Raw genomic sequence first — 127,562 nt, forward strand, 5'->3', positions numbered from 1 at the left:
AATGCCACCCATAAACGACCCGCAACACCAAAGGAGTTTCGAAACTGCGGTCTACATAGCGAGTTACCGGGGCTCCGGCTCGAAAAGCAGGAGTAGGGACGGTGTGGTTTTTAGTTAGTAATAGTCTGACACTCCCTCTATCTTTCCCGCTGTGATTGGCCTTCTCGTATGAACTAACTAATCACAGCGCGGAACGCGCTCTCGTTTTAATTACGGTAAACGTAAAGCAAGCAAACTCGCACTAAGGGTACTGTCTGTTTTATGTGGTGACACCAAATTTCTCCTCCCACCCTAGATGAGGTCATGAGGTGAAAAGGAATGTCACACTTACACTTACAGACTAAAATTACATCGTTTTTTTACTCCTGCTTTGAGCTGCCAATCTTTGCGGGTGACATTAAAATGTGATATTAGTGTTTATTTCTAGATAATTTAGGGAACAGCGAGTAAAGTTCCCTAAGAAAAGGAGGATCCTCCGACCAGGCGAGGTGATCATGCCTGGCGGGCTTTCTGCCCAACTGTTGTTCGTTGGGATTTTCTATCCGTGTTAATTCGCATGTAAACTTCGTATGTGCGATGCAGGATATTTGTGACGTCATCCATTGATTTGCTCGTCGATAGTCTATGTGCGACTTCTGTCATCTGTCATCTGTCACTTGTCAGTGTCGCCACATCACTCCCCCCCAAGACCGGAGGTCGATCCTGTTGAGACGGCTGTCGATGCTTGAGATGAGCGGTGCCGGAGTCAGTGTAGAATGTCCCTTAGTTCCAGTGAGTCGGAACTGTGCCGCTGAATGCCCAGTGAGTCGGGTGAGCGGTGCAGGGTGATACTCCAGTGAGTCGGAGTAGTGAAGCTCGCAGTGTCCCACGGTGAGTCGGGGAATTGATGCTGCGAGGGTAGGTGCGTAGTGGCTGGCGTCTGCGTTGACGGGAGGAAGACGTCCTCAGACCGTGTGCAGAGTGCTGTGCCTAGACGCTGATGAGGCCGTAGGGAAGAACCAGGCTGCATATCTTCGATGTAGCGTGTGGTGGTCCCTGATGAGGCCGAGGATGCTGGTTGGCTGCGACTTAATTACCGCTCAGCGGAGAAGTGATGGGTGAGGGAGATGGCGATAAGGATGACGGTGCTGATCTGCTCCGTGAAGGTTGGTTTCAATCACGTCGGGGTCACCACTTTAGGGAACAGAGAGTAAAGTTCCCTAAGAAAAGGAGGATCCTCCGACCAGGCGAGGTGATCAGCCAGGCGGGCTTTCTGCCCAACTGTTGTTCGTTGGGATTTTCTACTCCGTGTTAATTCGCATGTAAACTTCGTATGTGCGATGCAGGATATTTGTGACGTCATCCATTGATTTGCTCGTCGATAGTCTATGTGCGACTTCTGTCATCTGTCATCTGTCACTTGTCAGTGTCGCCACAATAACAAGCGCACTCGTATTTTTATAGCATTGTTAAGCCTATAATTCTTGTTTTTTTCCTTGCACTGGCGATTAGAAAATAAGTGCTTAGGCCTTAGATACGAAGATATATTTTATAACCTAGATATTTTGGTTGCGTTTTGTCTGTTATATTATTTTGTTTTGCAAATCCATAATTAAATACACCGTAGATAACATGAAGCAAATACAAAGAGGAGATGACATAATGTGATTGTGCACTGTGACAAAACAAATGGGCCTTGCCCAGTGATATCTATACATATAATAAAATCGTAGAAAAGTGCTGTCTGTACATTGAAAATAAAATTAAAAAAAATAGCAGGGGTTATTGTTATGTCGATGTCGAACCCAAAAATGTAATTAACTTTTTTTTGTCTGTTTGTCTGTTTGTCTGTTTGTCTGTTTGTCTGTTCGTCTGTGCGCGCTAATCTCAGAAACGGCTGATCCGAGTTGGATGCGGTTTTCACGAATATATTGTGGGATGCTTAAATTTACATTTAGTGTTTGTTTCATGTCAATCGGTTCATAAATAAAAAAGTTATGTCAAATTAAAGAATCACGTCGAACATTCTATGCTTATACCATTAATCTCCGCAACTATTTGACGGATTTGGTTGAAATTTGGTACAGATATAGTTTAGAACCTTAGAAAGGACATAGATATATTTTTATTTCAAAAATCAAAAAATAAAAATAAGAAATAAATTATTTATAAATAATTCTATGTCGATCGTTACACGACTTCGGTTCATGTTATTGTTTTAATTCATCGAAAAAAAGTAAATAAATAGTAAAAAGGTATGAAAAAAATAATATCAATATAATAAAACATTTAGTACAAAGAAAATGCTCTAACGGAGTATAGATAATTCTATGTCGATCGTTACACGACTTCGGTTCATGTTATTGTTTTAATTCATCGAAAAAAGTAAATAAATAGTAAAAAGGTATGAAAAAAATAATATCAATATAATAAAACATTTAGTACAAAGAAAATGCCCGAACGGAGTATAAATAAATAATCCAAGTTGTCTTTATCCTCGATAGATGGCGTTGGCGATTGTATCGGCCGAGCGCTTCGGTACTATCGTAGAAAAAGTATATTATCAGTCGTATGATTATTTGTCTGTAGTGGTCCTGCTGTATCTTATATTCTAAGTTGGTTTCGTTGTATTTGTCAATTAATAAGTTTATTTGTTGGGTTTTCCTGGTTTTTTGGTTAAACTATTTAACGTAGGTTTAGTTTGATATCGATTATTAGTAGTTACTGTAGTTAGTTTTTTTAATAAAATTGTAAGTCTAATTTATAAATTAATTTTAGATTAGATTTAAGTCGTTTCTTTTAAATTATTTAGTTTAAGCTTGGTTATTATAGCATAGAGGATAGGTTGTAATATACAGTGTAGTCCCTTTAGTACGACTTCGCATATAGCGACCAACCGTTTTTAGCGACGAAAGTTTAGGCATTTGTTTGGTTTTAGTATAAACTTGCATTAATAGACATTCGTTTATTACGACTCCGCTTACAACGACCAACCGCTTTTAACGACCGAATTTCACACATAATTGTCCGGTTACAACGACAAAACGACGAGCGTTGCCGTGTTTACAAATAATTCATAGAAAATAATGAAATAAATGATTAGCTATCTCAACTATCGCCCCGCGCGACGCCTCTGATTGGAAATTGACTGTTTATTTTATGGCAGTACGTATTTGTAGGTAAATCCAAGTGACGCGATAAAACGCGAATAAAACCAGAAATAAACAAAAATTACAGACCGTTTGCATTAAATGTAAAGTTGTTAGAATAGATTTACACTTCCATATAAGAAAGCGGTACATTATGTACGTACATTACACATCCTTACATAATTTGAATAATTAATAATTTGAATAATTAATAAATAACTATTTTGATTAAAATGAGTTTTTTTTATCTACTCATCACCTAAACGGGCATTTAACTGTAATATCTGTTATATAAAAAAAAAACTTTTTTCTGTTCGTTTAATACGACTTCCGGTTAGTACGACGTAATGTCACCGGTCCCTTGGTAGTCGTTATAACCGGATTCTACTGTAGTTTCTTTTTTAATTGTTATAAATTCGTAATTCGTAGCTTTCTTTAGTTTTAAGTTAGTTTAAGTCCGTTTTTAAACTATTTTTTCAATGCCCTAAGTGAGTATACATCTATTAAATTCAAACGCAGAGCTCATTATGTTGATTTTTGAAGAGTTCCCTGGAATATCTTCCACATCTCATTTTTGAAGAGATTCCGCGAGATCGGGAACTATGTGGTTAAAACCAAAAATTTGCCGGAAGTCACTATTCCACGCGAACGAAGTCGCGGGCAAAAGCTAGTTTTAAGTAAAAAGGTGTAGATCATAGGTTAAAAGCGCTCAGAAAGTGTCACATTAAAATGTGAACAATTGGCAACGTGTTTGTAGTATGAGACTGCATGTTGGAAAATAGAGAGGGGCGTGGTTTGTAACGTCCCGCGCTCCCCGTAAAGTGTCACGCATTATGTTAAAGGGAAATTCAGTTATGACATCTCCTCTTTGTATTTGCTTCATCTATACTAATATTATAAAGCTGAAGAGTTTGTTTGTTTGTTTGAACGCGCTAATTTCCAGAATTACTGGTCCGATTTGAATAATAATTTTTGTGTTGAATAGTGTATTTATCGAGGAAGGCTATAGGCTATAAAATATCACACTACGATCAATAGGAACCGAGCAGAGCGAGTGAAACCGCGCAGTAGCAGCTAGTGGTAGATACTCATAATTATGTAATCTTCAAACTCCTTGACATCGAGTCCCGGAAGGACAATCTGTGGACCACACAGAGAGTTGTTTCGTGCGGGAATAAAACCCGCGACACGTTGTACGGCAGACTGTTGCCAACTGTGCAGATTAGGTATCTACTTATATCAAATTAACCTAGGTATTGAATTTTTTAGATTACATATTTTGGACTTAGGACTCGCTATAACGTCACATATCATCATGATTTTGCAAAAACATGGATGAAGTTGATATAAATATAAAGTAATCAATTACTTAATTAAGTGTCTAATTGGTTGTTATAATCAATAGTGATAAAGATTATGATCACTGGTGGTCTTATCTAGGTACTTATAAATAGGTATGTTGACAGGGCATGAAAATTTTAAGAAGATTGACAATACATGGGCTATTGAGTGACATAGACTATATGTAGAGTGGCATGGGCTATATTGATATAAACAGAGTGACAGACTACAGTATGATAAACTAAAGAGTGACAAACAATTAATTGACATAGGCTATAGATTGACACTCTTATTGACATGGGCTATAGATTGACAGTCTATTTATTGACAGACTATAGATTGACATGGTTTACATGTATATTGACATGGGCTATAGAGCGACATGGGCTATAGAGCGACATGGGCTATAGAGCGACATGGGCTATAGATTAACATGGGCTATAGATTGACATAGGCTATAAATTGACCAGGACTATGGATTGACAGACCATTAATTGGCATGGGCAATAGATTGACAGACCACTAATTGACAAGGGCTATAGAGTGACAGCCTATAGATTGGCATGGGCTATAGAATGACAGCCTGTAGATTGACAGCCTATAGATTGACAGTCTATTTAGTGACGGACTATAGATTGACGTGGTTTATATGTATATTGACTTGGGCTATAGAGCGACATGGGCTATAGATTAACATGGGCTATAGATTGACATGGGCTATAAATTCACCAGGACTATGGATTGACAGACCATTATTTGGCATGGGCAATAGATTGACAGACCATTAATTGACAAGGGCAATAGAGTGACAGCCTATAGATTGACAGGACCTACAGATTGACTGACTATTGACATAGGCTATAGTGTGACAGCCTATAGATTGACAGTCTATAAATTGACAGCCTATAGATTGACAGTCCATAGATTGAATGCCTATAGATTGACAGACTATAGATTGACATGGGCAAAAGAGTGACAGCCTATAGATTGACAGTCTATAAATTGATAGCCTATAGATTGACAGTCTTTAGATTGACAGCCTATAGATTGACAGCCTATAGATTGACAGACTATATGTAGGCAGCCTATAGATTGACAGTCTATAGATTGACAGACTAGATTGACAGTCTATATATTGACAGCCTATAGATTGACAGACTATAGATTGACAGCCTATAGATTGACAGTCTATAGATTAACAGCCTATAGATTGACAGACTGTAGATTGACAGACTGTAGATTGACAGCCTATAGATTGACAGACTGTAGATTGACAGTCTACAGATTGACAGACTATAGATTGACATGGGCAATAGAGTGACAGCCTATAGATTGCAGACTGTAGATTGACAGACTGTAGATTGACAGACTGTAGATTGACAGACTGTAGATTGACAGACTGTAGATTGACATGAGCTATAGTGACAGGCTATAGATTGACAGACTGTAGATTGACGCCTATAGATTGACATGGGCTATAGAGTGATAACCTATAGATTGACAGACTGTAGATTGACAGCCTATAGATTGACAGTCTATAAATTAACAGACAATAGATTGACAGCCTATAGATTGACAGACTGTAGATTGACATGGGCTATAGAGTGACAGCCTATAGATTGACAGTCTATAAATTGACAGCCTATAGATTGACATGGGCTATAGAGTGACAGCCTATAGATTGACAGTCTATAGATTAACAGATTGTGGATTGACATGGGCTATAGAGTGACAGCCTATAGATTGACAGTCTACAGATTGACAGACTATAGATTGACATGGGCAATAGAGTGACAGCCTATAGATTGCAGACTGTAGATTGACAGACTGTAGATTGACAGACTGTAGATTGACAGACTGTAGATTGACAGACTGTAGATTGACAGACTGTAGATTGACAGACTGTAGATTGACAGTCTATAAATTGACAGCCTATAGATTGACAGTCTATAGATTGACAGCCTATAGATTGACAGCCTATAGATTGACAGCCTATAGGTTGACAGCCTATAGATTGACAGTCTATAGATTGACAGCCTATAGATTGACATACTATATATTGACAACCTATAGATTGACAGTCTATAAATTGACAGCCTATAGATTGACACGGGCTATAGAGTGACAGCCTATAGATTGGCAGTCTATAGATTAAAAGACTGTAGATTGAAATGGGCTATAGAGTGACATCCTATAGATTGACAGTCTATAAATTGACAGCCTATAAATTGACAGTCCATAGATTGAATACCTATAGATTGACAGCCTATAGATTGACAGCCTATAGATTGACATGGGTTTTAGAGTGACAGCCTATAGATTGACAGTCTATAAATTGACAGCCTATAGATAGACATGGGCTATAGAGCGACAGCCTATAGGTTGACAGTCTATAAATTGACAGCCTATAGATTGACAGACTGTAGATTGACAGCCTATAGATTGACAGACTGAAAATTGACATGGGCTATAGAGTGACAGCCTATAGATTGACAGTCTATAAATTGACAGCCTATAGATAGACATGGGCTTTAGAGTGACAGCCTATAGATTGACAGTCTATAAATTGACAGCCTATAAATTGACAGTCCATAGATTGAATGCCTATTGATTGACAGTCTATAAATTGACAGTCTATAGATTGACATGGGCTATAGAGTGACAGCCTATAGATTGACAGTCTATAGATTAACAGACTGTGGATTGACATGGGCTATAGAGTGACAGCCTATAGATTGACAGTCTATAGATTAACAGACGGTGGATTGACATGGGCTATAGAGTGACAGCCTATAGATTGACAGTCTATAGATTGACAGACTATAGATTGACATACTATATATTGACAACCTATAGATTGACAGTCTATAAATTGACAGCCTATAGATTGACAGTCTATAGATTGACAGCCTATAGATTGACAGCCTATAGATTGACAGCCTATAGATTGACAGTCTATAGATTGACAGCCTATAGATTGACATACTATATATTGACAACCTATAGATTGACAATCTATAAATTGACAGCCTATAGATTGACATGGGCTATAGAGTGAAAGCCTATAGATTGGCAGTCTATAGATTAACAGACTGTAGATTGAAATGGGCTATAGAGTGACATCCTATAGATTGACAGTCTATAAATTGACAGCCTATAAATTGACAGTCCATAGATTGAATACCTATAGATTGACAGCCTATAGATTGACAGCCTATAGATTTTCATGGGTTTTAGAGTGACAGCCTATAGATTGACAGTCTATAAATTGACAGCCTATAGATTGACATGGGCTATAGAGTGACAGCCTATAGATTGACAGTCTATAGATTAACAGACTGTAGATTGACATGGGCTATAGAGTGACAGCCTATAGGTTGACAGTCTATAAATTGACAGCCTATAGATTGACAGACTGTAGATTGACAGCCTATAGATTGACAGACTGAAAATTGACATGGGCTATAGAGTGACAGACTATAGATTGACAGTCTATAAATTGACAGCCTATAGATAGACATGGGCTTTAGAGTGACAGCCTATAGATTGACAGTCCATAGATTGAATGCCTATTGATTGACAGTCTATAAATTGACAGTCTATAGATTGACATGGGCTATAGAGTGACAGCCTATAGATTGGCAGTCTATAGATTAACAGACTGTAGATTGAAATGGGCTATAGAGTGACATCCTATAGATTGACAGTCTATAAATTGACAGCCTATAAATTGACAGTCCATAGATTGAATACCTATAGATTGACAGCCTATAGATTAACAGTCTATAGATTGACAGCCTATAGATTGACAGCCTATAGATTGACAGCCTATAGATTGACAGACTATATATTGACAGCCTATAGATTGACAGTCTATAAATTGACAGCCTATAGATTGACTGTCTATAGATTGACAGCTTATAGATTGACAGACTGTAGTTTGACAGCTTATAGATTGACAGACTAAAAATTGACATGGGCTATAGAGTGACAGCCAATAGATTGACAGTCTATAAATTGACAGCCTATAGATTGACATGGGCTATAGAGTGACAGCCTATAGATTGACAGTCTATAGATTAACAACCTATAGATTGAAAGACTATACATTGACATGGGCTATAGAGTGACAGCCTATAGATTGACAGTCTATAGATTGACAGACTGTAGATTGACATGGGCTATATAGTGACAGCCTATAGATTGACAGACTATAAATTGACAGCCTATACAACGTGTAACAAAATACCCATATACATCAAGAAGCACTGATGAATACAGGTTGAATAGTCTCTACACGAAGTTTCAGCTTAAAATACGTTAAAAAAAAAAATTTCCAAATACGTGGTATCGCATGGTTCTTGATTTCAACCATACAAACATGTCACAACACTACAGGGATCACTCGCTAATATTACAAAACATTTCTTCTGTCAATCTGATCGCCTAGTACCTGTCTACCTAATTTTGATTCGAGCGGCGGCGCGATTTCAAAAATTCATAACTTGGTACCATGAAAAAATGAGCTTAAAAACCCTTACCGTATCGTTTGTTATGTTATCTAGAAGCCGTGTACTTGGTATGTATACCTCCTTTTTGTTACACGTTGTAGATTGACAGACTATAGATTGACATGGGCTATAGAGTGACAGCCTAAAGATTGACATAGGCTATAGAGTGACAGCCTGTAGATTGACAGCCTATAGATTGACAGTCTATAGGTTAACAGCCTATAGATTGACAGACTGTAGATTGACAGCCTATAGATTGACATGGGCTATAGAGTGACAGCCTATAGATTGACAGTCTATAGATTGACAGACTATAGAGTGACAGCCTATAGATTGACAGCCTATAGATTGACAGACTATAGATTGACATGGGCTATAGAGTGACAGCCTATAGATTGACAGCCTATAGATTGACAGTCTGTAGATTGACATGGGTTTCCACCGCGATCCGAACAAACCCATTAATGACTTCGGTAAACTCGCAAGCGCAAATTGCACACTTGTATTCCTCCAATAAATATTCGGACGGAAAGACCTGAGCATGTAAAAAACAGGAATTAAATTATCAGTACCTCTACCATGAGTTCGAAAGAATAGTATTTGTCGATAGTCGCTAGCGACGACGTAAATGCCTTGTATGGCAAATTTTAGGTGAAATTAGAGGTGCAGCTCGTTGTTGGTGAAAATGTAAATCTATTAAATACTATAAATAATAAAAGGAATGCGTTCCGCTTAAGGATTACTCGCTCATTGATCATTCGCGGTGGAAACCGGGCTTAATTCTTGACACTACTTACTATCAATAGGAGCTAAGTAGCGAGTGAAACCACGTGGAAGTAACTAGTTAATTATAAACAGCTTTGCATAATATAGCATTCGTTACGATAAGTACCTATTATAAGAAATAATTATATACCTAATGCGAAGCTTGATCGACATCAAAAGACAATATTATAAAAAAAATCTTTAAGTATAAATATTTAAATAAATATAAATACTACTGTCATCATGATTTATAATATTTAGTCATGAGATATAATAATAATATGTAATAAGTCAACGTGATTCAGCGTAATCATGAATTATGTACGGTAACAAGAAAACAAAGTATTAAAAAAAACCGGCCAAGTGCGAGTCGGACTCGCCCATGAAGGGTTCCGTAACAGCAAGTAGATGACATAATATAAAAGTTATAAAATAACTTGGTTTTACATAGTGTTTGTATGAACGACAAAGTTATATTTGCGGTTTTTGAAAATGTTTTATTTCTTAAAAACTAATAATGACATCTGGTTCAAACCAATTTTCGTTGTTAGTTTCTAATGAAATCTACAGCATATATTTTTTTTAGTTTTCTCACTCTCTTATTTTAAAAGTTAGAGGGGGGGGACACTCATTTTTCCTCTTTGGAAGCGTCTAACTTTCAAACGGTTGATTTTACCGAAAAATGGTTTTAGAAACCTTAATGTCTTTTTTAAAGACCTATCCATAGACACCCATCACGGATATGTTAGCTGAAAAAAAATTTTTTTTTAATCAGTTCTATGTATGGAGTGACCCCCTTTAATTTTTAAATTTATTAATTTTTATTCAAAATTCGAATAGCGGTTATCGAAATACATCATCCTACAAAGTTACAACTATGTAAGCCCAACAGTTTCGGAAATAAATGACTGTGACATACGGACGGACGGACGGACGGACAGACAGACATGACGAATCTATAAGGGTTCCGTTTTTTTGCCATTTGGATACGGAACCCTAAAAAAGGTGTTTTTATTTGTAATACCTACCAATTTATTATACCTATGTTTTTGGACTTTAGTATTCATTGTTTTGGTATTTATCTTATTTAAAAAGTACGATTTACCTACATAGTATTAAGTTGCTCATACTTAGGTAGTCCTGCTCTATCGTCAGCAACATCATTACTTACCACCAGGCGAGGCGGTGGAGTCTGCTTAACCGACTTCAAAGAAAGGAAGGTTCTCAGTTTAACCTGTATGTATCCAGTGCCGGCGTAGGGGCCACTGACACCCCGGGCGAAAATATTGTGGCCTTCCCTCTTGAGGGAAGCAATATCGAGTGTTAGTAGTAGTTTTTAATTTTTTGGGCGCCCCCCAGAATTTGTCGCCCTGGGCCATCGCCCAAGGCGATGAAACCCCCCCCCCCCCTAACGCCGGCACTGTATGTATCTGTTTGTGCCAGATTATCTCGCTTTTGTTGCGGTTTTCAGCATAGTATTTTTCAGACAGATATTAACTGACTAGATATAAATTGACTTAAAAAATTGGAGGCGGTAAAGTAAATTAAAGACCCCTTCTTTTTTTTAAAAAAAAAAGTTTTATGTTCCAAGAAATAGACAGTTTTGTATGTCCGTCGAAGAATTTGTCACGATTGGCGCAGTGACTGGACGATCCGACAGCTCAGTCATTATCTTGGATCCTATTATCCCACTGATCAATTATTTACGTAATCCACAAATTGTTATTTCTCGCGGAGTTTCCTATGAGGCCGTGGTATTAGTACGGTTGAACCGACCCATCCATGCCGAAGCATAGCTTTCCACGTAAAAGTATGTATCAAGTCGTAATTTTTCAACAGCAATTTGAGAGATCAAGATCTATTATCACCTTTATATGGTATAACCGATATATAAGGGTAAAAATGAAAGGCATACAGATTACATAATATTGTTTATATATCATTTATTACATATATCGCGGCGCAATCATGCTAGGTAGCTGTATGTGTCCTTCTCGCCCTCCGTGCGTTCTAGGTACTCTTTCTCGATCAGTATGTCGATGCATTTCTGGAAAACATAAAAAATATATTATTTACCTATTTATTATAAAGGTAGTATAGGAATGGAACATATATAAAAAAAACATTGCCGCTCACTGGGATTGTCTCCTGTGTCGTGGGTGCGTTAAAAAAAAACAAGTTCACATACACATGATACTCAGACCCGAAACAACTATTTGTAGATCACATAACCTAACCTCTGTCCATCCCTCTAGATAGGACACACATCAATAGCTTATATAGAAGTGGCCACTGCTGACCAAAGGCCTTTTCTCGCACGGAGAAGGTTTGAGCATTAGTCATCACGTTTGCTCAAGTGCAAGGGGCCTACTCTAATTCAACGAAAAACGAAGTTTCGTCCGAAACTTCGCAGATTGCATACTACAATTCTATTTATTGCGATCATTCGTGAACAAAAATGAACGAATGAAATGAAGATAAATAAATAGGTTTTGGTATGAAATTAAAAATAAAACGTTATTTTAAGTAATTTCATTAGTAAATCAATGAAACCTACGGACGAAAATTCAACGAAACTCCGGATTCGAGAACCGGAGTAGGCCCCCTGGTTTCCTCACGACGTTTTCCTTCATCGTTTATCTAGATAATAAGGTGTAATATAATGTATATTATATGTACCTTGATGACTGGAACTCGGGGCTTGAAGCGCGAGGACAGCTGGTTCAATACCTCCACCACTAAGTGCTGGTGTTTCAACGTTTTACGTGTCTTCATTATCCTCACTATGGCCGCCTGTGAACAATACCATATTTATTAGAACAAGAAGTTTATATATAGTTCCTATGTTTGCGAATAGAAGGCTTTTTTTGGGGGGCAAAATCATCCAATGACTTCTCTCGCCTTGAGCGAGGCGGAGGGAGTGTCAGACTCTTACTAACTAAAAACCACCCCGTTCCTATTCGTGCTTTTCAAGCCGGAGACCCAGTAACCCACTAGGCGGTCCGCAGCTCCGGTGTGAATAGAAGGTTGGGTGAAAGATTTGCTAATTAGACGAAACAATTATTTCGTAAAAGTTGACGAACGAATGCTTGACATATTTAGTAATTCATCATGTTCGTCCAATGTGCAATGAACCATGGTTTGTTATGATCTCCGCATTTGGCAGGCGGGTTGGAGATCGCAATTTAAATGGTTAAAAGGGAATGCTACTGCTGGGTCTGTCAAGTACAGAATTTGTAATCTGGAATTTGTAGCCGACTCTTACAAAGCTACCCCACTAACGAAAAGTTGGAGTGTTGACAAATGTATTCTGCATTGCTTTGTGAAATAGTGAAAATCTATACAAATATTATAAAGCTGAAGAGTTTGTTTGTTTGTTTGTTTGAACGCGCTAATCTCAGGAACTACTGGTCCGATTTAAATAATTATTTTTGTGTTGGATAGCGCATTTATCGAGGAAGGTTATAGGCTATAAAACATCACGCTACGATTAATAGGAACCGAGCAGAGCGGGTGAAACCGCGCGGAAGTAGCTAGTTTTAATATAATAATTATGTACCTGTATGAGCATCTTCCTGTCCTCCTCGATGTGTTTGTGCGTGGCCTCCTGTTCCACCTTCAACTCCGTCTTCAGAGGGATGTTTATGTTCACGCGGAGTTTTTTGCTGTAAACATTACCATAACATAATATATCACACTTTCATTAGAACTTGAGACGGGATATTTTTTTTATGTTAAGTTGGCCGACGTTTGGCCGCTAGGTATCTCGCCTGATGGTAAGTGATGATGCGGCCCACGATGGAGCACGTCTGCCCATAAGCAACCTATTCAGTCGGGCTTTGAAGACACCCAGGTTATACCCATCAGGAAACACAGACTCCGGCAAGGAGTTCCACTCCCTAGCAGTTCGCACTAGGAAGCTTGAAGCGAAGCGCTTCGTGCGTGTGGGTGGGATATCCACCATGAATATTTACCATGTTTACTCATGTCTATGAGTTTCCGATATTTCGGCCCTGTTGCAAGCGCCATGGTCACGGATGAACTGGAGTAAATTCGGGTGGATGTTTAAGAGCAGACAAATCAGAATTATCACACTTGTATGGTTAAGCAGTGTTTTGATTACATTAAAAAAAAAAAAAACAAAAGCGTTGCCCCACGCTGTGATATTTCTCCTGTATCGTAGGTGTGTTTACAAACATACAAGTTCACACACACTTGACATCCAGACCCAAAACAACAATTTGTGGATCACACAAAGTCAAAATCAAAGTCAAAATTATTTATTTCAAATAGACGGGGAAGGCACTTTTGACCGTCAAAGTAAATATTACATTATAAAGGAAACAAAATGTCTGTTTGTCGGTCAGTCCTTTAGTGACTCCAAAGAGTTGTTACATGCAGAAATCGATCCCGCTACACGTTATGCGGCAGCCGGTTGCCCAGCCATTGCACCAACCGTGTAGTCACTTTAAATATACGTGTCTCACCTACTTTATTGGGAAACAATTATTACATTATACGAAAACTACTCACTTCTTATATCCTACAAAGAGTTCGACGACGGAAGATTCGGAGAGTTCAGACTCGTCGTCCTGGCAGATCAGCAGTTTCGCTTTCAACAGGATTTGAAGCACCTGGAACAAATATTAGTAATTAAATATAGCTAGCGAGAGTTTGATCAGAAGATCGAAAATGATATTAATTTATTTCTTAGTAAATTTTTCAAGAGAATAAACATTATATAGTAAGTTTCACATCACATCACACAAGCCTAAGAATTATTATTTCAACTTCAGTTACAAGTTCGAGAAAAGAAATATCATGAAGTATCGACCCCTATATATGGCAATCTCTCATAACATAGGATTTAAAAACATAATTGTAGATTACAATAAGCGGGCTTACATCTTATATGTGCAATTGTGCACCTTTACTTCTCCTTTCGGAAATTTAAAAGACGATTTCTGATATACGTTTGTTTGATAACAATAAAAGAAAGTTGTTTTAGTAAAACTATAACTCAAAAACGACTAAAGTTAAAAGTTAATGTGGAGCTTAGAACCAGGAGATAGACGTAGGATATTATCCAAAAAATTTCCGAAAATCCTATGGAAACTGGATTGCGCCTCCGAAGTCGCGGGCAGAAACTAGTTCAAAGTCCAAACTTATTTATTTCAGATCAGGAAGGCACTTATGAACGTCAAAGCAAATATTACAATATTTAAAAAAAACAACAAATGTCTGTCTGTTGGTCAGTCCTCTAGTGAAGCTATTTGCTCGTTCCAAAGCGTAGAGTTACAGTTACAATTAGAATGAACTAACGACAAGTAACTCTTCTATGACTGCCAGTGTAATTACACACCTGTATGAGGAAATCGCCCTTGATCCCAGTGTGTTGTTCGAGCTGGCTGACGGTCCAGGCGGTGTTGTCGTTGTACTGCAGCAGTACTGCCATCTGGAACGTGCTCGCCTGCAGTGTGTATCTGGAATATAACGGGGAATAGTTAATATTTGATAGTCTTTGTTAGGTACGGGATATATTTCATCGGAACATCATGGCGACCAACTAGTCGGCAATATCAACAAAATGTATATAGCCAGACAGAGAGCTAATCACCTGGTGTTCGCATGATTGCGCAGCGTATTGTTAGTAGAAGGGTATATATTGGGTAATGTAATACCAGAAGTGTGGAAGAGCCATGCTTCGGCACAAATGGTCCGACTCAACCGGAGTGATACCATGGCCTCACGGAAAACCGACGTGAAACAACGCTTACGTTGTGTTTCGTTGTGAGTGAGGTTACTGGAGACGCAATTACCTCCTTCCCAATCGCCGATTTCCCAACAACCATTAAATTCCTAACCCCCCAAAAGGCCGCCAACGTACTTGTAACGCCTCTGGTATTTCGGGTGTCCATGGGCTGCGGCGATTGCTTTACCATCACAGGTGATCCGTCTGCTCGTTTACGGCATGTTCCATAAAAAAAAGGTCTATAGAGTTAATCACTTGGTGTCCGCATGGTTGCGTAACCAATCTGGCGGTGGTGGTAGTTCGCGCCACCACTAATTACTATAGCACTGTATGATGTTTCACTCACTTTAGATAAACATTATAATGTATACTACTGGAAAGTAATACTCGATTAACAACAACACAGACCTGTTTTTGAAGCAGTTAGTGACGAGTTCCCCCTTGCTCATGTTGTAGAGCCAGTTCAGTTTGCGGCCCGAGTGCTGCGACGAGTAGAACGTCGTAAACCTGTGCACTGACCGCTCCAACTGAAATATAAAGTTTTTTTTTTTATTATTTTTATAACGTCACGCCTTTAATCCCCGAAGGGGTAGGCAGAGGTGTACATTATGGCACATAATGCCAATCTACATTTCACAATTTATGTTGTAAGTCCCATGTAATAGGTGGTGAGCCTATTGCCATATACCGGGCACATTTCCAGACTCCATGCTACTACTGAGAAATTTTCGAAAATCCGAAAAAAGCTGAGTAATACTTCGCCCGACCCGGGAATCGAACCCGAGACCCCTTGCCCGGCAGTCGCAATTGCAATCACTCGGCCAAAGAGGCAGTCTAGTAAATGCAAGTTATACAGATATTGTAAGATCAATTTTTGATAAGAACTAATAATGCCACGGGACTGAAATTTCGCTTATTCTGACAATTGAGGTTGCAACTTACTATCTATAACGCTTCTATTCCCAAAGGGGTAACCAGAGGTGCACCTGCACATTGACACGTAATGCCACTGCACAATGTACACCCACTTATCACCATTTATGTTATAAGTCCCATGTAATCGGTGATGAGACTTGCTATTACTGGACACAATTCTAGACTTCGTGCTAGTACTACTGAGAAATTTTCGAAAACCCGAAATAAACCCAGCAATGCTTTTTCCTGTAGATATCTCAATAAATTGAGAATCTCCTATTTTGGAAATCCGTTAAAATTTTATTATTTCTCATGTATAACGCAACCAATCACTAGTATAAACAACTAGCTACTTCCGCGCGGTTTCACCCGTTCTGCTTGGCTCCTTTTGGTCATAGCGTGATGTTTTATAGCCTATAGCCTTCCTCGATAAATGCACTATTCAACACAAAAAGAATTATTCAAATCGGACCAGTATTTCCGGAGATTAGCGCGTTCAGACAAACAAACAATCAAACAAACTCTTCAGCTATATAATATTAGTATAGATATACATCTTTTAACTTACTTCAGTAGGCAGCTGGAAGCTGGAAGACTGTTGGAAGGGCCAGGATCCCGAGGACAGGACCTGGATGCTGAAGTCGATGTGCAGCGGCTGCTCGCAGCTGTTCGACATGTGTTTGCGGAAGTTCTCGTTTAGGTCCTTCGAGACACCTATGTCCTGGAAAGTAGAGAAAAGTAATTAAGTAAATTAGCAGTAAGATGTAACTTTTAACCCGAAAAATAGAAGAAATTAGATTTAGATTTCAGCTATAATCGTTCCACTGCAGGGCTATGGCCTCCATACCCTCCTAACCATTCCTCTCTGTTTAAAGCTTTTAAGAAGAGAACTATTCAAAAAGCATTTTGATGGTCCAAAGACTTGATGAATGTGTTAGGTAAAGAATTAGGCAGTAATGTTATTTAACGTTATTTGTCACTATTTCATGTTTCTTTTCTTAGTAATTGTGTGACATCAAAATCAGAGTGTGAAAGATCAATTATTTCTATCACAACATTGCTAATTTAATTTAACAATGACAAGCGAAGTTTGCACGCAAATCGATATTGATAGTCTCATATCTTCAAGAGATTTCTATCCAGAAATAACAGTGCTTGCAATAATCTGTCATAATTATGATTATCTTATTTACTCTCTAAAATATGATTATACTAATTAAACATACCTGGAACATCCTTTGTAGTTTGCTTGTGTACTCGAAACCGCACGCTTGCTTTAATTTTGAGATCATGGAGGCCTGTGGACAGAATAAAAACAATTATTAAAAATCACATCATTTAAAAAAAAACGTAGGTAATAATAATGTTTTCGCATTCACTAGGTGGCGGTACGATCGATTTAAGGCACATTCAGTTTCGTGCAAAGCTGAGTTTGTAATATAAATACTTGTCTATCACATCAAAAGAATCGTTGTAACTTTTGAATTAAATAAATAAATAGTAATAGTGGCCACTGTTGCCCAAAGCCTCTTCTCGCATCAAGAAGTGTCTGAGCATTAATCGCCACGCTTGCTCAATGCGGGTTGGCGATTTCAAACTTATAATAACAAAATATAAGCCCAGGTTTAATCACGATGTTTTCCCGCACCGTTTGTCAGTGGTGTCATAATAATCTTAGAAAGTACATGTAACTCGGAAAAAGTCACATTGGTACTTGCAGTCGGTAGGTTTCAAATCCGCACTCATGCACGAGGAGCGGGCAGGGTCTTAAACCTCCAACAATACTACTACTACTGTCTATAATATTTGGTAATGGTCACGATTTGACAACCCTGTCCTCACTGTAGCAGTAAAAATTTAATGTCCACTTACTGCATATTAGCAAATAGTTTTTGGACAATAGATCCTGGAGATAAACTCATTCGTGGTATCGTGGTAGCACCCATACGTCCATTAACACATTGAACGCCGTGGTGGTCACCGGTGACCGACGTTAGCGGAGGATTTGCCTTCAACAGTTTTCTATTGGCAGTCAAAGACTTTACCTAATACGATACGAGTCTACGGATCACCTGATGGTAAACGATCAACGCCATCTGAAGATTCGCAACACCAGGAACACTAGAAGTATCACAAGACTATTAACAGCCTTTTTAAAGAGGAATACGCTCTTTGTTATGGGTTTGAAGGTCTTACCAGAACGATCTTCCGACGAGTAAAAAAGAGAAGAGACCAATCAGTGGTAATACCTTATTCCAAATAAGCAGAAATCAGCACAATGTCTTCTTACGGGCACGTAAGAAGACACCCATCTATCTCTTCTTTGATCAGCAATGTTGGTTACTTTGTGGCCTTCACTCTTTCAGAATCAAGGAAGTGAACGTTTATACATTCCGTCTTATCCATGATTTGTTTATTTCAGCTATCTGATAATTATCTTGATAGCATATGGAGTATGCAAGACCAAAGGTGGCCAAAGTTTCGCAGGAATAGAATAGCTAAGCTGTGAAACTATGTGACCATTTCCACTGATACTAAGCTATGTAAGATATGCTATGAAGATGAAACGCCGCACGAGGAAGATTCGCAGCTCGAGTATGCGATGTATCGATAGTAGAGACTCCATCCATAGCATTCAACTTTCCATATAAAAAAAAAATACATAGCTGAGACCGTTTTCACCAGTGCTAAGCTACGTTTACTAATGAATATGATCGGTGGAAGCCAAACGCATCCACAGCTACGTACCATAGCACATATCTGGTAGATAATCACTCTAATACGGAAGTACAATAATAGTAAACAGATAGAAAAAATAATAACAGCCCTTAGCAAAATCCTTTACACCTAAAAGCCATTCAACCTGACCCTTCTTTACATAGCGTCGCCCGAGACTTAAATGAAATATAGCAGCGCAGACTAGAATGATAGCGAAGCGAAAATCAAATTATTAACATCACAATTCCACTTTAACTCTAAACCTCATACCACACTTTAGTTTGTAGAAATATTTGGAGAATATTTTTTACTGAATCGGGGGCCTTGAATCTCTTAAGACTCGAGCAACACCAGAATATTCACAAGTGCGTTGCCAGCCTTTAAAATGGACAGAAAAAGAATGCGCAGCATTGTCATGTTAATAACTGGATTTTTGCTTTAAAATGCTTCGCCTTGGATGCCTTCCGACGCAAAACTACACTAGCAAACACCGACCCTAGGAAGCAATAAAATGCATGCACAAAATTTGCAAGACCGCGATATAATTAAGGGGAGAAAAAAACAAAAAAAGAAAAACACTAACCTCAACCGAATAAAAATCATCGTAGTTTCGCAAATAGCCGTGCCACTTATATATGCGAAGCAAAAACGCATTGAAGTCATTCACGTGACCGACCAAGTCTATTAAATAGGGCACCTAGAAATTTATTGAGAATTGATTTGACAAACAAACTATTAATTAATTGGCGAATTTTGTACAGGAAATTTGCGAAAAAAATATCATCTTAGTCCTCCAGAGATAGATAAAAAATGCTAAATTTGATGGTATTTTAGCGAATAGAGAGTAAAGTTCCCTATGAATAGGAGGATCCTCCGACCAGGCGAGGTGATCGTGCCTGGAAGGCTTTCTGCCCAACTGTTGTTCGTTGGGATTTTCTATCCATGTTTATTCGCATGTAAATTTCACATGTGCGATTTGGTCGTCGATAGTCTACATGCGACTTCTGTCATCTGTCACTTGTCATGTGTCGCCACAGTATAAAACATTAAAATGTTTCTTTTCTTTTCTGATAAGATCGCCTCTGTGATTATTTTCTCTTATCTTTAAGACTAGTTTAACAAAATGTCTCTCGCACAGCAGTTTCTTATATGTGTTTTGGAAGGCTATTTATTGAGTGCAGTTTTATTCAAAGAATTGGTGAGCCTGCGCTTCGTTTTTGTGCCTTCCACTTTCTCTTGCATTATAAGACGCTCTAGTGAAGTAGAAGTGCCTTCTCGACGTTTGAAAATGCTGTTTTATACCGATCTTATCGTGGATTAAGAAGTAAGTCTGAAATTGTCTACGGAGCCAACTAGAAACCAGATGTTAAATATGTTTCTCCAAATTAGAATAATTTTTTTAAATTATATCTTCGTCCCACTTTTTCGCACAGTAAAAGATCATAAAGTACTAATGCGAGCCTGACGAGTGGTACTTTACATAACGAAAATAGCATTGGTGACAAGATGCAGCCTTGAGGAACTCTAGTATGTACTATCATAAAAAATAGTAGATAGATAGCATATCTTGTGCCCGTCAATTGACAGTTGTCCATAGTATTCTAAGCAGCTTAATAAGATGCTTAAGAGTGAGTGAGAGTTGTTAATAGACTCATAAAGAAGTGGCCAAATTAAACGCCTTCGAGAAATTCGCAAACTAAAAACAGATTTGCTTGCACTGTTTGCAAACAGTGCAAACTGTTCGCACGTGCGCACGTACAAAATCTCCCTTTCCACAAAGCCGGCCTATTCAAGGTGTTCATGACGAAGATTGATGTAACAAACCAAAGCACAAAATATATATAAAAAAAACAATAAGTTGTCTTCAGGCTTGACAAATGGCGTTGGGATCGTGCTATGGGATCGTTACATCTATTTAGTTAAGGTCCACCAACTCAATAACAATATTGAAACCTTGGTCGTGGGACCACTAGCTCCACCCATAGTTCAACATAGTCCAACTTTAGTTCCGTATATAGCGGTTTCATTTAACCCCTTGTACATAAATCACAATAGAAAATACACTATGTCTCACATGAATCCATGTTTTTGGCACACGGCGGGTTAAGAGCCCCTTGAAAACATACTTCCGGAGTTCAACCCTTAATTTCCTTAGTATAGAACAGGAAGCAACAAGGCTAGACCACACTTTGACAATGACATTAAACGTATAAGACTTTGCTTGCAAGCGAAATAAGCTTGTATCATCCTCTCACTACCGTGAAATACTTGTGGTATTAATTTATGAAACAGATGAAACTAACTATGTATAAGCATTAAAATACAAGATGAGGGTGTAAGTAAGACAGTGCGTGTGTGTTAGTTTGAGGTCGAATGAGTGTGTGGGTGTAGGTGTGTGAGTGAGTGAAAGCGTGAGGGTGGGTGAGACTTAAGCCGGGTCCGCAGCGCCATGTTTTCGTGTTAGCTAGCAGGATAACAAATTAACCAAATAGGGGCGGGCCATTTTAAAATGAAACAAAACCAATATTATTGGTGCTTTTTCACCAGAGTTATGCTATGTAGCTATGTCATGAAGATCTAATAGCTAAGCTGTGAAACATTGTGACCGTTTGCACTGATACTAAGCTATGTATCTGTGCTAGGAAGATGTGCAGCTCGAGTATGCGCCGTATCGGGACGCCATCCATAGCACGCATCTTTCCATATAAAAACAAAGCAGCTGAGTCCGTTTCCACCAGTGCTATACTATGTGTGCCGATGAATATGATTGGTGGAAGCCAAACACATTCACAGCAACGTAGCATAGCACATCTCTGTTGGAAAAGCACCTGATTGGCAATTTTCCTAACACGTTTTCTAAATATGTTTTGTTACAATATTGTTACGCTGCGGACCCGGCTTCGGAATAAAGCTGTACCTCTTAGTACGAGTTTGCTTTACGTTAAACGAAAATGAAACGAGAGCGTTTTCGGCGTGTGACCTAAACCTTATGATAATAATATAATCATCAGGCAATCTGTTGGTTCAGAAAGTTCAATTAAACATTTTTTTTATCTACTATTTGCTTCTTAATTTCGTCATCTAGGAACGTAACCTAACGTAACCCCATACAAATTACCATTCCATATTCACGGTTTCTGTATTCGCGGCATATTTACGGAACGCATACCCCGCGAATAAAGAGTTTCTACTGTACTTTAAACGTTAATCAAACTCGTACTAAGGGTACTGGTGTAGTATTTTTAGTTCTAGATTTAATATTTTGTAGCGTAGTGTGTGTATGCGAGTATACCTCTGCGTCGTCGCTGGCGGACATGTGTTGCACGAGTCGCTTGGCGAGCATCTTGCTGTAGAACTTCTGGAAGACGTCCTTATCCTCGATGTATTTGAATACCACCATCTGGGGACCACAATATGTCATGTTATCGTTTATAGTAATTCAAATAAAGTAAACTAACACTATTCAGCTTTATATATAAGTATCACAACATCACATCAACAGTCTACAAATAGCCACTGCTGACCAAAGACCTTTTCACGCACGGAAAAGGTTTGAGCATTAATCACCACGCTCGCTCAATGCGGATTGGCTATTTATAATCAAAAATGATAAGCCCAGGTTTCCTCGCGATGTTTTCCTTCACCATTTGCCAGTGGTGTCTAAATAATCTTAGAAAGTACATATGACTCGCAAAACACATTGGTACTTATTATTATTACTTTTAGGTAGGTTTCGAACCCACGGTCTCCTGCATGAGAAGCGGGCGACTTAAACCTCCGGGCCACTACGACAGTTGTGGAGATCAGTGCGTTCAAACAAACAAACTGTGATTTTATTGTAACTTTCGTGAAACATACTAAATTAATTACTATGTTATCGGGTTACTCACGTAACTGTTTGACGAGGAACTCGACTAGTTTCAAGCCATGCTAGAGGCTCATATTCATGAGCAGCATTCCGCGATACACGACGCGGCGATTGTCGCGCTGCTACGCATGCATAGCTTGAAACTAGTTGAGTTCCTCGTCATACAATTACGTGAGTAAGCCGATAACATAGTAATTAATGTCATCGTTTATTTATTCCATAGATAAATAAATATAGTAAACTATGTAGCTACTATGAGACAGTTTCACCCGCTCAGCTTATCTCCTATTAATAGTAGCGTGATCGTGAGCGAATTAACTAAAAATCACGGTTTACTCACGTACATTAATGGAGAAAAGCTCGACCAATTTAAGTTCTACTAGTTTCGAGTCACAGAGGGACTTTTCATCATGAGTAGCGTGCGCAGACGCGGATGTAGGTTGCGCGATGTAGCTTTTCTCCATTAATTGACGTGTTTAAACCGTGATTTTTAATTAATCTAGTATGTCTTACGATAGTTATTACGAAAAGAATTATTCAAATCGGATCAGTAGTTCAGGAGATTAGCGCGTTCAACTAAACAAACTCTTCAGCTTTACATATAGTATAAAGCTGGAAATTATGGATATGTTAAATATGATAATAAAATAGTATAGAGCAGGGGTGGTCAACCGGTCGATCGCGACCATTAGTCCAGTCGATCGTGGCAAGACAAAAAATATAAATAAATAGTCCATATTGCGCAACGTAATTACTAACTACACTACTATGCTGTTTCATTAAAGATCTCAAGAAGTATATAAGTCGTAAATTGTACAGGATTTCGTTAGTAAACAGTAGATCTTATGTCTAATCAAGTTGGCCACTGATATCTATATATTAATACGTGATGCAAAAACTTTGGACCACTTTTTACGATAATTGCGCGGACGTAGGAGCATAAAATTTGGTACACTTATAGTTTATGTGTAGGAGAAGTACAGAACGCTAATATTTTTCAAAAATAATGCTTATAAAGTACATTAAATCAATAAATAAAACATTACACACACATGCATAGTATCTGATCGTATTTGACAAAACGTCAAAATCGATAGACATTGCGATGATATTCTCACGTCTCATATGAAAAGAGTTTTATAAAAGAGTTTGAATTAAATAAAAATTATCCTTCAACGTACATTAAGTGGTATTGTAAGTTAAATCATATATGGTCGAATTTCGGCCACTAGGCGACCACTAGTAGAGTATAGATACGTCTCACTAGTTATAATACAATAACAATATAAAGGTGACTGACCACTTGGTTAAGCGTGTCCTCTAGCTCAGCCTCCTCGGGGTTCTTGCTGGACTTCTTCAGCAGCAGGTCGCAGTACTTCGCCAGCAGCTCCGGACTCTTTGACGACGAGTTCGCCGCTTTGGTCACCGCGTTACCTGGAAACGCAGTAAGGGTGAAATGTTTAAATTGATAATTTAAAACAAACTTTTGATACTACATAATGGAACATTTTACAATTTTTAATAAGCTTGTACTTGTCCAGGGTGAGCAGAGATTATCATATACTATGTAAAACCCGCTTTTCAGCAGATAACCCTTTAACTGTCTGTGTCTTATATAATTAAAACTATTTCCGTGCCCTACCGCTCGCGACAGAGAATGTGCGTGATTTTTTTCGTTCTATTCCCACGCTCCTCATTATTAAGTGTAGATATATTTTTTCGATTTGTAGCCGCGCGCTAAGGGTTTACTGGCTTATAACACAAAAACTAATTTTTAAAATTCACGCAAATCATCAACACATACATACATACATACATAACTTTACGCCTGTCTACCATGGGGGTAAGCTGAGACAATGGAACGCCAATTGCTACTACTCTTACATACCTCTTTCGCTTCATCAACAGTAGAGTAGTAGCAATTGGCGGTCCATTGTCTCAGCCTACCAATTGCTACTACTCTTACATACCTCTTTCGCTTCATCAACAGTCATCAGTCTTTTCATGCATGCTCATCGGTCAAGGGTACTTTTAAGATAAAATACAAAAAATGTAACATACTGTTAATAAACCGTCCACAGGCCTTGTCTAGCGCGGCGACGAAGCCGGAGTCATTGTTGAACGCTATCAGCACCAACGCGTTGTACTTCTTGTGCACCTCCAGTATCGTAGACACGTACACTTTCGGGTCCTGAAAGTATTAATGGTTGTAGTTTTTATGGGTTCCGGTCGGGTTCGAAATCAGACCGGCGTTGATATAATAACACTGTGAATGTCGTATGAACATTGATGCACACAAACTTCACAAATATCTAATCTTAGTGCGTAAATAACTTAAGAATTAAGTGTAAAAGTTATTAATTTAGCAAAATGGGCAATGATAGAGCATTTATTCAAGTCCACGTTAAAATTAAGCCAGATGAATTAGATATTACTTAATTGTGTACTCTGAGAAGAAACATCTCCTGTAGAAATTTAAATAAAAAAAGGGGCAGACCATGTAAGTTCTATTTGCAGTAGTTTTTTGAGGAAACCTTTTCAATTAAAAATTCATCAGTACTCGATTACGAAATCTAAGTTAGAAAACTAAATTCATTGTTTCGATTAAAACTTAGTAATCAATTTTACCACAGCCTATTACCCAATATAAATAGAATTTAATAAACTACGCTTAAAAATACCAACTTCAACCTTCAACCAAACTCCTACTCTTAAGTATAATGACACTTTTCTGAAAACCGCAACAAAATCTGTCTGGCCAATCGGGAGATAATCGCGCTCAAACATACATACATTCAAGTCAAATATGTAGAGAAGTCGATCAAAAATACATAATAATTCCAATACTCACAGAATGCGCGGCATCCCCGCACTTGTCAATGGCCTGCAATCCCTGCGCATGTATATGGTGTTCCAGTAGTCGCCGCAGCTCGCACAGCCCGTCCGGTATACGGGCCACTAGACCGTACATACGGCCTAGGTCGCCGTTCTTTTCGCCGTCAAGCAGTTTCTGAGGTGGAAGCAAATATAATGGTGTTTAGTTTTAGGTATATTTTGTGTTCGGTTTTCTTTACCGCTTGCATTTTCTTAAGTTAGGTAATATCCCTAAAGCCTTCTCATAAGTCTGAAACTATGCTCAAAAGCGGTTCAGCCAAACGCGACATAATCGCGTACAAACATACATACATAAAGGTCAAACATGCCTCCTTTTTTTGAAGTCGGTTAAAATGATGGCATCATATCATGTATCGCGATTTGAACGCACTAAAATTTGTTCTTTGTTCTCAATTATTTTAAGAGTTTCATTTTATAATTGATGATTACAAGTACACAATTTTACTATTACTATACCCTTAGTACGAGTTTGATTTATGTTAAACGACGCTCTGATCAGTGGGTTTATTCGAGCCGACAAATCAGAGCGCCGAACGCGCTTTCGTTTCGATTACTTTAAACGTAAATCAAACTCATACTAAGGGGTCTCTCTCTTTATTAAAGACTTTATCATACCTATTACTGAACCAACTAGCTAAGATAATGGTGATGACCATCATACCTGGAACTCGGCGTGGAAGATCTCGAGGTGTTTCTCAATGAGCACCCTGTCGCACGTCTTGGCGAGCCGCTCCATCGTGGTCTATCTCTTTATTAAAGACTTTATCATACCTATTACTGAACCAACTAGCCAAGATAATGGCTATGACCATCATACCTGGAACTCGGCGTGGAAGATCTCGAGATGTTTCTCAATGAGCACCCTGTCGCACGTCTTGGCGAGCCGCTCCATCGTGGTCTATCTCTTTATTAAAGACTTTATCATACCTATTACTGAACCAACTAGCTAAGATAATGCAATGACCATCATACCTGGAACTCGGCGTGGAAGATCTCGAGATGTTTCTCAATGAGCACCCTGTCGCACGTCTTGGCGAGCCGCTCCATCGTGGTCTCGTGCAGGTACACTTGCACGCGTCGCTGCTCCTCTTGTAGGCGCTGTTCGGCCTGCGGACGGGTAGATACAATGGTTAATATAAGGCTATTTGTTAATGGATTTTTTATGGTATAAGCTGGTAAACGCCCATGGGGAACCGGGAACCCGAAACACCAGAGGACCTACTCTAATTCAACGAACGAAAATACTTCGCAGGTTGCATACTACAATTATATTTATTGCGAACTTTCGTGAACAAAAATTAACGAATGAAATGAAGATAAATAAATCTATACTAATATTATAAAGCTGAAGAGTTTGTTTCATTGTTTGTTTGTTTGTCTGAACGCGCTAATCTCCAGAACTAGTGGTCCGATTTGAATCATTCTTTTTGTGTTGAATAGTGCATTTATCGAGGAAGGCTATAGGCTATAAAACATCACGCTATGATCAATAGGAGCCAGGCAGAGCGGGTGAAACCGCGCGGAAGTAGCTCGTTGTTAATATAAGGCTATTTGTTAAAGGATTTTTTTATAGTAAAGTCGGTTAACGAGCATCCCATGGACATCCGAAGCACTAGTGGTGTTACAAGTGCGTTGCCGGCCTTTTGGGTTTTAGGTTAGGGATGTTAGGGAACGGGGATCAGGAAGATTGGGGACGTTACCGGAGTCCCCTCCGGTAACGTCGGAATTGGGAAGATTGAGGAGAGGGGGGGGGGCATAATTGGGCCTCACACAACACAAGCGTTGTTTCACGTCAGTTTTATCTGAGGACGTGGTATCATTTGGTGGTGGTAAGCGATCAGCGCCACCCGCCACCCACAACACCAGAGCTAACACAACTGCGTTACCAGCCTATTCATATGAAATCCGTCTTCACCTTGAAAGTCGTATCAGTAATAAAGTTAATTTTAAGTCTTTAACTGCCATTAGAAAACTGTTGAAGGCAAATCTTCCACTAACGTAGGTCACTAGTAACCTACGTGGCTGTTAATTTGAGAAAAAGGGGATAAGTCCATTTAAATTGACTTATCTCCTTTTTACCGTAAAACTAATTCATTTATTTCATCCAACTGTGTCATTAACTCATTTTTCAAAATTTATGACTTATCCCCTTTTGCCTTGACACCACAGAATTAATCAACGCAACAAATTTTAAGTGTGGGAGAGCCATGCTTCGGCACGAATGGCCCAGCTCGACCGAAATGATACCACGGCCTCACAGAAAACCGACGTGAAACAACGCTTGCGTTGTTTCGTTGTGTGAGTGAGGTTACCGAAGGCCCAATTCCCCCCTTCCCAATCTTCCCCATCCCCATTCCCGAACAACAACATGTTAAATTCCTAACTCCCAAAAAGCCGGTAACGCACTTGTAAAGCCTCTGGTGTTGCAAGTGTCCATGGGCGGCGGCGATTGCTTACCATCAGGTAATACGTCTGCTCGATTACCGGGATGTTTCATAAAAAAAAACGCGCATACCTTAATCATATACTCGGTGACGGGATTATTTCTGAGGAAGTCGGTGCTCTCCCGGGTGTAGAACCGCTCGGTGTCCTCGAGGAAGACGGCCTCGAAGGTGTCCTTGTAGACCAGCAGGTTCTGGCCGCGGGCCGCCGCCTCGTCCTCGTTCAGACCCAACGCTACGTAGCAGTTGATTACCTGGACGGGAATATAATTATATAGGATATTTTTTTTGGGTATGTAGATTTAAATAGAAAAACTATTGTTATGTTACTTTTCGATGTGTAATAACTATAGTGAAATTTAAAGTATATCTTTTTAAATAAACCTCCACAATATTAGGATTTTCTCCTGCATCATGAGTGAGTTTACAAACAAAAATTCATATGCATATTGCACTACTCATTGAACGTCCTAATTTTGTTTATGAGCCCCAATCGGACTTTGAATATGCTCGAGCACCCTCGAAAACTTATGATTATGAGCCTCAATCGTACCTCAAAACTAGTTGAACACATCCGAGTAAGCCAAAATTTAAACCCAAGAGAGAGTGTGACGTGTTTTAGAGCGAAAGAAGATTATTTTTGTTGGAATGCTTAAGTTTTGCGAAAGAGGTGGATGAATGAACTAATATTAATTGTCAAAATTTTGTATTTATTGAATTTTTATAAGGTGTTGACAAGTGTAATTGGATTTACATTGGACATACAAAATGTATCGTTCTATTTCATTAAATAAATAATGCATCATGACTCTTTACATTTCCTTTTTTATGTTATTGGGCACTTAAATTACATATAACCCAAATTAATACAAATTATAACTTACGCCTGAGACAAGCCTCGTGTTGATAGTCTCGCCATTGCGTTCCCTCTCGATCAATTTCAGCACGGCGTTGGTGACTTGCTTGTTGAGCCGTTGGAACAGGTGGTCACGCCAAGTGACGAGCGCCAGTTGATAAATCTCGTATATACCCTGGACAATAAACGTATATTATATCTCACTGCTGGATTTGGGACAATGCTCAAAGATTAGGGAGAGGTTTGGTTACTAGACTATTATCGAGAGACATGCTAAATGAATTAAAAATAAACTTAAAAGATACAATTTTGCATAAGCATGACACACAGACATGAATTGTTTCGTGCAGGTTTCGAACCCGCGACACTCTTGACATATAAGTAAAAAAAACAACGTAAAAACAGCTAGGAGTGATATTGTTTTATTTCAAGAGTCAGACACACACACTTCTTTTATTTTATAACAGGTATATATTACCAACGAAACAACGGTATTACCAACCTATAAACATATTACTTTGCTAACAATAGACATGTTGCGGAGCATAACTTTTCTTAATAGTCGTGTGTAAGCTCCAATTTAATATAGGACAGTAGTAAACATAGGTGGTAAAATCATCACCAAAGCTCAATTTAAAAGATCTTACATTCATTAGTCACACATATTTTGCCTATAAAGTATCACACAGACCAGGAGAAGATTGCTATATTCTCCATACTTGATTGCCCAGTTGGAGTTATAAAGGCTTGCTTTACGTTTAAAGTAATCGGAACGCGAGCGTTTGGCGCTCTGATTGGTTGGTTTAGGCGAGCGAGCCAATGTCCGAAAGGCGTTTGGTCAGCAGTGATCAATAGGTTGATTGTGAGTTACATTTAGATTTCAGCCATGATTGTCCCACTGCAGGGCAAAGGTCTCCATGCGTCCTTTTATTATTGTGATTATAAATTGTGAGTGTGAGTTATAAAGTGTTATTTTTTGTGTCAAAATTGGTATTTCTTAAAAAATGTCTAGAGTAATACAAAAACGAAGTACCTATATCTTTAATATATTAATTAAGGTGTGATTTTAAATTACTTGTACAATACCCCTTAGTACGAGTTTGCTTTACGTTAAGTTTTTAGTTTTAAAAACGAAACGAGGGCGTGTTCGGCGCTCTGAATGGTCGGCGCGAATTCACCAACTAATCAGAGAACAGAACGAAAATGAAACGAGCGCGCACAGAGCTCTGATTGGTTGGTTAATTAAAATGCGCTCTCGTTTCGTTTTCGTTCAACGTAAAGCAAACTAATACTACTACACGGTACGGTTACGGTATAGAATTATGTTCCTGAATTAAAAAGTCTTTATAAAGAGCAATCTATAAAATTTTGGAAAGATAATCTGAGCATTGTCCTTTATCAAAGAATTAAGATTATAAATACTAAATATCATATAATAATAAGAATTATTACTAAGTCTTTCTGTCTCCACTAAAGGAGATAGCAGCATGCAAACAAAATTGTGTAATTTAGAATTTTAAGTTTAATTAAAAATATTGCAAATACACACCACAGCAATGTGAAAATTTAACAGAAAATTTTACTAAAATTACTTATTAACTAAAATTGATAATAAAATTTTAAAAAGCCGATGTTTTTTATAAACAGCAGCTCATCAAAATACCCCATTTTGTGATAGGCAACTGAGGACTGTTAGTCTGAACTAACTGTTATAGTATTTCAACCTTTTCATTTAGAAAATAGAGTTAAAATTCGTTGTTTACACTATCACCATTACCTGGCATTTTTTTAAAGAAATGTTTTAGACATGTGCTATCAGTATAAAAATTAAACTTTTTTGGTAGTTCGTTAAGCAAACTTCATGCTGAACTAGAGTCATTTGTGTAACTCTAAATCTTTATTGAAATTCATATCTGAAAATAGCGACAGGCATGGGACAGATTTTGTGATCAATGACGCCATTAAATAATGTGCTGTATGCCACTATGCCCGCCATGCCCAAATTTCTAAATCGATTTGAATTTTTGACAAATAGTCCAAGTAGAAATCGATCTCAATTCAAGGATTTTATGTTGAGATCAGTAACTAATTTCAATGACATAGCAGCCAAACTCTACTAACTACTATGTAAGATATATTTTGGTATACTTCAACGAGCTGCCGTCCCCACCAAAAAGCAAAAAATCAAAACAGCAACGAAACCGATAAACTAATAAATTCCAAAACGTTTTTTATTACTCACATAACGAGAAATCGAATCCGAGACCTGGTAAATGTGTGTTTGAAGAATGTAATAGTATGAATGTATAGACAAATAAGCATACCACCTTCCGTCCTTCTTCACATTCACGCTTAACCCAATGCCTGTTGAGGTATGCGCAGACGCCGTTCAACACACGGGAAGAGAACTGGTACTCCTCCCATTGTTTCGTGTAGAACGCTAACACGTCCTCGCCCATTAGTTCCGCGCCATTCTGAAAAGTAATAAAAATTAAGTTAATTTATGTGAGGTCTTTTCAAGGTCAGAGTAAATAGGTAGGTTTTTAAGTCTGTGTGCTCCATCTTCGGCCACATCTTCGCTTCGCCGTCCTGGCAGTAAGCGGGTTGGTGGCCAAACGCAGACTTATCAACGTTAAATAAAAAAGGTAAATAATCAGACAATAAGGGCTTGTTTCACCTCCCTGAGGGTGCTTTCATCACTCTCAGTGTGCTTTTCCACCAGAAATGTGCTATACTACGTTGCTGTGGATGCGTTTGGCTTCCACCAATCATATTCATTGGTACACATAGCTTAGCACTGGTGGAAACGGACTCAGTTAATAAGTCATGTTTTTTTTTAAACATTATCGAATATAAAAAAAAATATTCAGTAATAAGTTGTCTGATTTAAGAATCGAACTCAAATTCCTATGGCCATAATATCCACGATTGGCAGAAGGATCGGGATGTCATAGAGGTAAAAGAAGACTTTGATTCCCGTTGTAGTGGCCAGTAATTCCATTATCAAGCTACCACTAGACATTCACTAAAAGTTTAGAGGAGTGTGTTACTCCTTTAGGCATATCACATAATACCTCTAGATGTATATGGTACATCCGGAGCCGCGGACAACGTAAAAGGTTACCGGGCTCCGGCTCAAAGCTGGAGAAGGAACGGGGTGGTTTTTAGTCAGTAAGAGTCTGACACTCCCTCCCGCCTCACCCAGGGCGGGAAAAGTCATTGGATGATTTTCCCCCCTCAAAAAAAAAGATGTAGGTATATGGTACAAAGTACCAGGGAATCAGAACATACCTGAAGCAAATTAACCAGGTAGAGCCTCAGAAACTCCTTCAGTCTCTTGTACAATTCGAGCCCGACCAACTGCGCTCCGCCCTGGACGTGACCACTCTGAAATGGAAAGACAAACTATATTAAATAATTAGATTTACAGTAAAGCCAATTGCTCCCTTTCCCAAACCCCGTTTCCCCAATAACCTTTAAATTCCAAGGCCTGCAACGCACTTGTAACGTCTCTGGAGTTTCGGATGTGCATGGGCGGCGGCGATTGCTTACCATCAGGTGACTCCTTTGCTCGTTTACCGGTTTACACATTAAAAAAAAAAAGAAATGGACAAGCAGGGAGTAAAGATTAGTAAACTTAAATATGAACAATATTCTTTCACATCATCTCCGTATTAAAATTTTGCTGTCGTGAATGCTTTTACAAACACATACCTATTGTATAGAACAGCCATGCTTCAGGACAATGAGCCGGGTCGACCGAAGTTATAATACGACTTCACGGAAAACTGGCGTGAAACAACGCTTGTTCGCTGTGTATTTTTTTTTTTTATTTATATTTTATTAATATTACTTCTCCATGGACTCTTGGTCCGTCTCCTTGTCATACATTTTGGGTAATTTAGGTTACAGGAGTCGAAATTCATTTCCAAAACTCGAATGCCCCCCTCCCCCCCTAAAACACCGGCAACGCCCTTGTAACTTCATGTTGCGGGTCTTCATGTGCGCCGATTGCTTGCCATCAGGTAATCTGACTGCTCGTTTGTCGACTATTCCCAAAAAAACAAAAAGCAACCCACCTGTTTCTTACCCCCGCTACCGAAGGTATTCCTGCCGCCATTGTTATTGGGGATCCTGCCGCCGGCACTGCTTGCAGCGCTCTGATGATGGACCGATGTGCAGTAGTTGTATACGTGACTGTTCGCGTGTTAAGAAAGTATTGATTTTGTCATAGAAGATAAGGAAAACTCTGTATCTCATTTTAAGTGAACAATGTATATGTTCTTATGAGAAATAAAATTCTTTAAACCCGATTTTTGAAGAAAACGGGATGTTATAATGGTATAATGGGTGTTTGAAACAAAAATGAAGGCGAATATGAGTCTCAGTGACTATTGAAACTAGAAAAGCTTTCTCGAATAATTCTAAATAATTATATATTTCGGTATTAAAGAAAGACGAGAGTTGGCATTTTTTTTTTTAATTACAGTGGGATTTCTTCCTCGATCTTTTCTAAAGGTTCTTCGTTAGGAGAACCGAACACAATTCGTCTAGTGTGGACCGACTTACAAGCCCCGAACGAGCGCGCTGCGAGCATTTCCTTCGTGATCGGCTGCGTTCGGTTTTAGACGAACACAAAGGGCTTACTATAAAAAACTAAAAAGATTGTTGAATGGCCTCATATATCCCAAGAATAGGGAAAGGATGTAAAATATCCGCCAAGAGCCGCGAGCTCACTCTAAAACTACATTCGAGGACAGTGATCGTTATACGTCTACACTTGACACGCGCTCGTGCTCAGTTCGTCTAGCGTAGACCCACCTTAACAAATCGACGTTGCAAAGTGATTTCGATTTGACGATGCAGATTCTAGATGTAAAACTAAACCAGCTCGGCTCACCAGGCAGTCATGTCTAATAACATGTTTAGCAGAGCTAAAACGACGATAACACGTGATAAAGACTGATAATGAAACATGCACGCATTATATTGTTTTGTAAACATACATATGAAACCAACGGAGAGATTGCGAATACTACCTAAAAATGGAAACGATTGGGCTTTCTATTTCTGAGAATTTCAAAACAAGTACCTAGGAACAATAATTGGGTAGATGACTAATTTTAATTAAGGTTTGTGTCGTAGATTATTTGAAAATATTAGACACGTATTTTTATTTTCTTCCGGAAACAAATATTTTCGAAGATATATCGATTTAAAATATCGCGTGACATCACTTCTAGGTACATTTTATACGTAGAAATGACGTATTTGCTCCCACTCCTAATCTTTGATTCGCTTTAACTATATAAGTATTGTTTTTCATAACATATATCTTAGTTATGACAAAAAAAAATTACGTGTCGAATATCTTTTCATTAAGTACCTAACTGACGGACTAATAGATTTTTTTTTATTTCGGCACTGTTACAAACGCCATGATCACGGATGAACTGGAGTATGCGGGTGGATGTTTATAAGGAGACAAATCGGTCTACCCTCTTTCTAGTTAGTTTTTTGCCAAAGACACCACTACCATTGTCACTTGTATCACTTATAACTCGATTCACTTCTCAACACACAAAACTCACTGTGTCCGCTTACGAACTTTCTTCTTGTAAACAAGGTACATTTCCCGTTTCAAGTTCTACTGATTGTGTTAGTGACCATGTCAATTTAAAAAACCAATAGCTCACTAAGCACAGACTATAGACATGTAAATGCAATATCACCATGTAATGACATAAAGAGCGGAAGATACTTGACAATTAAGCGTCCAATAACCTCTAAAACCGTACGGAAGTATCTACTCTATCTATATTAACGATTTCCTCATGTCTTATTGCTGTAATGTATTCATTAACTTGCATGGTTTTCCTCCAAAACTGTAGGTCATTGTCCAATGCACCCTGACCCGGAGCAGCGGACTACCTAGCGGGTTTACCGGGGCTCCGGCTCGAAAAGCAGGAGTAGGAACGTGGTGGTTTTTAGTCAGTACGAGTCTGACACTTGCTCTCGCCTCGCCCAAGGCAAGAAAAAACATTGCAAGATTTTCCCTACTTAAAAAAATGTCCAATGCAACTATTATTGGATCACTTAAGAATTTTCAAGGGTTTTTGCAACGCTCATGGTATCCTAAACTTTGCAACGTTTTTTTTTTTTTGTTGGAGCATAATCATCAAATGACAGATCCCACTTTAAGTAAAAGTGACTAAAAGTCACCCGTTCTTACTCCTGTTCCGTATAGGAGCTGCGGTAGCTTGTTGTGAACAGGGTATACATATGGTGATTGCTTTCCTTCAGGAAAGTTACCACTGAACCGATTTGGGTGAATTTTGACTTGAGTTTAATTTGACCGTGAAAATAGTAGGTGATTTTTTATCCAAGTATGGTTCTTTTTGGCAAATCTTCGTAAAAATTAATTGTTGGTCTCCAGACCTGAAAACTAAGCTATTTTTAGATAGCAACCTTATATACCTTATTTAGTTATGTTCTTTCATAAATGACTGACGTAAATAAATAATTAGCACATCTTTTATGGTTGTCTGCAAATGGCGACATTAAAATTGCAATAGCGTGCATTTAATAAAGCCTCGACCAATCTTCTAACAATGCGAACTGCGCAAATATGACTTCATCAGATGGTCAGTGGTCCCTATTAAATTACTTACGTAAGTACGTCGATTTTAGTCGTGTTCAATGAAAAAGATCCATTAGAAGCAGTTAACGCTAACTACCTGATCTGGTAGTCATTGGGGAGGGCAGAAAATCATCCAATGACTTCTGCCGTCTAGGGTCAGGCGAAAGGGGGTTTCAGACTATTACTGATAAAACAACTACTCCTGCTTTTCGAGGTAGAGCCCCCGGTAACGGAATGGGTAATCCGCAAATGGAGGAAGCCTGTGTTCTCAAATTACGTCCTATAGCTAATATGACGATCATGGTGACACAAAAAGAAATCTCTTTCGAATTAATTCAACAGGTCTGTTGAATTAATGAGCCCTACTTAAAATGGAGCGATTTTTTTATCGGAAACTATCGACCAGCCTGTTTTATACTGCAATTAATCCCCAACTAACCAATTTTTGTTGGTAAGTCTGCGTTTGGCCATCAACCCGCTTACTGCCAGAATGGCGAAGCGAAGATGTGGTCGAAGATGGAGCGCACAGACTTAAAAAGTACCTATTCACTCTGACCTTGAAAAGACCCGGGTTGTATTTTACTCATTTTAGACAAAAAGGATACGTATACAAGTCCATATATCGTTTCTTTTCCATATGTTGCCTTTTGTAAACCTGTTCGATGCCTTCTTGTAAGTCGCCCCATATCTGAAACAAAATATAACGCACGTTTAATATTTTCGTCCAGAGTGACTACGATTGGTTTATTAATAAAATGGGTTATAATTCCTGTAAGTCAGGGCCTAAAGTGGTGAAAGACCAGATACCAGATAAAAAAATAGTTAGATGCTGCAGCTCAATGCATTTCTAAACAGTACCTTTTATCGAATGTAAAACGAGATCGAAACGAGAGTGCGTTTGGTGCTCTGATTGGTTGGTTCTTTTGCACTAGCCAATCAGTACCTTTAGTACGAATTTGCTTTTCGTTGAACAAAAACAAAACGTGCGTTTTGGGCGCTCTGATTGGTTGATTTATTCGCACCGGCCAATCAGAACCCTCAACGCACTCTCGGTGCGTTTTCGCTCAACGTAAAACAAACTCGTTCTAAACCCTCAGTCTTGAATCCCGTAAAGAAATGAATCATAAGATAACATTGTAACAGTAGAAAAGAAGTTTCATCAAGGAGTTATGTAAAGCTGATCTTATGCACCGAGATTTTCCTAATTACGCATTGCCTAAGGTTACTTAACCGACCGATCATAATTCCAAACTCCGTGTTGCTAGAGAAAATTTCGAAAACTTATAACGCTAAATCGGTGGCTTAACCGAGTATCAAACTCAAGACTATGTCGTCAAACATTGCGAAAATTCGAAAACCGTTGCAATAGTGCCTTTTGTCCCCGAAGAGGTAGGTAGAGGTGCATATTACAGTACATAATGCTACTACAATGTACACCCACTTTTCACCATTTGTGTTATTATTCCCATGCAATAGGGAGTAAGCCTATTGCCATATATTGGGCAGCCTATTGCCACAATTCCAGACTCCGTGCTACTACTGACAATTTTTACGAAAAAACCGAAAAACGCGGCAAGACCTATCATTAAAACTTGAGACTTTCCATGTTTATTTATGTCTATGAGTTTGCGATATTTCGGCACTGTACATATAAATAACAAACTGTAAGATATATATAAACATAGTAAATATCCCGTCTCAAGTTCTAATGATAGTGTTAGTGACCATGTCAGTTTTAAAACTTATAGCTGCAAGACCTTTTCAAAAACATCGAAAACCATAACAAAATTTATGCAGACTTTATTAAAATCAAATCACCGTAGCTTGGCAAGGAGCCAATTTTATTATAAATAAAATTATCACTCAAAGTCCTTGTTGTTTAGGTGATAGAGTTCATTTTTGTAAAGACAGCTAAGAGAAAGCCGGTAGATCAAATCGCGGAAATAAATTTTTATTTCGTCATACTACATACCTAACTGCAAGATGTCAGTCACGAAACGGAACGTTTAGTAGAAAATCTATGGAATCGGTTTTTCAAAGTAGGTAAAGGTTTAGGACTTTTAATCTAGACTACCTAATAAACCCTTAGCTGCAGACTGCCTCGCGGGTTTACCGGGGCTCCGGCTAGAAAAGCAGGAGTAGGAACGGTGTGTATTTTAGTCAGTAAGAATCTGACACATGACTTCTCCCGCCTTGGGCGAGGCGTGAGGGACGCCTCGCACAAGGCGGGAGAAGTCATTGGATGATTTTCCCCGCCTCACAAAAAAGACTACCTAACTAATAAATAAAATTGGAGTGTCTGTTTATAACATTTAATCAGCTTTTTCCTACATTCATATGAATATACATACAATACACACGCCAAAATATTTTATCTGTCTATTTGTCTGTCTGTTTGTTTGTTCTAGTTAATCTCTGAAATGGCTGGACCGATTTCGACGGGACTTTATTGGCGGGTAGCTGATGTACTAAGGGGTAGCTTAGGTCACTTCACCTAAGTCTGAAAAATACTATACTGAAAACCATTTTAATATCGGTTCAGCCAAACGCGAGATAATCACGCACAAACATACATACTATTTTTAGGTCGGTAAAAATATATTAAAATCCTTTCATTAATTCATTCATTCAGCCTTTTCCATTCATAGCAATAAATAAAATAAATCATTCCTAAAGTTGATTTTCTGCGCATACACGAAACATGCGCACACGCCGGTGACGTGTTCACTACACGAAGATCTGATACACAGACGTGAGCGTGACGTCACTTGGCATCAGTAGAATGATAACACGTGTCTGTTGTTGAGTCTGGATCTAGACTGAGATTTATTCTAGATAGTTTATAGGTGTTGAAGTGAAGAGAAAACTTTACTACGTACCTACATAGTTGGCTGGTTATATCTTTATCCTACTGTCTAATATTATAAATGCGAAAGTTTTTGTTTGTGTATATTTGTAACTCGATCAAGTCAAAACAGCTGAAGGGATTGTGATGAAATTCGGAACATGGGTAGATTATAATCTGGAATAACGTATAGGCTACTTTTTATCTTACGGACTCGGAGGCTGGTTGAAATATTATTAACCAAAGACGCGTTTATCCCCGAAACTACTGGTTGGAATTGAATAATTGTTTTTATGTTGGATAGTCCATTTATCGAAGAAAGGTATAGGGTATAAAACATCACGCCTCGACTAAACAGCTGGCGAAACCATGCGAGAGTGGCTAGTTAGACACTCAGACATAACTAAGGGACAAATAGTGATTGCATTCGATTCCAGATTAAGAATTTTACGACATATCATAATATGCAACTGACGATTGCACCACTTGACCAATGAATCATTAACATTATAAACAGACATAAAATGAAATCTATTCCTTTATTATAATGAGATTAGATAAATATTATCGTGTATAACGAACGATGACATGAAGAATACATACCGATCGTGGTGTGACGCGGTTTAGATGTTTGGCAATACTCCTAGTTGTGACGACTAAAGCAATGTTTGCGTGGATGTCTTACTCATTCATAGTACAAAACTGTTGGGCGGATTTGGATGTAATTCGGCGTGATGATAAAGTATCTCAATTATATCAAGTTTATTTTTAAGAATTTTTAAGTTGTTTTGAAAATATCTTACACTTACTTTACAATTTAATTGTTATAGAAGTTTCTAAGGTAGGTTCGAGATAATGGCTCGAAAAGCAGGAGTAGTGAAGGGGTATGTTAGTAACTCAATCACGTCAAAACAGCTGAAGGGATCAGTATAAAATTTTAGACCATAAACTATGTGGTCTGGAATAACATATAGGCTACTTTTATCCCACGGGAACGCAGGCGAAGCCGCTGGCAGAAGCTTTCTTTTAAGAGGGAAAATCATACAATAAATTCTCCTGCCTTGAATGAGGCGAGAGGTAGTGTCAGACTCTTACTGACTAAAAACCACCCCGTTCCTACTTCTGCCCTTCGAGTCGGAGCCCCGGTAACCCGCTGGGTAGTACGCAGCTCCGGAGTTGACAGAAGTAACATAATAAAACTCATCGAATCTTCTTTCATCCATCCTCTCAAACTGTATACATTGTTTTCACCTATTAAATTACATACTGTAAAAATGGAACAAGTCTATTTCAGCTCAATTTAAAACTATAAACTATAGATTTTCTACTTAATATACGTTTTAGGTGACTTAATAACAAGCCAAAGCGAAGTAAAACGGTCAAATATGTCTCTCTGGGAATGAGAACGTGTGAACAGTTATGAATTATATTATTATCTAATCGTTACTTTGTAAGTATAGAAACTTTAGAAGGAAAGACCATGGAGTTTCTCCTTTGTTTTCCTTTATAAAACATCTTAGAATGACAGGATTTGATTTATTTTTTGTAGGAGTTAGTACATGACTCAACGTCACCATTTACGCTTATAACGCCACTGCACGTAATGCCACTGTACAATGTACAGCCACTTTTCATCATTTGTGTTATAACTCCCATGTAATAGGGGGTGAGCCTATTGCCATATACTGGCCTCAATAACAGACTCCAGGTTACTGAGAAATTTTCGAAAAACCGAATAGTAATACTTTATCCGACCCGGGTGAATTGAACCCGGAATAATTTTTGTAGGAGTGATTATCATTATAACAGCCTACAAGACGTCTACTGCCTAACATAGACCACCCAATGACTTCCAGATCAGACGATTGGAATCGACCAGCATCGCGCAACTAGGTTCTTTGTTGAAGTAAAATAATCAAGGAAATGTACCAAATACCTTTCTTTCCACACATTGAAGTTCCGCTGATATTGTTTCAGACTATTTATCGTATTGTTTTCATAGTAAAAGTGCATGAATGACCGATAATGAGCCATTAGTTCTGATAATGCAGATTCATACTTAGATAACGGCTTCTTAACAAAATACTTAATTAATATACATAAAATACATTGTCTTACACAGTACTTTACGCATTTGCTTTTGTCTCTTACTGTAGGAAGCGTTACTACGATTCTTGAATACTCAACTTCAATAAATGGGGTAGAAGTCGGTTTTTAAACACCGTTTATTAAAAAAACTAGCTTCTGCCCGCGACTTCATACGCGCAATACCATTCTTTCCCCGTTCCCGGGATTTTCGGGTTACAGAGCCATCAGACCCCCAAACTTACTTCTACTAGCAATTTTGAGCCAAATCGAATTAGCCGTTCTAGAGTTATAATACCACGGCCTCACAGAAAACCGACGTGAAACAATGCTTGCGTTATGTTTCGTTCTATGAGTGAGGTTACCGGAGGTAACTAATTACCCACCTGCCTAATTTACCCAATCCCCGATTCCCCAAAAACCCTTCAATTCCTAACCCCAAAAGGCCGGCAACGCTTTTGGTGTTCCGGGTGTCAATTGCTTAGCATCTTAACTACACCATAGAAAAAAAAAATACAAACAAACACCCCGCTATATACTACCAACAAGTAAAAAAAAGCAAACGGGACAACAAAAAACCAGTTGAGAGCTTGAGTATCAGCTGGCGTTTCCCGTAAGCACGCAACTAGTGTTGGGTAAATAGCCGGCTACTTTGAGTTATTATCGATTATAATCCATTAATAGCCATTAATAGCCTACCAATGGATGATAACCCTGCTATTAATATATAGTTAAAAAAATAAATGCTTTTTTTGTTTTATTGTAAAATCTGTGGGTGTAAACATAAATTGTGTGCGTGTACGCAGTGTGATTCAACATATTGTTATTCTTTTTATTTATTTTCACTATTTGTATATGAAAAAGTGTTAATAATAAAATAAATAAGTACACATTTTTCACATTCACGGGAAATTCAGTTTTGTTAATTTAGAGATCCAATACTATAAAAAATATAATTACTATTGACACATCGCTTTGTGATTTAACCATATACCTAATTAATTATTTTTACCTATAAAATAATTTTAACCGATACGTAAAAATGTAAGGTACATTAAGTAAGTTAGTTATTAGCTATTTTGAGTCGATAGTAGGTAACATGCATGCGCACTTCCGACGTTTGGCTCCTAAGTTGGAACGGACGGGGGCTGCACTTAAGTGGCTCCTGCCCAACCGCTGGGGGCCAAACGCCTCCTGCCGGAGGTTGTACGCGGGGATCGTGCGGTCCATGGCCCTCTACGGCGCCCCTGTGTGCCGAACCTGATGCGGCGGCCAGCTCGGGCGCTGCTCACGTCCCAGAGGGTCATGGCCATCCGGGTGATTCGCGGATATCGCACGATCTCCGGAGAGGCGGCTAACCTCCTTGCCGGACTACTGCCGTGGGATTTGGAGGCGAAGGTGCTTGCGCGCGTTTTCTGTTTGCGCGCTGGGGCGAAACTCCACTGCCGCGCCAGATTAGTGCGTGGCGGGACGAGCTCCGGCGCGATCTCATGGCGGAATGGCAGCAACGACTGTCGCAACCGAGGGCTGGGCTCGCTGTCATTGCAGCGATAAGTCCCCTCTTTGAGGAGTGGCTTGAGAGGCACCACGGCGTCCTCACCTACCGCCTGACGCAGGTGCCGGTTACCGGACATAGAGTTTCCGTAGGTTCCTGTTTCTGATTGGGTGGGAGGAAACGCCCGGGTGTCATCACTGCGAGGACCGCCCGAAGGACACGGTGGAGCATACGGTGGCGGTTTGCCCTGCGTGGGCTGAGCAGAGCCAGACCAGAACCAGACCCGTGCGTGCGGCGCATCACGTTCCGCGCGCGCATCAAAGAGCCATCAGACCACCACAGATGGGGCCCAGTAGGGGTGATGCCTGATCCGTAGTTGCGGACTACCTAGCGGGTTTACCGGAGCTCCGGTTCGAAATGCAGATGTAGGAACGGGGTGGTTTTTTGTCAGTAAGAGTCTTACACTCCCTCTCGCCTCACCTAAGGCGAGAGAAGTCATTGGATGATATCCGCCCTCAAAAAAAAAGGAGGTAACATTCATCCCCGCACCCCCGCACCGCAGAAAAAATAACGTTATATATCACACAACTGGAATTTGGAAAACAGACCGTCAAGTATAGATACGGAAAGTGATTTCCACATGGATTCGGAACCTTTCTATCCAACATCAGAAATCGATGAAATATCCTGTGACTGTAATGAACCTGGGGGCCTACTCCGGTTCTCGAATCCGAAGTTTCGTTTAATCTTCGGCCGTAGTTTTTATTGGTTTACTGATAGAATTACTTGAAATAACGTTTTATTTTTAATTTCATATCAAAACCTATTATTTATTTTCATTTCATTCGTTCATTTTAGTTCCCCAAAGTTCGCAATAAATAGAATTGTAGTACAAAATCTGCGAAGTTGCGGACGAAACTTCGCTTTTCGTTGAATTAGAGTAGGCCTGCAACTGCAGGCCTACTTTTAAATTGCACATTTATTTACTATAAAGAAAGATGATGAAAATGAAGTCTAATCTGACAGTCCTAAGCCTGAAAACCATGAAGGGAAATTTTCAATCACTAAAATAACATTAATAGCAGGGTTATCAGCCAAAATTGGCTATTAATGGCTATTAACTGCTTTTAATCGATTATTAGCCAAATGATATTAACCGGATTATTATCATTGCCCATCACTACACGCAACAGGACTGGTTCGCGATGGGTGGGCCCGCAATCTGTCACTGTTTGCATTACGGTACTTAAATAGGATACGGGGCGCCGTGGTATCGGCTCCGGTATTTGATCCAAGACAAGGATGCAAAGATTTAAGAACACTAGTTAACTGGCTTCAATTTTAGTTGCGTAGAAATGAGGCTTTGGGATAAAAAATATCTCTATTTTAAGGGGAGGATATCATCCAATACCTTCTCCCGCTTTGGACGAGGCGATAGGTTAGTGTCAGACTCTTACTGACTAAAAACCACCCCATTCCTTCTCCTGCTTTGAGCCGGAGCCCCGGTAACCTTTTACGTTGTCCGCAGCTCCGGAACTAGCTTCAACTTTAGTTGCGAGTAATTTAGGTTTCTATCGTGTAGGTCCCATAATATTAACAAGATTATTGAAATAAATACCCTAATTTGTATATTTAGACAGAAACAGTATTTATTTAAACCGCAGTGTTGATTGGTGAGTATTAATTTAGCTCCAAATTAGCTTTTCTTTTTACTCACATAACAGTTTGACGAGGAAATCGACTAGTTTCGCTACTCGTACGGACTTGACTAGTTTCGATTCGGACTAGTTTACAATAGCCGCTTTGTATAACATAATAATTAATTTAGTATGTCTCACGAAAGTTATTACTTTTATTAAGTCTTTGACTGCCAATAGAAAACTGTTGAAGGCAAATCCTCCGCTAACGTCGGTCACCGGTAACCCCAGTTGCGTTTAAAGAGTTAAGAGAATATGACAGTTTAAAACTATAAATGGTTGCTTACTCTCTAGATTTTCACACAAAAAATCAGGTCAATCTATTCCATTTTAATGCAAATCAATACAAACAAACACACACTTTGCAAATTGCAATATTAATATGGAAGTATGAATATCACGACAGATGATTACTATGCAAATTGACTTAGGTAACTACCTATTAAGTTGTATGAACTAGTGTGCACGCGATAATGGATCTTATTTCCTGTTATTTGCGAAATTAATCATTTATATTTGCATAACTGTTTGACTTCTAATTTAAACGTTGAGGAAGGTAAAGGCTCTCTATTCTTTTGAACTAGATTTGTTACTATAGTCACGTTTTGATTGAAAGAGGTAGATGTGGTGGGTGGTGCAAACAAGCTTATAGATACATATTCCGTCTGATGGAAAATAGTAACCGAAGAATATTTGTGTGGAGCCGCGGACAACTTAACGCTTTATCGGGGCTCCGGCTCCAAGAGTAGGAACGGGATGGTTTTTAGTCAGTTCACTTCTGACGCTCCCTTTCGTCTCACCCAAGGCGGAACAAAGCATACCTGCGTGTGATTAAAAGTTCAGGTTTATCTGAACAATTACAGCTTTACCTACTGGTAGAAACGTGTTCAGCTATGTTTTTATCTATATGAAAATATGCGTGCTATGGATGGTTTCTTTTCATTATCGATCGCATACTCGAGCTGCGCATCTTCCTCGTGCGGCGGCATATCTTCATAGCACATCTTACTCTCACATCTACATAGCTTAGTATCAGTGGAAACGGTCACATAATTTCACAGCTTAGCTATTACATCTTTGTAGCATAGCTATGTGGCACATTTCTGGTGGAAAAGCAGACTTAATAGGATCATACGAAATAGTAGTGGTGATGACAAACGGAGTCTACTCTACCACCAAACACGAAGAACAATTTCAAACCAAACTAAAACCGAAGATTCCCATACACTATCAGGTTTTACTCATACAATATCTGACAGGCTTTCTAGGACATATAACGGTGTATACGGCAATTAGGTAGTAGTATGTTTGAAATCAGCGAGACACGTGGGTGGGGTGAGCAGGGCATTTGTTGTCATCAATAGATTGATGATGCGAAACAGATATTAGTAGCCTAGTTATTTCCAATAGCATATTATTGGATGTTATAAAAGGCTAGGAATAATGGACAAAAAAATATTTTAGTCAGAAAAATAATATGCTGAGAACCGCATCATAATCGCGCACACATACATACAGGCCAAACGGAGAAATTCCTTTTTTTTCTAAAACCGGTTAGAAATAAGAATTTAAGCGAATCCTCAACAATCCTCTTCCTTAAAATTGAATTCGGATATTTAAGAAATCCGCGATGAGATACGGAAAAATAAACTAGAGCATCATTTAAAACTTACGGCGAGTCAAACAAACAGTTATAGCTGAGAAAATCCAAGTAAAAAATAACTACACCCAAAAAAGACGAGAAAATCAAAGACTGGTAGTCAGGCTTAGCAGTTGCATTTGTCAAGTCTAGTCAAAGCATTTATTTCAATTAGGCACTTTTTAAACGTCAAATTGAATTGTCCGTCAGTCTGTCTGCCAGTGAAGCTAGATGCTCGTTCCAACAAGAGTGGTTACAACGTATTTATCTAACTGTATTGCAACCTGATTAGTCAGTATCAAGTAGGTAGTTATCAATGTCAACAATGGTGAATCATTATTTACTTAACGCTAATATTGTGTCTGTCATGATCAAGAGGCAGCGACTGCCACTACTGGACTATATGGCCTTCATATACATAAAAGGTTTTCTATCAGTCTGATTGTACGACACCTTTTTTGAGGGAGGAAAATCATCCAATGTTACCTTGGGTTAGGCGAGGAGTGTCAGACTCTTACTAATCATAAACCACCCCATTCCGTCTCCTGCTTCGAGCCGGAGTCCTAGTAACCAACCAGGTAATCCGCAGCTCCCGATTGCGGTAAGATTATAGTTAGGTTGTTAATATTTTCTTCTCTGCTGACACTAAAGAGTTTGGGAGGTTTATAACTCAGCAGTCGACTGTCCGTTGTTTTTTTTTATGGAATAGCGGGCAAACGACCTGCCTTCTCACCAGCGATCAGCGCCGATAATGGACACCCGCAACACTAGAGGAGCCACATGTGCGTTGCCTTTTAAAAAAGAATACGGTCTTTTCTTGTCCGTTTGAAGGTCGTATCCGTTTGAAAATACCGCTGACGACAATTTATTTCACCGTTTTGCTGTGATGGTGTTACGAGAGTTGGAAACTAATAAATACGGACAGTAACCACTTTAATTCAAGCTACTGGTAATGAATAACCAGTCTATCACAGTTTATTAAGCAAAATATCTCTCAAAATCGGAACAAACAATGAATAAAAGACCATTTAAATCGAGCTTTGTAACCTTCACAAACTTATTAGATGGGAGGTCAAGGTGATATAGATACGGGGTCACTGGGTGATTGAGGTCAGCAAATTTTACATTGATCTTGTATTTTGCAGATGGATAAACACAGATATTCCTGTATTTCTTTATGGAATAGGGGGTTAAGGAACAGACGGATCACCTGATCAGTGCCGCCTATGGACACCCGCAACACCAGAGGAGTCTGAGATGCGTTGTCTGAGGAGTATATATACTTATTTGATGGGTCAACGTTTGGCCGTTATCTCGCCTGGTGGTAAGTGATGATGCGACCTACGATGGAGCACGTCTGGCCATAAGCAACCTATTCATTCGGGCTTTGAAGACACCCAGGTTATATGATATATACCCATCAGATTTTTTTAGATCTTATGATAGTTATGATTCCAACTTGTTCTTCTTTAAGCCATCTTCTTGCTTCTTGAAATGTTGCAGAGGTAAGTATTTATAATTGTAAATACGAAGAAGGGAAAAGACTAATTCACGTGAGTAAAGGCTTGAGTCAAAGCTATACTATTAGTTATAAGAGATTAAATGAATACAAAATCTTTGCTCTTAAAAATAAAAGTAACTACAAAAAAGTAATATCTTCAGCTTACGTCTAAAATGAAAAAGTGTACAATCATAGTGTTCCGATTTGGCAATTTGAGAATTACAAAACAAATATGAATCATACACAATAATGATAACAGTAAGAGACATAGACTTCCTCAATCTATTCTTACCATTCGATAAATCATCAATTAATCAAAATTGGGTCAGCCGTTCCAGAGTTACGTTAGACCATACATACAAACGAACATTTTTCTTTATAATCCAAATAAAACCATGTGCAATCGTCAAAACACGACGATGCTAATTTAGATTGTAACCTACTTTTTTTGTAAAGTCGGTTAAGAGTACTGTTATGTCAGACATAACGTTTTTTTTTTTAGAAACCTCAGCTCGTTTGGGTTTCATGTTAATGTTGAGTTTATAGAATTTGTATAATTAATTTAATATTAAGTTAATTGGAATGGAGTTAGTCTACTTTTTAATGACGATATTTTTCTGAAATAAGTTGTTTCTACTACTCAGAGACATTTAATGATTACTGAAACCATTCCTTAGTACCGATTTTGTTCCGAAAACAATTGCTAAGGACTGGGTCAAGTAGCCATTAAATAACTCTGAGTACGGCGATTTGTTTCTTAAGAGAAACACAGAGATATGACAACCTCCCAAACCGCTGCAACTCTTGTAAGCCAGGATCTACAGTAGATAAAACCATGAAAACACCGGAACACCGGAACGTCCGGCGCGTCCTAGGGACATGAATGACAGTCTTGGATCCCGCAACGAAATAAATCAGAAGATATTATTAGAGGAGAAGGAAAAAAACACAAAGAGGTAGGCAGAAATGCACATTCACAACATAGTTTCACCAGTTATTATGTTACGAGTCAGATGTAATAGAGGGTTATGAGCCTAATACCATACACCAGATAGAATTCTGGACTCCGTGCTTTTACTCCGAAAAACATTACGACAATATAAAAAGCCCCAATATCGCTTTGCTCAACCATAGTATAGCATTCGCACTATCAACATCGACTAACGAGACAGTCATACTCATAAACAAGTACCTATATATATGATCTAAATAAAAACTCGATTCATAAGATGGGTACCGAGTGTCCCTGGCTAAAAATAGCGAGTAAATCTTCGGTGGGCGTTGCAAGACTTGCACGATATACACGAGATGACGAACTGCTTAGCGGATGTAATTGCATACATATATTATTGTGAGATAGTGTGGATGGAGAGAGCTATGCTCGGAGTATCTTTGCGCGACAAAATCCGAAATATGGAAATTCGCCAAAGAACAAGAGTTACAGACATAGCTCTCAAAATATGCAGGCTGAAGTGGCAATGGGCAGGCCACGTCGCTCGGAGGACTGATGGCCGCTGGGCCAGGAAGGTGACTGAGTGGCGACCGCGGACCGGAAGACGCAGCGTGGGCAGACCTCCCACTAGGTGGACCGACGACATCGTCAGAGTGGCGGGGAGCCAGTGGATGCAGGTGGCGGCTTGTCGTTCTACGTGGAGGACCAAGGGGGAGGCCTTTGTTCAGCAGTGGACGTCTCTCGGCTGATGATGATGATGATGATGATGATGTATATTATGTAAGAACTATCTTGTCTAGCTTAGATATGGAATTATAATTATTAAACAAAGATAGATGTGTTAGTAGAGGAGATGTCATAACTGGATTTCCTTTTAACATAATCTTTTTCTTTGCATGCCTATTTATGTAAGATGTACAAGGGACTTTAAATTTTGTATCGGGTAATAAACTGTACGTACATTCTTGGCAAATAAATTATTCTATTCTCTCCTATACATAATGCGTGACACTATAAGGGAAACACAAAACATTACAAACCACGCCCTTCTCTTATGACTGTGGCGTAAATGAGACAATGAAAATATATTAGCCTCGCGATCTACGATCCAGCGTTAATATCAGTGTTAATAAAACTTAACCAGGTCATCCGAGGACGGTTTCTTCTATTATAAACTCGGGTTTCGATAAAAGGTCTGGACCTTTTATAGTTATTGGTATCCCTATATCACCTGGCAATCGAGGAGATTATGACAAACCCACTTTATGTAGAAAAGTGGACATATCACGGACGACTGATGATAAAAGATCGAATTTGTTTATGTATAAACTTAATTTAGTACCTTTAGTCTAAATTAATTATTATGTTATCGGCTTAGGAGGCGAGGAACTCGACTAGTTTCAAGCCATGCTAGAGGCTCATATTCATGAGCAGCATTCCGCGACACACGACGCGGCGATTGTCGCGCTGCTACGTGAGTAAGCCGATAACATAATAATTAATTTAGTATGTCTCACGAAAGTTACAATAAAATCACCTTTAGTCTAATCTAGAAACGCTAGAAACTTGATATTTCCTACAAATCAGCTAAAAATTAGCTAAAAACCGCAGAGAAACTAACCGAGTCGATAACCCACATTCGTCCAGCGTCAGTCGCAACGTAAAACAGTTATGTCAGGATGACGTCACAATCTGTTATCTGGGGGCACGGCAGTGCCCCCGCCAAGTCGAGCAAAAAAAGCGGCACGGCCGTACCATCCTTTTCTCGAAGCAATTCGGGCCTTTTTCGACCCCCTATAATTCGGTTGTGGATAAAGCAAGAAACCTGAATCTTCAGTAACTAATCCGGCATTGTATAAACACGGAATATTTAAAATTTCAGTCAATTTGAACCAGTAGTTTAAGAATGACAACTTGTTAAAGTTTCTAAATTTTGTCACTCACTGACTCACCGATCATCAAAAGTCCAAGGCACTTCTAGCAGACTTAGAAGCTTCATATTTGGAATACATATAGAGTTTAGTGTCTTAATCATAGGAAAACTTAAATATTTTGTAATTTCGGTCCAGTTTTCCAAATACACCAACTGCATCAATAACTTTGTAATCCCATATAAATATATGGGATTACAAAGTTATTTATGCAGTTGGTGGTTGGTGGTGGTTATAAATTTAATAGGTGTAGATAGGTACCTACCATATGAGGCAAGGGAGGGGGTATAGGGTGGGTAAGGGTGTGTTTAGCCCATGAAACTGAACAACATTATTACTTGTAAAATGGTCGACGTAATGAAAAACACATGATTGGACATGTCTTGAAGTACGAAGATCTAATAAAACAATATATTATAACATCAAAGCCTCCGAGAAAAGCACATAGAGACAGGGAATGGGCTTTGAGAAAAACTGTGGCTGAAGCTCAAGAAGTAGTACCGGAAAAGAAAAAGAGGAAGACTACATATAAAAATAAGAAAATATCATAAGACCTTTAACAAAATTCGTTAGAAGTAGATGGTATCAAAAAGAAAGGCTCTACAAAAAGAAGTGAGATCCCATCAAAAACATCCTGTAAAAAACCCAAGTCTCGCAGCTCAGTCTTTCTACCGTCAAAAGTTGTGAGATCCATGTAATACCAAGTCGGTTAATCTATTTAGTGTCTACTTGAAGGACCTTCTGTCTTAAGTTATTACATAAGTTATTATCATGCCAATATTAAAAATATTTAACGTTTTAAACAAATAGATCGACTTGGACATCGCATGAAAACAAAATGAATATTACAATATTATATTAGATTCTTTAGTCTCTCGCGCCTCACGCGATTGAAACTCTCGTTCCTGTTGGTCGCTGGCCCGTCGTGCTGTGTAGTGTGATACATACTAATAATCAAATCAAGCGATGTCCAAGTCGATCTATTTGTTTAAAACGTTAAATATTTTTAATATTGGCATGATAATAACTTATGTAATAACTTAAGACAGAAGGTCCTTCAAGTAGACACTAAATAGATTAACCGACTTGGTATTACATGGATCTCACAACTTTTGACGGTAGAAAGACTGAGCTGCGAGACTTGGGTTTTTTACAGGATGTTTTTGATGGGATTTAGTTTTATTGTGGAAGTGAAGTTTGCAAAATCTTTAGTTACTAACATTAACAGCCGTACTCAGAGTCATTTAATGGTTACTTAACCCAGTCCTTAGCAATCGTTACTAAGGAATAGTTTAAGTAATAATTAAATGTCTCTGAGTGCGGCGGTATGGGTTTTCCACCAGAGATGTGCTATGATACGTTGCTGTAGATGCGTTTGGCTTCCACCGATCATATTCATTGGTACACAAAGCTTAGCTCTGAAAACGGATTCAACTAGTTAGGATATGTTTTTATATGGAAAGAAGATTCGTGCTATGAATGGTTTCCCTATCGATACATCGCATACTCGAGGTTATGCATGTTAGTATCAGTGGAAACGGTCACATAGTTTCTCAGCTAAGCTATTACATCTTCGCAGCATAGCTATGTAGTTACATAGCGCCCTAGGTGAAAAAGCACCCAAAAGGTATGTTTGTTTGTGTTTCTTTCGCGTGGCAACGGCGATACAAACAAAACATAACTACAATGATCTTTTGTGCTATTAGGGGTAGACTATGGTCGTTAGCGTAATGCCTGCTGAGCCGAAAAGGTATTCTTGAGGTTGGGAAACATATTATTGGACACTCGATTACTTAACATCACCATCACCATTTGGCAGAATAAGTCCACTGCTGAAGATAGGCGGGAGATTAAAATCTTAGGGGTTAGAGGGGTGCCTCAAAGTGCCATCAGACCACCACAGATTGGCCCGAATAGGGCTAATGCCGACCCGAAGCTGCAGACTAACTAGCGGGTTACCGGGGCTCCAGATCGAAAAGCAGGAGTAGGAACGAGGTGGTTTTTAGTCAGTAAAAGTCTGACACTACCTCCCTCTCGCGTCGACCAAAGCGAGAGGAGCCAATAAATGATTTTCCCTCTTCAAAAAAAAAGAAGGGGTTAGAGGGGTGTACGTTAAGTTATGTACAATTTGCTTAGGTTCGCTGTAAAGATGCTTGTTTCTTGAAGTTAAGTTGGTCGAGTTAATGAGTGCTAAGAGAAAGAATCACTTATGTTACGTTTATTAGTTAAGTTATAACTGTTAAACAAGTTGAAAGTTGACGGTTCCGTTCTCAATCGTTGGTTTATTAGCACTGAATTAATTTACTTTATCGATGACTATTTATAATTAAAATTAAGAATGCTCGACGCGACACAGCTGCGTCAGCACTATCCATATACAGATTAAGAGATTTAGATTTAATCAAGTACAGGGGATTTGATTAAATCCGCACTTTATGGACGACTTAAAGACCTTAGTAGGAGGTCAATGGAAATTTAAAGAATGCTGTTTCCGGCCTTTGAATGCTCCACGCAATGAAAGTCTTAAAACATACCCAAGACCGATAAAAGATTCAGTAGCAAGTCCAGGTATTCTCGCCCTTTTCACATTTACGCATTTTGGAAAAAAAATCGTATGGTAATTTCTATCACTTCGCACAATTTCTGCAATGCAAAACAAGTTTCTTTCTACGTACGACGGTTAATCCGATTACTATGCGGAATGGTACCGACGACCCTGAATACGGAAGGTAGACTAGTCACTGCCATTCAGATGTAGCAGAGTCGAAAATATTTATATTAGTTAGGAAGTTGTTGAACTGTAGATTGCAAGAATTTTGGGCTGATTAGGTTACCAAATTTTGGGATTTTTTGTTAAAAAATATTGATGGAATGGTTTGTGTAACTAATACAGGCACTGAATTAGCCATGAAGCAAATGTAAAGAGAAGATGTCATAACTGGATTTCCCTTAAACAAAATGCGTGACGTTTACGAGATGTGCGAGACCCGAGACTACGCCCTGTATTGTCCACATTTTATTTATTGTGCCACTTTCTGAACACATATTAACTACCTAAATAACTATGTAACACCATGGCTTTTTTTGTGTGCCACAGTGCTCAATCACATTATGACATCTCCTCTTTGTTCTTGCTTTATAGAATTATACCTCAAGAAGAAAATGACACCATCGAGCCTATAATAACTCTTGCTTTAATTAAAATAATAAAAAATATTACAAACAAACTCTTACACCACATTTTACAACAAACAAAACAACGTTTATTGTTACGCTTTCTCAAATATCCGTTATCTGCGTCAAAATCAATCTGCCATACTTGTCAAGTTAGGCTTTTTAGACATTGACAGCGACTTTATTGCGAGGTGCAGAAGGGCTATTTTTGAATGTCTGATTACAATGCGTAATCAATGCGATCTACTCTATCGATAGATAGATTTGTACTAGAGGTAGGTAGTTATTGAATGTTTTATCGTTTTAATCGATCAGTAACTTTATATTGATTTTTGATTGAGGAATTAATTTATTACATGACATTTCATGTTTTTGGTGATATTTATTAATGTCTCAGATGGAGAATACTTGTCTGATTAACCTCTTTTTTGAGGGGGAAAATCATCCAATGACTTCTCCCACCTTGGGCGAGGGAGTGTCAGACTCTTACTGACTAAAAATCACCCCGTTCCTACTGCTTTTCGAGCCGGAGCCCCGGTAAACCCGCTAGGTAGTCCGCAGCTCCAGATCAGGCTGATTAACCTCTAGTCTGCCGGTATTAGGGACACGATAGAAAACACATTGTGCCTTGCGTAGATCTGCGTTCCGGCACAACACGGGTTAATTGTTAGTCTACCTGACATAATATTTCATGTTTTTACATACACATTTTTAACACTATTTAGGTCCTAAATGGTGTTAAGCCCTAAAAATTTTGGTCTTGAATATGAAAAAGAAATCTAGATATAGAAAAACAATACATTTCTTACAATCTGCTAAAAACTGATAGAAACACTGCCATGTTACCGAGACCACTACTAACCACGGACACAGTATGTTAGCCCAGGAATGTATCTCCACCCTCATGTTCAAACAGTCACGCTTACGATCACTACATCAGCATAGTCAACTTCCTACACATAACCAGACAATCAGAGATAATGAGCCCTCTTCACTGTCAAACCATAACAAAAAGAACCGTTAGTTACTCCATAAAAGAAATCTATGTAGTTACGTCAAAAACTGTGACGTAATTCCCCTAAAAATCTTACGAACGTACGCTGAGATGCTGTTTAACTTTAAGAGATGTAGTAATGAGCATCTCTACGTCTCTTGCGGCGCTAGAGTAATGTTAGGTCTATTGAACAATAGAATAGTCGGTAGTCGAAGTCAGTCCGTCAACTTTATGTTGATTGGGCTAATATATGACCATTGACTTATTGACGTATTACGACTCCATTGCGGAACACAGGCCCAGCATATAAGAAAGCCATAATCCCCAAACTTTTCTTTATGGGGAGAAATCATCAACTTCTGCCACCTTGGGTGAGGCGAGAGGGAGTGTCAGACTCTTGCTGAATAAAATCCACCCCGTTCCCAATACTGCTCTTTGAGCCGGAGCCCCGGTAAATCCACTAGGTAGGCCGCAGCTCTGGGTCGGGCATCACCCCTACTGGGCCCCATCTGTGGTGGTTTGATGGCTCTTAGAAGCGCGCACGGAACGCGACGCCATACGTGCGTATATGGGTCTGATATGATAATCCTTAAACTTGGTAAGTGGTTTTACGATCGCAATTAGGTCACCGAAAATTCCCATTAGGTACCTGTCCAGAATGCATTATGATTTATGCAGCTTGAACGACATCTCAAAAAATGAATGACGTTTGAGCAAACGGCCTTAACACCTTTGTCAAACTAAGTAGGTCGGTTTAAACAATCGTAGGCGAACACAAGTAACACTTTATTTATTAATATTTTAGACCTTATTAGCTCAAGTATAAAGGCGATAATTCTTTGTCATCGTAACCAGGTTGTGTTTGCTTTGGATACGATTTATTAATTAATTTGAGCTATATTTGTATGGGTATAAGGGTGAAGGTCGCATGTAAATATTTAATTTGATAAATAAATCGATACATTTATGTTATGATTTGGATTTACCTCGATAAGTCATCGCAGGTGTGGGTTCCAAAGTAGGCTATCCTATATCAGGCCATATTAACTATAAGAATTTTAATAAGTTAAATAAGTGTAGAAACCAACGGCTGGTTGGTAGCAGGGTATTCAGGGTCTCGCGGGTGTATTAAGAGTCAACTAAAGAACTCACAGACTCACATTTGACAGAGACTAGGTAGCAGTGCTTTCTGATAAACCTGAACTTACTTAGTGATCTTTAACTCGTTTTTCTTTTAATATGGTATAAGCCCATAATCGAGAAGACGGATCACCTGATAGTTAGCAATCGCCGTCGCCCATGGACACTTGAAACATTAGCGGCGTTACGAGTGCGTTGCCGGCCTTTTGAGGGTTAAGAATCGGGATTAGGAATATAAGAAACCTCATCCTCCCCTTTAATTGGGCCTTCGTTAACCTCACTCACACAACGCAAGCGTTGTTTCACGTCGGTTTTCTGTGAGGCCGTGGTATCACTCCGGTCGAGCCAGCCTATTCGTGCCGAAGTATGGCGCTTCTACACTTTTGCCAAGCATGGAATGCTTCATGGAATCTCCTATGTAGAAGAGGCCTGCAATCCAGCAGTCGACTGTCGCAGCCCATTGATGATGATGAAGTACGGTATCTTAACTCATAATTGCTACGAGCAAAACCTAAAGAAAAATTTAGTTCAAAACAAATTAATTTTCCGGTCACGTGTGCCCTTTTAAAAGATGCCAATCTTATGGCTTCTCTCAGTGGAGTACTTGTATACTCGCTTCACAGTACTTGCATATTGTAAACTGTAGATTTCAAGACACGTGACCAATTTTAGTAAAAAATTTTTTTCCATCATTTAACTTTGGTCGATTTGAGATCAATGTTGGATACCATAAGTCACGGGTGAAGGCCTATGTTCAGCAATGGACATCTTGTAGATCTGGGGGCACGGTAGTGCCCCCGCCAAGACGAGCCAAGCGAAGCGCAAGGGCACTACCTACCTTTTCTCGAAGCGCTTCGTCGTATTTTTGAACCTTCATAACTTGAGTTTGGGTTATACCAGATAAACAAAATTTTCAGGATATAATGTCAGTGGTAGACTTAATAAACCTCTAAAGTTTCAATTGCATAGCTCTTATACTTTAGATTTTATTGATATCTAAAATACCCCGATTTCGTCACTCACTCACTCACTCACTGATGATCAACAAAATTCTTAAGGTACTTCCTGAAGTCCTAGAAAACTGAAATTTGGTATGTAAGCTAGTATTAGTACCCAAACAACAAAAAAATCCTAAAACTTGGAACTTTTACCCCCCAACCCCTTAAACTAGGGGGTGAAAGTTTGTTCGAGACTTCCGCAACTTTTGACGCTAGAGGTCTGAATGCGGCCGCGGAGGGGTAAAAATCTGAAATAGGGAAACTTAATTCCCTATTTCCTGCTTGAGATCTGAAAATTATACACAAGTACATAGAACACAAACTTTTCATCAAATCAAAACATTATCCTACCCATAAGTACTTAGATATGAATAATATTACTACACTTCACTTCGGTAAGTGTTTATTAATCAACCTATACTTTTGAACATAAGCATCGTTAGTATAGTATGCGCCAACGCCCGCCGCCTGCCCCCTCGTCCCCGCGCAGTAGCTAAAAATAATCGGCCCGTCAGCGAGCGCGGCACCCGAACGCGGGCAGACGCGCGAGGGCAGACGTCGTTGACGGTTGTCTCGTTGAATGAAAAGTTTTCGGAATATTTCGGTGATTTAAAAGTTTGCTATCGCGGAGAAAAAAACCATTTGCCTAATATTTAATTGTTAGTAGTTTAGTAGGTAAAGGTTTAGATACTAGTGTTTTAATTTTCATTGATAAAAAGTATTAGGATTACGTTTGCAATTTTCTTATAAATTTAGTAGTTTAGTAGGTGAATTTGTCGCTCATTTTATCTTTCTATCATAAGCAACCTACAAAAAGAAATGAAATCCCACAAAAACATTTCATGTTAAATGTTGCCAAGACGAGACCATATAGCTCGCACTGTCAAAAAGTAATCAGATCCCGTGTAGAGCCAAGTTTCTAACCCTATACTTTTGAACTGGCGAGTTGGCCGCACGGAAAGAGTTTAGAAGATTGAATAGATTTTTAAGCTCAAGCCCATATGACGAATAGCAAGAAGTCCGTGCGGCCGACTCGCCAGTTCAAAAGTATAGGGTTAGAAACTTGGCTCTACACGGGATCTGATTACTTTTTGACAGTGCGAGCTATATGGTCTCGTCTTGGCAACATTTAACATGAAATGTTTTTGTGGGATATTTTTATGTTATAAGCTAGTAAAGGGAGCAGACGGGTCACCTGGTAGTGAGCAATCGCCGCCAACCATGGTCACCCGTAACACCAGTGCGTTACAAGTGCGTTGCCGGCATTTTGTGGGTTAGGAATTTAAGGGTTATTGGGGAAGTTGGCATTGGGAAGGGGTAATTGAGCAGCTGATACGGATTCGTATTATCATTAAGATAAACTTGGCAAGTGCCTAGGGCGCCAGGTTTAAGAGGGGCGCCGCGAAACACACATGCCCGACTTCCCATAACTATAGTGTAGCGGCGTCGTCTAACAAAAATTAGGGGCGCCTATGAGGTGCTCGCCTAGGGCACTCTCTAAGTTTAATCCGCATTTGGGCTGATATGATGATTCGGAATAAATAATAGAACCTCGTGTTGAGTACCCTTAGTACGAGTTTGGCTAACATTTAAACCAATCGGAACGAGAGCGCGTTTGGCACTCTGATTGGTTGGTTTATTCAAGCCGGCCAATCAGAGCGCCGAACTCGCTTTAAACGTAAAGCAAATTCGTACTAAGGTTACAGAAAAGAGGGTTGTGAAACTTTTTCTACGTAGACCGTGCGTTATACCTACGGTAATAAAGGGCACAAATTATTGCAGAAATATTGAGTGTTTCTTATCTATACTTACACAGAGTGTCTCAGAACCGTGGGCCATCGACTTTTGTGACACCCTGTATTATAAAGAGCTGAAGTTTGTGATTAATTAAAAATCAGGTCTTGGCAAGAGCAACATGTTTTTGGATGGACAATCTGCGTCATTATATTAAAAATAAAAATAAAATGCGCTTACCTGATCAAAATCCTTCTGTCTTAAAGGCATTTGAGGCCGCACATTGGTGTTTAAAGAACTCATTTTGTTTCAATATTGCATAGACGAAGACAAAACTATACACGATTCATATAATGTAATAAAAAAAAATTATACTATTCACGATAAGAGATCACAGAGTCAGCTGTTAAGCTGTTATATACATAATTTTTGTTTGTTTGTTTGCTTTCTGCTTGTAGGTACACTATGTTGTAGTTGTTGCTGCGTATGTCAATTCTGTAACAAAGGAAATGTTCTTCATTAGTTATTATAAATCTTATACTTAGGTATATGTATAAAGCTGAAGAGTTTGTTTGAACGTACTAATCTCCAAAACTACTGGTCCGATTTGAATAACTTTTTTTGTAATAACTATCGTGAAACACGGTTCACATACGTATATTCATGGAGAAAAGCTCTACTAGATTCGAATCATAAAGCGACTGTTCATCAAGAGCAGTGTGCGCAAACGCAGCGACGTCGCGCAGCCAACTCGTAACTAATAGAGCTTTTCTCCATTAATTTAAGTGAGTAAACCATGATTTTTAGTCAATTGATTTTGTGTCGGATATTCCATTTATCGAGGACCATTTAAGGGATAAAACATCATCTTGTGATCAATAGGAACCGCAGTAGAAGCAGAGCGGGTAAAACCGCACCGTTATTTTGCAAATAGGAGATAAACAAAATTCTCTATGTCCAAGGAAGAAAACATACCATAAAATAATCAGTAAATCAACATACAGTTACTTTTCTGACCTTGAAAATGTGTATAGAAATGATGAAATTATAATTTCTAACATATTACCCTACCATTACCTATGTATTCATTCAAATTGATACTGTATTGTTTTCAGTATTAAGATCAGTTTTGAATGGATTGAATATTAAGGTGTTTTGATCTGTTATGAAAAGTGATTGGCTTCTTTGTCTAGAGGTCATAGGCATAAAATTGTAGCTATTGTTCCTAAAGGATTAGCTAGATGTGGATATATAACAGTGGGCATAACTGTGACTATCCTTAGGGAGTTTAGGGAGGTATGAAAATACTAGCTTCTGTCAGAGGCTACATCCGCATCTCCATAGGATAAAAAGTCCCGTGGGATCTTATTTTATCACCCAAGTCAGCTCATATGCTGCCTTTATACCAATTTTCATCAAAATCTGTACAATAGTTTCAGTGTTATTGATGGATAAACAAACAAACTATCACATTTACATAAATATTAAGTGTATTGTGTAACTTATTTTATCAAGCATTGAAAGGGACTTTTCTAATTTAGGTACCTATTAATTAGTAAGTCTTGCCACCAATAGACCATTGAGACAGTCAAAATTGACAACAATTTTCAATATGCATATAACAATTCATAGAATGTTTTTATTCCATTATTTATTATTTAGCCCTAGATTCAATTCAAATTGCTTAAATACTAAAATAACAAGAATATCAAACATTACACATACTTTGCTCAATAGGAACAATCAATTATTATTTATTATTAAAATATTATTTATTAGACTAAATAAAAACAATAGATAAATGTAGCAACATCCTCGAAGTAAAGAAATTGCATTTACTACAACTGCAATTTGCAATAACTACACACATGAAGTTGTATTAGAGATTCTTTTATGGAGCTACAAAGATGGGTCTTGAAGAATATTAACATCAGTAAATTGAGTGCATTTTATACCCAAAACAAATATGCAGAAACATGCATACTTGTATCAGGTACTCTGTATTGTACTCTGTATGCTTTTCCACCAGGGATGTGATTAATATTGATGGAGATCAATATCAATTATAACATGTTTAACAATATCAATTATAACATGTTTAATTGATATTGATCTCAATAGTCCTTCATTTGGTTCTTAGTAGACCCTTGGTAAGAGCAGGGGTGGTCAGCATTCTTTCATTTACCACAGCATAATACAGTAGTTTCTAACTAGTCAAATTCAACACTTATTGAAATGTCAAAAACGACACTTTTCTATGAATTTTGTAGGAGCAGCACTACTTAATGTGATCAATTTTTTTTTTCAGTTAAATAACATACATAAGTATTTCTCAAAAATAAGGTACAAAAATTAAATATAATTGTCATATTTATGTTCATTTAATTGTATTAAAATGTACTGTGCCCACCCTACATTACAATACATTTCATTTTCCTAGGCCAAAAATAATTTATTTTGAGTTAGTTAATATATCTTTGTGATTGTGACTGGTTCACACAAAAGTGGGTGTGCTCAGGGCTTCTACAGATGTCTAACACTAATCTGTCAACCTGTTGTTGGGTGGGGAACCCCACCTACATGTAGTAACTAAAGTGGGCTAAGGTGAATAAGTGCATATGACTGTGTTATTTGTATTGATTTTGTGACCAACAAATAAAATAGATGTAAGTAACTTAATTCCAATAAATAAAAGATGTATAAGAAAGACCTACAGCTTAATTGTTATAAACAAGATAGACTCGTGGAATGTTAGCCACCTACTTCTTTTTAATATAAAAGTGTTATCAAGATTCTGAGTGTAATATTAGTCTTTTAAGCATTAGTCTAAATTGTCCTTTTCAATCCAATCGCAATGAAAATCTCTACCTTTGAGGCCACCACCTCAAAATATAACAAAACAATAATAATAGTCTCTTTTGAATCCAATCAATCGGTTTAAATAACCCTTATAACCTGGTAACTTAGAGACATTTCATTCACACTTCATATTAAATATAAAAAATTGATATTAAATGTCCATAAAACCTACAACACAATAAAACCTACAAAGATGGACATAAGCAGATACTGCACTTAACACCACACACAACATATCAACATACAACATAGTATGTTATATTACTCATTCACAGATATGCAACAGACGCAGGGAAAGTGTTACAAGGCGCTGCAGTGTAGAAAGTGATAGATTAATAATTAAACTTGACTAGCGAGTTGTTGTAAACAATATGGCTCCTGCAGAAAACATAACATAACATCTAAGAGGTAGGCAGAGATGCTTACAAAAAATGTTAATATCAACTGTTGGTGTAGCTTCAAATAGAGAAGCAAGAGAAAGAAACTCCGTTTGTTTCTCTCTTGTAAAAAATATATCTGTTTACAATTTCTGTGACACATTTTTCTAATTAAAAATTGTACATATACATGAGAATAATGCAGACTTTGCAATGCATAATACAAATGGTAGAACTTACTAAGTTAACATACTGATACCCTTTGAACTAACATGGAGCTCCCATAATTATATACCAACAAACAGGTGATGAGCTTATTGTTATTGTGTCAGCAACAATTACAGACTTTCAGTTACTACTAAGGAATTTTCGAAAGACAGAAATTTTTGAAGAGGAAGTTAATAAAAACTAATGTGAAGTCTTACTTCCCGGGTCTATAATTAAAGTAAGACAGAATAGAGAATGGGCACAGAATTGCATAAAAGCCAACTAACAGACATGTTTGACAAGAATCACATAAGTATTCTTTGATAAATCTGAACCTGTTCAACTAAAACCAGCCCTGGAGGCTAGTAGGCTGGTATAATCTCCTGATTAAGGCTGGCAAACACCACTTTAGTAGCGAAAACCCTTAATCTAGCACAGGACTGATATGAGATATGTATGATAATCAAAATATTTGGAAGATTAATATATTATTATGTACATTTTCACGAGAAATGAGTAGGGTTTGTCTTATGAATGGATAGAAAGCTACAGAATGAGAAACTATAAGAAAAATTAAGCAACTAGAGTTATTTTTAGCTCAAATATTGCATCCTATGATCATCATACTCATATTATCTATATTGCAACATTATATTCACACCAGTTGTGTTAAATGAGGAAACAATACAAGCTCAGTAATGTTATTGTCATTGTTTTAAATACATATAAGCATTATAATACACATGTAAAATGTAGGTAGCTATATGTTTATAGGAATAAAATGTATTGAAAAGGCCATGGTAGAAAGGAAATCTGCTGCAAAAAGGTTTTAACAGATACAAAACCGTGCATGACGTATTAGGCCTCATATGAAAGTTCCTTTGCCTGTATGCAGCTGTTTTACCTACATCTGGTACATGCAATACTTTTTCTAACAGTTCTAACATAACAGCAAAAAAAACTATGTCAAGAGGATAACAATCAAGTATAACTGCATTTTTAAACAAAACTCACTCAACAGTAACTGCTTGTTCAACTGGAACGAGTTATTTACATAAAATAGTACCCCATACGACAGACGTACCCACTTTCTATCATAAAAAAAAAACTTAATAAAATAGCGGGAATTTGCTATACGTCAAACGGTTCTGTGCAATCTTCGCCAGAAAAAGTAAAAGTGAATATGCACATGACAAAGGAATTGAGATTTTGCAACCTAAACAAGGGCAGATGAAAACATGTTTTTTTACAATACCCGACAAGCTATCACTTTCAACGTACCTTCACAGATTCACAGACACACTTCATGGCACTGTATTTAACACTAAATAATCATAAAATAAACGATTTAAATAAAATAAATTGTTCAATTACGACTGATTTCTTTGCTTGACAATACACAGGTAAGTACACATCTGTACCTGACAATCGACTGACAGGTATTTTTATAATACTACAAAATATGCTTCAATATAAAACCCATAGAAATGATACAGCACTATGAAGGCATATTATTTGATCGGATTATACTTACGTAGCAATCGTTTTCACGCTGTCATCGACCACATTTCACTTGAAATTATCGCGACACAATGTAACGTACCGTTGTACACTTATCAGATCACAATATGATTTACAAAATTCAATACAGGAAATAATTGGCCCTCGTTAAATTAACCATTTCTTTCTCGCACTTTTATTGAAAAGAAACAACAAGGAGGAAGAGAGAACAAAACCTTTTTTATTTTTGACCTGAAACAGTAGAGATGGCGCTTTGGTATTCGTCTTATGCATGCGTTCAGAGTTTCTAGGAAAATTCAAAATACATAGATTGCAAGTTTTTGTTATTAAATCGTTTTTATAAGATTAATAATTATAAAATATTCTAATATCTCACAATTTTATTGCTATCTATTGCTGATTGGCCCGCTCTTGTATAACATTACCTATGTATGACTATTATGAAAATTTAGATATTACTACTTGATGAAGGTGAAATATTACTACCGGTAAACTATGGCAACTTTACCAGACCCTTGGCAACTTTACCATACTATAGGTATTCGGTATAAACTCATTTATCTAAAAATCTACCCACTAGAATTCTGTTTTGTAATAGTAGTATTTTTTAGACTTTAAAAGGAAATATTTACTATATTTTGCGTAGACGTAAGACTACTATTATGCCAGTAATGGCCGTTACAGTGTAGTGCGTGAAAATGTGCTAAAAGTTAGTAGTTCCTAAATTGTGCTCACAGAGCCTAAATTATTTGTCACAGGTGAGTGAAATTTTGATCTTGTATGTATAATATAGTTGGGATTACTGTTGTATTGTCAGCAATTGCTTTTTCTTTAATTTATTGATAAATAATCGCTTCGGTAATGTTGACACAGGTTAGGTAAAGTTGCCACAGCCTGCTTTGTGGCAACTTTACCTACAGTTAGGGTTGGCAATAAATGTTTTTTTCCTTGTTTGTGTGTATGTAACCATTTTCGAATACCTAAATTTCCCAGCATAATAGTGAATATCCTGGATGATAAGTTATAATGTATTTAATAATACCTTTTGTTTTAGAGCCAAAATGGCTCACATGAAACAAAACCGCAGAAAACTCGGAGCTAGACAATACTCGAGTATACGAAAGTAATGTTAAAATTAGCTATGGAGATAGTAAAGTCAAAAAATTAAAAAGTCAAAAGAATAAACATTATTTTGTAGCCTTTTTTTACAATTTTAGACATAAATACTTAAAATTTTAGAACTTAATTTAGTTTAAAAGGGAACAATATTTTTGTCAGATATTTATGCTTTTTTTTTACTTTAGGTTAAGGGTTTATAATTTTTTTTTTAAATATACATGTCATAAAAATATTTCTCATTTTTTGACAACCCCGAGCGTAACAAATTATTTGTATGTAAATTACGATGAAACCCGTGGCAACTTTCCCGAATGTCTGTGTAGCCGTTATCTTTATAGATTTCCTCATATTGTTTGCATTATAATACGAAGAGGTCCTAGATGAAGCCCCCTGTACCTCAACAACTCTTTAATATGCAATACACGATGAATACGGCGCGTAGGTAAAGTTGCCAAAAATTTGGTATCTTTACCCATGTTGTTTTTTCTTTACTACGGCTAAAGTAAGCGTTTGTATATAATGACGATTACAGTAAAGTGAGCCAGATAGACTACAATTCTAAATATATAGTTTTGGTTTCTATGCGTCTTATGGTTAAAAATATATTTCGATTTTTGTTCCAAAATATGGTAAAGTTGCCATGTTTTACGGTACGATTATAGTTTAATATTATAACATTATTATTTATATTAAAATAGTTTGATTACTAAAAATCAATATAAAAAAAATTAAATATACCCAAAAATAAACAATGCTAAATATCGTCCTGATTCGTCTATGGCTAAAACTTAGAAGGACGAATTTGACTACTTGACTTAAAGTAAGAAATGTCAATTTCTGTTGAGGAAGTTACGACCTGCGATTGTATTTTATAAAGTTTATCATTCAATAAACTGTATTGAGAACAGGAAATCATTATTAGTGTACTTTAAACTAATATTGGCGGCTGCACATAGAGAAAGAACAAAGTTTTAATCATGTGTTATGTTATAGTTACGGGTAGAAGTTTAGCATGGCTTTTGTTAAGTCTTGTAGCTTTTATGTTGATATTGACTGGTATAATGACTCCCAAATGGCTAATGGGACAGCCTGTGGTCCTGAATGAGAATAACGTTACAAGTTTTTATGTTCCGAGCGTCGGTATTTACAATAGGTAAGTTTAAAAAGTTTGTTAACAATTTTATGTTTGTAATGTAAAGATTTTTCTACTAAAATATTATATTTAAATCATAATTTATTTAAAATCCTCTAAAATTACATTTATACATTTATATATACTAATAAAAACTTAAGACTTAAAACTTCTAAGTATATACATATCTTTTTTAATCTTAATAACTAACTACATAGTTAAAAGTCAAAATTACATTAAATATTGTTTTTACTAACATCTTACTAATATAATAAATGCGAAAGTTTATAATTTTTTTTTAATATCACTGATGTAATATGGTGAAGGTAAATATTATGGGAAATTATGGATTATTCATTTTAAAATCATAAAATTGAAATTGCCAATCCGGCTTGGGCAAGCATGGTGATAAATGCTCATTCATTCTTCGTGTCAGAAGAGGCCTTTGCTCAGCAGTGGGATATTTACAGGCTATTGATGATGAAGAAGTTGATGACTAACGAGAATGTGGAAGTCGAAGTCTAAAATAAAATGTTTCAAGATAAACATATTATTTTTAGATGTATCCGCATGAGAAATGACCATAACAACTGCGCATCATTCTCGTTCTACGGTCTCGCTACTGATGCTGAAGTATACCCGACTCCTTGGAAGGCATCTATGTTCTTTTTATCTCTATGTAAGTAACAAAATCATATTTATAATGCTTTTTTGTAGTTCTGAGATAGAAAACAAGTTAGCAATCCTGTTACTACTAATGAATGAATGTTGTTACTGTTGGCTGTATTTTCCTTACTGTTAAGTCCATTAAAATACCATATTCAAGTAAATACGTTTATTTTGCTTAGTAGCAGAACCAGTCCAAAAGTGAACTGAAACTAATAGGGTTGTACAGTACAAAGGTGAACTAAACTAATAGTGTTGTACCTTGACTTACATACTAAGATTTGACAAGTACCTACAATCAGTACACAACACTTACAAATATACTAACTTTTGTTTATTGAAATCCAGCCTGTCACTAAGCTACAGTGACCACCAGTTATCTCATAGCTGAAGAGTTTGTTTGAACACACTATTCCTCCAGAAATACTGGTCTGTTGTGGAAAATATTTTCGTGTTAGATAGTTCATTTATCAAGCAAGGTTATATGGTACAAAACATCACTTTACGATTTATAGGAGCCAAGCAGAGTATGAGAAACGCCACAGAAGTATTATTTATTTATATTTAGAACTAAGTATGTAATGGTACCTATTTTGGGATTACCATTTAGCTGTGGAATGAGATTTCCGTCTTATATTATTGCAACAATTTTCCTCAACAGTTTGATTTATTTCCTATACATTATTTGTGTATGTATTAATGTAAATTAAGATCTTCCTTATATAACAAGTGGTCAGGAAATCCATTCATTAATTCTCTGAGGATATTTATAATTTAGTCTAGTGTGTATAGTTAGTTAATTGGTATGCAGATAATGCTGCAAGAACATATAGGAATGATTCTGTATTCATACAAGTCATCTTTAGTTGGATTTAGAGTTCGATCATTGGTTACAAAAATAGCTAGGTATAGTGTGTGTTTTTGTGTTGCACCTCTGCTGCATGAGCATTTAATTGCAGACGGGAGGGAGGTGCTGCACACTGCATGTTAAAAAATACATTTATAAGCAGAATTAAAACTAAAAATCTATTATTAATTGTTATAGTATAGCATGGATTTCCACAATGTAACGCCTGATTCTATTCTAGGTATAGTTTTGTTAAGAAGCATGCTATTTAGTTTATTTAAGTCACATTTAATAGAACAGGGATAACATAGACAAATGACTATCGCTTGTGCTATGCTGTCTGTGACTTTTTGTCGCCTAAAGTACAAATGCAAAAGTTTATTTTGTGGAATAAGGCTGTAAATGAGTAGACAGATTATCTAATGGTAAACAATCGGCTGCATCACCCGACAGTTTAGTTGCCGGACTTTTGGGGATTAAGAATTTGATAATTGTAGATGGGTAGTTGGAGCCTCCGGTTGGCTGTAGTAGGCCATCTAGGTCACTCCGGTCGAGCCAGCCCATTCGGGGACAAGTATGAGTTTCCCATATTTATAACGTAACGCCACGCCTTTTATCCCGGAAGGGGTAGGCAGAGTTGCACATTATGGCAAGTAATGCCACTGTACAATGTACACCCACTTTTTACTATTTATTTTGTAAGTCCCATGTAAATAGGTGGTGAGCCTATTGCCATATACCGGGCACATTTCCAGACTTCGTGCTACTACTTAGAAATTTTCGAAAAACCGAAAAAAGCCCAACCACTTGGCCAATGAGGCAGTCCTTTTCCTATACTTATGTATGTAATATCATGTTAACAGGTGCAGCCATACAATTTGCAACGGTCCTGGCGGGTGTCATGGCATGTTGTGTTCAATCTGTGTTCAAGAAAAGTGTTATTTCATTGGCCGGAGCCACTCAAGCTTTGGGAGGTATGTCAAATTGTTATTGTTAAATTGTTTCCTCAAGCTAAAATAATTAATTATAGCGGGTTTACGGACTCGAAAAGCAGGAATACTAACAAGGTGGTTTTAGTCAGTAATAGTCTGACAATCCCTCTCGCCTCGCCCAAGGCGGAAGAGGGCATTGGATGATTATCTCCCCTTAATAAAAGGTAAAATAATTTGTGGAGACACGCAATATTATTTATAGTATTTTTCCTAATGATGTAAACAAAAAATTTATAAAAAAATAACGATTTACTCACGTAAATTAGTAAAGAAAAGCTCTACTAGTTTTGAGTCCCAGAGAGACTTTTTGTCAGTGGTATCTCAATAATCTTAGAAAGTATTTGTAACTTGGCAAAAGTCACATTGGTAATTGCCGTTTCGAAACCACACTCTCATGCATGAAAAGCAGGCGTCTTAAACCTCTGGGGCACCACGACATACCTAAAAATAAGTAAGTATAATAATATTATTTTCTAATATTTCAGGTCTGTTCGGAGTGCTAGGTCTGCTCCTGTACCCTTGGGGGTGGGGTGCTACCCGCGTAAAGAGGCTGTGTGGTGAAAACTCAGAGCCTTACATACCTGGCGACTGTTCTATTGGTAAGCATAATAATTATTAGCATCAACTGGAGACCACATTTTTTTATGGAATAAGCCGGTAAACGGATTATCTGATGGTAAGCAATCGCCACTGCCCATGGACACTTGAAACATCAGAGGCGTTACATAAGTGCGTTGCCGGGCTTTTGGGGGTTAGGAATTTAAGAGTTCTTGTTCAGGAATCGGGAATTGGGAAGATTGGAAAGGGGGGGGGGGATTGAGCCTCCGGTAACCTCACTCACACAACGCATGCATTGTTTCATGATTACTTAAACAATTCCTTAGTAACGATTTTGTACCGAAAACAATTGCTAAGGACTGGGTTAAGTAACCATTAAATGACTCTGAGTACAGCGTTTAGTCCGCGTAGAATAATTACTTCCGACAGATGTGGAATATTGAATTTCCACTGTTAGACCAGTATTTATGTATGTATGTGCGCGACTATCTCACGTTTGGCTAAACCGTTTTTGATGTAGTTTTCAGAAAAGTATTTGTTTTAGTATATTAACCGACTACAAAAAGAGAAAGTTAAATTCGGTTTTTTTTTAAATATAGTTTACTGCAAAATTAGTTTACATCATCACGCTTTTTAGAGGGAAAGATAGGCAGAGGTGCACATTACGCCACGTAATGCCACTGTACAATGTATAACCACGTTTCACCATTTGTGCAATAAAAAATCATATTATTGTCTTAGCTATAAATGATGCAGTCACAGTCAATAAGGAAAAATATTAATTAATAGCTCTACAATATGACTTAACTAAGCAATACACGTAAATAGGTGACCTACATTGTTCATGAGTTACTGACGCGATGTCTTGAAACAAAACATGTTGTAAAGCGCATTAAAATAGAACAACGTTCAAAAAAGAAAAAAAAATGTTGATTTTTTTTTCATTTTTGAACGTTGCCCCACACTAGGATTTTCTCCTGTGTCATGGGTGCGTTTACAAACATACAAGTTCACATACACATGACACCCAGACCCGAAACAACAATTTGTGGTTTACACAAAGAGTTGCTCTGTGCGGGAATCGAACCCGCTGCACGTTGAGCGGCAGCCAGGTGGCAGGCCAAAATAAAAATCACCAATCAATCCTGTTTTCTTTTGTTTTATTTTAATGTATTTTTTTTCGTGAAAATTTCAGGTTGGGCCCTATTCGTCACAGCTACAGGCGTTGCCCAAATATTCCTCGCCAGCGCTCTCTCAAAAACAGCAGACAAGGCAGCTAACTCCGATAAGGTTCAATTTCAAATGGATGAAGGCAAACAATTGATATGTTTAGCTTGAAAACTCGACCCTTAAGTCCAGGTAGTAAGGTACTATTATTAAAGTAGTTGTAACCTTTGATATACGATTTTGCTGCTTATTGGCAGTATGTATTTTTTTGCTATTTTTCTTATGAATGTATGACTGATTTGAATTATAGTGAATCTCGAATCATCCGTCTATTTTGGACTTTATTAGCACAGGTATAATGATCATATTTTTTTCTTTCAAATATCATTCGTATATCCATCGTAATAAGACTCAAAATTGATTGAAATCATCATTCTTAGAATAATTCTTTTAAGTTTTTATTAATATCTGACAGACTGAGAATTTGAATTCCGACCTTTTTTTTAATATATACGTATTTTAGTAATATATTTCTAGTAATATACAGGGTGTAAACGGAACTCTCCCAAACGCCGCGAACAGGTAGTGGTAAGAAACGAATTACATTTTCAAAAACTTAAGCAATTATATGTTCTTTTTATGTAATAGTAGTTGTAATCAACTATTTAATGGTCGATTTATACTAACGCAGAGTCGAAGCGCATCATTTCTGAGATTAAAAAAAAAAACACATTCGCGCGCATACGCGCAAATTTCGAAGAATGCGCGCGCCTTTTTAAATTCTCAGAAGTAATGTGCGCGTTACGCTGTGGAGTTCAGTTTGAATTTGTTATGTTCAGTTTTGGAAAGACGCTTCGATGCCCTTCGACTCTGCGCTAGTATAAATCGACCTTAAGGCATGACAACATCATTTTCAAAGTCAAATCATTGCATGGATAACAAGAAAACTAAAATAATTAAACTTACAAAAAAAATATTGCGTTTTTCGGAAGCGTTTACACTATGTATACAGTATGTCAATAAAACTCCAGTTTTTTTTTAACAATATGAATATAAGTGTAAGGGCCGATTTTCCAATATCCTAAAAAAAAAAAGAAAAACAATATACCGGCTGAATTGAGAACCTCCTCCTGGGAGGAGGGAAGTCGAAAAGAAATGACATTTGACAGTTTTTAATTATATAATAATAATCAAAGTTATTACCTTGACAAAATATAACAGGTTTTGGAAGAAATCGGCCCTAAATAAAATATTGTATTATGTACTATGTATTAAAGTAAGTTTTATACAGATAAACAGGGATGGTGAGTTTTTAGAAAACAAAACATTTTTACTATTTACAATACCAGCCCACAATTTGTTTGTGACTTTTTATTTTTTCTACATAGCTACATCACGGTCATATCATAATGACTTTTTTATGTTTTTGAGGGGAGAATATCATCCAATGACTTCTCCTGTCTTGGCCGAGGCGAGAGGCTTACTGCGATATGTGAAGTTAATATGACCGCGTTATAATAAACGTGCATTAGCCAATTTTAACCATCATCCCTGTAATAAGTTATATTATTTTATTTTACTTGATATAATTAGTAAGTATTACGTAACTATGTATTATAAAAAATTATACATATATTCCTATTACTATAGTGTTATCGTTAGTCACAAATTAAATCAAAGATATCATATGTAGTAAATACTCATTATTGTATGCTATTATAGTTATTTTGTTAAGTGAAAACTATTGTACTGGGGAGTAAAGAAACGGAGCCACCAGCGTTTGTTCTTTTTCATTTCTTGATAATTATTTTCTGATGCAAGTATTTTGTTAATTGGTAACGTATTGGTAATGTATGTCCTATAACAGGAAATTTAAATGCCCTTAAATTGAGAGCATTTTTTGTTGTAAAACGTTTTCTTTTAGTTGTGGAGGTATCTTTAAATTGAATAAAAAAGCGTTAGTGGTTTCGTTTCTTTGCTCCTAAGTGAATTTTGTGGCTTTTAGAACAAAAAACTGAATATCCGAAATGTTTTTATTATACCTATGTACTCGCATAACTTTCACACACGTGTAAGAGCCATGGGCATTGCTAGACCGGCTCAACCGGAGTGATATCACGGCCTTACAGCTAACCAGCGTAAAACAACTGATGTAGGAATATCCGCGTAAATACTGGATTATCATCCAAGTAAATAAATTATTTTGATAAGCCGATAAACTAGCAGACGGATCACCTGATTATAAGCAATCTTGGGCCTCCGGTAAACTCACTCACTCAACGAAATACAACGCGTTGTGTCACCTCAGTTTTCTGTGAGGCCGTGGTATCACTCTGGTCGAGCCCATTCGTGCCGACGCATGGTTCTCCCACACTTAGCTGTTGTATAGAAAATATTGTATTTGTCATAATAATTTAGCATCACAAATCATTAATTATATGTTTTAAGTGCCATAATAACAGATTTGGCTTTAATTTTGAAGGCTTATGTATGTGATTATTACTTGATATAATTGCAAATGTTCCAATTCTAATTTCTTTTACATTGTGTTTGTAATTCGATATTGCCTTTAATTATTGTTTCTACCTTGATTTCTGGGCATAAATAGACGAGAAAAGGATAAATAATTCGACGGTTGAAAGGCCAACGCCCGAATACTGGAATACTACTCAATTTTAAGTTGTGCTTAAATATCGTTCTATCTCTGTCTTTTATTAAGAATTTGTAGAGACAGAACTATTCTTGAGAGCGTCTTAAAATTGAGTGACGTTTAAGTATTTGCCCATAATATATCTAAACGACATTGTTTTCCATCAAATGATTTGATGGGAAAAAAATCGCTGATTTCGAATATCGCATATAATACACAGAATATACCTAACTCGATATAGCAAAATAGATATGACATTCTTTTCAATTTAGATAAATTTAAACGTCGATAGGATTGGATCTTTGCAATTACATCAGTAAAAATAAACTAAAAACTATCAAAATTAGTATTAAACTACACATCTACAGTATTATTTTTAAACAATTTTCCATATATTTCAACTTTTCTTATGTTATTGGTTGTTATATATCGACTGGATATGTGCACAATTTTTATACACGTATATAGTGTAAGATTTTGTATATTTATGTGTTCATAAATATATTTATAATTGTATAAACAGATAACATTAGAACTTAAGACGGGATATTTACCATGTTTATTTCTGTTTATGAGTTTCCGATATTCATCCGTGATCATGGCGCTTGCAACAGTGCCGAAATATCGGAAACTCATCTTTATATTAATACGTGATGCAAAAACTTTGGACCCCTTTTAAGGAAAATTGCGCGGACGTAGGAGCATAAAATTTATAAAACATTACACACACTACCATGCATAGTATCTGATCGTATTTGACAAAACGTCAAAATCGACAGACATTGCGATGATATTCTCACGTCTAATATGAATAGTTTTCCTGTTCATGATGCGCCGGAATATATTAATTTGAATTTTACAAAACTAATAGCAATTCGTAAAATAAAAATTATCCTTGAACGTATGTTAAGTGGTATTGTAAATTAAATCGTATATGGTTGAATTTCGACCACTAGGCGACTAGCAGATATAAATAAACATGATAAATATCCCGTCTTAAGTTCTAATGTTAGTGTTAGTGACCATGTCAAAAAACTTGTATGAACAAATTATACAATTATTAGTTAGTACATTTATAAGGCTAAGGGTGTAAAAGACAATTTAATCTAGACAATTATATTTTTTTCTGTTCGATATCGCCGTCTGTGACTGCGTGACGTCAGTTTTTTGGTAATTATGAGCTCCGGTCGTGGCTTGAAACTGTTCGAGGATCCAGTAAAATTAATTTTATTAAAAAAAAATTATACTGTTGACGATTGTAATTAATAATTGTTAGATTTTGGTCGTCAACATATACACTAATATTTATATTTAAATTCATAATAGATAAATAAATTTAGACCGATCCTTTAAAATAATAAGTTACTGAATATAATTGTCTGTTTCACCCAACTAGTTAGTAGTTTTGTACTTTAGTTCTAAGGAATATATCATGTTTACAAGAATTATACAAATATTTCTGTACTTTATATACAAATTATATACGATTTTGACTGATATATCTAATGGTTTTATTTATTAATGTCATTTTTTCATGATATTATCACATTAAAACAGGGAAATGCCCCTGTTTTAATAGCTCTACCGCTAGGTAGCCCGCAGTTCCAGATCAGGCATCAGCCCTACTAGGCCCCATCTGTGGTGGTCTGATGAAACTTTGAGGGGCGCGCGGAACGCGACGCACCGTATGCACGGGTGGTTTTACTAATCTTAGCTTTTAAATGTTTGGCATCAAAGTTTTGTTGCATTTTACCCTTACATCTAACAACAGTTTTACGATATTTTGTTATTCAGTTTTTTTTTTCATAATAGGGTAGTTCTTCGAAAATTGATTCTTCGACTGATTCATATGGCCAAAATTTAATAAAAAAAAAAAAAAAAAAAATTACAAAAAGTTTTTAGTAAGTAAATATACTTTATTTGGTATATCTATTTTCATATGAACACGTGTTACAGATCTTAAAGTGATATTAAATTTTGGCCATATGAATCAAACGAAGAATCAAATTTCGAAGAAATACCCAATAACGATAATGACAAAAACGGAAATCTTTTTAATCGGAAATCGAAAATAGTTTTAGCGGAAAATTGTAATTAGCGCTATCCGCGGATCTGCGTTTTAAAGGTGCGGGATCCAGCACATTAAACATTGGTGCGGGATCCCACGGGAATGCTGGATCCCGTTTTGCGAGATAGCAATCCCTACCCGTCAGTTTACCAAATTTTATCAAAATCCGTTCAGTAGTTTCAGCGTGATTGACGGACAAACACCAAACATACATATACTTATTTATTACACAATTGTGATCGATTGGGCGAATAATCACAATTTGCGACTGCCAACTTAGGTGTCCTGGGTTCAACTTGGGATTTTCCAAAATATACTCTACAATTGCAAGAAGCTCACACTATTACATTGAGATTCATATAATAAAATCGATGCCATTACAGGTATGTATGTAAAAAAAATACATATGTAGTACCTACCTACATGAGTATTGACTCTGCTTACCACCCCCGAGACTAAAAACCGTGATGTTATGTGTCATCTTATTTTCTAAGAATTTGGCAAATCACATATAAGTAGCTTCTTATAATGTACATAATAACAATGTCTGCCGTAATAATATAATTTCGTTCTCAGAACTTATTTTTCCTCATTTCAATGACAGAACAAAGACACGCGAATGTATCATGTCTCATTGACCTCGAGATCGGATTGTGAATGTTGAATAAGAGGTTCGAAAACTATGTGAAAAACCCGCCACAATCTCCCAAACCCGCTGTACCTTTTTTATGGCATAAGCCGGTAAACGAACAGACGGATTACCTGATGGTTAGCAATCGCCGCCGCCCGTGGACACACGAAAATAGGCGTTTCAAGTGTGTTGCCGGTCTTTTGGGGGTTAGGGTATCCATAGGTGGTAGCAATTGCTTACCATACCATACGTCTAGTTGATTGTGGACTTGACTATAAAAAAGTAAAAAGCTGTTTGTTTGGAGTGGATTTCATGATATGATTTTGATGTATTTAAAAAAACTTTGCACAAACTGTGCGGAAATTTGACTGCACGGTTAGTGCGATGGCTAGGCAACTGGCTGCCGCGCTACGGGTAATGGGTTCGATTCCCGCACGTACCACCTCTTTGTGTGATTCACAATTTCTTGTTTCGTCATGTGTAGGTATGTGAACTTGTATGTTTGTAAACGCACCCACGACACAGGAGAAAATCATAGTGTGGGACTTAATGTTTAAAAAAAAATCAAAGCCGTCATGCAGTTATGAATGAAATTATGAAGACTAGTATTTTCTTAAAATCAAAATTACACCTGTGTCTATCTCCAAGCAAACGAAAGCCGCAATGTTTAAAGAACAATAGGCAGTGTTCCTCTATATATCATGTGTATATTATATACATAAATATTGTTTATGTACAAAGTACCTACTTATGTACCTATCTACCTATGTATAGGTACATAGCATTAACTGAGCGCAACACGTGATAGCGTACGAAGATAATAAGCTAGAAGACACTGGATGTACGAAATTAGATTGTGGATAAGAACAATAGGGGGCTTTTTTTTGTAACGCGATGGAAATCCTCATGGGCTTCCCACGCCGTGGGGACGACGGAGGGGTGTGCCGGAGTCTTACCGGCTAAAACCACCGCGGTGTTCCTCCACTGCCTGTGGCCGTGATCCGGGCTGCCCTCACGGATTCACCGCACCCGACAAGCTTCGATCTATCGCTACGTTTACGGCAGGTCCCGCCACGTTAGCGGCCCTGGGGGGCTGCTTCCCTTCCTTAACAATAGGGGGCTAAATTAACCCGTGGTATACTTAAATGCAGATTAACACGAGATAAAGTATTTTCAATGGTGTCTCTTATACCGGCAGAGGAGAGGTTAATATTTTTGTTTGCAACGTCACGTCTTTTATCCCCGAAAGTGTAGGTAGAGATATACGTAATGCTGCTATATAATGTACACCCACCTTTGACCGTTTTTGTTATAGGCAAGTCTCATGTAATAGGGGGTGAGCCTATTGCCATATACTGGGCCCAATTCCAGACTCCGTGAGAGACGAGACTGAGAAATGTTTGAAAAACGGAAAAAGCCCAGTAATAATTTCATATCAGTAGTAATAATTTTCCCGACCCGGGAAGCGAACCCGAGACCTCTCGCCCGGCAGTCGCACTTACGACTACTCGACCAACGAGGCAGTCAGTCATTTTATATGGATTATTCACAGAACTGTCAAGGCAACTCAATTAGGTCAATAATAATAATTAGTCTCGTAACCGTTTGACAAGGTTACTCGATTAATTTCAAGCTACGCCAGGGCTTATAATCCTCAACTTTTTGGCTGAACCACATCAAAAGCCTGTGACAATCCACTCCTAGACTGGGCCTCCTCTATCATAGCATCTAGTTAAAAAATTGCTTACTATCACCATCTCCGTGTTTGCCGCGGGTTGGACATAGTAGTTTAGAAAATACAGATTTATCAGAGAGCGCGGCTATGTCTGCTTTCCATCAAATTATGTCGTCTTTGTTAGCTTTTACGACATTCACGAAAAGCGTAATAAGATTTGCGACAAATATGGTTGAATGCACGTTTGGCGTGGTGGCTGGGCGTTGTTCGATTCCCGCACGGAGTAGCTCTTTGTGTGATCCACAAATTGTTGTTTCGAATCTACCTTGATGTGCATGTGAACTTGTATGTTTGTAAATGCAACCACGATACAGGAGGAAATAGGAGAGAGGGCCATTAAAAAAAAAAACATGCATTTAGAAAGAAACATTTATTTATCAGAATGTAGTTACAAAATGGGCTTTTTATGTCTCATACATTCTACCGAATTGGTGTACCTACAAATTACAATGAAAATACAGCTACCTAAGTTCTGTTCACCTGCTCACTCAACACTTTCAAATACTCGTTGCCGCATCCATTCCCCTTCAATGCTGCATGTGGATCCATTCTAAGTCGCGCTCTTGACCCGCCTTGTGTAAGTGCAACTCTTGTTGTGCTACATACCAACCAATGTTATCTACAGGTTAATCTTGTACCTACACCGTACATCCATCTTACATATTTCTACTAGAGTCAGGTAGGTAGGTTTTAAAAAGCATCCTATTTTTGTGTAGAGGAAAATCATTAAATGACTTGTCCCGCCTTGAGGGAAGCGAGAGGGAGTGACTGAACCGCCTCGGCCGATTTAAGATGGAATTTCACTCTTACTGACTAAAAACCACCCAGTCCCTACTCCTGCTTTGAGCTGGAGCCCCTGTAACCGGTTAGGTCTTCCGCTAGCTCCGGTTTTAAAATCATCCTTAACAAAACGCCGTGGTGGTCACCTGTGACCGACGTTAGCGGAGGATTTGCCTTCAACAGTTTTCTATTGGCAGTCGAAGACTTAATCGGTGTACATGTGTGGCGACACATGACATATGAAACGTGACAGAAGTCGCACATAGTCGATCGACGAGTAAATCAACGGATGACGTCATAAAATGCTACATCGTATATGCGAAAAAATATGGATAGACATGAACCAATCTCCGATTCCCGAACAACAACCCTTAAATTCCTAACCCCCAAAGAGCCGGCAACGCGCTTGTAACTCCTCTGGTGTTTCAAGTGTCCATGGGTGGCGGCGATTGCATACCATCAGGTGATACGTCTGCTCGTTTACCAGTGTGTTTCATAAAAAAAAGAACATTCGGAGGCGTTGCCGCTGCTGCACGGTCTCTGTTGAACGTAGAGGCTCCTAATCGATTCCTGCGAGAAAAGTAAGGATGGTGACACTATAAAATCAATTATTCTATTAGGCAATCACCACACACACGATTAACGATCTGACACAACAAAAAAAAAAAACAAGAGAATCTCAAACCAGGAATCATTAAACAGCGATCAAAGGATACCAAACTTGGCCCAACCGATTATACTTTACTTCTAAACACATTTTAATCGCCCCGTCAAAAATGTGTCAGCCATTACATTACATGAAAAAAAGGGAATAAAATATCTAGATTTATTGTTCTACTATATTTTTATATAGCAATTAATAAGACCCACGTTCAATTTGAAAGGGAAACGCGCAATCGGTAGGATCAATCAAAATATTTCAACATTTTTGTGAGCAATTTACAAATTCTGTTGAATGGCTGTCGATGGTTAGGTGTGGTGCCTATTACAGCGATTTCACATTGGTGATGTTTACCCGACTTTCTGGAATGAAAGGTTCTTTGTTGTTCTGTATAGGACTGTTCCGTAAGTATGTGAGAGCCATGCTTTGGCTCGAATTGGCCGGCTCGACCAGTGTGATACCACGGTCTCACAGAAATCCGACGTGAAACAACGCTTGCGTTATGTGAGTGAGGTTACTGGAGGCCCAATTACATCCCTCACCAATTTTCCCAATTCTTAATTCCCTAATAACTCTTAAATTCCTAACCCCCAAAAAGGCCAGCAACGTACTTGTAACGCCATTGGTGTGTCGGGTGTTTGCTTATTGAGAAGCACACTTTTAAGATAAAGACGTTACGTTTTTTTTAAACGTTAGGATTAGGATTTTCTCTTTTGTCATGGGTGCATTTACAAACATACAATTTCACGTGCACATGAAACACAGATAAATATATTTTTAATTGCATTAACATAGGCGATAATAGACATAGGAATTACATGCAATGGTATTAAGATTTCAAGTAATTCGTTTCCCGCTGACAGTCGCACCACACCTCAACCAACTTAAACCTTACCATTCGCAACTACACAATAAGCATTACCATTTCCTTATTCCTTTAACAATAAGGTTCAAATTCGCTTACCAAACTTAACACCTAAGTTCGCCAGAAAGCCATGAATCAATCAACTCATACGCAGTGATTACAGTCAGACAGACATTCCCTTAGGGTAAGGGGTTCGATCCCGTGCGAGGCATCAATCAAAACTCGTCTATTTTCACATTCGTGATTTACAAATCGGTTCGGTTTTTGTTCTCTTTAAAAAAGGATTTTTGTAGAAATTAGACTAGGTTTAGCCAGCGGGTGTGTTTCGATGTTTCAAAATTGGGCGAAGTAAAAGAAGGTTTAATTGTGCTTTCGATTAATTCGGTCGTAATTTTTATGTGATATATGAGTTCAAATTGTGTTATTGTTTTGGTATCTCGCCTTTTGTTACCTTTTAGGGGTGGGCAGAGATGCACCTTACCTTTTTATGGTATAAACCAGATTACCAGAACACCAGACGCGTTACAAGTGCGTTTCTGCGTCGAGCCGGCTTATTCGTGCCGAAGCATGTCACTCCTACTAGTATTATAAATGCGAAACTTTGTGAGTATGGATGTTTATTACTCTTTTACCCAAAAACTACTGGAGGGATCGGGATGAAATTTGGAATAGGGATAGATTATGGTCTGCAATAACACATAGGCTACTTTTTATCCTACGGGAACGTAGGCAAAGCCGCTGGCAAAAACTCACAGCAAAAATTAGTACCTTCATACTTTTTAATCTATAAAGGCATCAATACTAGGTAACGGTAAGTATGTAACATCTTTATATATATAATTCTTCTGTAAGTGTGTATGTCACTGAACTACTCTTAAACGACTGGACCGATTTTGGTGAAATTTTTTGTGTGTGTTCAATGGGATCTGAGAATGGTTTAGAATCACAATTTTGTCCGCTGGACAATGTTTTTTTAATTAATTTTTAATTTATTAGTAGTTGTTGATTTTGGAATGTTTTACATTGGATCCGACAAATTTTCAAATTAAAGACGTGTAGACAGGACAACGTCTGTCGGGTCCGCTAGTATTATGTAAACTTTTTAGCAATTAAGTTATGATCCCTATCAGATCCCTTGATTAGAGGATGACCCCAATCAGATTGGATAGGCAATAGGCTCATGCAATTTTTTTTTATGGAGTATGGGCAAATAAACATTTAAGCTATTAACGCTGCTCATGGACACCCGCAACACCAAAGGAGTCATAGGTGCGTTGCCGGCCTTATTGCCCATAGATCGTCTACAACTACTAATTACCTGCTCACTGACAATATCCGATATTAGGAAACCGAATATCAATTTTACTGGCGCTAGAATGTACACCCAAGAACTTCTCAGAATTCAAAATCATTTGCACCTTAAAAATATAAACAAGTACATATTATTCCTTTCGTTTCCTTTGTTCGAACTCTTGCGCATAAACGTCACGAAAGCTCCGACCAATGAGCGTCGTTCGCGCCCGCGGCCCGTCACGATTCGACGCCTTCCATATTTGAATGTCCTAATGTTTTGTTCGTTTTTTGAATGTGTATTTGTGTGTGTGTTTGTGTATTGGTAAATAATATGATATTATGTATGTATGGAATGTGTTGCTAGGATACTAATATAATGATTAATGTAGTCTGGAATACAAATATGGTTTTTTAGGTATCCCGATAACGTGTGTCGGGAATAAGACGTGGCGGTCCGGAGGTTTAAGACGCCTGCTTCTCATGCATGAAAGTGCGGGCTCAAAACCTACCAACAGCAAGTACCAATGTGACTTTTTCCGAGTTATATGGACTTTCTAAGATAATTTAGACACCACTGAATAATAGACGCACGGTTATCACGGTCTCGAAACAACAATTTGTGTGATTCACATATTGTGATTCACAAATTGTTGTTTCGGGTCTAGGTGTCATGTGTATGAGAACTTGTATGTTTGTAAACGCACCTACGACATAGAAGAATATCCTAGTGTGGAAAAAAGTTTTTTAAAAAGAAAACAGTTTAAAAAAAGCATTGCGACGAAACTTGCTCTTATAATTTCTAATCATGAGTTTGAAATCGGTGATTACTTCCTTCTTCGTGTGAAGCCTCTTTGGCTTCAGTGGCCACTTATAGGCTGTTGATATGATAACATGGGCAGAAGCTGTATTCATTGAATACTATAATCATCTAAATGCTTAACTATTAATAACATAACACTCATCATTAATATCAACAAAAGAATTGCCCAATGGCTATACGGTAGGCCAAATATTATAATTATAACATTTTGAGTTGTAATTAAAATCAAATCTTAAAGTAATCCCCGAAGCATTATAATTGCTTAATTAATATTATGTGTTGTGTAATTATTTAAAGACGAAATGTTTAAGTAAATATTACATCACGCCTTTTTTACGGAAGGGGTTGTTAAAGGCGTGTTTCAACATCATTTTTTCGTCAGTTTAGATACTTATGTTAGTAATCTTTTTGTAATGACCAATACTAAGGTACTTTTAATCCATTAAAAATAAAAATCCGGTGATAAAATTTACCTATCCTCTACTGAATTTGTCATTTTCTTTTTTTATAGTATAAGCCGGTAAACGAGCAGACGGGTCATCTGATGGTAAGCAGTCGCCGCCACCCACGTACACTTGAAACACCAGAAGCGTTGCCGGCCTTTTGAGAGCTAGGAATTTAAGGGTTGTCGGGAAATCGGGGATTGGGAAAGGTGTTAATCGGGCCTCCGGTAGCCTCATTCACACAACGAAACACAACGCAAGCGTTGTTTCACGTCAGTTTTCTGTGAGGCCGTGGTATCACTCCGGTCCATTCGTGCCGAAGCATGGCTCTCCCACACTCGAAAGTTGAAACTAGTGGTGTGGATTCATAACATACTAAACGCTAAAGTACTAAGATACATTAAGATATCGACTTCAGATTTGTAACTCTATAGAATACCTATTAGGTTAAATAATAGGAATCTAGATTGCCTATAGACCTAATTTGAAGTCAATTAGACTAATCTAGTGTTAGACTATTGCCGGGTACTGGCTACAAGCACTAGGATTTGGTTTCTAGTTGCATAATTGTTTGCAATAGGAATTATCAAACACTAGACATCCATTGACTTGTTGGCGTGATGGCTAGACAACTGGCTACCGTGCAACGTGCAGCGGGTTCGATTGCCTCACGGTGCAATTCTTTATAAAAGCAACGTCACGCCTTTTATGCCCGAAGGGGTAGGCAAAGGTGCTCATTACGACACGTAATGCCGCTATACAATGTACACCCACTTTTCAGCATTTGTGTTATATTAAGTCCCATGTAATAGGGGGTGAGCCTATTGCCATATACTGGGCACAATTCCAGACTCCGTGCTACTACTGAGAAATTTTCAAAAAACCGAAAACACCCCAGCAATACTTTGCCCGACCCGGGAATCGAACCCGAGACCCCTTATTCGGCAGTCGCACTTGCGACCACTCGACCAACGAGGCAGTCCAATTCTTGAGTCGTTCCAATTCTTGTGTGATCCACAAATAGTTGTTTCAGGTCTGGGTGTCAAGTGCATGTGAACTTGTGCCAATTATGTATAATAATTTGTGTATTTATAATAATTATTGTTACCTATGGGTATTTAAACCGCGATCCAATACGTTGCACCTGCAGCAGCCCTTTGTCCAGTGTAAAGAGTTGTACGAGTAAATCAATAACTGTAGGGCTACTCCGGTTCTCGAATGCGAAGTTTCGTTTAATCTTCGGCTGTAGGTTTTATTAATTACTTGAAATAACGTTTTATCTTAAAATTCCTATCAAAACCTATTTATTTATCTCCATTTCATTCGTACATTTTTGTTCACAAAAGTTTGCAATAAAATAATAGAATTGCAGTATGAAATAAGCGAAGTTTCGGACGAAACTTCGTTTTTCGTTGAATTAGAGTAGGCCCCCTGATACGACGTACAAACCTTCAAGACAAGAGCATCTTCCTATTTAAAAGACCGTTAACGCACCTGTGACTCCTCTAGTGTTGCGGGTGTCTATGGGCGGCGCTGATGGCTGGCGCAACAGGTGAATCATTAGCTCGTTCGCCAAAAAAAAATCCGACCCATAGTTACACATTTCTTTAACAACAATGAAATTTATTAATAAATCAAATTGAAAGCTATATTGCAGAGATGAGCCAAGAGAAATGGTTTTAGTCTAAATCTAATATATCATGTTACTTTACAGTTTAGATACATCGAGACAGGTCGAAAATTTTAGTCTCTTTTTTTAGCCGAATTTCGAAAATAACATGCAATTCTGTATTTCAATGGTTTCGCCAGTTTATCGTGTAGGGTGACTATGGTTTTTATTTAATTCTAATCTATACTTATAATAAATCTGTAGAGAGGTCAATTCTGTACATGAAATATATTTCCAAAATAACTATCAGCGGGTGATTAGTGATCGATACTGACGCCAAAAATGCAATCAGAAAAATTTTTGTCTGTCTGTCTGTCTGTCTGTCTGTCTGTCTGTCTGTCTGTCTGTCTGTCTGTCTGTATGTTCTTTATAGAAACAAAAACCACTCAACCGATTTCAACGAAACTTGGTACAATTGTTCTTCATACTCCTGGGCAGGTTATTATAGTATACTTTTCATCACGCTGCGATCAATAGGAGCGGAGCAGTGAAGGGTAATGTTGGGAAAACAGGAGAACTTGCTCCATTTTTTAAGCTTCAGTCGCGTGTGCAGCCTTAATGGTTAAAGCTACACAGAAGTCATGTATGACGGAAATGTTCTCCTTAAAATTGTTAAAAAAATATTCTACGACAGCAAATGTCTATCTTTTATGGTTGACTCACAATAACACGTATAACTCCCGATAGCTTAGCAGTTCGGAGATTTCTGACTATATTTGTATACTCTTACGTTTAAAACACTCTAATTCATTCATTCATATTATTATAATAAGTCTGTAGAAGGGTCAATTCTGTACATTGAAAATATTGAAAGAATAAATAGCAGGGGGTGTTACTGGATCGATACCAAACCCAAATATGTGATTAAATTTTTTTTGTCTGTCTGTGAAACTTGGTATAAGTATACCTTATTATCCTGGGCATAAAATTGGATACTTTTTATCCTGGAAAAATACGTAGAAAAAAAAATCTTTATTTTTCAGTTTTATTCTACAGAACGCGAGCTCAACAGCAGTAGCTCAATAGAGGGATCTCCATAATTATTATGGGCCTTGCCGTATTTGGGTCCAATAGATATTTATAAGATGTCATTGTCAGAGTTACTCAAAATTGAGAAATAAAACTTCCACACGAAGACCGACATCCGCGCGGACGGAGTCGCAGGCGGAAGCTAGTTAAATTATAAATAGGTACTTTTGAAATGTCAATAAATAAATAAATAATAGTCTGCCAGTCTGTCAGTCTGCTAGCAAGGACAGACATTTTGGAACGAGCACCACTCGTTCACACCTGAGGCGTTACAAGTGCGTTGTCGGCCATTTCGAAGTTACGGGGTATTTGGACTCTAAGGTTCGAGTTAAGAGAGGAATGAAAGGTCCGGGCGCTGAGACGATTCTGCCTTTATTTATGTTAAGACAAGATATTAAATACATGATTATAGAGATATAATGTACTTAGTAATATGTTGTCTTACTACTACAGGACCTCCGGTAACCTCACTTACACAACGGAAGCGTTATTTCACGTCGGTTTTCTGTGAGGCCGTGGTATCACTCCGGTCGAGCCGGCCCTTTCAAGTAAATATTATTTTCTTATATCCTAACAATTATTCATCAATACCGACCATGTTTTTTTTTGCAAAATAATTATCCCACATCCTCTGATAGTCACTCTACAACGTGCATGCACCCGTGAGAACGGCCCGGGAATCGAATTCCCTATAATCAACCAATCCCTGCACCGCAATTAGTACCGACGGACAGACAGTACACATTCGCTTATATAATATGTTTGTTATGCGTTCAAATTTACATACATACATATACATGCACATTACTAGGTATATAAAGGTAGGTTATACCTACTACATATTTGTCTATTGTCTACTTCAGTCTAGATAGTCTTTGACTCATTTCCCGATTGGAACGAAAAGCTAATAGATTTTTCTTTCATAATATTTTTAGATAATAACTATAATGAGACATAGGTACTAAATTAACTAAAAATCACGGTTTTCTCACGTACATGAATGGATAAAAGTTCTACTAGTTTCGAGCCACAGTAATCTACTGTAGAGTAGGCTGCGCGACGTCGCCGCGTCAGCATGCGCTGCTCAAGTGCTCATGATGAAGAGTCCCTCTGTGACTCGAAACGAGAGTTTTTCTCTATTCATTTACGTGAGTAAACCGTGATATTCAGTTTTCTTTTAAAATCATAAAATAATACATACTACATGACGTTGCGTCTGCCAGAATAAATGTAGCATTCATTAGTTATGTTATGTATGAGTTTCATGTCAAATGGGGGTTATTTTTATTAATTCCTACTAATAGAAGTCTTGACTCCACCAGTGCGGTGCGGTGGCTGGGCAACTGGCTACCGTGCAACGTGTAGCGGGTTCGATCCCCGCAAGGAATAAGTCTTTATATTATCCACAATGTTTCGGATCTGGGTATCATGTGTATGTGAACTTGTATGTTTGTAAACGTGCCCACGACACAAAAGAAAATCCTAGTCTGGGGCAACGTTTTTATTTAAAAAAAAATATTAACAAAGTAGGTATTTTGTCATTCAACGGATAATAACCATTTATAAACTAACTTATATTTTTTCACCACCTAACTGACAGACTAAATAGATTTTTAATTTTCATACCCTGTCATCATCCCTATTGTGCCCAATATATGACAATAAACACACCCCTATTACATGTAACTCATAACATACAATGTTACAAAGTACATATGCCTCTACCGATCCTTTTAAGGATTAAGAGGCGTGACGATATGAATATATCTTTATATGCCGATAGCAACAACCCGTTATGGCTCATAAGTCCAATATTACGTGGTGTCAGTAAAAACTGTGAACTAATCATGCATAGAAAGTAGGTAGGTAATGTAGGACTAATATTAATTAACATATAGGTAGATATGTATCTTTGTGGGTACTGGTTAGTTTCAGGTCTGTGTTTTTTTATGGAATAAGCCGGTAAACGTGCAGACGGATCACTTGATGGTAAGCAATCGCCGCCGCCCATGGACACTTGAAATACCAGAGGCGTTACAAGTGCATTGCCGGCATTTAAGGGTTGTTGGGGAATCGGGAATTGGTAAGATTGGGATGGGGTAATTGGGCCTCCGGTAACCTAATTTCCACAATGAAATACAACGCAAGCGTTGTTTCACGTCGGTTTTCTGTGAGGCCGTGGTATCACTTCACACACACTTAGTATGTGATCACAGGTCTATAGGCTTAGAATGCTTGTGAAGTAGGATAGTAGAAGTGGGTTTTTAAACCATGTTTTAAGTGGCTTGTACTCTTACAGGGTGTAAACGGAACGTTGCCGAAATCGCATTTTATTGTTTTTATAATTTTATATATAAGATGCCTATTAATTATTTAATTAATTAAATCTAACTATTAACTATTTAAATACCTACAGCGTTTGCCTCTGGATGTGGAACAGTTTGACTAAATAAACCACGTGGAGAAAAGTGAAACTAGAAATTTACGTAGCATAGCACATCTCTGGTGGAAAATGCCCAAGATTTCAGCTAAAAATAATTACGGTTTTTGAATGGCTTTTGAACCGTAATTATTTTTAGTAGTGTACTTGGGCATTTCAAAGTATCATCACAATCGATCCTTATCTAACAAAGCCATAAGCAACAATGTACTTGCTTATAACTTAAGTGCAACTTAAGTATAACTTAACTTACATACATACACACAACCGCTTCAGATCACGAAGCAACCGGCTTTCAAAATAAATCAAAGCTCACTTGACTTGTTCATGAGTTATGATAGCAACGTTCCAACTTCGATTCCCTGCTCGTAATCGCAGCCCGCGGCCTCGAATTAGCCCCAATTAAGTACATCAAACACTATATTTGTTTCGCAACCCAAAAGTTTTTGTGTTTTTCCGTTCAAAAAATTTTGTTGTTTTCGTTCGTTGTCTATGTTTTTTTTTATTTTGATGGTGGCCGTTTTTTGGTTTTTTGGGTATTTTAAAATATAATATAATACTAGTCTAGTTGTTCGTTGTGGTTTTACTTGGCTTGTATGCTAATTATAATAAATGTACTGTTCTTAGGGTCTACATTTTTTTTGTAGTTTCTTTGCTCTTTCTTCTCCATAGGAATCTACACTTTGTAACAAGCAAATAGCTTCACTAGAGGACTGACTGACAGACAGACATTGTTAATATTTGCTATTTGAAATAAATTATTTTTACATTGACATCTTACAATATGGGGAAAATTCAGGTTGAGGACAAAGCCCTGACGCCCCGTTTCTGTCAAATGTGTAATCCATTCTGAATATAAAAAGGGGGAGGTCCTTAATAAACGATGTTAATCCTAAAATCTCTAGACCAGACTCCAGACTAGTTTTTTTAAAGAAACTCCGTATAGGAAATCTATTTTCAAAAAGCCTTTGGATTTAAATCAGTTATCTATATTAATTACTATTCGTTTTGGGAGAAAGCGGATTGGTTGTCAAAGGCAGACTTATCAACGCTAAAAAAAAATATTAGTCTTAAAACTAACTAAGTATTTGTCTTAAAACACCCACGGAAAGGATAAGGGTGGTGACAAATCAATTCTACTTTATCGTCAAACAGCTTATATACCATAATTTATATACTACATAAGCTACCCACTCATACCTATGTATTAGAGGTAGGTGAAGGAAAAATCCTTAAAATTACATAGTATTGAAAGCACGTAATACGTGGGGGTTGGATTGTGAATAAATTATTACGTCAATTTCTACAGTTTTAGAGTTCCTTTAGTTGTTGTTTTTTTTTAAATAATTTAATACCAAGAGGCAAGGTGCATGGGGGATTTGGGTGTTGAGTAAATGTGGTGTTGAGTTTTGAATATAGGTCTCTGCCTGCATGGCTGATAAAGAAAATAAAATACGCACTTTTCCTCAAATAATTTTGCATGAAATAAACAAATGTAATTTCTCAATTATTACCAGTTAAGTTGTAAATATCATGTAATTGTAGGTAACCTTATCCCGCACACACCAAACTCCATGTTTATAACATAAGAAATAACAAGAATCCTGAAAAAAGAAATAATATAGTTATCATCATCATCAGCCGAGAGACGTCCACTGTTGAACAAAAGCCTCCCCTTAGTCCTCCACGTAGAACGACAAGTCGCCACCTGCATCCACTGGCTCCCCGCGATTCTGACGATGTCGTCGGTCCACCTAGTGGGAGGTCTGCCCACGTTACGTCTTCCTGTCCGCAGTCGCCACTCGATCACTTTCCTGGCTCAGCAGCCAAGAAATAATACTAAGAAGTATTATAATTATTTTTATAGCAGGTATCCGGGAATCAAAACCAACATGTATTGCTCGGCAGTCAAACTTTCAACTAGTCAACCAACGAAGTAGTCATATCATAAACATAACTAATTGTAACATTGTTTGTAATGTATGTATAGTATTTATAAATTTTAATGTATTAGTTTATAGTATTTTATATGGACATATGAAACGAATATATAAATTAAAAAAAAAATAAACACCCACAACAAAATACCACATACGGAACCCCAACAACATTTTAAAAAGTCACCCCACAGAATTTTTCATTTCAAAAGTTAAAACCGCGGTTTGGTTTAACAGAACCGCTGGTTAGTTCGTAATAGTTAAGTATTAACTGCATAGCTAACATACTAACTGGGTTTCTGAGGTTTATTCCTGAATTACAGGAAGGCAGCTGTTGTTTTCTCATGAAATTCAGGGATGGGGGCTTTTTTATATTGAAACATTTTTGATTTACATTAAGATTTTTTTCTGTGTCATGAATTGATCTTTCGTAACTGTGTGTATAAATACTATTTACGCGAGATGTCTACAAATTAGGGCAAGAACAACTTCCATAGGTTAAAATTTTTGTTGAAAATAGAAATAGCATTTATCTATAATCTCTGTTTTTTTAAAAAAAAAACGTTGCCCCACATTCGGAATTTCTCCTGTGTCGTGGGTGCGATTACAAACATACAATTTCACATGCACATGTCACCCAGACCTGAAGCGACCCATGCGGGAATCGAACCACGTTGCACGGCAGCCAGTTGCTCAGCCACCGCGCCAACAGTGCAGTGCTCTATGGTCTTATAATATACGAAAATGTAATACTAAGCTATGTAGCTGTGCTATGAAGATGCGGCGCCGTAAAGTAGCTGTGCGAGGAAGATGCGCAGCTCGAGTATATGCAATGTATCGATAGTAGTGCAGCCATCCATAACACGCATCTTTCCATATAAAAAACATAGCTTACCTGAGTCCATTTCCACCAGTGCTAAGCTACGTGTACCAATGAATATGATTGATAGAACACAAACGCATGCACAGTAACGTAGCACAGTAAGTACATCTCTGATAGAATAGCAGCCTAAACAAGTGAACATCAAATAACAATAGATAAGTATCGCTCAAATTTGTTTGAAACAAAACCATTGTGATAGTATACTGATAGTCCATTGTTTAACTCAAGATGTTAGATAAACAATTTATACATAGATACATGTTTAATTTAAAAGATTTCACTTTTGTTTGGTTCAGTTCGTTTTGATTGGTGAGCTTTTAAATTACCTTATTGGACCTTTTGAGTGTGGGAGAGCCATGCTAAGGCACGAATGGGCCGGCTCGACCGGAGTGATATCACGGACTCACAGAAAACCGGCGTGTAACAACGCTTGCGTTGTGTGAGTGAGGTTAGCGGAGGTCCAATTACCAATCTTCCCCATCGCCGATTCCCTAACAACCCTTAAATTCTTAATCCCAAAAGGCCGGCAACGCACTTGTAACGTCTCTGGTGTTTCTCGTGTCCATGGGCGACGGCGATTGCTTACCATCAGGTGATCGGTCTGGTCGTTTACCATTACTTATACCATTAAAAAACTGCGATCATGGTGCAGGAGTAAGATCTTAGGGTCTGTTTTCCGAGACCCGGAATGTTTTATTTCATTGAGGGTTTTAGAAAATAAAATTAAGAATGATTCGGAGCCTAGAATTCTAATAATATTGGCAATAAACTCATTCCTTACTTTTAATCAGTGAGAGTCTGACTCTCCTTCTCGCCTCATCCAACGCAAGAGAGAAGCCATTGGAGGATATTCCCCATCAAAAAAACTACGCTGGTCTCATAACGATGAAGTGTGTTTAACAACCCATATGTAGGTACCACTGCTGCTGCTTACCCCATTCGAAGCGGTAACGTAACAAATAATAGATATTATAACATTAAAATAAATTAGGTACGGTACAATATATTATCACATTTTTATAACCAACTTACATTTTTAAGTAAAACATCATTGAGTTGTCGCTACTCGACAACAGATGGCGTTGACAGCACCATTCAATATTGTAACGCCACATTTTAACTTGATTGTGGTAATTTGTTCAAGCTAAGTATATTATAATCAAATTTAAACTTTATTACGGTTCGTTTAAAGTTTAATGCACTTTGTGGTGATGACAGAGATGTATTTAGGACTATCACTACTCTTCTCACGGGTATTGTAAGAACCGACTAAAGGACTTATTAATTTTACTGAGATCCGGTAGCACCGTTCTCTATTAGACCTGATCCTTATAAATTGCTATGTCCAAATCGTTTGCTAGGTGTGGATATCTAGTCCTCTATCAGCTAACTTTGGTTTAAGTATTGGCGATAAAATAATTGTAATTAAGTATTCAAAAACTTCATTTATACCATTAATCGTGTAATATCAGAGGTGAGCCTATGATACAAAGCCTTTCCTTTTTTTCTAAACGACGCCCCACAGATTTCTTCCTTTGTCATGGGTGCGTTTTACAAACATACATATACATGATACCAGATCGTTTATCATTAAATTATTCGTTCCATTTTTTTTTTAGGGGGTAAAGTCTTAATTCGCTTAACTTCGGCTCTTATATAGAGTCGAAGGCGCATCTGGCTGGTAGGAAGTTGGGTATCCTCTCGAAGGTGAGACGGTACTTCACACCGAAACAACTGCTGAGCCTGTACCAAGCGCAGGTTCGGTCATGTGTGGAGTACTGTTCTCACCTTTGGGACGGCTCGGCCAAATACCAGCTAGATGCGCTCGAACACATTGAAAGGCGTGCCAAGAAGCTCATCAACGATGATGCGCTTGTGGAGGCCCGGCTTCAAAGCCTTGAACACAGGCGCAAGGTCGCAAGCCTTTCCGTTTTTTACCGGGTATATTTCGGAGAGTGTGCGGGGGAATTGCACAACTTGATTCCCCTAGTCCTTTTCATCATCGAACCACAAGACAATCGGCGAGGCGTCACCGCTTCATGGTAGATATCCCACCCACTCGCACGAAGCGCTTCGCTTCAAGCTTCCTTGTGCGAACTGCTAGGGAGTGGAACTCCTTGCCGGAGTCTGTGTTTTCTGATGGGTATAACTTGGGTGTCTTCAAGGCCCGAGTGAATAGGTTGCTTATGGGCAGACGTGCTCCACCGTAGGCCGCATCATCACTTACCATCAGGTGAGATAGCGGCCAAACGTCGACCCATTAAATGTAAAAAAAAAAAATTTGAGTTAGTAATCATGGTGAAAATGTTTAAAACAACACACATATTTTAACAGCACGGTTGGTGCGGTACCTGGGCAACCGGCTGCCGCTCAACGTGTAGCGTTTTCAATTCCCGCACGGAGCAACTCTTAGTGTGATTCACAAATTTTTGTTTCGGGTTTGAGTGTCATATGTATGTAAACTTGCATATTTGTAAACGCACCCACGACACAGGAGAAAACCCAAGTACGAAACAACATTTTTCGAAAACAAAAAAAAGAAATCATCCCACTATCCATTCACAAGACTTTCCATACCTACCTTCCACACACATACACCTACAATTCTACTTCCCCTCTACGAACCATGCCTTGAAGATACATTCGCGTGTTTCACATCGCGTGCAACCGACCAATTACACAGCACGGACATAGTATCTCTTTTATTTGTAGTCCTAGTCTTATGAAAGGTTTTTTTTTTAACTCAACCAAGATATTTTATGTTAATATTTATGTTTTATGTATTTCTGTCTGTTTGTATGTAGGTATGTATGTATGTAGATAGGGGGGGATTGTCTTTAGTTTTGAGTGTATTATGTCAATTTGACAGGACTGAATCGTTGGTCGAGTGGTTGCAAATGCGACTGTTGCATAAGGCGTCTCGGGTCGGGCAAAGCATTGCTAGGCTTTGTTCGGTTTTTCGAAAATTTCTCAGTAGTATCACGGAGTCTGGAATTGTGTACGGTATAGGCTCACCCCCTATTACACGGGACTTATAACCAAATGGTAAGAGTGGGTGTACATTGTACAGTGGCATTACGAGCCATAATGTGCACCTCTGCCTACCCCTTCAGGGATTTATCCCGTGACGTGACATTACATTATCATAACATTTTTTTAAAGGGACAAGCCTGTATGCCACAATCTACAGTAGATACAACCATGAAAACACCGGAACACTGAAGTTCGGCGCGTCCCAGGGACATGAATGACTGTCTTTTATCCCGCAACGAAATAAATCAGAAGATGTTATTAAAGGAGGAGATTTTTTATCATATCAGTTAGAAGACGCCCACTGCCTCACACAGGTCATCTCCAATGACTTCTATACATATAGGTTAGGTAAGCGGCTCTCTGCAACTTGCGTCTGTCTGCATTGTAGGACTTTATTGTCAAGTAATTTCAAATTCAGTGCTGTAATTGAGAACTCTGGAAGTACTTACCTCCCAAGGAACGAATTTCTACTTTTTCACTTGCGACCACTTCGGCTAACGAGACAGTCATACTCATGAAAAGACATATTTTCTTTTTTTTTATGGAAAAGGTGGCAAACGAGCAAAAGAGTCACCTGATGGTAAGCGATCAGCGCCGTCCATGGACACCCGCAACACCAGAGAAGTCACAGGTGCGTTGCCGGCCTTTTAAAAAGGAGTATGCTCTTTTAACCAAGTGCGCATGTTTTTCATTTACGCCTATTTATGCACACATTACCACTTTCAATTTTAGTTAAACTAAACTCAAAAAACATCTGACACAGTTACCTACCAACCAACAAAGAAATAATATAGTGTCTAAACAAAAAACTGTATATCAGAGGTTTGGATCAAATAGTTGTGCTTTAATTATAAAGTACAGCCCATTATTGGGTGTAATAATAGGATGGGTGAGCAGTCGGCAGATTTATTGGATGCGCCTGATTGATACGTGATCGATTAGGATTTGAAAATTATGGAGTTGTGTTGTGCTGTTAAAGTTTTTGGGTAAGCAAAGAAAATAATATTGATTGTGATATTTAAAGTTGAAGGATTTATTTCAATTAATCCTTTATTAGGTACTTTTGAAATGTCATATTGAATTGTCCGTCAGTCAATCCATCTGTGAAACGTGTCAGCGTGATTGACGGACAAACATCTAAACAAACAAACAAACATTCACATCTATAATATTAAGTGTGAAGTGCGTCACACACTTTTAGACAAGTTTAAAATCGATTGTTTTGGTGCATATCTTTAAGCAGTCCTAAAACTTTTTAAATTAAGACTTTTCTAATATTTCTTAGGCTTAGCTAATTTAAAAAAAAAGTGTAAATGAAACTACCAACACAAATGTAATCACCGTTTCATCGTGTCTCTTGTCTAAACACCTAAAATGTAACTAAATTCACACTCTTTACCTCTCATCCAAAACTTCTACAACCAACAACAACTCAACAGCTTTCCCAATTAATATTTTAATTGATGCACCGTTTCCTCGGTTTTATTTTCCGTATTAATGCATGTATTATAAGAGGGACTGCATGATTTAGTGCCTTCAGGCAACGGGTCCTTTGTAACGGAGGTACCAAGGGGTCCCGAGTTGACGCCAAAATCGCTGTGGAATTTTGGGTATTGCAATAAAACGCTGATTGTAAAGACGAAAAAGGACGTTAGAGGATAGTTGACTAGAATATTGTTGCTATGATATCATTGTCAAATTATTTATTTAAATTATTTCATACGTTGGAAGCTATTGATGCAAGTCGCTTCCAACCAGCTGATCTGGAAATCATTGAGGGAGGCCTACGTGAGGCAGTGGTGTCATTTGATGATGCTGGATGCGCATTTAAGAAACAAGACAATCTAATAAACTTAGCTAAGATTATTGTTCACACCTGATGGTAAGCAATCTCCGCTGCCCATAGACATCCGAAACATCAGAGGGGTTACAAGTGCGTTACCGGCCTTTTGGGGGTTAGGAATTTAAGGGTTGTGGCGAATTAATGTCTGTACTAATCACAGCTATAAGTATTAACATTGGGGGATGATGCGATACTTATTATCGTGTCACAATAAATGTTGCAATTACCGATACTCTTGTTCACATAGAAACATTCGATTTATATGCTGATTACTGTATAGTGTCGTAGTCTATTCGTATCTTAAGTTTTTGACGGCCATGTTGTTTAAGAAAGTTAAGACGATATAGTCGATACCGATATCATACAAAATGTGATGTCTATATACAAATATAGACCTTATTTATTACTATTAAATATATTCTTTGTATATATTGTTGCTGTGGGCGAGACCCGTCCGTTCTGAGAATTATGAGACATGACATTTGTCTTATAGTCTTTGATCTGACATTGACGAACTTGTGTTTCTTTAACATTTATATTATATTTTTTATCATAAATTATTTTTGGTACCTACATTTAAATACGGTATTAGAATTGATTGTAGATGTAGGTAAAGCATAGATTATGGCGATACCAGCCGTAGATGTGAAAGAAAAGATTGTGTTAAGAAAGATTTCAAACATACAGATTCATAAAAACATCACACCTAGATCAGGAACATCGATTAATACATACAAACTAAGCTCATGTCTGTGAATAATGGAACGCCAATTACTACGGATCTTACACACCTCTTGCGCTTCCTCAATAGTCATCAGTCTTTTCATGCATGCTCGTCGGTTAAGGGAACTTTATTTTCGTCCTTCTTTAATATATCGCCAATCTGGTCTCTATATATCCGTCTAAAGCGCCCTATATCGACGGCCGCATTCATCCACCTTGTATATTTCTTTCTTAAATCTGCTTTCATCCATCCTTTCTACATGTCCAAACCATCGTAACATTCCCTTTTCAATCCTTGTCACTATATCGTCTTTCAATCCATACCTTTCTCTAATAACACAATTTGTGGAGCACACAAAAAATATGTCATCCAGAAACTGAATCTACTACACTTTGAGCGTTAGCTAGTGACGATGATATTTATTACCAGATACATTTCGGAGAGTGAGCGGGGGAATTGCACAACTTGATACCTCTTAGTCCTTTCCATCACCGAACCACAAGACAATCGGCGAGGCGTTACCGTTTCATGGTAGATATCCCATCCATTCGTAAGAAGCGCTTCGCTCCAAGTTTCCTTTTCGAACTACTAAGGAGTAGAAAACTTTGCCGGAGTCTGTTTTTCCTAATGGGTATAACCTGGGTGTCTTCAAGGCCCGAGTGAATAAGTTGCTCATGGGCAGACGTACTCCATCGTAGGCCGCATCATCACTTACCACCAGGCGAGATAGTGGCCAAACGTCGATTTAAATTATGTAAGAGTAAGTTGTTGATGATAGTAGAATATCACATCTGAAAGGGGAGAGTAACAAAAGAAAAGAGAATTCTTGGTTACATTGTTTCGGTCGAACACCTCGACCTTAAGGCTATTTCAATAAAAATTAGCAACAGTATATGGACTAACCCAAATAGATTATAATAAGCTAATAACCATTTAAATTACAGGAACTTTTAAAACAGTAAACCAAAAGGTTTTGTTTTCAGAAAAAAATATCAAAATTCTAAGCAGACCGGCATCGAAAGAGGTTGGTATGTATTTTTTTTTTTAATAAAAAAGATAACGTTCTCAAAATGGCCGCAGGCTGTCGGCAGACCGGTAAGGATAGCAGAAACATCACAACTTTTTATTATTTACTGACAAAAAGTTAGTTTATATAAAGACATTTCATACACATCAACAGCCTATTTAATAAGTGGCCACTGCTGACCAAAGGCCTCTTCTCACACGGAGAAAGTTTGAGCATTAATCACCACGCTTGCTCAATGCGGGTTGGCGATTTCAAACTTAAAATTAGAAATTATAAGGCCAGCTTTCCTCACGATATTTTCCTTCGTCGGTTGTCAGTGGTGTCTAAATAATCTTAGAAAGTACATATAACTCGGAAAAAGTTTGTTAGTACTTGCCGTTGGTAGGTTTCGAACCTGTACCCTCATGCTTGACAAGCATTTCGAGCTGCTTAACCACCACGATATCTCATCTACTTACTTTCCTTTATTGACTGGTATGATAATTTTGTGTTTTAAGTTTCACTTCTCCTGATATTTGTCTTTTTGTATGATGCGGGCCTGTTGACGCTTACCTTTAATAATATTTTTGGGCAGAATAAAATCTTCATTCGACTTTTTTCCTGCCCCTACGTCCAGTACTTAGCGCTCAGTAGGTACCTATGTTATTTTCTCCAAGACAAAATTATAATAATTTACAAAATTTGTAATTATATCGCTCGCTACTGTATACATACATAAATAATGTTTTAGCCATCTCGTGTTATACCTGGTCTTGCGTAATAAAACGGTTATTTTTATTAAAAAATTACAATTATGTACTTTAAAATCAATATACATTGTTGGACTCTTCAATTATTATATTTATGTTGACTCAGTGTGATTGAGTGAGTGACTGATTACATATATGTAGATTAAACTTCTGTTTGTAAAAAGATGAAAGTCATGGGTTTTTTGGTATTAAAGATGTTTTGGAGGAGGTTTTAAAATATATCCCTATGAATTGGCTGTGATAGACATTGCACATTCAGGGTACCGGAGCTGGTCTAATTGGAAGGGCCGGTGTCGCCTTATAGTTCCTGATGGTGGTCGCCGGGGTCACATTTCCTAACTTTTGATTGATACTGGAGTGATACCATACACCATGGTTTTACACAGAAAACCGACGTGAAAGAAAACTTGCGTTGTGTTTCTTTGTATGAGTAAGGTTACCGGAGGCCCCAACAGCTCTTAAATTCCTAACCCCCAAAAGGCCGATACTGCATTTGAAACGCCTCTGATGTTTCGGATGTCCATGGTGGGCGGCAATTGCTTAACATCAGGTGATCCGTCTGCACGTTTACCGGCTTATACCATAAAAAACCATTGGTATTATGAAATCTGAGATCTTAGAAAGTGTCTAGACTTATGATAAAACAAAATTTACAATAGAAATCTCTTCCACCTCCAATCAAGTATTAAAAATTCTTACGATGAAAAGTACAACAAGAAATAAAAAACAAAAATCAAGATAAAAAAAATCCCAAAGCCTCTCTCGTCTCGTCGGAAGCTGTTTTGAGCCCAAAAAATTTCAAAAAATATCTTTAACCGATAGATTAATACGATAAATGTACGTTGTAACGTATAATTATTCGTTTTATACACCATATAACATCCATGGGTGTTTGAAAGGTTTAAAATAACAATTTGAGGAGTCAAAAAGAATGTGTGAGTCATATCGTATATCGCTACTAAGATTTTTTATGGTTTAACTATGGTTGAACATAGCCAAACTATTGAGAATATGTCGTGGTGGCCCCGAGGTTTAAGACGCCCGCTTCTCATGCATGAGAGTGCTGGGTCGAAACCTATCAACAGCAAAGTACCAATAAGACGTTTTCCGAGTTATATGTACTTTCTAAGATTATTTAGACACCACTGACAAACGGTAAAGGAAAACATCATGAAGAAACCTGGGCTTATAATTTCAGATTATAAGTTTGAAATCGCCAACCCGCATTGAGCAAGCGTGGTGAGTATTGCTCAAATCTTCTCCGTGCGAGGGGAGACCTTTGATCAGAAGTGGCCACTTATATTATAGGCTGTTGATGTGATGATGTGATTGAGTTTCTGAGGTTAAAATCAGCGAGTTTTAACCTCAGAATCTGAAGATTTTAATATGTACCTCCGTGAAGCAAGTACAAAGAGATGCCATAATGTGATTGTGACACAAAAAAACGGCTCTACCCAATGATATTATAATTAAGGTTTAGAAAGGCTCAGAAAGTGGCACATTATAATGTGGACATTTGGCAATGTGTTTGTAGTATGGGACTGCATGTTGGAATAGAGAGGAGTGTAGTATGTCGTGGACACATCCATAGCACGCATTTTTCCATAAAAAACATAGCTTAGCTGAGACCGTTTCCACCAGTGCTAAGCTATGTGTACCAATGAATATGATTGGTGGAAGCCAAACGCATCCACAGCAACGTAGCATAGCACATCTCTGGTGGAAAAGCACACTAAAAGGCGTGACGTTATTTTAATATTTTGGCATTTTAAATCGTATTAAAATATACTTACCTATCACAACTGTGTGTGAGTTCAATGCAAAATCAGCTTTATATAACTTAGTTTAAAGTTCGAAGTCTAACACACAATATATGTGACTTATGTCGTTTTTACGAAATGTCACTACAGCGGTCAAAGACAGCTATAATTTATTTATGTAAAGAAAAAATATCACCGATTACTCTTCTCACACAACTAAATCGAAGCAAAATGATCTTAAATGCTTTCGGAATAAGACATTAATTCATTTAAAATGTATTTTTCGTGAATTTATGAGCTTAAGCGCAAAATGATATAAGTCAAGTTTTGATGAGAAAAAAAGTACTTAAAAATGTATGTATTAAAATATATTTTTAGTTTTTTTCTTGTTTTGCTCGTGAGCTACCACACAGGGGCGTTGGTTCGAGTCCAGCCTGAGGCAAAATGTATCGATTCACCAGTTATCGGTATGTATTTAATGATAAATCGTTTTGTTATGATTAGTAGTTTATGTCATCGGAATACTGTGGGTTTGATTTCTGGTCTGGGAAAGAATTTGACAAGTATAGACATGTATTTTACTATATTGACTAAGTAGGTATATTATTTTGATAGTTGATTGATATTTACGAAAATCAAGGATTCGAGTTTTCATATGACATCACAGTTTTGAAGTGGGAAAGTCATCCAGTGGCTTTACCTGCTTAGGACAAGGTGAGAGGGAGTGTCAGACTCTTACTGACTAAAAACCACCCCGTTCCTACTCCTGATTTTCAAGCCAGAGCCCCGGTAACCCGCTAGGTAATCCGCAGCTACGCAACGGGCATCAGCCCTACTGGGCCCCATCTGTGGTAATCTGATGGCTGTTCACCGCGCCTTACGCACAGGATACGATACCCCTGGAAGTAATATTCATTGTTTTTAAAGGATCTGGATGTCACTGTTATCCTGATGATCATGATGATGATGATGAATAAAAAAGAAGTGTATAACAGATACATGCATATATAATTATTTTATTTTATTATCAACCATGGTCGTCCTACTGCAGGGCAAATGCCTCTCTACCCTCCTTCCACTCCTCTCATCGTAGAGCTTTCTGTGGCCATTCCTTTGCATAGCCATCGAGTGCATTCCGCCGCTTTTTGGGCTTCCTTTATTATTATTATAGTCTATAATATAAAAATAAGTCGTAAACGTCGACCCATTAAATGTTAAAAAAAAGTCGGGTTTTCCTTCCTGACGCTATAACTCTAGAACGCACGAACCGATTTCCACGGTTTCGCATTCGTTGGAAAGGTCTCGGGCTCCGTGAGGTTTATAGCAAAGAAAATTCAGTAAAAATTTCAAGAGAAAAGCAGGAAAATATCGGAAATTCATAGAAATAGATAAACATGGTAAATATCCCGTTTCAAGTTCTAATACTAGTAAAAGCAGGAAGGCAGGTACAATAATTGGTGGCGAAACGGAGTTCACTGGGTTTGCTAGTTTACATAATATAATTTTTAGCCCAAACAAAGTACTAACGTACCGTAACTTAACCAGCAAACATTTATGACAACACTCTTCAACGACGACGAAACAAGATCAAAAAAAAAAAATAGGTACCTACTCAAAAAACTTACACATACATATATCGTTTTGTTTTATTCGGATTCTCAAAGTTATCTGTGGCCCATCTAATCACAGTAGCCGCTGATGATAAGGCTGCTGTTCCCCGAAACCTTGGTCGTAATTATACCATTGGTTACGTCGGCCTGCGGCAATGGCCGTTGCGTTTTCCACTGCGCCTGTTTTGTAGTTTCCGACACGAGTGGCTGTTGTGTGTTGGGTAGTTACTTACTTAGGTATTTAGGTAGAGGTTGGTTTTAGTGTTTGAAATATTATTTAAAGGATAAGCTGTGTTTTGTGAGTCACAAATGGTAAATGTGTAGCTTTATTGCGCGGGGAAACAGTTGGCTGCGCTCGTTAAGCTTCTAAAAGTTCACTTGTCTTTTGTTTCATTAATTGGACGATTATATTATTATTCCCATTACCTAGAACTTATAACATAACTGATAAAAAGTTTGTGCTACACAATGAAAAGTGCACTTTAACCTCAATCACGGATCAAAAAGCGTGACGCGTGTGGTTCGCCATTCCTGATGTAGTATTGCACATCAGGGATGGTTACCATTGGCACACAGCACAATATTGATGGCACGTCATTGATCATAAAATTTGTCTTATGCGAAAACAGTGATAGCATTATGATGACATTAGAGATTCAAACAAAAAACACAAATTACTCCAGTTTACCATGAATTTTGTTTAATGAAGTAACAAAAAATTTTAATTTTTCTTTGATGGCATGGAGCACACAAAAAAAATCACTTGACGTAAAGGTTAGCTCAACACTAATACCAAAAACAATTTATTTAATACATTTAGCAAACAACATGCTCTTACCTCTCACACTTACCGAATCGACACATCCAAAATTATGTCGGCACCACTGGACAAACACCTCATCTCAAAACTCCTGGACTTACATGGAAGAATACACCCACACGCCGCTAGCTCAGGTCACGCCAAAGATACATATAATGACCATTCTGTTTACCATCATTATTCGAACCTGTTTACAGCATACTTCAGGCTATACGAACCATTAGGACATAAAAATGTTAGCTCCGATTTTTATTTTCGTAAATCATATACCTTGTTGGCTACTGAGCATGTTTCTGTCGCAAGAATAGTGTTACATGTTATTAGAAGTTTTGTGAGACATTCTAAATTAATTATTATGTTATTGGCTTATGTAACTGTGTGAGTAGTAGTGTGACAATCACCGCATCGGGTGTCGCGGAATTTTACTCATGAATTTGAAACCCTAGCATGGTTTGGAACTAGCCGAGTTCCTCGTCAAACAGTTACGTGATTAAAATGATAACATAATAATTAATTTAGTAATACATTTTGTTAAAACACTTGCTATTCTTCTAGCGAGTGTCGTAAGAGACGATTTAGGATACTTTTGACGAAGAGCTGACAGTGAATTCTCTGCTAAACAATGTGGAAGTCAAAGCATTTATTTCAATTAATCCTAAAATAGGCACTTTTGAAACGTCAAATTGAATTGTCTGTCCAGTCTGTTTGTCAAAGCTAGGTGCTCGATCCAAAGTGTAGCTTCGAATGGAGAAGAACGAGCACGAATCTCTAAACATGAATCTTTTCAACTTCGATCCCCAATCCGCCTGCGACTCTCTTCGTGTGTATGTTTTAACAAACACATAAACTCAATTTGAGTAACATCAATCTCGTCATAACGATTTATTTATTTAATAGGTACATCTACAATATGCATATTATAATACATTTTTCAATTATTTGACTGATACAATTCTTATATGTATCAGATGATGGGATAACGGTATATAACGATTGATGGGTACGGGATGAAATTTCGAACAGGGGTAGATTATGGTCTGGAATTAAACATAGGACGTTTTTTTCCACAGGAACGCGGGTGAAACCGTTGGTAGAAGCTAGTTTTGTGTATAATGCGGCATCATTGTAGTTGTCGCTTGTTGCGATTTGGTTCCAGGAATCTGTAAACAATAAAATCTAATTAGTGTTTAATTTTGTTGATACAAAGTTATTATATCATCAAGACTTTTATTCCACACAGTATAGTAAACTTAAACTATGATTTTCTATCACTGTTTAACATTTTGTGTACGGCAAATAGTGATCTGTCGACTTTTTTATTCTATATACATATTATATTATTACAGACTGCCACTACTTAAGTAAACATTATGTAAAATAGAGTATTTTAGCGTACTCTATAAGTGCTATTGATTATAGAGTAGGTACGCCTACATAATGTAGACGACAATACTCTATTTTAAAGTACGATTGACAACCTAATGTCATGTTTGCCCAGTGGTTTAAGACGCCAGCTTCTTATACATGAGAGTGCGACTTCGAAATCTATCAATGACAAACTGTACCAATTTGACTTTTTCCGAGTAATACAATATTCTGTGGTAATACGTACTTTCTAAGATTATTTAGACACCACTGACATACGGTGAAGGAAAACATCGTGAGGAAACCTAGGCTCAACTTCTAATTTTAAGTTTAAAATAGTCAACCCGCATTGAGCATGCGTGGTGATTAATGCACAAGCCTTCTCCGTGTGAAAAGAGGCCTTTAATCAGCAGTGGCCACTTATAAGCTCTTGATGTGATCTTATATGAAATATGGCTAAGTATACGAATAGTAACAGAATAAAATATTAGGTTAGGTTTGAAATTTTATTGCAAATACAAATCTTAAGAAAGAATTACGTTGATTTCTCAATCGAACGAAAATTGTTTACACTTTCGAATTAAAATGGTCACTTATAGGCTTGACGGTGTGTAACAAACCCTACCCTACACACAACTGACCCACCATATTACATTAAAAAATATTCCAAAAAGTATCCCCTTACCCCTCCACCCTTCCCTACATAATTTAACACCGTGTCAAAATGGCTACCGACACACCTTGGCTTTCCAGTTCTAATTAATGGCTCCGTCCTATGTGACAGTGGGACGCAAATTATGGGGGCTGCATTAAAAATGTCTCCTCCCCACCATGTCATATTTAATTTAAATATTTTTGTCTGTGTAGGATTTGGAAAATTAAATTGGTAGTTAGTTAGGGTCGTGTGGGTATATGCTTATAAAGTAGATGTTATTTAATTATTTGAGTAATGTAGGTAAGTTTGAGAGAGACACACACGAATGGGCCGGCTCGACCAGAGTGTTACCACGTCTTCACAGAAAACCTACGTTAAACAACGCTTGCGTTGTGTGAGTGAGGTTACCGGAGGTCCAATTAACGCCCTATCCTATCTTCCCAATTCCCGATTCCCCAAAAACCCTTAAATTCCTAACTCTCAAAAGGCCCGCAACGCACACGTAACGCCTCTGGTGTTTCGGGTGTCCATGGGCGGCGGCGATTGCTTACCATCAGGTGATCCGTCTACTCGTTTACCGGTTTATACCATTTCACTTCGGTCCAGCCGGTCAAGAAGCATGGATGGCTCTCCCACACTTAATCTGTTTCGTTGTTAAATTAGTACGGGTATTGCAAAGAATTTTACAGCATATACCTAATTCACATAAAGTAGGCGTAGGTACTTCTTAGTAGGTTGGTATGTACAAAACCCATAAGGGAATAACAACTAAAAAGTAAATAATTAATTTAAGTAAAATGTCATTTAAAATCGTAAGTAAATGCCATTAACAACTTACCTACCAGCATTAAATTAATATAAGTCATTAACAAAATACAACCCATTTCGTGTATTAAACCATCCTTTTAACTTAATTATTGTACGTATATATATGTGTAACATTATATAATATGTAATGAGTCTAGCCGACCCCTTTTTAAATAATTACTGTCACTACTTAATTCAATTAGATTTTTTAATAATTTAGTGGGAGACGGTTCATGTCAAATATAGTTTTGACGTATTTAGTTAGTTTCGTTGAAAAAGACAAAAATTTAAAGACAGATAAAATATGAATTAGATTTTATGTTGTAAGTTAGGGTAACTCAGACACATTTAATGATTACTTAAACTATTCCTTCGTAACGATTTTGTTCCGAAAACAAAAACGTAGATAGCTTATTTTTATTTGAATGTCTGTCTTGTAGATTATTTTAAAACATTAGACAGCTATTTTTTCTTTTCTTACGGAAACAAATATTTTAGAAGATATATCGATTTGAAATAACGCGAGGGAGATGCTTGGCCATCCATAGCACATATCCATAGCACGCATCTTTTCATGTAAAAAACATAGCTTAGCTAGCCAAACGCATCCACAGCAACGTAGCATAGCACATCTCTGGTGGAAAACGCCATTAATCAGTTAATTTTAACCGTAAGTTGGCTCTGATACGATATCCACAAAAATAATGGTAGTCATAAATATAAAAGTATTAAAATTGCAACGAAATGCAAGACAAACCTACTTAACTAGTTAAATAAAGCTTAAAACAATGATTAAACGACGCTCACCCATCCAAATACCGACCGCAACAAACTGCACTTACCTCAAAACTTAAAAAAAACCCAACATTATTACATAAATAATATAATAACGATCAAAAGCATTACACGCATTAAAATATTCGCTACATCACCGCAACGAAATTAAGCTGCAGTTTAGTTCCGCTACTCGATACGAGATGGCGCCACGAACCCGCCATTACCCATCTATCATTTAAAATTGACATTAAATCATGTTAATTACGTTTTAAAAGCGCACATAAATTAACGGAATTAAGCCAATCGACTGTCCGTCCGTCAGTTTTTGTCGTGCGACATTCGAAACACGCGATAATTGCGTTGTCGTATTGGATTGAATTGAGTAATTATGAAAGATTGGCCTATTAAATGAGAGGATTGAATTGTACCGTTACGTTGCGTACGTTGCTTCGGCGGATTATTTCGTCGCGTTTCGTTTCGTGTTTGTTGTTATTTCTGTTCAAATTAACCTTTCGATTGTTATCGCTGACTTTTCAGTTCAATTTCGTAGGGATTAATAGATACGTAACTAAATAAGTCAAATAAACACACACACACAACCTCACGCCTTTTATCCCCGAAGGGGTAGGCAGAGGTGCACATTACGGCTTGTAATGCCGCTATACAATGTACACCCACTTTTCACCATTTTGTGTTAAAGTCCCATGTAATAGGGGGTGAGCCTATTGCCATATTCTGGACACAATTCCAGACTCCGTGCTACTACCGAGAAAATTTCGAAAATCCGAAAAAAGCCCAGTAATACTTTGCCCGACCCGGGAATCGAACCCGAGACCCCTTGTTCGGCAGTCGCACTTGCGACCACTCGACCAACGAGGCAGTCAAATAAACAATTGGGGTTAAAAATACAAAATAAATAAGAATTAATTTAAACTGACATGGTCACTAACACTAACATTAGAACTTAAGACGGGATATTTACCATGTTTATTTATGTCTATGAGTTTCCGATATTTCGGCACTGTTGCAAGCGCCATGATCATGAATAAACTGCAAAAGTTATTCAGCCGTGATCATGGCCGTCTCAAGTTCTACTTAATGGTAGAAATAGGAATTAGTCTAGTTCCTACCTATGACTTGTTACCTTTGCTAACTTGCAACGCCTCTGGTGTTTCGAGTGTACATGGGCGGCGGCGATTACTTACCATCAGGTGGTCCGTATGCTCGCCTACCGGCTTATAATAAAAGATTTAAAAAAGCCCTGTGACTGTTCCTACCTACCTATGGCTTCATTTACCTACTTATGAAAATTTGTGAAATCAAAAGTATTGTTTTATCATAAGCCTATGTGGTATTTGGTGGTAAGCGATTACGCCTACAATAGAGCACGCTTGTCTAGGATACTTATTAATGTAGGATTTGAAGATACCTTTCTGAAGGTAAGGAATTGTCATTTAATTTCCAAACTACCTTTATGTCCTAGGCTATACCCGCTTGCTAGAAGAAAAATCTACTTTATATCATTGTCCAAAAGCAGGTGTATCTGGGCTTCGTAAAAAAATGTTCTGTACTCAGTGTTCCGAGACGGGCCAGATACTTTAAAAATTGTTCTAAAAAGACTTTAAAAAGCCGGACATATCCGGTTAAAACCGGAGAGATGGCAACCGTAAACCCATAAGCATGTCCAACAATAAACAAACACCCGGGTTTTTCTATATATATCAATAGTTCAATACTATTACTATAGGTTCCATTATCAATACGAGTACATATCGATTAGTTTTTAATAGATAATAGGGTACATGACTAATTGTCATATTAAGGTCCGTCTTGTAGATTATTTTAAAACATTAGACACGTATTTTTTATTTTCTTACGGAAACAAACACTTTCGGAGATCTACCGATTTGAAATATTTTATAAGTAGAAATTACGTATTTGCTCCTACTCCTAAACCTATATTCGTTTTAACTATTTATTGTTATCTTAAATGACAAAATAACAAAAACGTGTCTAATATTTGTTTATTACCTAACTGACAGATTAAATAGATTTTTAATTTTCATACTCCGTCATCAGTTCTATTGTAAAAGTACAACCTCTGCCTACCCCGTAAAACACAGGCGTGACACAACATCATGTGTTGTCCACATAAATCAGGTTACCGTCGGCACATCAAGGCAGGCAGCGCAACAAAAACCGACACACATGCATTATACATATACATGTAGAATACGCAAAGTTGTGGAGTTATTTTACATTTATTTATACAGAGCTTTTCACTGACTCGTTGGTTGAGTGGAGGTAAGTGTTACTGCTGAGGAAAAGAATCTTGGGTTCGGTTTTTCGCAAATTTATAACCTAACAGTGTAACTGACATTGGTTTTCCTTTAGAAAAATAATAATTGGCTATGTAGTTATGTTGTTTTCACTTTTCAATAGAATAAAAAATATCGTCTAATCATGGTATGTAGCGGAGGTTAATTCATATTCATAAGAGGCTATGGACCTCCGAGACTATACCACAGAGAATTAAAGTATAATGACTGCAAAGTTACGTCTAAGCAAAACTCTATTTAAAAAGAAAAAACCTTTGCCCCACACTATGTTTTTCTGCCTGGTCATGCGTGCGTTCAAAAACATACAAGTTCATAATACTTTGGGTACTTCACAAATTGTTGTTTCGAGTCTGGGTTTGATGTGTATGTGAACTTGTATGTTTATAAATGCACCTACGGCGAGAGGACAAAACCCTAGTGTCGGACATAGTTTAAAAAAAAAGAGTTCACTAATATATCCTTCCATTGTTTTAATAATTTTTCGCGCCCTCTACCGTGTTCCACTGAAATCTTATGAAATGAAATGTTATTTCATTACATATTTTCCAGGATTTAACTCTGCAACTCTAGCTTAAATTTTCCACCAAAGATGTTCTATACATGCTATATGATGTGCGTTTGGCATTCACCAATCATATTCATTGGTACCCATAGGCACTGGTGGAAACGGATTCCGCTAAGTTCTGTCTTTTATATGGATATATGCGTGCTATGGATGGCTCTCCTACTATCGATATATTGCATACTCGAGCCGCGCATCTTCCACGCACAGTACAGTTTCACAGCTTAGCCATTAACATCTTCGTAGCATAGCTACATAGCTCACCTCTGTAAAGCACCCCTAACAGTAACATTTCCAACCATTCAGCCAACGAAGCACTAAACTTAAACAAATGATTTACAAAAGTACAATATAAAATACAACATACATACACACCTACCCACAACTACAGCTACTTACATATAACAACTTACGCATGGCGATACGTACGTAAGTATTTTTGTCCGTCCGCGCGATTTCAAAAGTTCCCGAGATAGAACGTGAAAAACTGTGCGAGCACCTTAGGGCAAAAACCTCGGTGCGCGGCGCTTTTGGTGCGAGCGAGACGACAACAGGAGCGAGCGAGATGGTCGGAGAAAAACTTGCGTCCGCGCAACCACGCTCGCATATCTGGGAAGTGGACGGCATAGAGTTAGGAGGTAGAGGCGATTTGGTTTTTTTTAAATTTAGTTTTAAATAATATTTGCATTTATTCTGATTGAATAATCTATTTTAGATAATGAAAGACGTGGTATATGGGGGATAAACGTAGAGCATAGAAGAAGAGCCTTTTCGGGGTTAGGGTTGTTAGGGAAACAGGGATTGGGAAGGGGCCTCCAGTAACCTCACTCACACAATGAAACACAACGCAAGCGAGAAACAATAATTCTCGGTCGAGCCGCCCGCCGTGCCGAAGTTTGGCTCTCTCACATTTAAAATACAGGTCTAACAAAAATTTCCAGATGATACTGATTCATGTGCCCATATTTATTAGCGCTTCGCTTCAAGCTTCCTTGTGCGAACTGCTAGGGAGTGGAACTCCTTGCTGGAGTCTGTGTTTCCTGACGGGTATAACCTGGGTGTCTTCAAGGCCCGAGTGAATAGGTTGCTTATGGGTAGACGTGCTCCACCGTAGGCCGCATCATCACTTACCATTAGGCGAGGTAGCGGCCAAACGTCGACCCATTAAATATGAAAAAAATATATATTTAAACATATTACTTGCTGAATCCAATACCTATTATACCTATCCCCCCATCTGCTCCTACCAAGTCTATGTGTCCCGTCGCTTCATCGTAAACTGCGTTTGATGTGGTGAGCAAAAACAGCCGGAGCCTGGCTAGTCCATTCAACACCTAGGCTCGTACATAATTAATTGACATTTCTACACTTTTTACTCATAGGACACAGCCATTTTTAAATCCTCCACGACAAGGCGACACAGTTCTAATGTTGGCTTTTATTCTTAGAAGGGATAAGCAAACGAGAGGCAAGCATGTTGTTAGTAGAAAATATTGGAATAAGCCGGTAAACGAGCAGCTGGATCACCTGATAGTAAGCAATCGCCGCTGCTCATGGACACTTGAAACACCAGAGGCGTTACTATTGCGTTCACAGCCTTATGTAGGTTAGGAATTTAAGGGTTATTGGGAAACGGGGATTGAGAAAGTTGAGAAGGGGGGGGGGGTGCGGATTTGGCCATTGGGTAACATCACTCTCAGACCGCAAGTGTTGTTTCACGTCGGTTTTCTGTGAGGCCGTGGTAGCACTCCGGTCGGCCCATTCGTGCCGAAGCATGGCTCCACTTGTTAAAACCATATTAAGAATGCAATTTTAAAATCACACTGAAATATCTTTAGTAATAATCTTGGATTTTCAGAAGATAAAGCAGAAACTTTTGGAACGTCAAATTTAATTGTCACTCAGTCTGTCTCTCAACGAAGCCAGGTGCAAAATCTAGCTTACTCTTTTAAAAAAAATACCGTATCTCCGTTTTGTTTCGTGCTACTAGAAGAAAGTCAAAGTCAAAATTATTTATTTCAAATAGACCAGGAAGGCACTTTTGAACGTCAAAGTTTCGAAAAACCGAAAAGATCCATATAGCTATATGGGATCTTTTCGGTTTTTCAAAACTTTGCAAATCCAGAGTATAAGTATTTGCTAACATAACATTCGTTACTACATTTAATTCCCAAATAGTATTATAAATACTCCCACGTTCAAATAAAGCAGTCTCCGTACCCATTTCCACTTAGTTGGCTCCCTACAGTCCTACACAGTGACGTCACGACACGTGGCATCGCCCGCCTCACTGGCTTTGCCCGCTGATTGGGGCATTGTGCGTATTGACTGGGCATTATCCACAATTACCTTTGTGTTCCGACCTGATTATTTCGCAATGAAAACTTCGGTGATCGGTTTTGGGAACTCGTTTATTTTTTTATTGTTTTGTTATTTATAGTAATATTATATTTTCGTGTAAGAAGTATAGGTATTTGGGTTCGATTCTTGGGGTGGTTAAAGAGTTATTGGTCTTTATATTATGTGGTTAAGGTGCTATTTTGGTAAAAAATATAACCGCTTTTCATGCATGAGAGTAAGGGTTCAAAACCTACCAACGGCAAGTACCAATGTGACATTTTCCGAGTTATATCTACTTTGTAAGATTATTAAGCCACCACTGATAAACAGCGAAGGAAAACATCGTGAGAAAACCAGGACTTATAATTTCTAATAATTATAAGTTTGAAATCACCAACCCGCATTGAGCAAGCGTGGTGATTAATGCTTAAAACTTCTCCGTGTGAAAAGCTTTTGGCCAGCAGTGGCCACTTAGGCTGTTGATGTAATGAAACAATATGGCACACCTAGTAATATATTGGCACATTTACATTTTTTTGGTTTTGGTTTTCATAGTTTACCTGACTTGTTTAGTTTTTAGTTTACTGACCAATGAACTGTTGTTTTATGTGCGTGAGGGGGGAAACTACAATAATGGTATAATGACACTTACGACCTCTCTCGACGAATATGGAAATAAATTTAATAGATTAATATGGACTTTTAAACACGTAAACCATATAAAGTCAATTTCGCATTTTTTGCAGATGTGCCAATATATTACTATATCACCTACTATTACACCAAACATGTCTACCAATTTCACTATCGCCGAAATATTACCCCCAATTGTATTAAACCCCACACGACCCGGGGTCAGTTAATTTAAGCCCCTGGGGTGCATTATGGGTTTATTCTATATGGCTGGGTGGGAAAGGTTCAAGTTAGTCTGAAGTGTGAATAGATTATGTTATTTTGTGTAGGATGTGTGATTCTTTATTAGTTATCGTTTCACTGCATCATTTGTCCTATTTGATTTGATAGTAGGATTCATAACTCTAAATATTTATTACTCCAAGTGAATGAAGATTTTCCTGGTTTAGTTGTGTTAATATTCGACCGTGGGAGAGCCATGCTTCGGCACGAATGGGCCGGCTCGACTAGAGTGATACCACGGCCTTACAGAAAACCGACGTGAAACAACGCTTGCGTTATGTTTCGTTGTGTGCGTGAGGTTACCGGAGGCCCAATTACCCTCCTTTCCAATCCCCGATTACCCAACAACCCTTAAATTCTAACGCTCAAAAGGCCGGCAACGCAATTGTAACGCCTATAATGTTTGGGGTGTCCATGGGCGGTGTGTGATTGCTTACCAAACCATCAGGTGATCCGTCCGTGTGTTTACCGGTTTATATGATAAAAAAATAATAATATGAATTATGAAAACAGAAAAATCTAATAACATATACTTAAAATACACAAGAATCGTACTATTCATAAACATAGGCCTTTTCAACATCACTTGTCCCATGAATATAATCAAGGAGTCCTAGTTTCCCATATATTTCTGCCCCTGTGCAAACATAATTAGGTGTCGCTAAGTTGCACAATGGATTGTCCCACGAGGTGCACTGATATGTGCAAATAATCCCATTACAATTAGCACAGACATTCATGTACGAAATGTTGGATATGGTAGTTTGAGCACAGTTGTGTGATGTTGAGAGTTCTGTTGTGATATGTAAGGTATGGCTAAAATTGTAGATTTAATAATAAAGGTTTCTTTTTTGAAATTTGAGTTTGTATGAAATAATTATAATATTTTTAATAAGAAAAAACATATCTAAGAAAATTCATACGTCGGTTAAAAATACTTGCAATGTCAACAAAATAGCACATTTCGAGGGACTTTTTTGGATAAAAAAAAAACTTAACAAGTTAAGTTTTTTTCAATTTTAAGTTGTATTTATTTTATTAATCTTTATGAATTTTTTATATTAATTTTTTAATTAACACTTTTGTCACGTAAATCGTCTAAAAACATCCTCTACAAAATACAGATAACACAAAATCGCAAAACATTTAACATACACTTTCCATCAACAAAATACCGCATCCACTACGGATCTCACATCAAATCACAGTTACATGACCAAGCAGGGATCACACGGTGCAACAATATTGTGACTGCATCCCGCAGCGTGACGTGTGCACACACCCTTACACCCCTCTTATACACAGCTACACATCAACCTACACAAAACTAGTTTAACATGGTCTTATTTTCTATAATCTTTTCAAACAATCAAGGGTCAATTTACACTGGTTCAAATACCAGTTTATAATGGTCTCGCTTTGTATGACCTTTCCGCATATTCAGCGGTCAGGTTATATTGGTTTTTGTAGCTGATTTATTGAGCTATACATGACCAGTATATCATGGTCTCGATTTGAATAATCTCTCCACATATTCAGAGGTCAAGTTATACTGTTTTTTTAACCATTATTTGCAGACGCATGTGCATTATGCTGCAATGATTTAACATGATTCTTTTGTGATTATCTATCAGTTTAAATAGATTTGTTAATGTACACTTATTGAATTTATTTTGTCAGGAAGGGGAGTGATATTATGTGGTCGATTCGTTGTCATTTCAAGTTTTTTTTTATTACGTTGCCGCACACTAGGATCTTTTTCTGTGTCATCATGAGTGCGTTTAAAAACATACAAATTCAAATACACACGACACACAGACCCGAACCAAAAATTGTGGATTACACAAAGAGTTGTTGCGTGCGGGAATCAAACCAGCTACACGGTACATGGCAGCCAGTTGTCCAGCCACCACACCAGTTGCGCAGTCAAGTTATTAATAAGTATATAAAATTAGACATTTTGAAACAATTTGAACGTCTGGTACGGATGTTTAGTTCACCCATTATTACATGGGGTCCATTACCAAATAAATAGGTCGTGATGCTACCTTATTAAACCATACATACTTCAACAAAATGACATGTCTCGTGTCTCGATACAAAATGTCACCCACTAATATATTTATGGCTATAAGTCTCATTTACTAGTTAAAACTAATTACACACATCCAATTGGACCAATCATCTACATTTTACAAAATACCCAACAATTACGAAATCTAATTGGCTCATTCAAATTTAGAATTCTACGTTACGAGCCCTGATTGGTGACGCGTGGCGTCTCTTTATAATGGCCGTTAATTTTGCATATTAGCTATTCTGAAACCAATTTAAATTGAGCTCTGGTTTTGTGTGTTTTATATGGGAGTGGAGGTCTATTGTTTTTGCTAGTGTCTTATTAGGTAGAATTAGTTAAAAGTGAATTATAGCTATTGATTAATGTCTAGTTATTTCAACTGTTATTGGAAGACGGTTAATTAGAGTGTTTTGTTCGTTAATTTGATGTCATTTTCATTGTTAGGTTGTCGTAGTAGTAGGTACTTAAGTTTTGAAACTGTCGTTTAAGGGAAGGCGTTCTTTTTCTATGTATGTACTTTTTTAATACGCTTTTGATACATATGAATACTTTTTTCTTAAGAGTGCTTTTCCACCAGAGATGTGCTAAGCTACGTTGTTATGGATGCGTTTGGTTTCCACCAATCATATTCATTGGTACACAGTATAGCTTAGCACTGGTGGAAACGGGATCTACTAAGCTATGTTTTTTATATGGAAAGATGAGTGCTATAGATTCCCTACTATCGATACATCGCTTACTCGAGCTGCACTTCTTTCTCGCTCAGTTACTTTGCGGTGGTGAATCTACACAGCACATCTTGCTTGTCCCGCTACATAGCTTAGTACCACGTCATAGCACATCATTCTTGCACAGGTACATAGCTTAGTATTAGTAGAAACGGTCACATAGTTTTACAGTCGTATACAGACAGTGATAGTACATCTTTGGTGGAAAACTATCCTAGTTCCTGAAACCTGTGCCATTTCTTTGGTTCACAAATCTGTCACGCATTTCTAATCACGACTAATCTCTTTTTTAGGATCTAGTTTCGTCATGAAATTGAGGAACAAACGAGCTGATGGTAAGGTATCAACGTCACCCATGGTCACTCGCAACACCAGATGAGTCACAATTGCATTGCCAACATTTAAAGAAGGAATTAACTTCTTTCTTAAAAAAATATTTGAGAGGGGACATCATCCAATAACTTCTCCCGCTTTGGGTGCGGCGAGAGGGAGTGTCAGACGCTTACTGACTAAAAACCACTCCGTTGCTAATCCTGCTTCGAGCCGGCGCCCCGGTAACTTGCTAGAAAGTCCATAGCTCCATATTGAAAAAAACATCTAGTGCATAGAAAATACATTTTTTTTAAAGAAAGCAGGAAACAATAAGTAGATACAAAGTCGACGTCAATTTAAAAATCAATTTCTGTCATTATGCAGTTAGAAAGTAAGCCTTAGGCCTTAGGACTTAGGTTCATAATATATTCTAGACTAATTGGCTATAAGCTAGGTCTAGAAATAAGGGTAGAAGTACACTATAAACGGCTTAATATTTTTTAAGGAGTTATGTAACTTTAAACATGGCAATTTTCCATTTGTCGTCATCTTTTGAGGCCTATGGGTCTTCTAATGGGTTAACGAGGCTTCGGCTTGAAAAGCAGGAGTAAGAACGGAGTGGTTTTTAGTCTGTAAGAGTCTGACACTCCCTTACGCGTCGCCCAAGGCGGGAAAAGCTATTGGATGATTTTCCCCACTCAAAAAAAAGGCTTTTTCAACATCACTTGTCACGCGAATATAATCAAAGAGTCCTTGTTTCCCATATATTTCTGCCCCTGTGCAAACATAATTAGGTGTCGCTAAGTTGCACAATGTCTGTCCCACGACGCGCACTGATATGTGCAAATAATCCCATTACAATTAGCACAGACATTCATGTGCGAATTATTGGATATGGTAGTTTGAGCACAGTCTTGTGTGGTTAAGAGTTGTCATCGAAGATGTAAGTTATGGCTAAAATTGTAGCTTTTTTAATAACGCGTCTTTTTTATATTGTATGAAATAATTACAATATTTTTAATAAAAAAAATAGTAGAACGCTACTTGTAATGTCATCAAATAGCACATTGCGAGGGACTTTTCTAAATCTTCCAATTATACACGAATTTTATGAAATGTTGTTAAATTTTAAAGTATTTGGGCCTGCTAAGAGGTTACCGGGGCTCCAACTCAAAGAAGGAATAGGAACAGAGTGGTTTTTATTCAGTAAGAGTTTGACACTACCTCTCACTTCACCCAAGGCTGGAGAAGTCTTTGGAAGATTCCCGGTTTGATCTCTACCACTCCAACGCGAAAATACCCGATAAATCAGTACGTACATACAAAATGAACCAATGCATACCCCCTCTCCCCCCTCGAGGACAAGGCTAGGAATCGAATTAATAATTCATTAAAAAAATCAAGCTTTTCTAGGAATAAAAATCATTGCAACTAATGACGGCTATGGGAGATTGTCTCCATTGTTGGTGTTTTGTTTATTATTTAAAGAAATACGGTACTTACTTTTGCTTGTAACTTTTTGGTATAATAAATACCGTATTTCAAGTAGTAAAATTCAATACTTTTAACCAAATATCAAAAACGATACTCTTCTATGAATTTTGTAGGAGGTAGCGTGTCAATCGAGCGTCTAATAACTGATAATTTTTCTAAAATTTGCTAGAAAAATTAACTATTCTTTCTTCTCCTCTAAATTATTTATTCTGATTTATTTCGGTCCGGAATCCAATACAGCTATTCATGTCCCTTTAGACGCGCCGGACTTCAGTGTTCCGATGTTTTCATGATTGTATTTACTGTATATCCTGGCTGGTGTAGCAGCGGTATGGGAGGTTGTGGCGAGCTTGTCCCATTTAAATAAAGTGCTATTTACGGGCTTCTTTGTGAAGACAAATAATCATCCAATCATCAAAAGACTTCTCCCGCCTTGGGCGAAGCGAAAGGGAGTGTCAGAATCTTACTGACTAAAAACCACCCCGTTCCAACTTCTGCCCTATTCCAGCTTATGGTGAACCTCACCCCCCACTTCCCCACAGAGCTCTTCACAGACTGACGTGACACGTTATGTAACATTTTATAGCGTGTCGTCTAACAATGGACAACAAGCCATCGGTTCAAATATTAATATGGAAGACGGTTCGTCCACTGTCGGAAATTAGCAGTCATTATACTTCCCTGCGCTTCTTTATTTATGCAAATTACTTATTAGGCTCATATGTCGAGGGTTAGGCAAGAATAGGTGGTTTTATGAATCTGTTTTATTGTTTTTTAAAGGAAAATATACAAGGATTTGTTTTATAGGGTACGCAGAAACTACAAGTAGTACTCGTCTACAGAAGCATAATAAAACTAAATATTTCAACGAAAACCGAAAATAAGAAAAATCAATTTTCAAACAAAATAATAATGAAATTAATCAAGTATTAAATTCTGTAGACCACAGAAGAGCTGTAATGTTGTAGGTTGTCTAGGAATGTTAAAGACATGCGCTGCTGTTATAATGCCGTAATTGTAAAGATTGTCCAAATTAGCTCGAAGAGAATAAGGCAGTTTTTGGCTTTGGCTACTATTGGGCCTATTTCGCTCATTTTTCGTACATTGTCAGCCAAGATGATAACAAATATGAGGTATAAATTAAATCGTAAGAGGTTTCCCTATACTGTATACACGCATTTGTTTTATTGTGTACGCAGAAACTACAGAATGCCTATCTTGGACGGGTCTAGGACAGCTCTTTTCTTGATTAAATACGAAACGAATAGGTATTGCAACCCTTGCAACCCTCGATTTTTTCCCCTTGTTGCATGATTTTTGTACGACGTTGCAGAATAATGGATTAGAAGTAGTATTGAAATAGTAAGACACAGATGCCCCGGTTATTGTCGGGAAAAAAAATCCGACTTCGTGGCGCACCATTTTTGTACGGCACTGCACGTTTTCTTATTATTTTTAATGGATCTATCGGTGGTAAGAATGCCGTACAAAAATATGTGACCAAAATGTACCGACTCTACCTGTACTTTCGAATTCTCACCTGCACTCAGTTGGACAGCTTACAAGTGACGGCATAGTGCTGAATCTTATTATTTTATGCTCTTATATCGTTCTAGATAGGTCACCTGGTGGTTCAAATGACCCATAACTTTTTCAACATAGGCCTGGAGTCTATAATTTCCCTAACTTACGGATTAAACATCGACAATAATGTTTCATTGAAACCAATCGTTTCAAAACTGGCTAAACAAAACAATAATCTGGAAATTCTACACTTTCATATTGATCACAGCGGGTAGTGTGTCACCAAAAATAAATACAATCTAATTGACAAACTCATCACTCTACACACGCAAAAGACGGAACGCGATGATCGAAAACGGACAAGCGGACGAAGAAAAAAAAACACACACACAAATCGGAAAGTGACTCAAAAAAACCGGAAAGATTCACAAACAAGAGACCCGAAACGTAATTACGGTTTCGGATAAAAAAAAACATCTATGTCCCGACGAATTATAGGGCCAAATTATATACTTGATGGACACAGACATGTATAATTTTTATATTTTTTTCTACTGTTTTCTTATACCAACGACCTTTCGGCGCGTTTCGTGTCATTTTGGCGCTTAAAAAAAAAGAATGTTGACGCCATTTTTTTTTGCGTTCCGAATTCAAAAAATTGGTTAGAGCCTAATTGTGTGGCCAGTGCGAGCCGGCCTGTGTTTAAAATTCGAATCGGATTTAATGGGTAATAAATGAAAAGAATGAGTTTTCATTCATAGAAGTTGAATATGAAATGGTTTGTTGATTTGTCTTGAATAATTTTAACTTCTTGATTTACATCCTGATTAACGAGTAGTTGTATAAAGTACAACATAGATTGACTTGGTCATCTCATGAAAACACAAGTATACCTATTTTTTTTTTAAGAGCGGAAATTCATCCAATTACTTCTCCCACCTTGGGCGAGGCGAGAGGGAGTGTCAGACTCTTATTGACTCTGATTCTTGCTTTTGGAGCCGGAGTCCGGTAAACCCTCTAGGTAGTCCGCAGCTCCGCATCAGGCATCAGGCATTGGAAGTTTTACCCCTTAAAGAAAAAAAGGGTAGGTAAGTACATCCAGAGAAAATCCTATAGTATCTACAGAGTAACATCTTTATAGAAAATAACTTAATAAATAATTTATCCAACCTTTTGAGTACTTGCATGAGTTTGTAAGTAGTATGTATTTTTTTTCAACGTCATGCTTTTTATTCCTGAAGGGATAAGCAGAGGTGCATATTACGGCACTTAATGCCGCTATAAAATGTAGACCCACTTTTCACTATTTGTGTTAAGGTCCCATGTATTAAAAGGTGAGCCTATTGCCATATACTGGAGAGTGTCAGACTCCGTGCTCCTACTGAGAAATTTTCGAAAAACCGAAAAAAATCGAAAAACTCAGCAAGACTGTGCCGAGACCCGTTGCCCGGCAGCCGCACTTGCATCTACCACAAGGCAGTAATTACATTATAAGTAGTTATAATGTAATATAGTATTATTGTGTTGAACAAAAAATACTCCGGATAAGGATATCATTTTATTGTACTCGATTGTACTTCAATACGAAGCGCAGCGCGACTGTCATCGGTACGTGTCGTACTGGCGACGACAGCGGTGTTTAAGAAATGTAGAATAGGTATTTTTTTATGGTTTACTTGCATTGATCGGGTTCATTGTTAGAATTTGAGCTTCTCTGTATTACATGACATAATTGCTTGAAAAAATAAATGGAAATTTGTAAAGTGCTAACAAAAAATCCAAAAATATTTTCAAGATTCTGATGTCGAACCTAAAAAAGTCGTGCTTATATTGTTTATAACTTATTTATTTATTTATTTAAAGACGTGGAAAACCAATAGCTATACAATTTGAATAGATAATGTGGTATAATGTGACAAAAAGCCAGTTATAGCTTTTACCAAGACTTACAAGACCAAACCTATCAAGACTATTCATTTTCAGGAGTCGACCCACTTCAACCAATGAAGTTATTTTAATTACATTTCCAATAAGCGATAGATATAGATTTTCAAAATGTACAACTCTTCTAAAATAAAATATATTTCCGAAAATCCTCATCCACTATTTGAAAAATGTTCATCCGACGATAATTAATAACTTACCCCCTACTTTTTAGTAAATCAGTCATACCACTTATTAAAAAACATGTAGAATCAATCACTTGTCTGCACACCAGTCCGCAAGATGTCACTGCGCTTGCGCACAAATTGTGACTAGACCACAATACTCATTGAACTAGCAACAGATGTACCAAATTACATGCTTTGTTATACATAGGGGAACTGACAAGGACAGCGCTATATAAAATACGGTAGGAGTGAAAGAGATAGATGAAAAGAGGTTGTATGTATATAGTCACGGTGTGTTGTTGTGGGGTAAGCTGATATCTAAGTGTAGGTGGTTGATATGAATGGGTAGAGTGAGGTAAATATAGTTAGTTTGTTTGTGTGTTGGTTAGGTTAAGCGTCAGTTGAGAAGGTGATTTTTTGGATGGGTGGGTGAATATCAACTCTTCTCTTCCCGCGGGTTTCATAGCCGACTAAGAGTGTTTTTTCTACAGAGATGTGCTATGCTACGTTACTGTGGATGCGTTTGGCTTACACCAATCATATTCATTGGTATACATAGCTTAGCACTGGTGGAAACGGACTACTGGTACTGGTGGAAACGGCTATGTTTTTTATATGAAAAGATACAAGAAGAAACAGTGAGGTTTTTAGTTAGTAAGAGTCTGACGCGCGCTCTCGCCTCGTCTAAAGCGGGTAAAGACATTGGATGGTTTCCCCCCTTAAAACAAGCGGGTCGAGCGTCCAGCTACTAGTAGTAAGAGGTTGGAGACTGGAGACTATTGAAGAGTGATTTAGACTTTAATTTTATTGTAACTTTCGTGAGATATACTAAATTAATTAATATGTTATCGGCTTACACACGTAACTGTTTGACGAGGAACTCGACTAGAGAAAGAAAGAGAAACTAGTCTAGTTCCTCGTCAAACAGTTACATGAGTAAGGCGATAACGTAATAATTATTTGTGATATGGACTTGTTTATTTTTTCTTAAGTTATGCGGGTATAGAATAAATATAGTCTCACATAAAACTTCTGAAAAGATACCACATTATATACCTACATCCTACTTCATGAACAACAGACCAGAACTTTTAAAGTTTTATAAACTATACAAACCACAATCCCTTTCTACCGAAACCGGTACCGACAGACTGCGATCTCTATTTAATAATGAATTCATTAGCAGTGTGTGGTGGAAATAATTGAAAATGGCGACAGTTGGCGTAATTAGGCGAGCTACATTGTGCTGTGGGCGGGTGCGGTCGCAGTGCTAGTGGGAGCGATTTTTGTAAGCTATCTGTTGGGTGTTAGTTTTTGTATTTCTAAGACACACTGTATCGAATAAGGGGTTTCGGGTTTGATTCCCGGGCCGGGCAAAGTATTAGTAGCACGGAGTCTTGATTGTGCCCAGTATATGGCAATAGGCTCACCCCCTATTACATGGGACTTAAAACACAAATGGTGAAAAGTGGGTTTACATTGTATAGCGGCATAACATGCCGTAATGTGCCTACCCCTTCGGGGATAAATCGATTGATCGATCTGACACACTGTGATCATAAGCATTATGTTTGGTATTTGGCGACACATGACAGAAGTCGCACATAAACGATCGACGAATAAATCAACGGATGACGTCATCAATCCTACATCGCACATATAGATCGCCGTTTGGCGGCTATCTCGCCTGGTGGTAAGTGATGGAAAGTTATAATAAAATTAAAGAATTCCACTTCTTAGCAGTTCGCACAAGGAAGCTTTCTCGCTCGCTTATAAAACTCGCTCCCAATAAAACCCCAACCGACAACAAAACAGTAAAATAAAAGAATATTAAAAACAATGGCTTTGTAACGAAGTCAAGACAATAGGTCTTACAATACAGCCCTACAATGCAACCACCACAATAGGGTAGTACGTTCGAGTGCCGGTTGAGCCAAGTCGAGGGCTCTACTGCAATTTGTTGCAACTCAAGTCGATCGGCTTGACAAGTGCGCTCGGGTTTAAAGATTCTTTTTTTTTTGTATTGATGGTGGAGTGATTGGGATTGGATAGGGATGTGTGATTGGCGATTGATGGTATTTGATGTAGTGGTTTAAATTGAAATGTGATTGTGATCTGGTTGTGAAGTGATAGTGTTTTTTTTCGGACTTTATCATGATGACTGAAATTTATGATGGAGATTGAAAATGTGCCCGATGTGTGGCAATAGATTCATAATATAACTGGTGAAAAATGAACATTAATTATCCATCCTTTATTGCAGTCTTATAGCCGCACTCAGAGACATTAAATAATTACTTGAACTATTCCTTAGTACCGATTTTATTCCGAAAACAATTGCTAAGGAATGGGTTAAGAAACCATTAAATGATTCTGAGTACGGCGAGTACGTTACGATAAACTAAGTTATAATTTGCCGCATTGTCTCGCGTAGATTTGCCTTCAGCAGCTTTAAGCCCGAAGTGACTGGTCTCAGTAAAATGTGTAAAATCTTAGTCGGCTTTTACGAGATCCGTTACCTCATGTAAGGCGAGTAAGTGTTGCCTTTTCGATGTTAGGAATTTAAGTATTTTTGGAGAATCGGGGATCGGGAAAATTGGGAAGGAGGTGGTAATTGAACCACCAGTAACCTCAAGCACACAACAAAACACAACCTAACAGATACACAATATAACTCTGAAACTTCTGAAATCCTTCCACATTTTCAGGCGTAACGTTACTGTTTTACAGCAGTCCTGAAAAAGCGCTAAGTACATATAATAGAGCACCATCTTTCCATTTCAGCTGCGATAACTTTGCGCTCCATATTTTAAAAAGCACTCTACGTCACTTTTTAGACGCCACAGGCTTCTTGCGGGAAAACTGTTTAGAGGACACGACACGATATCGATACGATTTACACGTTAAAAAATGATGTACTTTCTATTATAACAATGTTATTGCTACACTAACAATACAGTAAGATATTTAGTTTTAATTCCGCTTATACAATGTATTTTTTAACATGCAGTGTGCAGCCCTCCCGCCCGAAATTAAATGCTCATACAGTAGAAGTGCAACATAAAACACACACATAACATGCAATATACCACTCGACATATGTTTCGCTCCTCCACGGAGCATCCTCAGGAGGTGTTGACTCGGCGGCTCCCGCAGCTCGAAGATTCTATTCTATATAGTTATTGCTAGTAATATCTGATTTTGAATGAGAGGCGTTACAAGTTCGTTGCCGGCTTTTTGAGAGTTAGGAATTTAAGGCGAATCGGGGATTGGGAAGTTTGAAACGAGGGGTAATTGAGCCTCTGGTAACCTCACTCATACAACTAAACAACAAACAACGCTCTCGTCCATCACAGATGGGGCCCAGTAGGGGTAATGCCCGATCCGGAGCTGTAGACTACGTAACAGGTAACCAGGGCTCCAGCTCAAAGCAGACGAAGGAACGGGGTTTTTAGTCAGTTAGAGTCTGACATCGCCTCAGGTGAGGCGAGAAAAGTCATTGGATAATTTTCCCTCCTCAACAAAAAAATCAGTTTTCTGTAAGGCCGTCGTATCACTCTAGTCGAGTCGGGCCCTTCGTGCCAAAGCATGGCTCTCCCACACTTAAATATACTACTACTACTACTATAGAAGGCATTAGAAAGTATTATTTACAAGCAATATGCTTCTAAAATAATATTATTTAGATTATTTAGAAGCAATTTGTTATGTTCTATAGTCCAACAAAACTTACCCAACGATATTGAAACTACAATAAAAAGTCGTCACATATAAATTTTACAATCGATTTTTCCACCGCACTTGGGCCGAGTGAATGCTTTCAAATACATTAGAAAGATTGAATGAATAAAACACGGCTTTATATTGTGTTTATATAAAAGAAAATTATTGCTCTTCATATAATAAAATATTTATTTGTACGCAGTAGAACTTTGAGCTGTATATGAGTTGTATAAGTTGTACGATTATAACTGTTTTCAGGTTAATTGAAAATTTCCAAGTATTTCTTTTATACTTGTAATTATTTTAAATGTTAAATGTTATGGTTTAGATTAAATACGGCCATTTTGATTAAGTTTTTTTAGTGGTTTCACCTATTCATTTGTACGAAGTCTCTGAACGCAGAAGCTAGTTTCTATTTCATATGAAACGACTGCCCTTTACCATTACTAGAATTTTCATAATCATCATATAACATCTAAACTTTTATCACTTAATTATATTACAAGTATAACTGGCCAAAAGTAATTATCTATACTAACTTTCGTATTATACCGTAGCAGAAAAGGTTTACTATTGCTTATAATTCATTTAATAAGTTCTTTCAAAAATTATTTTTTATCATTGGAAAGGAAGGAAAAATTACTTTTTGGCTAGCAACATGAGATACTTTATTCCAATAATCCTACAGGATCGAAACCTACCCAAGTTAAACCTATATACCACCAAAAACATTTCTTTATATATGTATTATTATATTATTATGTGACTATATGTCGCATCCTTAGAATGAAATTGGGAAATGAGCCACAAGTCTCTAACGCCGTACACCTTTTAAACCTTCCCTCGACTTTCACAAACAATTCAATATCAAAATTTGCCAAATCGGTCTAGCCGTTCTCGAGTTTTAGCGAGACTAACGAACAGCAAATGAATTTTATATATAGGTAATCAATATAATAATAACAACTACGACAAGAAAAAAATACATTAATAAACAAATTTTTTATCTATCTCGTAGAATGGTAAAAATAAACCCCGGTTCTACCCCTCAGGGGTGCCCGCTGCGAGGCGGGGGTTGCGTTGCCATAGCAACCGACAGGGGCGGGCGACGTAGGTAAAGTAAATGAAACGGAATAAGGGCGTTTGTGAAATATTGTAATGTAGGTATTTTAGTGGTTGAGTTATATTTTTTTCGGGGAAATAAAGAAATAAGTAATGTGAACGTTTTATATTGTAGAAACTGAAAGGTAAAGTTTCACGTAGGTACATTTATTTTGTATAAAATATTCTAATGTGGAAGGTGAAATTGCGCAAACGTACGTATTTTGTTTATTACTAAATATTAACAATTCAGTGGTAAATATAAGGACCATAATACAATTATAAGGGTCAGTGACGTCGCTATAACTAGTTTGTATTAAGATTTTTGTGGGCTAACTCATTTAGCGATCGATTGATGACATTGGCAAGTATATAAACGATTGCTTTTCATCATGTTATCCGAATGCTCGTTTCCCAAATTATACCATAAAACAAATATTTATCTTTAACCGATTCTTACGATACCCACGGGTAGAGCAGTGATGGTATTAAGTGTACCACATGGCTTATATACCTACGTGTAACATATGTATCTACTATGTGGCCTTGTCATCATAATTATGTTCCAAAGGCCACAGCGTGGTCAGTTCTCATAATAAGAATAATGCAAAAACCGCAGACTAACCTCAAAATGACTGTCATTTCATGCATTCTGTGGATATTTGTGTCATTTTATAGCATTGGTAGTGGGTTTTACAATTAATGTAATTTTCTGTATCGAGTTCTAAAGATTTTTGAGGCGATTTTGTCTGTATCGATTATATTATATGGGGTTTCAGGTACAATTTCACGTTGAGTAAAGAGCGAAATACTTCATTTTTTTTTGAGAAAGGTTTTAAATGGGACAAGTCCGCCACAACCTACAAAAACTGCTGCAACTCCTGTAAACCAGGATTTACAGTAGATACAACCATGAAAACACCGGAACACTGAAGTCCAACGCATCCCAGGGACATTAATGACTGTCTTGGATCCCGCAACAAAATAAATCAGAAGATATTATTAGAGAGGAAGAAAAAAACGCTTTTTTCTCTTTTCTCACATGGAAAGGTTTGAGCATTAATCACCATGCTTGCTCAATTATAAGCCCAGGTTGGACCAAATAATTATAGAAAGTACATAATATTATAACTCGAAAATAGTCACATTGGTACTTTGCCGTTAGTAGGTTTCAAAAACGCACTTTCATGCATGTTGTTAATAAGAAAATGCCTCTAAAGAAAATTCCACTCTGTCATACAAATTTTCATTTCCCCCATTTTCCCTCTCTCTCCTCCCTCCAGAGTAGTGTTACAGTGAATTATAATCGTCTGTGTTGCCAAGTTAAATAAGACTTGCAACGATTCATTTGCTATTTTCGTTATAATTTCTTACTTCTTCAAAATTTTCATTGAAAACGCATTACATTGTTTTTTACGGTGGAATTTTCAAAGGCATTATAAAATAATAATATGTTACTAGGTACTAGGTATATAAAGGTAGGTATATCTACTACATAATAGTCTATTATCTACCTCAGTCCGGTTTAGATTTTGGATCATTTTACGATTCGGACGAAAAGCTATTTATTTATGGTATTAGCCGGTAAACGAGCAGACGGATCACCTGATAGTAAGCAATAGCCGATTCCTATGGACACCCGAAACATTAGAGGCACAATATACTATGTTATAATCACTACATAGTATAAAACAAAGTCGCTTTCTCTGTCCCTATGACCCTTTGTACGCTTAAATCTTTAAAACTACGCAACGGATTTTAATGCCGTTCTTTTTATAGATAGAATGATTCAAGAAGAAGTTTTATTATGTATAATAAAAGCATAATATATTAGAGAGGGTGTAATGGTGATTACACCCATATGAAGCTGGGGCAGGTCGCTAGTTATAATATAAATGTGTGAGCCCTATTGCCATATTACATTTCCAAACTCCGTGCTACTACTAAGAAATTTTCGAAAAACCGAAATAAGCCCAGTAATAACTATGACAAAGGTAACAAACCTTTTTTTAAGAGTTTAAGGTTTAAAGAAACTTTATTCTCAATAAAAATATACAATGTCACTTACTTGAGAACAACACTAAGAAAATAAATATAACATATAGTTCGTCATCATCAAACATTATATTCATCATGTTATTATTATGTATCTTTCCGAAAAAAATGCTACTCATCTAAAACCCTTTCCAATGTAACATTTCGTGTGACATTTCGGTATATTACAATCGTAAATCGACCCCTAAATATTGTGTTACGTGATCCCTAATCTAAGGTCAATGGGAGACCAATAATAGGGTCAAGTGTCCTATCGATTGGTAGAATTGAGATTTCACTGAATTTTCCCCATGTTTGGAAAAAGGTTTCGGGTTCGTGTTCTGTTTGGTGAAAAGTAAACAAAATATTGTGTTTAGTGATAAATAGATATTTTAAATTTTACTTTAGGAAAGAGACAATGCCTTGTGCTGCGGACTATTTAGCAGGTTACCGAGGCTTCGGATCGAAGTGCAGGAGTAGGAACGGGGTGGTTTTTAGTCAGTAAGAGTCTGACACTTGCACGTTTGGAACATCTCTATTAGTGATCCACAAATTGTTGTTTCGGGTCTGGGTGCATGTGAACTTGTATGTTTGTAAACGCACCCACGACACAGGAGAAAATCCTAGAATGGGGCAACATTTTTTTAAAAGGCCAAAGTATTACTAGGCTTTCTGCAATTTTTCGAAAATTTATCAGTAATAGCACGGAGTCTGAAATTGTACCCGGTATATGGCAATAGGCTCACCCCTATTACATGGGACGTATAACACAAATGGTGAAAAGTGGGTGTACAGTAAGTGGCATTACGTGCCGTAATGTGCACCTCTGCCTACCCCTTCAGGGATAAAAGGCGTGACGATACATCAAAAATGATAATTATAAAATACCTACTTATAATAACATAACTGGACCGTTTATTTTTATAAATAAGTAGCACTACATTTTTAAAAAGTTAATTAATTTTGATAAGCTCCTTAAAGTTAATTTATCAAAGTGATTAAGTAGGATATAAGTTATACAGTAAGTTAATATGAAATTACGTTATTACTGATATGGTATATGGTACGAAAAGTTTTTTTGGAATAAGCTGGTAAACGAGCCGACGGTTCACCTGATGGTAAGCAATCGCCGCCGCCCATGGGTACTTGAAACACCATAGGCGTTACAAGTGCGTTGCTGGCCTTTTGGGGATTTAAAGGTTGTTGGTGAATTGGAAAGATTGGAAAGGAGGGAATTAGGCATCCGGTACCCTCACTCACACAACGAAATACAACGCCAGTGTTGTTTCACGTCTGTTTTCGCCGGCAACGCACCTGTGACTCCTCTGGTGTTGGCCTACCTATCCTACCATCAGGTCCTACCATCAGGTGGCCCGTCTGCTCGTTTATCCCCCTATTCCATAAAAAAATAACTCTTAGTAGTTAACTAGAAAATATAATAGAATAAATTTAATAAAATATGTAGAAAAAGTAATAGAATAAATTTAATAAAATATGTAATCTATGATTTAATAATAATTGTCGCTCAAAATTAAAAAGTCTTTACATTTTTCCCTGTTTTATGTTATTTTAAAAACGAATAAAAACATAGAAACGAGCTTTCCTGAACACTGAATAAAGTAAAACTTATTTTTAATTTAATCAAAAAGTTATTTAATTTAACTTCTTCGCAATCGTTGTTAGTAATAAAAAACTTAATTCGATAACAAACTGAATATTAAATAAAAAAGAAAAAAAAGAACAGAAATCATTTTTACTCACTCACATT

General features: G+C 37.6%; 2 protein-coding genes across 8 annotated transcripts; one reads left to right on the forward strand and one right to left on the reverse strand.

The window, feature by feature from the left end:
* Positions 1 to 11,661: 11,661 nt before the first annotated feature.
* On the reverse strand, positions 11,662 to 63,221 carry LOC118279685 (cullin-1). 7 transcript variants are annotated; one of them, XM_050702347.1, is made up of 21 exons: positions 62,993 to 63,221; positions 58,256 to 58,510; positions 36,436 to 36,518; positions 33,270 to 33,387; positions 32,482 to 32,577; positions 31,515 to 31,664; positions 29,219 to 29,365; positions 28,409 to 28,588; positions 26,866 to 27,000; positions 25,850 to 26,008; positions 25,060 to 25,189; positions 24,299 to 24,432; positions 22,423 to 22,530; positions 17,639 to 17,710; positions 16,981 to 17,133; positions 15,906 to 16,024; positions 15,108 to 15,228; positions 14,279 to 14,379; positions 13,305 to 13,410; positions 12,425 to 12,538; positions 11,662 to 11,792 (listed from the first exon to the last, which is right to left on the reverse strand). In XM_050702347.1, exons 2-21 carry the CDS (start codon positions 58,316 to 58,318, stop codon positions 11,712 to 11,714), a joined length of 2,370 nt encoding a protein of 789 aa, XP_050558304.1. In that variant the 5' UTR covers positions 58,319 to 58,510; positions 62,993 to 63,221; the 3' UTR covers positions 11,662 to 11,711. The 7 variants fall into 7 exon arrangements, with proteins under 7 accessions (XP_050558304.1, XP_050558303.1, XP_050558301.1 ...); XM_050702346.1 differs by having other exon boundaries at positions 31,518 to 31,664; positions 32,482 to 32,595; XM_050702344.1 differs by having other exon boundaries at positions 32,482 to 32,595.
* A 1,679-nt stretch (positions 63,222 to 64,900) lies between these two features.
* LOC118279686 (LHFPL tetraspan subfamily member 2a protein) lies at positions 64,901 to 73,611 on the forward strand. The gene is made up of 5 exons (XM_035599381.2): positions 64,901 to 65,251; positions 65,791 to 65,909; positions 67,607 to 67,717; positions 68,221 to 68,334; positions 69,489 to 73,611. The coding sequence occupies exons 1-5, from the start codon at positions 65,076 to 65,078 to the stop codon at positions 69,629 to 69,631; spliced, it is 663 nt and encodes a 220-aa protein (XP_035455274.1). The 5' UTR covers positions 64,901 to 65,075; the 3' UTR covers positions 69,632 to 73,611.
* Positions 73,612 to 127,562: the final 53,951 nt, after the last annotated feature.

This window comes from Spodoptera frugiperda, chromosome 22, assembly GCF_023101765.2.
Source record: "Spodoptera frugiperda isolate SF20-4 chromosome 22, AGI-APGP_CSIRO_Sfru_2.0, whole genome shotgun sequence".
NCBI classification, from domain to species: Eukaryota; Metazoa; Arthropoda; class Insecta; order Lepidoptera; family Noctuidae; genus Spodoptera; species Spodoptera frugiperda.

Excerpts from the sequence above, each read along its gene's own strand:
- LOC118279686 (XM_035599381.2), top strand. The coding sequence starts at position 65,076 with ATGTGTTATGTTATAGTTACGGGTAGAAGTTTAGCATGGCTTTTGTTA. Across the intron at positions 65,252-65,790 it reads AGCGTCGGTATTTACAATAG|ATGTATCCGCATGAGAAATG; the intron begins GTAAGTTTAAAA and ends TATTATTTTTAG. Across the intron at positions 68,335-69,488 it reads ACCTGGCGACTGTTCTATTG|GTTGGGCCCTATTCGTCACA; the intron begins GTAAGCATAATA and ends TGAAAATTTCAG.
- LOC118279685 (XM_050702344.1), bottom strand. The coding sequence starts at position 58,318 with ATGAGTTCTTTAAACACCAATGTGCGGCCTCAAATGCCTTTAAGACAG. Across the intron at positions 25,190-25,849 it reads GCGGGGATGCCGCGCATTCT|GACCCGAAAGTGTACGTGTC; the intron begins GTGAGTATTGGA and ends TAATACTTTCAG. Across the intron at positions 12,539-13,304 it reads ACAGGAAGATGCTCATACAG|GCGGCCATAGTGAGGATAAT; the intron begins GTACATAATTAT and ends TATTGTTCACAG.